The sequence below is a fragment of the Limanda limanda genome, chromosome 1, assembly GCF_963576545.1.
Source record: "Limanda limanda chromosome 1, fLimLim1.1, whole genome shotgun sequence".
NCBI lineage: Eukaryota > Metazoa > Chordata > Actinopteri > Pleuronectiformes > Pleuronectidae > Limanda > Limanda limanda.
The window spans coordinates 6,951,012-7,072,907 of NC_083636.1; the positions used below are offsets into that span (position 1 = coordinate 6,951,012).

At 43.0% G+C, this 121,896-nt stretch overlaps 6 protein-coding genes across 6 annotated transcripts; 3 read left to right on the top strand and 3 right to left on the bottom strand.

The window, feature by feature from the left end:
* Window positions 1–14,247: 14,247 nt before the first annotated feature.
* Window positions 14,248–33,662, bottom strand: smad2 (SMAD family member 2). The gene is made up of 11 exons (XM_061072173.1): window positions 33,522–33,662; window positions 28,391–28,906; window positions 23,847–23,936; window positions 23,247–23,440; window positions 22,963–23,097; window positions 22,732–22,806; window positions 22,571–22,624; window positions 22,103–22,315; window positions 21,670–21,807; window positions 19,722–19,866; window positions 14,248–18,461 (listed from the first exon to the last, which is right to left on the bottom strand). The coding sequence occupies exons 2-11, from the start codon at window positions 28,645–28,647 to the stop codon at window positions 18,338–18,340; spliced, it is 1,425 nt and encodes a 474-aa protein (XP_060928156.1). The 5' UTR covers window positions 28,648–28,906; window positions 33,522–33,662; the 3' UTR covers window positions 14,248–18,337.
* A 2,792-nt stretch (window positions 33,663–36,454) lies between these two features.
* On the top strand, window positions 36,455–37,789 carry si:dkey-175m17.6 (N-acetyllactosaminide beta-1,3-N-acetylglucosaminyltransferase 2). The gene has a single exon (XM_061079781.1). The coding sequence runs from the start codon at window positions 36,455–36,457 to the stop codon at window positions 37,787–37,789; it is 1,335 nt and encodes a 444-aa protein (XP_060935764.1).
* A 1,945-nt stretch (window positions 37,790–39,734) lies between these two features.
* On the top strand, window positions 39,735–40,624 carry LOC133003077 (heat shock protein 30-like). Its single transcript, XM_061072669.1, has one exon. It carries the CDS (start codon window positions 39,815–39,817, stop codon window positions 40,445–40,447), a length of 633 nt encoding a protein of 210 aa, XP_060928652.1. The 5' UTR covers window positions 39,735–39,814; the 3' UTR covers window positions 40,448–40,624.
* A 2,308-nt stretch (window positions 40,625–42,932) lies between these two features.
* On the top strand, window positions 42,933–43,822 carry LOC133003832 (heat shock protein 30-like). Its single transcript, XM_061073653.1, has one exon. The coding sequence runs from the start codon at window positions 43,016–43,018 to the stop codon at window positions 43,646–43,648; it is 633 nt and encodes a 210-aa protein (XP_060929636.1). The 5' UTR covers window positions 42,933–43,015; the 3' UTR covers window positions 43,649–43,822.
* A 1,072-nt stretch (window positions 43,823–44,894) lies between these two features.
* Window positions 44,895–45,778, bottom strand: LOC133004144 (heat shock protein 30-like). The gene has a single exon (XM_061073911.1). It carries the CDS (start codon window positions 45,701–45,703, stop codon window positions 45,071–45,073), a length of 633 nt encoding a protein of 210 aa, XP_060929894.1. The 5' UTR covers window positions 45,704–45,778; the 3' UTR covers window positions 44,895–45,070.
* Window positions 45,779–68,161: 22,383 nt separating this feature from the next.
* Window positions 68,162–121,608, bottom strand: LOC132999108 (ephrin type-A receptor 5). The gene is made up of 19 exons (XM_061068899.1): window positions 121,518–121,608; window positions 115,300–115,364; window positions 107,883–108,603; window positions 92,509–92,664; window positions 92,076–92,414; window positions 85,524–85,648; window positions 84,632–84,721; window positions 84,390–84,459; window positions 84,102–84,204; window positions 81,672–81,739; window positions 81,309–81,434; window positions 80,003–80,188; window positions 78,899–78,960; window positions 74,794–74,861; window positions 74,552–74,693; window positions 72,889–73,038; window positions 69,852–70,045; window positions 68,725–68,892; window positions 68,162–68,276 (listed from the first exon to the last, which is right to left on the bottom strand). Exons 1-19 carry the CDS (start codon window positions 121,606–121,608, stop codon window positions 68,162–68,164), a joined length of 3,039 nt encoding a protein of 1,012 aa, XP_060924882.1.
* Window positions 121,609–121,896: the final 288 nt, after the last annotated feature.

Genomic DNA, 121,896 nt, shown 5'->3' on the forward strand with positions numbered 1-121,896 from the left:
CAAAATATCCTACAACTCATTTTGATATTAATACATTAATACATTCTCTACAGTAAAGTGTAGAAGTAAAGTCCTTCCTGCCCATTCGACTTTAGCCTTTTCCTGTTGGAGATACATGTAACCGCACACCGCAAAAACCACACATACCGCAATCTAAAAACGCAGGTAGTGTTTTTTAAATCAATGTGTGAATGTCCATGAAGTCCTATTAAAGCCCCGGGAGGATAGTGGGGGTCATATTCTACTGAAATCTAAAGAGTAAAAGACATATCAGACTCCTGTGTCTGTGTGTGTCTGCAGAATGTCATTGATTTCTCACAAAAATAAGAGAATAAGAAAAAAAATGTCATCCGTAAAAGAGGGATCGAGTGTTGGACAGTGGAAGGAAAGAAAGAAAAGCAGGGGACGAGATGAGGGAGGTTGAGGATGTATTGCTTTCTCTTGATGTCTCCTAAATGTCCTCAAACGTGTCACTCCTCCTTTCTGGCATTTTTCCTTAAGTTCCTCTTTTCCTCCTATGTCCTGCTACTCCTTTCCTCTCCCCTCCTTTCTAGATCATCTCCTCCCATCCGATCCATCCTCTCTTTGTCTTTATCATCTTCTGGATTTGTTTTTCCTCACTTTTATCCTTTTCTTATCAACCCTTAACTTCTGAAGGCCAGACTTTGGATGGAGTCAGTCGGTATAATTTCTAGGTTTCTATGTCAAATTAGGATTTGTATGGTTGTTTGAACAGTAGCCAGGCTCTAGTTAAGTTGTATGTAAACATAATGTATAGAATATAGATGGTTGCCTGCTATCGACACTTTTTTTGTTTCAAATGCCTACATCTCTTTTCTCATCCTTACCATCCCTTCTTAGTCTTTACTCTTTTTGCTCTCTCCTTCCTAAGTCATGTCTCCTCGCGCTCCTTCCTCTCATCCTCTCCCTCCTCCTCCTCCTCCTTGCCTTCCTCTCTTCCTCTGTATCGACAGAGGAGGTATGCATTTTGCTAAAACATTGGCTGATGAATCATTGATGTTGCTGTTGGGGTTTCAGTGGCGCGGGGGCAGCCGGATGTAAATAAGTGAGGACTAGGTATGAGGTATAGCTAACTGATATTCAGCCCTCCCTCTGAAACATTGATGAGATATACTTGTGAGTGTGTGTCTGTGTGTGTGTGTGTGTGTGTGTGCACACTGGTGCAACTGTGAAGGCTATTTAAGAAGGCCAGATATGACAGTTGTTTACAACTCTGGCCAGACACAGAAGAACTAAGGGAGGAAGAGAGGGAGGGGTTGATGAGAGAAGGGGATGAAGGATGGATGAACGTTACCAAATCAGGGACGGGAGAAGGGAAGGAGAAGGGAAGGGAAGCAAGGGAAAGAGGAAAGAAGAAGAGAAACAAGGGATATGGTTGAAGATAATGTTACTCGCCTGGGGGAAATATGTTCGACTACAATGACATGAAGCAGACAGACATGTCAGGATAAAACACACACACCCATGTGCAGCTAACACAATCCACCTGCACACACATACTGCAACATGCAACCAAGTCAGAATCATAATGCAACACAAGCTGCAGGGAACAAACCAATAATAGTAAGTTGAAGATATCCTAGTTATAGTAACCACAGCCACTTATCATTAAGTGATAAACACTATGACAACCATGTCTTCTGCTTCTGACAGATGTGGATTATCAGAGACTTGATCCGCTGTTGTAGTACTTTCCTCTACAGAAGACTTAAGTTAGAGTGGACCTAATATACTAATTGTAAAGTCAGTGGTTGGAACCCCGTCTGCTCCAGTCTGTATGTGGACGTGGTCTTGGACCAGTTACTAAACCCATAACCCAGCTGCACCATTGGTGAATGAGTGTAAAACAGAAGTAAATAGGTTGGGAGCAATGCACTGATGTGTATGCGAATGGGTGAATGTGACTTGTGGTGAAAAGTGCTTTGAGTGTTTGTTAAGACAATAAAATATCATTAGATAAATTCAAAAACTCAAACACACACACACACACAAACACACACTCACCCAATCACTGCTGCATTCACTTAAAGCACTTTTCAGGCCTCTTAGTGCCTCCCTCCCTCCCTCCCAGCATTGAGAACCATTAATACAGTCATTTAGTCGTCTAATACATCAGTGTGGTCAGTGGCGTTCCATTATGCATCAGCTGGGGTCAGGGCACACTGAACTGTGCTGGTCGTGACTCTAACCACACATTGTAAAGACATTATCTGTTTCCCACAGAAAACAACACTGACACAACAGTGAGTGATTTAAAAAGACATATGCATAGATCTGCCAGTATATATACACACACTCACACACACACACACACACACAGAGAGAGAGGTTAATCGTTAAATGTAAATATGTAGAACTGTGCATTAAACACTATGTGTGCACACAATATAAATATATATTTACACATATACAAGTGTTTCTAAATGCAAGGAGAGATTGAGGCATATCCCAGCATGCACTGAGCGAGAAGGGAAACACCCAGAGTCCGTCACAAGATGCACAAACATCCTCTCTGCAGAGGAACCAGAGAAAGTGCTCAACAACAAACCACCACATTTCCTCTTGAAGATGAAGTGTAAAAGATGAAATAATAGACAATCAAATTACAAACTGGAGAAAAGTAGAGTGCATACCTCCGCCAAGGCCCAACAGTCAGCTTGAAACTACATTTAAATTTACTAGATTTACTGGATTTTATTTGCACCAAATGCCAAACACTCACAAATATCAGTCCCCTAAAGATGCCTGATTGTCAAGATTCATGAATTATTCCCGTTAGAAATCAAGAAAATGTTTATAACGCTCCATCTCACAGTGTTAAGGAAAGTGAAATCCTTTTTTTTCGTCCAAAGCTTAATTTAATATCAGTCAAATACATCACATTACATTTATGAAATAGAAAATGTTTATTCTGTTCAAATGAAAGTACTGCTAGCACTAGTCTCTTACCGGCAAACGCACACACCCACCCAAACACAAAACAACTCTTAACCACACAATAAAACCCCATTATCTGTTAACCACAGAATACAACAGCACCTTAAGTTTAAAAAACCAAACTCTCTGAAGCCCATTAGCCATTCACCGCGGAGCAGAGCACTTTAGTCTGGTGTTTTACAGTTAACCACTGTTTCTGCAGCACATTACCTTCTCACCGCAGTGTGTGTGTGTGTGTCTGTGTGTTTGTCTGTGTGTTTGTCTGTGTTGTACAGTATGTGGTTGAGTCTCATATTTGCCATGTGTACGTGCATTTGAACATCTTGCGTGAGTTATTGAGTATCTAAGTGTAATTGTGTGTTATTGTTTCCTGGCTGTGTGTGTGTGTGTGTTTGTGTGTGTGTGCGTATGTAATGTGACACTTTAATGAAGGCAGAAAAAGACGAGAGTGAGAGAGGCAGCGGCACGAGAGGAGAGGGATGACAGAGGAGAACAGTATTGAGCGATGTAAGAGGAAGAAAAAAAAAAAGTCTAAAGATTATAAAGACACACGTGGACATCAATACTGTCCAACCGCAAAGTCACGTCGGACAAACGAGACACAATCCAGACTCTGTTATAGTGAGTGACAGAGGGATATATAAAAAAAATAAAAGAATGAAATTTATATATAAAAACAGTAAGGAAACATCGAGCAAGGAGGCAGAGAAGGAGAAAGAAAGACTGGAAGGAAAAAAGAATAAAAGAGTAAAGAAGGGAGAGAGGGATAAAGACAAAGAGTGAAAGAAAGAAAGATAGACAGACAGAAAGAAGGAAAGAAAGAGAGACAGACAGAAAGAAAGATGGAAAGAAAAAAGGAAAAAGGCAGAAAGAGAGTAAAGAAAGAAGAGAGGGAAAGAGAGAAAGAAAAATAACTAAAGAAAGAGAAAGAAGGAAAGAAAGAGAGACACAAAGAAAGACAAGAATGAAAAAGACAGAAAGAGAGTAAAGAAAGATAAGGAAAGAAAGAAGGAAGGAAAGAATATTCGAACCGTATGTCCCTTTTTTCGTTTGCACTTTGCATGATTCCCTAGCTTAACATGATTTCTTCATTAAAGCAACACAAAGATATTGAACTTAATTACAACAGCCTCTGAAAAACGACAAGAGGAAGACACAAAAGAAGAAAAAGGGTAAAATTCAAAGGCAAATGAAAAAGAGAGAGGGAGGGAGACAAAGAGAGAGAGAGAGAGAGAGTTAAGAGTGGAATTCTAAGAGGAACTGTGACGAGGCGGCAGCAGTACATCTTGATCAACAGATGACTGATCATATCAGCGCTGGCCATCTTTCACCAGCCGCCGTCTGACGACACAACGTGACCCCCTGCACACACACACAAACACACACAGGCACGCTCCCCACACGCGCACACATCCATTTCCCCCGACGTACCCCGAGGCAGGAGCATCAATAACGTATGGCCTGACCAGGGGCCTCCATTCACACACACACACACACAGACACACACACACACACACACACACACAAATGCACACACATACACAAGCATGTGCACAAATACACTCCCATATGTGACACTTTCACATATTCATGCATTCATTGGAACACACACAGGCTGAGGCTCTCACACACACAAAAGGTGGTCAAGCTGGAGGAGAATAACTGTGACACACACACACACACACACACACACACACACACACACACACACACACACACACACACACACACACACACACACACACACAGACAATAACCCCACAATATGGCGCTGTGCCCTCAGGCCTGGGGTCTCACCCCCGTCCCTGGACCTTGTGTCCTCCTGCTGTCCCACTGAAGAGCCTCTGTGTTCCCCCGACAGTCCCAATGAGGAAAGAAGAGGGGAATTTATAGGAAATAATAGATAAATAAAACAGATTTCTATGATGGAAAAAAGGTAAAACGGAGAGAAGACGAGAGGGAAACAATAAAAACATATGGAGCGAGTAACACAACGAGGAAGAAAAACAAATATGGGAACGAGAAAGGAGGAGAAGAAATCAGGACCAAAGCCAAAGAGTATGAAAGCTATAACTTTTGAACAAATATATGAAAATGAAGAGAAAAGAAATGTCACATTCTGCCAAATACATTCTTTCATGTCATAAAACAAAGCAAAATAACGTATTAACGCATTTTAACTTTAGAGTAAACTGGCTTTAAGGTTATTGACCCTTCTTCACTTGTCTTAAGACTGAGTCTCATATAATTATATGAAATAGAAACAGAAATGTGTGTGTGTTGTGTTATGAGGGATTGTTTCATTATGTGACACCTTTGTGAGTTTAGCAGTGCAGCTGGATTGTGGTTTTACATACGTATACAACTCCTCTTGTCAGAGCTGTAACCTTATCTTCAATTTTTTAACCAAATATCTGAATGAGAGGATTTAGGCCAAAGGACCAACAGTAACAGTGAATTTCATACATCTCCCAGAATGCCTTTCAGCAGTCCTGAGATAATAGGTGCGTTCGTCTGACTGAAGCCGGCTCGCTCCCGCTAAGGTCAGGCTTTTAAGGTCACGAGATCTGGTGACTTGTTGCAGCTCTGGATGAAGTCGGACAAAAATTCTAACCAGCATGCATTGCGTTAGGACCAGCATGCATCAAGTCCAACGCACCTAGTGGCTGTAAACTTGTGACAATCAGCTGTGACGATTAAACACTTACCAGTCGCAAAGTCCATAATTACAGATGCCTTGTGTTTGAGCTGCAACAGTTGCACAAAAACAATGAACCTCAACTTTTGCATCGTCAATTCATTTTAATTTCTCATATTTAATGTATCAAATGGAATGAAACAGCAGGAAATGAGATCAGCAGGAGCGAGGCCCTTTGTCCTCGTTCGTGACAATACTCAGATCTAATAGGAGTGTACTTTAACACCTGAGTCCACCACGCTTCCATATCATTATTATGTTTCACTATTCATTCTCTCTTTTATCTTTTAGTTGTATTACGGCCATTCTGTCTCTTCCTTTGACGTCATTAAACAAACACACCTGGTGTCCGGTTACTTGAGGCAACACACGAGGGTCGTGTGGCCTCTTCAAAACACGACAACAGCACAAGATCAATTCTTCTCAGCGCACATCCAATCATCTTACGTCTCCTGTCTTCTTACCTCTGTGTAGGTCTCATTGTTCAGGGCTTCTCCGTCTCCACTTCTCTGATGGTGCGTTGCAAAAAGGCTCCCGCACAGGTTCTGAATCCCAGCTCCATGTTAGCAGCTGGGACATGGACTACACTAAATAGTCAAAGTATATGTTTTTCAAAGATGATTTTTAACCCTTTAGATTGTTCTTGTTATTATTAATTGGTTATTTAGTGTGAAATGGGGTGAAACGTCATGATTGACAGCTGTGACTGACTGACGGTCAGTCAAGCGCGTGTATAGACGGGACCTCAACGATCTGCATTCAACTCAACTGAGTGTCCCAAACTCCATGACAATCTAACAATGAGTCAGCAAGAACAAGACCAGGATCCTGGTGTTAATGAAGCTAAATTGTACCAAGTCGTTTATTTCATTTTTCTTCCTAAACCATTTCTTTTCTCAACGTAACATAACTAAATATCTCAAATGAATTTGCAATGGTGGACAACATGTTTTTCAGAGAGTACCTCGGTCAAAAGGACTAAAATATCAGTATATGAAACTGAAATATAAATGATGCCTCTAAACACAATGTGCATATAAATATTTGTACTTGGCATTTACCAAATTATCAGTGATACAGAAACAAATTAAAGTGATCTGTAGCAGGAGGAGGAGGAGCCACCTCTGGGAGGCGCGGCCCACCCATGACTATTTAATAATGGAAACAAATTTGCTGCACATAAAAGCAGTCTCTGCTTCTTAATTGGACTCTTTAGTTATTCCTGTTAATGTTAAATACTGAGAGGGTTTAAAGACTCATTAACACACACACACACACACATACACACACCTTAAGGTTATGTGGCTGGGTGAACTATGCACACATACACAAAGACGATGTTGTAGGTGAGCCGCCACGCACACACACACACCCACACACACACACATACACACACACAGACACACACACACACACACACACACACACACACACAGGATAATTATTACCTTCATATGCAAACGCCTGCAGTGCCCGCCTGGCAGCCTGACGTTTTTTTTGTAGTGTGTACTTTTCTTATTTAATTAATTAAAACAATTGTCAATGAACTTTAAATTAGTCCAGCATAAAATAATCATTTCCACAGTGTGTGAGTGTGCAGTGGTTGTGTGAGTGTGTGTATGTGTTAATAATTAGCAGGCAGTAAAGCGGCTATGTTAATTGCATTTAAGATCCTGCCTGGGGAGAGAGGGACCGAGAGAGAGAGAGAGAGAGAGGCAGAGAGAGAGAGAGAGAAAGAGAGAGAGAGAGAGAGAGAGAGAGAGAGAGAGAGAGAGAGAGAGAAGGAGCAAGAGAGAGAGAGAGAGAGAGAGGCGGAGGAACAGAGTGAGGATGAAAGAGAGAGAAGAAGGGAGAGAGAAGAAAAGAGAGCGCTAGAGAGAGAGAGAGACAGAGAGCGTCTATCTCTCATCTCTTTTTCCTGAAATAGAGAATTCCCATGTATTCTGAGATGTAAAATGGAGCGTGGAGCCCTCAGGAGCAGGAAAACACACACACACACACACACACACACACACACACACACACAGACACACACACACACTCTTGCTTTAACGCATACACTCTCTTTATTCGCTCACTCACACACAGCCCCTGGGAGGATGGAGCTAACCTTAATTAGCCTAACACTGTGGTGAAATTGATTGAAATGCAGAACATCAATTATTAAGCCTAACTGTTTTCATAACCCCACACACACCTCGCCATGTAGCACACGTGGAGGGGGGGGAGCGATAACACGGAGGTGGAGGTGTGTGTGATGATAAGAAAGGACAGGTGGGACAATACGTGTGTGTCCGTGTGCGCCACACTACTGCATATCAGAGAAGATAAGACGGCTGTGGCCTATGAGCGGATTCTGCACGAACCAGAGGGCGGACGGTTCGATTCCCAGCTCTTCCAAGTCTCCATGTTGAAACCCCAAATGTCACCTGATGGCTGTACAGGCCTGACGTGATAGAACAGAACCGTATGAACCAATATCTGAACAAAGATCAAGGAGGACAGCGATACATCTGGAAAGTTTGTGTCGTGATGCTCGTTTACAGAGATAATGACAAAAGTCCAGGTAACGTTAGTCGGTGACTGAGACGCATCAGCAGCTTCACCGACTCCCGCAATGTTGATGTGACTTATGAGTTTAATAATAAAAACAAAATCGGTGTATTATTAAAATCAATACAAGAGGGAGTGCTACCGTGCCATTTCGCTAATCTACGACCTTGAGCTAATGACTTCAGCCCAACGGTGCCAATACAGTGTAAAGTGACCGTTGAGTGTATTATCGCTATTGAGCTTTTTTCACAGCAGACATTTTGACATTTAATCGCGAGTAAAAAAATAAAAAAGGTGTAATTAATAACATTAAAGATGGCTGAGTTCCATTGAGGTGGCTCTGGTGTTGTGTTTGCTAGCTAGATGATAGAAGAGCCGTGATTAATGTTAGTTATACCTGTGCTGTTATGAGCATGCAAAATGTCTGACAGGAAAAAGGCAAATCACGCCAGGGTAAATATGTGTTCAGATAGATATCACATGCAAAAATTGATAAAGAATATTAAGATTTTGCAAAACAAAGCGTTTCCATGCAGCGACGCCTCCCACTCATGTAACCGAACGAATCTTAAATGGCCCGATCTCCCTGTATGACGACCGCTGCCGACCTTTTGACCCCAACCCGACTGCAGGTCATGAGCAGGTGGCGATGACGTCACTTCAACCACAAACACACTTCCTACTGCTCCGTCTTAATGGTCGTGGTCAAGTTGAATTGTTTTAGGTGAAAAGCAGAACTCTCTTGTGACCAATAAAAATAACAACAACAAAAAAGAACAGTTTGCACTGAATTGATTTGTGGTGAACTCATCTCAAACTAAATGAGTTTTTTTTAAAACAAACGTCAGAACAATTTGGTCGTTAGCACCCGAGCTCGGAGGATGACTAAGTTAATCAGAAGCTGGACTGTTTTCAGACTCATCCATTTGGAACTGGAGTGGATTAGCTGTGGTTTACTTAATGGCTTTAACAGTAACACCTCCAGGCCTAAAACCATTGAGTGTAGCCCTTTAACATTTTATGATGAGTCTCATTTGCATGGTTTGCAAGCAGGGGACAAACAGGCCTGTTCTCAGTGTGATGCCTTCGGTTTGACTCTGTACTGTAAACTGTATTAAACTAGTTTCACATTGGAATATTCTCCATTTTTGAAAAACCTGACGGATAGATGTGAAAGCAAAGGTGTGCTAACGCTGCTGGTGACTCCCAGTTAGAAGACAGTGGGACAATTAGCCAGCTTGCACATTACCAGGTCCCTGGAAATTAAGCAGCCGATTCAGCCATCATCAATTTTATCGGTTTCACTTGTTTGCTCTTCCTACCGTGACTTAATCATGAAAAGGACTCATTTGGAATAAACAGCGAGATCCTGAGTACAAGTCCACACAGTCTAATCAGCTGCAATGAGTGAAATCATGTGTGTGGGTGTTTCAGAGCCTTTAACTAAGAGAGTTATGTGATGCTTCCCTCTGCAGCGCCACATCACATTAAGCTAAGATGGAAGTCTCAGTCACATCATCTTTCTTTGCTCAACTCCAGCAGCAGCTCGGCCCATCTCCCTGACTCAATGACTCCCTGACCTCCAGTCTCTCTCTCCCCCGGTGCTGCAACAGCCACGACCCACTGACAGAGTGGAAAACTCATTCAGGCCTAATTACATGGCCCGGGCTTCGGCCCTCTCCCTTACTTTCTTTCACAGAAGAAGCACTTTCTTTCTTTCTTTCTTTCACCCCTTCTTTTTCTTTTCTCCTGCGCTCTCTCACTGTCCTTTTCTCTTTGCTCTCTCGTTTCTTCTCTCCTCGTGCTCCTGTTACCGGATCAAGGTAGCCGTGCACCACCGGCCAGCCAGAACACACACTCACGCACACACACACACACACACACACACACACACACACACACACACACACACACACACACACACACACACACACACACACACACACACACACACACACACACACACACACACACACACACACACACACACACACACACACACAGAGGACATCCAACACTCTGCCGCGGCCAAGAGGCCACAGGTACACAGGTACAAAAGCTTTGATATGGTTCATTGTTGGTTCCTCAGGGTCAGCCATAGGTTAGAGACCAGTCTTAATTAGTTGACATAACTTATACATGATTACCCTTCTTCAGGTCCTATGGCCCCCAAACAAACACACACACACAAAGTGCTTTCTTAAGACTTAAGCCAAGTAGAACACACACATCTCCCACCGCCTCGGCTCAACTCACTTAACCCTGTCCTGGAAAGAAACAGGAAAGACACGTAGCAATGAGGCTTTGAGTCCAGGGGTCATCCAGGGGAAATGTAAGGAACCCTGGGAGGAACCTTACCCCAGGACGCCTGACGGCTCCAAAACAACGTCAGAGAGAAAAGTCATATTAATGATGGATGACAGTCGGGGTCAGCGCCCCGGTCGTGTGTCAGGACCTACGGTGCACACCAGGGATTGAAAATGGCAGACAGTGGGAATTAAATGTGTTTTTAAAATGACTCCGCTGTGTGTGACAGGTTTGATTTTCACCTTAAAGAAAGGAGAATAATGATGGATGGAGGAATGGATGGCAACGGATAACAGACACTCACAACAACTAATAAGGCAAAGAATTTAAATCACATAATTAAACTTTATAATTTACTCTAATTGCGATATGGTATTGACAGAAATATTCTCCTCCTCAGGAGCAGATGCCTACCAGTAAAGAGATTTGATCCTGCCATCACTCTCTTGCACCAGACGACCTCATATTTATATAAAATCCATAACGCGCTGTAGCCTAACAGGCTCATGTAAGCTCAATGTTGCAATATGTATGCTGTTGACTGTAATTTACCAACCTGAATTACTCCCATAGTTATTGGAAAGCATTTTGCATTTGCAGCCACTGCACGAGACGGAATGGTTACAGCAAGTCCGATCGATATCCCGCCCATAAAGCAGACGCCACGGTCACAGGAATTAACATGCTTGTGTCTATAAACCATTCAGAGACATAAACCTAAACTGAAATCCGTTCTGCAACCACAAGGCATAAAAATGACTGCCACCATTACCAGTCTATGTTACACTTCCAGAAAGTTTAGATACACTCAGGATATGGTATTAATTTGTTTGGGAAATGCTTACTGCTCTGTACTGTAATAGGACTCTGGGGATGGGGATGATTTCCAAGGCCAAACCATAAGGAAGCAGGGCAAGCCTCAACAACAACAACTTAATGATGCTCTGGTAATGGAGCACGAGTGAAACACTTAGAAAGAGTACTCACTCCGGCAGGGAAAAAACACACTTTGTACACAAATGGCGAAATGCACATCAACAAAGATGCAAATGTGAAGAGTGGAGCCAGTGCAAAGATGTGTACAATAGTAAAAATACCCCAAAAATGTAAATGCAACAGGAAGTCAGGACAGACAATTAATGGACTGCAGATTAAAACGAGCAATTTCCCCAAATTTAGTGCATTTGTGTTATGACATCAATTAAAATGCTCGTTCCCAATAAATAGAACAAACAAACAAAACACAAACAGAGTCTCTTCACTCTCAAAGATTGTTCACACTAAGTGCACCAAGCCTTTTAACTGAGAACATTTTTTAATGTGTCTTAATGTCCGAGATGTTTAACTGTGCGGCCGTCACTTTGCTAAGAAGCCTGCTGCTCTGTGCACAAACAGGAGGGGGGTCCGCTGACAGTAAACAAATCTAAATAATTCACGAGGCCAAATAAGTTTTATTTATTTGTTATTCATCAATCCTTCTGTCGGGCTTATGATCCAATATCAGTGCACGTGTACACATTAGTCTGTACGATTATAGAAATAAAAATTGGAACGTAATAGACTGATAATTGCTTTTCAATTTAAAAAACACGATACCGATATTTATCTTTGTTGAATCTGCTTTTCTTAAAGCTATCTGTCTTTTTCAAGGTGTGACCAACAAAACCATATAAACAAAAAATGTTATACTGGTTCAAATGTCCGTCCGGGATTGGATGAAAGATTTTGGCTCAAAAGGCAGAAATACAGCTCAACAAAAATATGCCGCGATGAACAAATAGATGTACGCGATAAATTCAATGTATTAAAGAAGCACCATAAATGTCAAGGTACACTAAAACATGGAGAAACAAGCTGCCTCGCTTAAAAGTTATTGAGCAATTTGAGGATTCAAAAGTGTTTTCAGCACGTCTGTAAAATTATGATATAGAACAAAAAATAATACACACAAATATTACAGTTTCAAACAGATGGCTTGTTGAATAATAAAAATATATGAAGAGAGGGTTAATATCCCCAAATACTGCAGCTTTTATACTTTACAGATACAGGGGCTGTTCATTCAGACTCATTAATGTGCCTCTACCTCCCTCTGCTGGCTGTTAACACAACCAGCACCACAAACACAAGGCAGTCCCACTGCTTCCATTTAATAACTGCTTTACCTGTTGTCGCCTGGACGTATAACGTGCATTAAACTGCTTTTAAGATTTAAAATAAAAAGATTCAATATTTACATGAAGAGCATCTCTGCACTAAACATGTATAAGGAAGCTGTTTATAACCCTATGTGAATAAAAGGGTCCTATGGTGTTTATGGAACTGTGTGGGAAACAGTAATGAAGTGTGGGCAATTATGATCAGGCTTATGATACGGTGGCCGGGAGACTCAAAGCAAATTAAGGAAACACAGGCAAATATAAACAACACATGAACAGACACAGAAACAAGCTGCAAGTACCAGTAACACCTGAAAGGTTTCCAAGGGACCCACCAAAGTGATGAACCTGTCTGTAGTTCAATGCTTTGTGAGTACTACAGACAGGTTCATCACTTTTTTGGTCCCCCTGGAAACATTTCATCACATTAATCCTGTTGTTATCTTAACTTACACGTTTTTTGTGTAATTTTTACAGCTGTGTTCATGAGAGAACTACGTTTTTAACACTGCTAACACTATTGTTTATGAGTTAAGAGGCTGTTGTGGACTTACCTCCATTTTGCAGTCGCTTTTCTTGCTGTATCATCCTTGAACATTTTGAGTTAACTCCACACAAACTTTATTTAAAATGCTTGAACAAATTTTTCTTCACAAACACGAGGAAAACAGTCATAGTTGTGTTTGGAGCTACGTGCTAGCTTAGTCCAAATACCTGCAGAAAGTGGCGCCATGTTGGTTCCTCTCTACCACACCTGCTGAATTAAGCCCCGCCCCCTACCTGCCGACAGAGCACCTGCAGCGCCAGGAGGGTTTTGGGGTTTTCAGGATAACTTCAGGTTTAACACTTCAGTTTTTAATCCTATGAATCTGGATCATTTCTTTCCAGGTTAAATCACCATGGTAACATGCTGAGTTTGAGATGACAGCTCACCTCAGTCTTCGAACTACAGGATCCTGAAAGGGACAAAAAGAGATTTTACAATAAAGTGAGGATAAAAAAAAGAGATAGTTATATAAATGTTTGACTTTAAATTACTTTTCATCTGTCCACAAAATAGAGTTTCTGTCAAACAGTTGGAGAGTTTATCAATTAATGCATCATAGCTATTAGAATTCCACTTCAATTCAACAAAGATCCTTTGATTCCGAAATTATATCTGAATTATGCTTTTACGGTTTTATTCCATCACTGCATATCAGAACAATGTGAAGAGAAATACTGGATTTTTTAAGATGAATAGTGTTCAACATGAGAAAATAACAGCAAAAGCAAATGTTCCAGGAATAGAATAGTACGTCAGATCAAGTTAAACGAATAGACTATTTCTTTAGAACGAATTGTAACATGAAGGTCATAAAACTGCTCCATACCAAAGTAATGTTTTTATTCTTTACAGAATATTTTTGGAAGCTGAACACCTGATCTCTCATGGCCATTCCAGGAGAATCTGTGTTGTCTTTTTCATTACTGCGAATGATTTGCCAAATCCTCAAGATAATTGCGGCCGAGCAACACAAACATTAAACAATTTCCAGTTGATTTAAAACAGTTTTATTAGTGTACACTGTAATAAGTTGAATGTATATGTAGAATAGTTGGAAAGTCTATGAAGATTCAATCATCAGTGTTTGAAGAAGACAGAAATCCTAACAGCGTGTTTTCTAATGGAATAATAATCGTCGATAGCAAGAAAAAAAAGAAGAAAGCATGTATGGTCAAATAAAAGTAAAACTATACAATAAACAACACTAGTGACTTGTAGAAACTTCACTTTTCTCCAAAATAAACCACCTTCTTTTTTTTAAATCAGAAAATTCATCAGAAAGCGGCTTTATTGGGGATACACAATTGTCATCACAATAAGAAGAAATAAAATAAAACATGATCTGTAAATGGGAATGTGGACCCTTCGAAATGTGTAGATGTCGTCTATAAGGAACCTATTTTGTTATTGTTATAGTTTGAAAAGGTGGATGTTTTGGGGGGGAAACAATTCCAAGTGGCACTCGTTTAAAGAAAGAAAAGAAGATTTAAAAAAAATAAAAAGGCTTTTGCTGGACCCTGACTAAATGTTTACAACAGTTTGTCGAGTCATCAGAAAATACACCATGTATACTTCTAAATGGGAGAAATGCGTCCAGACAATTCGATGCCACTGCATAGAACAACCGTGGGTTTGCAAAGACACAACATTACATTTTCATCTTAGCATGTGGTGTCTTGACCTCGGTGGAGTCAAGTCAACTTTGTCGCCTAATAAATGACAAAATAACAAGAGCAGCGAAAAGACAGGACAGACGAGAGAAAAGAAAGATACACACAGAGACCAACATCACTGCATTTGGCTGATTTTTTGTTTGGTTACAAGTGAGCATGGAATGATTTCTACTGATTCAAAACTTGGGTCAAACCATTAACAACTCGTCTTGGAGGATCGTCACTTGCTTGGGAGATTTTTTTTTTTAAGTGTCAATCTGTCACTTTGTTCAGAGGATGCCATTTCTCAAGTGTGTATCCAATGATAAAAATTGTCTTGTTTTCTAAAGTTTCTGCAGGACGGACAACATGGACGACTAAACATCAGGATTTCTGGACTTCTCGTCTCTAAACTAAACCTTCATCTGGCGTTTCACAACATTTATTATGAACTGTACATTTTCTGCCGTATGTGGCGGGAGTGAGAAAATTAAAATAGAAACTGTGAATGTGTTCACATGCACCGGCATCGTTGTGTAAGAAATTAAGACCTACGTGAGGTTTGTATTGTTTCCAGTTTGTAGAAAGACAGAGCGGATATCTGGAATGTGACAGTTTGATCCAAGATGGCGGTGCATGTATAGTCCCATTTACATGTATTTACATGTCCTACTTAATTACAAACACTCTATGGGTTCAGTGCACGGATGCACATGAGGAATACACCTACAGTAAAGAGGCCTCAACTGGGAAATAACACCATCAATACCTGTGTGCATATAAACACAATCCCTGTCAGTTAACAGTGTACAACCATACTGAGAATGGAACCGCTGCAGTGCTGGGATCGGCTGCAGCTTTTACACCGCGTACTGGAATGTCCTTAAGTAAAGTGGAGTTACTTTTTAAATTAATACCAACTGCAGCGATACTGGAAATTAATACTGTCTTACCCGGCTAATGGATTAAACCCTAATACTTTCAAAAAGTCTGAATTTTTCGCTATATAAAAACAGCTTACTTTTCAAATGACTATTGTATACTGGAAATGTGTGTTTGAGCAACTAACCAAAGTCGCAAATTACATCGGAAAGTTTGAACATCACCATGACGCAGATAAAATACTTAAAAACTGGAGCTAGGCTTTCAACAGCAGTTCGTATTCTTGACACAGTGGATCTGCAGTGTACAGGACATACCATAAATACATGAATTCAGTCTTTGGGACAGCACTATTACAATTTGGGGTCGCGACCCTCGAGCTGAAGAATTAGTAACAGTAAGGCAAGAAATTTCTTTTTTCAACAGCTTCAACCGCCAAAAGATTCCAAAGAACTATTCTCAGCGATACACGTTAGATCCTATGCTACATACTTCACATTCACTTCTTCACCGTCAAGCTGTGATCATTTCAAACCAGAGGGCATATTCTAAAAAATATTTGAATTCTAATAAAAAGGAAGAAAGCTTTGAAGATTTTAAATATATTTATATATAAAAAAATACATGAAAATACAAAAATGTAGCTAAACGAATGTGTAAAGAAAATAATAACTGTGTCGTATAACTAGCTTGTCAATTACTTAAAGCTTAAATACTTTGAGTTGAAAAGATTTTGGCTCTAAAAATACCGACATAGGTATTAGCTGGCTTTTAGATCAGGGCAAGGGGATCTTATTAAAATCAAATAGATGCTCCAGACAATTAGCCAATTCAGACAATATATGGACTAAATATTTAAAGCGAATATCCTAAATTTGTGAAAATTTCTTCAGATTTTCTTAATTTCAGGTTGGATTTGCAACATTCCTATCTGTACATTTCAAAGCATATCTTGCTGAACTTTACATAAAAGGCATCTTTATTACGGGTGCATGATTGGGGGCAGTGCAAGTACAGTATAGGGGCGTTTTTCTTTTTAAAGTCCCACACTGCGGGACTCTATTAATAAAATGTCAATAATGAAAGACAACCGTGCATCAGTCCAGGCAAATAATCAAGAGACTTGCACGTTTTATACATTTGTGAAACGTCACGAGATGACCGTTTCTCTTTTTAGTCTGTTCGACAGCAGGGGGCGACACTGAAGCTTAGACTCTTGGGTTTACATCGAGCTCTGGTCCTGCACGCGGCGGACATCGGACTCCCCTTCATATACATGATGATAGAATAGTAAAAATGGCGAGAATGTAAGCGAGAGACAGCAAGAGCATGCGGGAGGGAAACAGAGATAGTGCATCTTGTTGGGCCCGACGAACTAGAGAAACTGTGAGTAAATCCTTCTGGATTTGTCTTTTTTTTTTATTTCTACTGACTAAACGTTCAAAGATTGAAGCGGTTTGAAGTTCCACAGAGGTGACGCGTCGCATGTTCTTACTCTGAGGATTCCTCAGCTTACTCATTCCAGTTATCTGTGCTGGTTCGCTAGGGACCAAACTTTAAAAAAAGATAAAACTCCTCATAGAAGAAACATCTGCTCCACTGCACACTCGATCAAATCGGACCAACCCATGTTCTGCACAGAGGAATTCTGTAAGTAAAACAACGTGTTCAAATATCTACTCAAGTGATGAATGAACTTTAAAAGTGTGTTTCTGTCACAGTATGTGTGTGTGTGTGTGTGCGTGTGAACATGTAAAGACAGGGTATGTCATATTAATTACATATCGTTCTTCCAGTGGTCACCGCTCTAAGGGTTGAGGACCCTGTAGTCGGGGGGTGTGGTCTCAATCACGCAGGGCTGGTTGGGCGAGAAAGGGGTTGGACTTTAAAAATGAGCTGGAAGTTTGGTCGTCAAAACCAAGAGATGCTGAGAAATTCATGTCCAGGCCTGAGGTCGATTTCTAACGAAGAAGAGCCTGGAGTGGCAGTACTGTCAGTCAACCCTCGTGTAAACGGAAACATATCGATGCTGAGTCAAAGCTTGTGCTGTGGTTGGTAGGGAAGAGGCGAGGTGGACTTGTGGTTGGACAGACTGTCCTGTTTACACGTTCAATCCCAGGAACAGCCACGGTCGGGTCGATGGCGAGGACACTACCGGTCCTGCTGTGTGTCTTCTGGGCTGCAGCCTCGTTCAAATACCAAAAACACAAATGCAGTCTGGTCCGTTACGACCTCGCTCTTCATTAAGCATTTTTGATATTGCAGTGTGATTTAAATTCTCATGATTAGGTCCGTGATTACTGGAATGTCAGCCTGATGTTGATCCAACAGAGCCAAAAGGTAACCAGGTCCAGTGTGACATCACTGTTAACATTCCCCTCCTGTCCATTAGTCGTGTCATTCTCTCCTCCAGGTCCAATGTGTAATCGTTTTTTTCCGTTTGTGTTGTTGTTGTTGTTGTTGTTTTCAAAATGCTGTCAGTTCATCAGTTTAAGACGGCGTGGTTGTCTTCTTCAGAACGTACTGTTCAAACATCATGAAATGTCAGTCTGAGTTAGCGCCCACAGCAGCGGGAGCCTGTTTATGACATGCTGGAGCAGCGCACTGAGGGGGAGCCCATCTGGGTCAGCACCTTATCCAACCACTGGAGGGGGCCGTTGAGATGCAGCTCAATCCAACAGGGGGTGCTGGTTACTGTCTGACGCCTGCAGGGATGAAACAACAAAATAAGGGCACAGTCATACTTGGTGGTGTGGCCTGTGGTGTGAGATGGGCCTTCATTGATTAGAGATAATATCCGGAAATACCCGGTTTCCGATTGGTATCACTTACTTAATAGAAACAATTACAGCCTGATACAAGAGGAAGCAGTTTGTCAAATGTGAGCTGTAATCAAGTTATTTGTTTTAAGTGATTAACAACACATAAAATACATGTGGGAGTTTGCATTGTCCAGGTCTGACCAGATGAATAAACACAGCTCGATGCTCCTGCCAGGCTTCACCTGAACAAAAGGCAGGCAACCACTGTTAACCTACACAGCAGCTTAACCCAGACCAGTGAGGACAAGCCTGGACAACCCCCCCTACAAACACTGCTGTCTGGCTCCTGGGAGGGTACAACACAACCCTGAGCCAGGAGCAGAACAGATGTTTGCTGGTTGGACGGCCGCAGAGACAAAAAGGTGCAGACAAAATCCCCGAAACTGACATTCTGCAACAAAAGGAGGATCCTAATAGAGATGATTTAAATTTGGTATCTGTGCAAATCATGTACTCTATAGCTGAACCCGGTGGGATGCTGCCATGGCAAAGGATTCAGGTAAAAATCGAATCTTAAGTCACATTTTATCAACAGTTCCAGTTTGGTGAGTGAGCATATTTCTCAAAGATGTGGACACTATATTTGCAGCTCTACCAAAGTTCAGTTCATTAAGCTGAAGGCTTGTGAAATCAGCCTGTGAGTTAGTGTTCAGGGCGGATGAAACCGTTGCTTTATGCACCGAGCAGCATTTACGAGTTCCTCCGAGCTACGCTGGGATCCAACCGCAGGGACTGAAGACTGAAGAACATTTTAAAAGTTGCCTTTTGCTGCGATTCAGAGCCTCAACCTTCCCCATGTAGCCTTTAAAACGCCATGTGGTTTTTATTCAAAGCGCATGATGCAGTAAATAACACATTTAATTACGATTTTACTCATGTGACAATAGCTACAACCTTAGACCTAAAAACAAGGATTTGAAAAGAGAGAGGTCCGCTTCATATCACTTTTGAAACAAGCAAAACTAGACACAACCATCAGCAGCCTCTGCACAGAGTCATTTTGTCACGTAGCTTCTTTCACAACCCTGTTTCACTAGGATGCACCACATGAATTTCTCAAACACCTTCTGGTCTGGACTGATACAACCCGTCCGTTCATCACGTGTGATAGCAACAGATACTGTGTCAGAGAGTGTAACCCACCTGTACTCGGCTCCCCAGCCCTTGACGAAGCTCATTCTGATCGTGCACATCCTGGTTAGCTGGTAGACCGCCTCGAATCCCTGATTGACTGACTGGGCCAGCAGTGCAGCAAACTCTTGGTTGTTAAAAATCTTCAGGTTACAGCCTTGAAAAAAGAAGTGACCATTAACCACCAAAATCTAGGTGAACATTTGTGCAAAATGGGTTCTTGAGGCCAAACATGTGTTGTGGGAGATCACAGTGACCTTGAAATTTGACAGTTTCCCATTAATTACGGAGAGGGTGGCTGCCTGCTGTGTTTTGTGCCGTTGCTTCATGGTCTAGACTCTCTAACACATAGATAACGGATCAGACTCACAGTCCGACTGGCCTTGGGGACTATCTGGAGAAATCCCACCAAAAATAAGTTGTTTGGGGGCCAAACAGAAAGTCCGGCCCTGGCGTGTCTACAAGATCCTCAGTAGTGATTCTGTTCCCACTGATCATTTGGCCAGAAATGAAATATTCAAAGTTACGGGTACAGATGAGTCAGTGTGTGGGTGAGTGTCTGAGAAAGTGTCACACTGTGGACATTTGTGATCTCGACAGTTAGGCCCTCACTGAGGACTGTTTCATTATATAACCCAGGGTTTCCCCCAGTGCTGTATAGGCCTGGCGGGCCGCCAGGCCTTACTCCCCCCCCCCCCCGCCAGGCTAAGCGTCGCATCAACAACACTTCACTTCCTCATTGAGCCCCGATCACAGACATGGCCCCGATCCCCAAGCAACCATCCTATTGGTCCAAACAGTCACATGTCCCACCCAGACGCCTTCACTGACCCTCGGACAACAGAATGCTCCTTTAACACAGTGTTTTACTGAACATACGTCGCCTTCACTGATCCTCAGACATCAGAACGCTCCTTCAACACAGTGTTTTACTGAACATAAGTCAAAACCGAACATAAACATAAACCTAGTCCGTTACACGATTAGGCTGCAGCTATTTGGTTTTATTTATTTAAAAATAGGGTACTTCTTATTTCATACATTTTCCACAAATATGAGGAGGACTCAAATAGCCCTACAAAGTTCTGTGTTTAATTTATTTCAAAGAAGGCCGACACTTGCCTGTGTATTTTGTTTGTTTGTTATTTTGTTGCTTGTCTGTTTGAGCAGCTGGCTGAAAGCAAAGAAGTAGTACGCTTATCTTGTATTGGTAACCAAACTGTTACGGTTCATTGTTTCTGAAATAAGAGGCCTGACTGCTATGTTCACAGCAAACTTGAATTTTTTTTAATATTAAGTAGGGCTGCCACTAACGACTATTTTTCTATCGATTAATCTGACGACTATTTTATCGATTAATCTAAACGATTAATTTTCCTCCCAAAAAATCAAATTGACCATTTCAATTCAGTTAATTTTATTTTGATAACAACAAACTGTATGTCACCATATAAGGCAGCACAAAACAAAATGTAAACAAAGGCTCAAATATTAAAGTGCAAAACTGTAGGTTTAAACTAGCAACTCCAACGTGATAAAAATAAATAAAAAAGAGGGCTTATAAGTTAAGTCAGCAGTGCAACTCAAAAAGATATCAAAGAATCTATTTAACCCCTTATCAAAATAAAAAAGTTAGGTGTGCATATTAAACAAAGTGCAACATGTTTAGAGTATAAGACTCAACTCCCCCCCCCCCCCCCCCCCCCGCGGGTGCCTTCTAGCAGCCCTACCACCAGGCTTAGCAAGTTTTCTGGGGGAAACCCTGTAACCATTAAATACCAAGGGTTCTGGAATTTTGTTTTGTGGCACTGGTGCTTGTTCCTCAAATCCCAAGATGTCAGATAAAGGTTTCAATAGGTACCACATCCCCTTTATGACAATAAATGTCAACACAACATCTCATCAGTAAACCAGGCAGGAGACTTTTTGTCAGAATTCATGTAATTCAAGTAAGACATACCTGGTGGTATCTTGCAGACTGTGGCAGGATGCCAGCCGTACCGCTGGTTACAATTGGGACTCTGGACAAAAATGGCACTGTCGCTGAGGCACTCGGCGAACACCTCCCCTCCGATGTAATACAACCTCACACCGCGACCTGTGGGGTGCAAGACGGGAATAATTGTGAGGATGAAGGGAACAAAAGAAAAGCATGAAGATATAAGAAAACACTGTGAAAATCCGTTTTGTACTCACAGTAATTAATAAACAGCAAGTTTACATGTGTCTAGCAGTGTGTGTGTGTGTGTGTGTGTGTGTGTGTGTGTGTGTGTGTGTGTGTGTGTGTGTGTGTGTGTGTGTGTGTGTGTGTGTGTGTGTGTGTGTGTGTGTGTGTGTGTGTGTGTGTGTGTGTGTGTGTGTGTGTGTGTGTGTGTGTGTGTGTGTGTGTGTACCTATATGTCTCCTTGTCATTTCGACAGTTGCGTTCCTGTTCACGTTGCTGAGGAGCCCTAGACAGAAGCGTTCAGAGTTGGAGGGGTCGGTGAAGCCGTCGACTGTCAGAGACGGCTGTGAGGCGTGGAACGTCTCTCCCACCCGCTGGTTTAGTTCGTAGTAGGCTATAGAGCACCAGAACGCTGGTTCACTGTACGTGACTGGCTGAAGGTCTGAAAAAAAAAAAGAACAATTGTTCATGTGCTTCTTTTGAAATCGTTGTCGTTACATTTTTTCAATATCCAAAATGTGGTAATTATTCTAGGCCTTAATTTCTGGGCGGAATTTTAAGATTTTACATTCATTGCTCAAAAAAATAACTTCCAAGAGCCAAAATGCTCTGATTCTCAAACTGGTGGGTCCCACTAGTCATCCAGCACTGACTTACAATAATGTAAACATGCAGTACACACAGAAAGCAGTCTTACCCAGGCCATGACTGACAGGTGACAAGGTGCTTGGTGACATTTCTGCTGGTGAGCCTGGGAGAGTAAAAAAAGACACAAATCACATTATTGTAATCTGTATGACATGTGTGGCATTAACTTCGAGATTAAATTGATATTTTTTTTCCACCACATTTGTTTACCTGATTCCATACTCTGATTCATCTGCTGGTCGCTGGTCTCTCCATCTTCACTGATGTAGCCGGGGGGAGGAGTCTCTATATAAACAAACATTTAACACATTATCAGAAACAACTGAGGAATCACAACCACTAGGCAACATTTGAATTAACATCCATCATTCAAAAATTAATTTTGCGGGCTTGAGTGAAGTGAAACCATAAAAGGTTTTCCTTCATGTCCTGCATACAGACCTGGTATATAGTTATTCGGAGGGTCTATGCCAGCAGGGAAGTTGGTGTTCTCAGGAATGGAGTTTGTAAAATCATCAAGAGGTGGAAGCTCTGTCAGAATCTCTGTATGTCGCGGAACCAACACTGGTGGCAGCACTAAAGAGAAAAGGGCTGATGTTAAGAGAGGCAGCAAAACCTGAAAGAAACTAACATCTCAACGATTCCGGTTGCTATGACAAACCTCGCTTAATGTAGGGCACCGTTTCTCATACACTCACACACACACAATTCTTGAGGGTCATTACCTGGCGTCTCCACTCTCTGGTAATGGTAGGGATTGACGCACACTTCATCCTTCTTGAGGTTGAAGGCGTACTGGCAGGTATCGATGGCCCTCAGCTCATGGTGGCTGTGTAGGTCGGGCCATCTCCAGAGGCGGCAGTAGATGACGTGCGGCAGGCCTTTGCGATGGGACACCTGAAGACGCCCGTCCAGAGACCTGAGGAAGTGGTTTGTTAGTGGAGTGTGGGTAAACAACATCCAAATGAATGCAAACAGGAGAGAACTAGTCCACTAACTCGACAGGGTGCAGGATGCTGGTAGTTTTATAGAACGATCTCTAAAACAAGAACCCTGCAAAACACACTTGTCTTTTCTATTTCATTGAGAAAACATTTAAATTACAACCTCCCTGAAAGTGATGTTTATTCACTTAATCTGATATCTGAGGCTGTGACTATGACAGACAAATGTTCTTAATGTAATAAATCTTCCTTAAATTACCTTGTTTTCTTTTATAATTTTCTTATTATTGTAACCCATAGTACAGTTTTATTGTGTAACCTTTGCAGCAATGAAGAGACAACAATTGTTGACTGAGTTTGTGTGCATGGGAGTGTATTCACCTGCTGTGGTCAGGGTATCCATACATGCCTGCAGAGTCCCACTGCTCTATCGTGTGGCCTGAGCCTAGACCCCATAGATCTGAGCAATTGCTACGGACAGACACACACGCATACGCACACAAACATGCACACACACACGTACAGACACAGGACAGGTGCAAAAAGGACAACAAAATAAAAAACAAAAGATGATAAACATGAGATGTTTCATTCCAAATTAGTAAGATGAAATCACAGATATTCACAGTTGGTCTCTTATTGACATAAAGGAACAGGCTTTATTCAGTAAGAGACTACGTGTGGATGGTTGGTGATTAAATGACAAATTCCAAATCTGACAGTGATGTGGTGCAGTCAGGTGATGCAGAGGGACAGATGGATTGAATTTACAGTATGCCCTTTACACTTTTAGCCGAAACAGTGATACCAGGGGTAATTTAATTTTCCATTTCTGTTTTCCTGCTCTCATGCAGCAGAGAGACAGAAAATATTAAACATCTGATCATTTTACTTTTGGGGGCTTTAAGTGTTAAGCAAACCCCTGCAAAGCCTGACTGCATATACTATGTGAATTACACACATACATATGATTCATATTCCTGCACATCATTTCTACACCATGAGGACAAGTCTGATGAGTCACACAGATTGTATATACACATCTGAACAACAATGGTATGTGAATGAGGAAATAAAAGAATTTCAGTAGACGTGACAACAAAAAACAAATGTGTGTTTGTACAAACGCAAAGTACGCGTCTGACGTGGGAAAGCACACGTCACAACTGTTGCGAAGATGTTTGTTAAAGCCCTTGCGTTTCATCTCAGAGGAGAGGAGGAGGAAGAGGAAGAGGAAGAAAGAGAGGGTGAAGAAGAAAGAGAGGGAGAGGGAGATTCTGTTGTATGATCAGAGCGAACCGACAGCCAGACCTGCCTCTACAAGTCCTGCTATCTGACCACTTATCAGCCTACTCAAAGAATTCTACAAATACAAGCTCTGAGTATACTATCTCCAGATGCCAGCCAATGTTGTGCCTCCTTCCTGTCTTACTTAAAAAGGTCACCAGTTCAATCACAACCGTGTCTACTCTCTTTCCCAGCAAGACTCTTGATGCTCATCTACTGACCTGCAAGTCACTCGGGATGAAAATCTAAAAAAGCCGGAGTTGGGAAATTGAATTTGTTTTAGTTATCAGCCTAACTGGATTATTTGCAAAACATCATGAGGATATTTTCACTCCAGAGCCAATGTATACAGTTTTTTGCAAGTCCACTATCTTCCTCTGAGGTCATGTGGGTTCCCATGCCTGCTATCTCTAGACACAGATGAGCCCCTCTTTCACGTTTCCTACCACCACTCAAACTGAAATCTATAAAGCCCTGCTATCTCTTCAGAATCCTCCAAACACCATCCTGACATCCTCCGCCAGCCGGCAGAATCGAGAACTGAGAGAGGAGAGCGATTTATCTCAGATTTCTATCAACCTTACCTCTGCGTTCAAAGCCGTGAAGTGAACTGTGCATTAAACAGCACTTTGTGACTCCTCCTCCTGTAGACTGAGGACAGCAGCGGTATTCAAATGTCTCACAAGAACCACCATCACCTTATCAGTGCCACTTCAGAGGCTATCTACTCCACATTCCTCAGAGCGAGGAAAACGAGAGGCCTCTTTCGTCTCCGATGGAGCTAATTCTGCATCTTAAATCCTTTTACTTCCCCCCCGTTGTTACATCCTTATATTACCTCAACGAATTTGAGTAGGTTCAGTTAAAGTTTTCATCAGCTGCATCGTCTTAAAAAGGAATATCTTAACCTTCATTATTCACACATTTGAGCATTTTTCCAGCACTTGCACTGCCTCATTCTTTATTAACAGAACTGACAGACAAAAGTTCTATAAATTAAATATTAAGATGTATCATGTAGCATGTTTATACAAGGTGCAAACCTACACCTTTGACTGTATATAAAGCTGGAGAACATGACTGCTCCGCAAAAGCAAAGCCAAATCCTTGTCTATATTTATATCTACACAGCGTGCAATAAGACCTGTCCTCTGTCGGTAATACAGAGTGTACTGCTGAGAAAGTAGCCACCTCACAGGAATGTCATCATCAGATATTCCCTAAGTCATAGAAGATGAACTCCTACACGATTAAAGAAAAGCAAATACATGCATCATCCCCTCTTTTACTAAACCTGCATCTGCCATCATTAACTTTCCCGTCACCCCTTCAGCTTCTCACCACCACACAAAGCGTGCAATGCTGTAAATGCAACAATGCTATCAGACTTTTATCAAACCAGATGAAGACATTTACTCAGATTTCATTATAATGACAGGTTTGAATGAGATCTATCTGTTTCCTTTCTGTGACTCCTGAAAAAAACATGGTGTTTTTTTTGACTGAAGAGAAATCTTTCTGTATTGGAACTAATTCTATAATTGGTATTTTATGGTTTAAGACAACAAAGAGAGATGGAGAGAGAGAGAAAGAAATGAGAGAAAGGGCAGATTGTATAGAAATAATTGACGGGTGAAGCTCATAGGAACTTCACAGAGCAGCCTAGTTATCTCCCCTTTCTTCTGATCCTCAGCCGATTGATTGACTTTAATCTGTGGCCGTCCATGGGGTCCCCCTTAACATTGCCACTATTGTCATGGAGCAGTTTCGTCTGTTCTGGTGACTTGGCTCATGTAACCCATCATGCAACACTAGGAGAAGTCCGTGCTGAAAGACACGTGAGCCATTCAGGCCAAGTATCCACAGCATTAGCCGGTTTGGGTAAAGAAAAGTTCTACCAGAAAAAGCTAAACGAAAAGAAATTACCTAAAGTGTATTTTCCTCTGTGAAGTGAAAAAGTAAAGATCTAAACAAATTTGAGGTGAAGATGTTCCTTTCCGTGCGCTCTATCTTCGTGTCATCTTGAAAACCTTTGTGAGGATTGAGATGATAAAAAGACAACCTTCCCAACAGCTTCATGTCCCACATCAGCACAGCTGTCTTGTTAACTAAGTGTTCATCCTTTGTTTCATTATTTCTTCCTTGTATTGCTTCTTGGATCTCAAGATGTCTACAAATTCAACCTCCAATAGTCTGTGTGGTGGAGGGGGATGGTTTGTGCCTCAGAGCAAGAACACTACAATGTCATGCTCAAATGTTCTTGACCATCAGCCTTTCAGACAGCCTTGTTTCTTTGTCTCCTTTCATAAATATGTTGTTTACTGGATAATAAGACTAATAAATGCAGGCTTTCAAGCTCTTCAAAGATTTCACTTTCAAGTAGCGTCGCTCCGAATGCCTTTCAGAGCTGGTTCGGGCACCAAGCGTTTCATTAAAAAAGGAGTGGCAGATGCCGAGTTCCAATCGAAACACTTAGTCACTCGTGCTGCTGTCAGGAATTACACATTTGTGTGAAGCTAATGTGTGTCGTCAATAAGACAAACCAGCACTTGCCACATTACATTCTGCGTTTTCCTTAAAACGGTAGATGCTCATTAGGCCAAACAACATTCAGGAAGCTTAAAAACCATAAGTGCATTGCTACACTTCAATCTATTTCTGTTATGAGCTCTCAACTCATTTATTCCTTTTGATTAGATTCATCTGATCTTGATCTAATTGTTTCTTTCTAATGAGTGATGTCAACCTAATCACAGCAGCAGGATGAGAGGCAACACCCAAACTAAGATGCTGGGGGTGCAAAAGACAACAACATGGAGGTAATCGGAGCCTGTCACACCTCCAGTGACCTATCAGATAAGATCAAACCATCAACTTAGCTGCACACGATGTCAATGCATACATTTCCTGCCTATAGTTTCCTTGGCATCGCCTGTTGGACATCTGTTTCCCCCAATCAAGTTTCACTTCTGCTGCCTTGGTAACATACAGCACAGGCGATGGGGAAGTGGACCCGCTGTTGCCCAACTGAATCTTTGCTTTTTTGCGAGCTTGTGGCTGCCTGTCAGCCTCCTGCTCACTTTCATACTTTCATGTGTGTTGACACACCTCAGCGAGCTGATCTGTATTGATGGCGTTGTGGTACCAGCGCAAACAGAGACAGCGGATGTGTGAATGTGAGCGAAGCTTGGAGTGTGCTGAAACAGCGAGTCGAGTACAGAATCGTTTTGGAAAATAAATCAATTAATTTTGAGACATTTGTCAAACAAAACTGTTGCAAGTTTGGTGCCTTCAGTTTCTCAATATGTAAGACTTTGATGCTTTTGTCTGTTTTAACTCACTTAAAAGTCAGAGTTTGGAAAAAATAAGCCTTTTGGAAAACATCATCTTGGGCTCAGAGACACATGCATTTTTTCTGCATGTTCAGAAATGTAAAACAATTAGAGGCAGATTCACCTAAACTGTTTATAACAAATCTGGTTTTGGCAAGTTTATACGAGGGTGTGTATGTATGCATTAAATAAATAAATATGTTGGCTCGTTGACAGTGACCGTTGTTGTTTGTGTCTACCCAAAGAATTACAGATCAGAGCCAGAGAAACAGAATAGAGAGTTGCATGCATGTGTCCTCATCTCACCTGGGTATAGTGACACACTTTGTGTTGCTGTTCTGTGTGCTGATGGCCTTCTCCAGCTCATCCAGCTGCCCTGTCTTCTTCAGCTTCTTCACCAGGCTCTTCACGGCTTTCTCGCACCATTTCTCCTCCTGACCTCCTCCATTCTGCTCCCCGACTCCCCCAATTCCTCCTCCTGCTCCCCCGGTACTTGCTGGAGTCTTCTTCCATCCCAGGAGACGTTTCACTACCGGGGGAGTGAAGGGAAGGATGGAGGACATGGTGGCTGATTTATGTGTGTGCGTTATGTGTGGACCAAAGTGCGTGTTGATGCGTAACTTAATCAGAAAAGAGGAGAAAGGGGGTCAGGGGAAGAACGGAGAAACAGGTGCTGGGTTGTTGACTGAATTCAAGCTGGAGAAAGAAGGCTATATGTACAGAATTGTGAATAAAATCTAATCAGATGTGAGGGGAGTCTTTGTAAATGTCGGATGGAAAATCGCAATCATTGGGAGCAGGGGGTAGCAGGTCCAAAGAAACCTAAAAACAGGAAAGACAGAAAGCACAAAGCAGAACTAGTCAGGACAAACAGGATGATGCAAGATCTGATAGAGGACAACAAGTAGAACATTAATTTCTGTAATGATGAGACCAATTGTGCCCACACGTCCAGATCCATGCCCAGAGCCATGACTATGACTATCCATCCCAGCCCCCTGCTGCTCACTCTCCCACCATGTGCTGAACTGTATGTCGGCCGGGCTGGCCGGGCTGGCCGTCATGGCGCTGCACACCCTGTGCACACTCGTGAAGAACTAACTGATCGTGTTTTATCATCGCCGTTCGTTGGAAAACCTCGGATGAAACCACTCTACCGCTGGTACCCACTTGAAGCTGTGCACCTGTGCTTCTCTGTCTGTTATCCTAACCACACTTAGCACATGCATCAGTCATGCATCTTCCTGTTGCTGTTGTAGCATCGTTACAATTACAACCCAGAGTTGAATTCAGGCTTTTGTTTCCTGTGTGTATTAGAAGATTTCTGTGGCAGTTAAGAGGAGAAAATTTGCTTTTTATACATGCACTTGACTCTTCGGTCACAGCAGGTCAGAGGGCAGGTAAAGAACTTTGAAATTAACTAATAATAGTCAGACTTAAGGCTGTTAAACAAACCTGTCCAGTGCTTGACCATCTTAAATTAGACTACTTTTCAAAGACTGTGGTTAATTAGGACACATGGCTGACCGTGTCATGGAAGCACCGTCAGTCACTGAGTAAGTGAAGGACTTTGTATGTTACCACCCAAACAGTTGTGGGGGCATATTTTTAAGGCTCAAAATAAAAAATGCCACTTTTTTGTTTAAATGCCTCAGCTGCATCAGACTCTTTTTACTCCAAATAGAAGTTCTGCATGAGTGCGTATCAAAATATCTTTTTCCTCGATTTTACAAAACGTTATGAAAGACATCAAAGAATGTATAGTCATTGTCAAGGTTAATTATTACAGAAAATAGAAGTATTTAGGTCCAAGGTGACAAATCTATGTCAATATTTTTAAACCTAAACTAATCCTATAGTAAACCTATCCTATTATTGAAACCCCTGTTCGCCCTCGCAAAGACAAGCTGAGCAGTGTCAAACAGAGTTAAACCCTGGTCGGCAGCTTAAAGCTTTACCAAATGAAACGTGCTGCTCTATTCACACCAGCTGAACTGTCCTTCAGACCATCAACCACCGTTGGCCACCGTGTTAAATATAAAATTGTGATGAGTGAAATGTTGAATTCAGTGGCACATGTAACCTGACCCTGTACTATATTATAGTTTCACTTTATTGCCATGATCCATATCCGGCCTAATGTGGAAACACAGATGCCGGGCCAGCGCAAAGTCACAAATGACCTACGCATTAAATTTGAAAACAAATCTTTCCTCCCAGGATCCAGTCCCCTACAAACAGAAACAGGTAGTGTCGGTCTGTGTGTGTGTGTGTGTAGATTATTGCAGCAGATTATTGATCACCTAGACTTTAAATAAATAAAGACTGAACCCCTCTGTAATGCAGATTTTTCGACTCAGCTGACAGGGAGGAAGGGATAACTATCCTCAGCATGTTACCCTGAAAGTCCAAGCTCCTTCTAAGAATTAATTTCGCAGGCTTAACCCATGAACTGCTTACTGCTAGTGCAAGTGTATGACTCGCTTTCAGAGCTAGAAGACACTACCCATTACACTACAGTATAAGTCGCTGCAGTAGCTTGAAATAATTCTCTAAAAATTAAAGCATGCCACCCTTTAAGTGATACGAGCACAAGAGATTGGGATCCTTGTTCTTTTTTTGATGGAGGTTGATGCATGAAGGAGATCTCTGAACATATTCTCTAAAACTGCAAAAGCTGATGGCACAAGGACCCTTTCAAATTGAGCAGAAAATCTCAATGTATTTTCAGCCCTGCAATGGTTTGATATTGTCTAAAAAGCCGAGCACGCTGTGATGCCAGCAGAAGAGACAAAGGCTGAGTCCTGGTTTGTCCTTCACTGGACAAAAGGTTTAAGCAGAGATATGTCAAAACGTACAAGCTATCGGTAAGTAAACTGGCACAAAGGTCTTCTTTTACAGTGGGAGCCTTTCACAGTGAACAGAGAGTTTCAGTGTTTTGCTCCCTTAGGGTCTTAGTTCCTAAAGTAGATTGGTAATGTATAAAACTCCAAGAATTCAATCCTTTATATGATTGACATTGGCTGGGAAAATACAATACTGCACGTTGGAGTGTAATTTATAGGAGATGTCTTAATATACGATCTAGAACTGCAAGAGCTGGTGGCACAACAACCGTGTTGCACAATGGGAGCCTTTAAAAGTGAAGAGAAAGTCTCAGCGTCTTAAGCTGCTTTCAGATATGCACTGGACTCCACACTTCTCCGTATTTTCTCCGGAGGAGGTGTGAACGCAATGTCAGAGAGAGACGCTCCGCAGTTTCTACGGACCTTCTCTGCCTTGCCTCCTAGTATAAGGGTGGTTGATGATGCTTCTAACACACGAAATGCTGAATATCTAAATATATATTTATCTATCTCCCGATGAAAAAGCAGTGACGCACATGTAGATGTCAAAAGAGTTTGTGTGAGCCGAAGATGGTGTCGAGTGCTGTAAACAAAACTGTTGTGAACGAGTCCCTGATGTTTTGTATGTGAGTGAAAGGCACCGGATTTTACCGGAGGTCATGTCTGAAAAAGTAGCTTGATATTGTCTAAAGCCTAAGTATGCTATCCTGTGTGTTATGCCAGCATAAGAGACATAAACTGGAAGAAGACCAATGATTTTTGTGCTTTCATTGCTAAAGGTCAATGCATAAAGGAGATGAATACAAACTAAAACTGCAAAAGCTGATGCCACAAAAATCGTGTTGTAGAATTGCTTCAAGGTGACAGAAAGTCTCAAATGCTTAGTCCCTGTAGTAGCTTGATATTGTCTGAAAAATGTGAGCATGCTCTCCTCAATGTGATAATAACAGACACGGGTTTGGGAAAAAGTACAATATTGCATGTTGATCAATAACTAAAATAAAATGTCTGTTGAGATGTATGTTTGATATTAAAACTGCAAAAGCTGGTGGCACATAAATTTTGAATAGAACTGGGAAGCTTGAACAGAAAGTCTCATTGTCTTAGTCTCTCCGCAGTAGCTTGATATTCTACAGCCCAAAAAAACAAAGCATGCTACCCGCCATAGGCTGTGATGCAAGCTTGAGACAAGCAGGGGATAAAAAGTATAATATTGCCTGTTGATCAATACCTAGATTTGGATCCATGCTTGCTAAGTGCATAAAGAACATGTCGGAAACAAACAATCTAAAACTGAAAAAGCTGGTGGCACATGATATTGTCTTTCCACTGTCATGCCGGCGTAAGAAACATAAGCTTTTGAAAAAGGACAATATTGCAGGTGGATCAATATCTTAAAGATGTCTGATCATAGTATTGATTTCTGCAAAACCTGGTGGCATGAAAAACCATGTTATTCAGTAGGAGCCTTTCAAAGTGAGGAGAAAGTCCCTGCAGAAGTTTGATATTGACTAAAATCCCAAGCACGTTGTTCACGATCATGCAACCATAAGAGACATATGCATGGGGGGAAAGCTGAATATTGAATGTTAATAAATATCTCAAAGAAGACGTCTGATCATAGTGTTAAATACTGCAAAACCTGGTGTCACAAAGGACATGTTATTCAGTGGAAGCCTTTCAAAGTGAGGAGAAAGTCCCTGCAGAAGTTTGACATTGACTAAAATCCCAAGCACGTTGTTCACGATCATGCAAACATAAGAGACATATGCATGGGGAAAAAGCAAAATATTGCAGGTTTATAAATATCTCAAAGATGAGGTCTGATCTTAGCATCGAATACAGCAAAAAACATGTTACTCAGTGGGAGCCTTTGAAAACTGAAGAGAAAGTCCCTGCAAAATCCAAGCTGTCATTCCAGCATAAGATACATGAGCTTGTAGGGGGGAAAGGACAATAATGCAAAGATGAAGTATCTACAACTGCAAAGTGAGGAGAGAAAGTGTCGAGGGGAACAAAACGTGCTGATATACAACACAATCCTCCAACACACAAACCCTCACAGCGGCTAATCGCAAGGGGCCTTTTGTGCGACAAAACAACACAACGTTATTGTGTCTGTCGCGTCGTGTCTTTCCCTGTGAGAAACTGTCTTGTTTGGGTTTTGCTCTGCTCCCGAGATAAAACACACAACAAGAGCACGGGCTTTGTGTGTGTGTGTGTGTGTGTGTGTGTGTGTGTGTGTGTGTGTGTTTTGGAAGAATAGGCTAACGCTAGCAAAGCGGAGCGAGCAGCCGGGAGAATGTGGACTTTGACAAGGCAGCACCAGGTGTCATTTCACCGGGATAAAGATGTCCATGTTTCTTTTGTCTTGGTAATGACTTGATGGTGGTGGAGGAGGTGGAGGTGGTGGTGGTGGTGCCTCCTTGTTCCCTCCCTCCTCCTCCTCCTCCTCTTGTTCCCTCCCTCCTCCTCCTAGCCTCCTAGCCTCCTCCTGCTAGCTAACCTGCTACTTTGTGTGACAGACAAACAAACGGCTCCGCTGCCCCGGGTTTTTAAACCCCTCGCCAGCGGGCTGGAAACACACTTACCCGGGCAGGAGAGGGCGACCCTCGGTGCAGGGGGTCCGGTGCTCTTGGGGGACACCCGCAGGTTCATCGCTAAACGTGTCCACGGAGACTTTAAAGTGTCTTTTCCACGTCCGAGGCGCCGGGGAGACGATGGCCCCTCATTCAGAGCTCAACCGAACGTGGAGGAGGGAGCGAGAGAGCATATCACCCATGCTTCTCCCGACGCCCCGCCCTCCAAGCGCTCCCATTGGCTGCTGCCTCCGTAACCTGTTAGCAGGCGGCTCTCCCGTTGGCTGGAGGGCGGTGTCCGTCGTGTACGTCATCACGCAAGTGAGGCACGTCGGGTGATGTTTATCAGCGGGTACCTTGATTGTCCTCTCATTGTATAATACAGTAACACACAATGAACTGGGATTATTTAGCCTTATATGTGAATATATTAATATAAAACTTGTATATAAAAGAGTAAACGCACATTTCCCTTAATGATAAAAGTATATAACATTAAATATTGTCACCAAACAGGATAAATACAACAATAATACTATTGTTCTAAAGCATTATTTACTCGTTTGTTTACAAATACATATAAATAGGCCACAGGTCCTTTTTTTAAAAACTAATTTAAAAACATTTTTTTTATAATATGGCTTCAACCTGGATGTCTTATGTCTTTGTGTATGTGATTGTTCTGTTTCTACGGTTGTGAATCACTTTGTAAATTTGTTTTTGAAAAGTGTTATGTAAATAAAGTTTATTATTATTCTTACTATCATTATAGTCCTGTTGGCCACGTCATGCAAATATTCAGCCCTGGCACCTGCATGCAAAGCAACCTCTCTCTCTCTCTGAGTGTGTGTGTGTGTGTGTGAGAGAGAGAGAGAGAAATCCTCTAGTGATGCAGCTGCTTTCCCATGTTTGAATCAGTGTGTGTCTGTCCTGAGAGAATTCATTATCCTAACCACGCACCTCGGCGTCAAGGAGCCGTGAGGCGCATGCCCAGTGCGCACGGTCCGCCTCACCTGAGATCTGTCTGATCCTCCATTTGAATGATGCTTCACTTGATCTTTCACACTAATGATGCGCCGCAGACCTCCCGTGTTGCAACCCGCCTTTAACCAAGCCGGATGAGAAGACGGAAACCAAAGGTGGACACCACAAATCAGTGCGTCTTTCACCTGTCGATCACCCAACGAGAGACGTTCACTCACTTGTAAGTAACGTTGACCTTTGACTTTTATTCATTGTTTGACTCAGTGCAGGTCTGGAAGTTGTCTGTTATTAGACTGACTCCCTAATGCTGTGTGACCTATGGAGAAACATGTGTTGGGACACTTTTTGGCTGCAAGGCTTATTATCCAAAATGAGGAACCATTTTTCTTTTGTCCATGCAGTGGAATTAGATCATTTAAAAACATCTCTACAGCTGCAGATAAACAAATTAACCATTCAATTAAACTATGGAAAGAAAGAGGTTAACAACCCGTGAAGCACTCAACACCGCTGTGCCAATATTTACCTCAGTTTTAAGAGCAAAGGAAAAGAGGAGTTGATCCACTTCAATGCATCATGCTTGTTCCACACTGTGTCCACAGGGGCCGTGTGCCTAGCAGCAGGTAGAGCTGATGCTCTGAGTGTGTAGATAAGAACAGATAATAACCCTCACTGGACCATCACCAAGGAGACAGAGACTCCAGAGGGTTGACTTCACTGCTTGATGTAAAGAGCTCTCCCGGGTAGACCCATGCCTGCACTGCACATAAGATAAGATAAGATAAGGTCACATTAGTAAGTTAATTATAAGTAAGTATGCAATATAAAACAAAGGAAAATATAAAGATATAATTAGTTGAATTGAAAGATCAATAGAGGTAATATACACAGTGTAAACAGAATATATAGTGTGAGAATATATTAAGTAAAACTGATTGCACACTAGCCATTGATATTGCACAGTTAAGTGAGTTAATAAATAGGATAGTGCACTAAATATATGATAATAAAAGGCTAACGATGACAGGTAACAAAAAAGAAATAGAAAAAATAATGATAAAAATAGCCATTCTCAGCCGTGAAGAGTGATGTCTATCTGTTAATTATGAGATCAAATCATATCAGAATGATAGTAATAATAATTTCAACACATAACACATTTTGAAACCCAGTTACAAGGTGCTTCACAAGTGAAAAATAGACAAACAACAGGAAATATTCAAATAGAAACCACTTAAAAGCAAGTTGAAGATCACACAGCATTAGAGGAAAGTTACAGAAATAGTGGTAAATTTAAAAATAAGTGTTTTAAAATAAAAGTAAAAAAAGGAGCACAGAGTAAAAACAAGATACTATAAAATTATAATTTTTATAAAAAAGATTAAATAGATGGTTGGGTCAAAACTAGGAGAAAGCACACATGAGTCTTTAGGGGAGATTTAAAAGAGGATAAGGAGATTGGCAGAGGGATCTCCTCAGATAAATTGTTCCTAAGAGCTGGAGCCCTGACAGGAAAGACCTGTTCACCTCTGGTCGTCGGCCAAGACTGTGGAATATTGAGTAGGGCCTTAAATTCGCTGGGGACCCCGAGGTCACCACCGGGCACATAAAGTATCCAAAATCTACTGAGGTGCAAGTCCAGAATGGGCCTTTAAAGTCAGCAATATAATCTTAATATCAATTTTCCGGAAGCCAATGAAGAGAAGCCAAAATTGGAGTTTGCTCGTTTAGCAGATTTGTTGAGGATTCTGGCTGCTGTGTTTTGAAAGGGCTGTAATTTATGTAGACTCTGTTGGCTCAGGCAGGTGAAGAGAGAATTGCAATAGTCTAAAAGAGAAGAAATAAAGAACATAAGGATAAAACATGCTGCTCTTTGAAAGTTTCCTGATTTCCCCATATCTCCTAACGCGTTATTTGCCTATCTGTGCGCAGGTGTGTGTCTGATTCGTTAACCGCAGGCAATGGGCAGATGCTGCAAATGCAACGGGAGACTGCTGTGCATGTGCCTGCTGCCTTGCATGATGACCGGCCACCTCCTGATTTATGTCATGGTGACCATATTCGTCACCATCACCTACGCTCCTCCTAAAATAAGCGTTCACTACGTCGCCCCGGGCATTTCTGCCAACTCCTCCGCTCTGGCCTCTCACCCGCTCGGCCCCTTCTGGAACCTCCGCCTGGAGGACAGCGCTCTGTGGAACCAGTTGCAGCACGTTTGGGATCGTCAGCACAATCCTCTGCTGCGAGGAAACGCCACCGGGGCGAAGCCGAGAGCGAAGGTTTTATCAGAAGTTGAGGAGGAGTGCCTCTCCGACTGCCTGTCGCACAAGTGCTCGGTCCCTCGTGCTAATTTAGACAGCCTGTCAGACAAAATGAGGGCTTTTATCAGGTCCATGCACTGCAGGAAGTACCCCCTTCTTATTAATCAGCCGGGCATATGTAGGAAGACCAACAGCAGCTTTGGTCTGGGTTCCCCCATGCTCATCATGGGCGTCAAATCCCAAGTGGGGAACTTTGAAAACAGGCAGGCCATCCGAGAAACGTGGGGACGCAGCGGCAGGGTGAAGATGGACTCGAACAAGAGAGGCGGATTTGTGCGCACGGTGTTTCTGCTTGGACGGCAGGACTCGAGCACAGGCCCCCACCCAAACCTCACCAACCTGCTGGATCTCGAGAACCAGAAATATGGGGACATCCTGCAGTGGGATTTCAGAGACACCTTCTTCAACCTGACACTGAAGGATTCTCTGTTTTGGCACTGGCTCCAGCGGCACTGCCCCACGGCCATGTTTGTGTTCAAAGGTGACGACGATGTCTTTGTGCGGACAGGCGCCCTGCTGGACTACCTGCACCAAAAGTGGGAGGAGCACGACCGGTGGACGGCCTATACAAATGACAGCAACTTGGATTTGTTCATGGGGGATGTCATCTACAACGCAATGCCAAACCGTGAACCCTCCACTAAATACTACATACCAGAACGCTTCTACAAAGGCGGGTACCCTCCGTACGCAGGTGGAGGAGGGGTGGTGTACTCTCGCTCGCTTGCAATGCGACTGAAAGAAGTGTCGGAGAGGGTGCGCCTCTTCCCCATAGACGATGTTTACCTGGGAATGTGCCTGCACAGACTCGGGCTCATTCCCGCCCATCACCCGGGCTTTTTGACATTTGACCTCCCGGAACCGGAGAGGGGCAACCCGTGCTCCTACAGGTCTGTGCTGCTGGTTCACAGGCGCAGTCCCAAGGAGATGCTGACGCTGTGGAACCAGCTGCAGAATCTCCCCGGTCAGTGCTGAGGCTCATTTGCCTGCCAAATTGGATTCATTGAGGACGGGATGAAACACAGCCACCGCACTTGAAAACACGTGGACACTGTGGTTGCATCTTCCTGTCGGGCAGGTTGTGCCTAACGATGGACCCATCATTGCCTAACCTTCGAAGAGTTACGCAACTAGACTGATCTACCTCAAGGGTACATCTGTTTAGAGGGCATTACACGGATGTTTTAAATTAATACTGATTGTGTATTTGTACTCTTTCAGGTTAAAACTCTCATGTCTTGACCCTATAAAGACGATATTAATGGAATACCCAACATATTGTGAATACAAAAATACTGTAAATGTCTTTGTGATTTGTTCGCTGGTGAACATTATTTAATTTGTGTTTTCCTCATGTTTTCCTCTTGTTAAGTCAGCAAACAAGATTCAATTTCAACACTGTATTAAACATACCCGATCAGATGAAACTAATGTTTTCATGTGCAGCCTTTGGTAAGTTTGGTAAGGATTTACACAAAAGTCACTCGGTGATGTCTTTTATTTTGTTCTGGTGCTTCCAAATTTTACACAACTCAACAAATTCCAGCAAGATTGACTTTTTTTTTCTGTTGTGAATTTCAAATAATTAAAAGAACTGACTGATGATGTTATGCAGTTGTCTTCAAACTATGAGGAATGGGGTATAGATAGAGATGAACCAAGCTTAATGTTGTTTTGTGGCTGGATTGCTTTAAAATGTAAGATTTTCTAAGGTAAATAAATGTTTGTCTCTGAAGACATACAAAATATCAATATTTATTTGTCTTATTTATAGTCATATAATAAAATTATATTTTGATTGAGCCACTGATCATACCATCTGTTTAAAAGGTCAGAAAAGAAGTCAAAATAAAGGTGGATAAACCCAGCTCTTTGGAGAGTATGTGAGGTCACTTGGATCATTATGAAAATCCGCAGCTGTGTGTACATGCACCTGCATTAAAAAGAGTTGGTCAAAGTAATTGCTCTGATTTGCATGTTGGTTTTCAAAAGAAATATGAAAGATGTGATGTTTTTAACTCTGTTTTGGATCCTGACACTCTACAGAATACAGTACAGACAATTTTAGTTGTAAGAGCGAAACCATGAAACATGTACATGTTAAAATGTTTTAAGTATATGCATTTTTGTCTTAATGAGACAGTTTTAGATTGAAACAAAGGAGGGAACATGTTGGAGGACGACGAGGAGGAGCTGGGAATCCTCTGTCCCTGGAGGTGAGAATCCTCCAGGGAGAATGAAACTTGAGACAAAAACAACAAAAGGAGAAGACGGATAAGAGAGGGAGAGTCACTGCGTCCACACTGAACAGTTCTCATATGAGCAACTTATAAATCCAAAAAGATTTCTTAAATTCTAAGGGATGTTATGTCTCAGTCAGCCTCTTGTTTCTTCTTCCCTGTCTGGTCTCCGTCATTGATTTCAGTCCTAATGGGCAGACAGTGGTTTCGGAGTAATGTGGTTGCAGGAGAGTAAATCCTGTGAACCTGAGAACGATCTCTGAACTATATAGGAGGAAGGTATGCAGGCAAAGTGAGTTCAATTTAAAAATGCAGTTATTTTAGTTTATGTGTAGTAATTACATATACCTACAAGCCAAAGCTTTTAGTTATATTAATACTATAGCGGCTACAGTCATTTGCTGTTTTTACTTCGAGTGTTTCCTTCCAGTAGCTTCTAACATCTGATAAAATGTTGATTTCATTCTGAGTGGAGTGACACTTTAATGTAGTGGCACATTTTTTAGTGACATCTAGTGTTGAAGTCTTGCCAATGCAGGAGGCTTCTTGGTGGTTCGGGAACGATCCAGTGACGTCGCCAGTCCTGACCAACAGCCCCGCCCAGTGGAGAGCTGTGGTAGCGACTGGAAAGTTCCTGAAGCCTCTGGAGCTCCTGCAGTCAGAGAATAAAAGCTGAGACCGTCCCACAGCTGAGACACAAAGCAACAGCAGCAGCACAGAAGAGACTCACAACAGGACGACTCCACACTGAACTGTGAACATGCTGTGCTCTCATGGACTCCACTCTGCCCTCAGTCCCTCCATCAGCTTCTACTGGCCTGTACACAGCCTGCGGCCGGAGGTCAGACCTCTGCTCCAGCAGCAGCATCGACTGCAGAGGGACCTACACCAGCTGTGCAGAGGTCTGCAGCTGATGGACACACTTCAACACCACATCCTGGAGGAGAAGGAGCGTCTCCAGACCAGCGAGGCCGAGCAGCCGGCCTCCTTCCAGCTGCAGAAAGACGGAGAGACCTTTGGCCTGACCCTGGACACTGAAGGCTTCTCCCCAGAGGAGCTGAGTGTCAGGCAGGTGGGCAGGAAGCTGAGAGTCAGCGGGAGGACGGAGAAGAAGCAAGAGGACGGGAAAGGCTCCTACTCCTACAGGCTCCAGGAGTTCAGACAGGAGCTGGATCTGCCTGAAGGGCTGAAGCCTGAAGCCGTCACCTGCTGCCTGGCTCCAGACGGGAAGCTGCACATCCAGGCAACCAGAGCTCCACGTGCTGAGGAGGCCGAGAGAGAGCTGCCGATCCAGAGGAGCACGGAGGAGGAACCACAGCAGAGAGAGTGTTCACACCCAGAAGAGAGGGAGACAGACGACAGCACACAGGACCAGGCTCAACACAAGGACTGATCTCAATGCTGCTGTGAACATGTGCTGTTAGAAAAGAGTTGAATGATGATTCTGTTTTTCAAAGTGTAGATGATAAATACACTGAAACTATATAAAGTATGTTTTATAAATGAATAATGATCATGTTTGTGTTTGTATGTATGAATAATCAAAATAAATCAATATATTACAACATTATTTCTTTGTTGATTATTCAATTGTCAAAGTATTTAATTGTCAAAGTATGTGCTAAATAATGTGTTAAATATGTCAGAAATCAATATATACCCTAATTTCAATGGTATATATATATATATATATATATATATATATATATATATACTGATTGATTATTTATAGGATCGATCACATTGACTGTATTGCTTGTAAAAAGAATAAAACACCCACATACCTAAACAGTTTATTTATAAGAATCACATAATTTGCTCAGTTTAATGAGGATAAGAAAAACATCTTTAATCTAAACTAAAAGTATAAAAGTTGACTCAGTATTGATTTCACAACACTCTTTGTGAAAGTTTGATTCTCATAATAAGAAGTCATAAAATAACCTCATGTTATTTAATCGTTTTTGTTCATCTTTACTGAGGAGCTTGTGAAACTGTGAATATTAGCAAAGATGAGTTTTACCATCATCAAACATGAAATCCAGGTTTTGTTGAAATACTCTTTGCAAATTAAATTCATTGTCATACATAGATTTCAGTGCGACCTCTTTTCTTTTTTGTCTCTGTGAAAGAAATAATAGATCACACGTTACCATCATTTGAGTGAGAACAGAAATTAAACTAATTACTTCTCGGTTGATTTTGAAACTGCCTTCATCAGGAACTTATAAATATTGTGATCCAATGAGTGGAATTTAAAATATGATCCATCTGCAGCACATAGAGAAGAATGAAACACACAAGGAAAAAGATAATCAGTAAATGTATCATCACATCCCAACGATCATGAAAGTAAGTTATAGAGTAACTGTCAGTGTTAATGATTTTAATTCACATTTAATTATTGGTCAAACCTTAATTTAGAAGAAGCTGTTTTTACAAGTTCATTTTTTTACCCTAACAAGACATGTTTGCAATTAAAAATTTAACATTTTATGAAATGCCAGAAAAATAAGAAATTAAAAGAGAGATTTTTTAATTAATGGTACATTGATTGGTTAAGCTTCCATTTAAAAAACTGAATCATCAGCTGTGTCAGTTGTATTTTGTGGATATTTTAACCGTGAGAAAGTGTCCTTCCTCTTTTTCAATTGTGTTCTTTATAAAGGCTCCATTATGCTTCTACGTATCCGTTACGGACGGATGAACGGACGGATCGGACGACACTTTTTCATTTATTGTTGTCCGTGAAAACAATTCACCGCCAGAACAGTAGGTGGCGCAAAGGAAGACAAGCTTGGAGAAGCCTACCTCACGAGTAATCAGAAGAAGTCCACACTGTTTATTTACTTACTCCCCACTTTCCTCACACACAGTGTAGGCTACGATGGCAACTAAATAAAATAAAGTGACACCCAGCAGGTCAAAATACTGATGTAATCGTTTCTAAGCGCAGCGGTTCACCGGTCTTGTTTCCGAACTGTGTTGCTAATTCCACAGCTTGAAGCTACACGGAGCTAGCTAGCTTCCGCCCCAGCTTCCACACACAGTCAGCAGGGACTCACGATACTAACTACTACCCAGTGTTTGCTTCTAACCTGATGGTGTTTGAGAAACAATGTCATGATAGAAGTGGCATTAAAGTCATGACAGTGGGTTTTTGCATTGTTACCACCGCAGTTAGCATGGTGGCTAGCGCGCTAGCCTAGCCCGCTAGCGCCGTTTTGAAAGCTCGTTATAACCGTATGTGACCGTGCACACATGCCGTCAGTGCTCTAACGAGCCACCGTCAGCCGGACAACTCCGCTGGCTTAACACACACGTCACATTAATCGAAGAATCGTAGTTGTGTTTGTGTTTATTGTGATACAGGGAACGAAGCAGGAAGTTTGAGGTCCGGAAATGACGTCGTACGCTGCCGTGAACATGTGCTTCTATTTTGATAAAAAGTCACAGAGTTATAATAGAAGTTGAATCAACTGCCTTCATCTCATTGTTTACACAAGATTGTGTCAGAAAGGAAACTTCCTGAAAAAACAGGAAAGATCCAGTGATGTTAGTAGTTCTGACAAAACAACCACTTCTAGTTCTATTAATACTTTTACTAGTTATTTTTACTTCGAGTGTTTCCTTCCATTACTTTCTAACATCTGATAAAATGTTTATTTCATTCTGGGTGAAATGGGACTTTATTATACAGACAAAAGGGACATCTAGTGTTGAAGTCGTGCAAATGCAGGAGGCTTCACGATCATTCAGGAACGATCCAGTGACGTCACCAGTCCTGACGAACAGCCCCGCCCAGTGGAGAGCTGTGGTAGCGACTGGAAAGTTCCTGAAGTCTCTGGAGCTCCTGCAGTCAGAGAATAAAAGCTGAGACCGTCCCACAGCTGAGACACAAAGCAACAGCAGCAGCACAGAAGAGACTCACAACAGGACGACTCCACACTGAACTGTGAACATGCTGTGCTCTCATGGACTCCACTCTGCCCTCAGTCCCTCCACCAGCTTCTACTGGCCTGTACGCAGCCTGCGGCCGGAGGTCAGACCTCTGCTCCAGCAGCAGCATCGACTGCACAGGGACCTTCACCAGCTGTGCAGAGGTCTGCAGCTGATGGACACACTTCAACACCACATCCTGGAGGAGAAGGAGCGTCTCCAGACCAGAGAGGCCGAGCAGCCGGCCTCCTTCCAGCTGCAGAAAGACGGAGAGACCTTTGGCCTGACCCTGGACACTGAAGGCTTCTCCCCAGAGGAGCTGAGTGTCAGGCAGGTGGGCAGGAAGCTGAGAGTCAGCGGGAGGACGGAGAAGAAGCAGGAGGACGGGAAAGGCTCCTACTCCTACAGGCTCCAGGAGTTCAGACAGGAGCTGGATCTGCCTGAAGGGCTGAAGCCTGAAGCCGTCACCTGCTGCCTGGCTCCAGACGGGAAGCTGCACATCCAGGCAGCCAGAGCTCCACGTGCTGAGGAGGCCGAGAGAGAGCTGAGGATCCAGAGGAGCACGGAGGAGGAACCACAGCAGAGAGAGTGTTCACACACAGAAGAGAGGGAGACAGACGACAGCACACAGGACCAGGCTCAACACAAGGACTGATCTCTATGCTGCTGTGAACATGTGCTGCTAGAAAAGAGTTTAATGATGATTCTGTTTTTCAAAGTGTAATCAACAAATACACTGGAACTATATAAAGTATGTTTTATATAAATGAATAATGATCATGTTTGTATCTATAAATAATCCTGATTAAATAAATGTATCAAAACTACATTATCATGTCTTTGGTGTATTATTCAATTGTTGTTTTTATTTAGGCAAATCTTTTAAAGAACACAATTGAAAAACAGGAAGGACACTTTCTCACGGTTAAAATATCCACAAAATACAACTGACACAGCTGATGATTCAGTTTTTTAAATGAAAGCTTAACCAATCAATGCACTATCTATTAAAAATCTCTCTTTTAATTTCTTATTTTTCTGGAATTTCATAAAATGTTAAATTTTTAATTGCAAACATGTCTTGTTTGGGTAAAAAAATGAACTTGAAAGTAAAAACTGCTTCTTCTAAATAAAGGTTTGACAAATAATTAATTGTGAATTTAAATCATTAACACAGAGTTACTCTATAACTTACATTCATGACCGTTGGGATGTGATGATACATTTACTGATTATCTTTTCCCTTTGTGTTTCATTCTTCTCTATGTGCTGCAGATGTATCATATTTTAAATTCTAAGTTCCTGATGAAGGTGGTTTTAAAATCAGCCGAGAAGTAATTAGATCATCTCCTGTTCTCACTCAAATGAAGGCAACGTGTGATCTATTATTTCTGTCACAGAGACAAAAAAGAAAAGAGGTCGCACTGAAATCAATGTATGAAAATGAATGTAATTTGCAAAGAGTATTTCAACACTACCTGGATTTCATGTTTGATGATGGTAAAACTCATCTCTGTTAAAAGTTCCTCAGTAAAGATGAACAAATACTGTTTAATAACATGAGGTTATTTCATGATCTCCTATAATGTGATATCATGAGAATCAAACTTTTCAGAAAAAATGTTGTGAAATCAATTCTCACTATAGCTGAGTCAACTTTCATACTTTTAGTTTAAATTAAAGATGTTTTTCTATCCTGATTAAACTGAGTGAATTATGTGATTCTTACAAATAAACCGTTTAGGTATGTATGTGTTTTATTCTTTTTACAAACAATGCAGTCAATGTGATCGATCCCATAAATAATCAATAAGTATATATATATATATATATACTGTATATATATATATATATACTGCACATACTTGACAATTGAATAATACACCAAAGAAATAATAACGTTGTTGTAATATATTGATTTATTTTTGATTATTTATACATACAAAGACAAACATGATCATTATTGATTTATAAAATATACTTTATATAGTTCCAGTGTATTTGTCGATTACACTTTGAAAAACAGAATCATCATTTCACTCTTTTCTAGCAGCACATGTTCCCAGCAGCATAGAGATCAGTCCTTGTGTTGAGCCTGGTCCTGTGTGCTGTGGTCTGTCTCCCTCTCTTCTGGGTGTGAACACTCTCTCTGCTGTGGTTCCTCCTCCGTGCTCCTCTGGATCCTCAGCTCTCTCTCGGCCTCCTCAGCACGTGGAGCTCTGGCTGCCTGGATGTGCAGCTTCCCGTCTGGAGCCAGGCAGCAGGTGACAGCTTCAGGCTTCAGCCCTTCAGGCAGATCCAGCTCCTGTCTGAACTCCTGGAGCCTGTAGGAGTAGGAGCCTTTCCCGTCCTCCTGCTTCTTCTCCGTCCTCCCGCTGACTCTCAGCTTCCTGCCCACCTGCCTGACACTCAGCTCCTCTGGGGAGAAGCCTTCAGTGTCCAGGGTCAGGCCAAAGGTCTCTCCGTCTTTCTGCAGCTGGAAGGAGGCCGGCTGCTCGGCCTCGCTGGTCTGGAGACGCTCCTTCTCCTCCAGGATGTGGTGTTGAAGTGTGTCCATCAGCTGCAGACCTCTGCACAGCTGGTGTAGGTCCCTCTGCAGTCGATGCTGCTGCTGGAGCAGAGGTCTGACCTCCGGCCGCAGGCTGCGTTCAGGCCAGTAGAAGCTGATGGAGGGACTGAGGGCAGAGTGGAGTCCATGAGAGCACAGCATGTTCACAGTTCAGTGTGGAGTCGTCCTGTTGTGAGTCTCTTCTGTGCTGCTGCTGTTGCTTTGTGTCTCAGCTGTGGGACGGTTTCAGCTTTTATTCTCTGACTGCAGGAGCTCCAGAGGCTTCAGGAACTTTCCAGTCGCTACCACAGCTCTCCACTGGGCGGGGCTGTTAGTCAGGACTGGTGACGTCACTGGATCGTTCCTGAATGATCAAGAAGCTTCCTGCATTTGCACGACTTCAACACTAGATGTCACTCAAACTATTGCCACTATAATAAAGTGTAATTTCACCCAGAATGAAATAAACATTTTATCAGATTTTAAAAACTACTGGAAGGAAATACTCGAAGGGATAATAATTATTAGAAACATGAATAGAACTAGAAGTGGTTTTGTCAGAACTGCTGACATCACTGGATTTTTCCTGTTTTTTAGAAAGTTTCCTTTCTGAAACAATCCTGTGTAAACAATGAGATGAAGGCAGTTGACTCAACTCTTATTACAACTCTGTGACTTTCTATTAAAATACAGTTATGATTCTTTCTTAGGATAAAACTTATTGCTACTTGAAGTTTGAAAATAAGTTTTCTGATTTGAATGACATCTGAGGGATGACACATTAATGTTATTTAACATCTCATTATGACATTTGTTTTTGTTATAAACACAGAGCTCTTCTCTTCTCTCCTGTAATATACATACATTTCCAGCAGGTGGCAGCAATTCATAACCCTTCATTTTACCGGCTCAAAACGGCAATAACTCATCTGCTATCTCAGCACTTCACCACTAGTTGTCGTCCTAGTTCATAAAAAAATATTTATACACTAACGCACATGAAATAGAAACTCAGTGTTCATTGACATTTTCAGTTATTTTCAGCTTCTACTTAACAGCATTTAATTTTTAATTGATTAATTAATTAGTGTCCCTATTGTTAATCATATTGATATTTTTCGTGACATTTTTATAGATTTTTAGTTTTCATATGAAAGGAACATCACATAATTATCTTATAATACATCATTACTACATCAGTGATCAGATCTCCTCTGTGGAATGAGAGACTGCCTCTGAAACCACTGGTGCAAAATCAGGTTAGAAATAAAATATCAGCCGTTAATGTTTCATAAACGACTTCTTGGTCATCCATGATTTAATAATAATTGTGCCGTTGTTGCAAATATCATTATATTCACTTGTTTTTAATCGCTTCAACCTCTCATCCGCCTGTTTTCTATATTTATTAACCCAGACAGTGCAAAGGAAAGACCTGGAACTGTGAGCTGTGCAGAGAAGTAGGGCAAGAACAACACAGACGGCAGGATTTCAACCCACCGTCTTCTTTTCAACATATTCCATCTCTCATGAAAAAAAGGAAAGAAGGATGATGAAACCTGGACTGGCAAACACAGCGCTCGCAGCTCAGGGATTGTGCCAAGCCTGGTGTCAATATTTTTGACACATAAAGAGAATGCGTGAGTTTTTATTTTGGGGAGGGAGGGATTTTTTGTTTTTTTTTAGTCATACATTCACCTTTGGATGAACTCCCCGAAGTGAAGGCAGGATGGAAGTGAGGAGGAGGAGGAGGAGAAACGAAAGGTAGCGAAAATAGAGGAAGGATGAGGAGGAGGAGGATGAGGAGGAGAAAGCAAGGCTCAGCTCCATGTAAATCATCTGCACTGTTCTCCTGATGCTGCATGTGTGCACAAACACACACAGACACACACACACACACACATTTATTGACGCGCACACACAAATGACATCCACAAACTCTCACTTCCTTGTTCCTGTCTTAGTTAGTCCCTGCTGGAGATGCTTTTTAATGCAGCATAATCCCCCTCTTTCCCCAGAACACATAAAAGAGATATCCTTCTATCTGTGTAAGTGGTTCTGACGGCCACCAGCTCATCTCACACACACACACACAAACACACAACACAACACAACAGACACACACAAAAACAGACAAACACACACACACACACAGCCTCCAGCTCATCAACATGCAGTTATTCCTTTGGCGCTGGATTGCAGGTTGTTAATTGGCTGCCAAGCAGAATGTGTCTGTTGCTGAGTGTGTGTGTGTGTGTACTGCAGAGCCGGGGGTTGCTCAGACATTCCCGTCACGTCTCTGAGCCTCGATTAAGACGTTGCTCCAGTTTCGCACAGACAGACATGTGGGGAGGAGGGGGGAGGAGAGGATACAGCAGGAGGGGGGAAGAGAAAGATGAGAGAACGCAGGAGGAGTGGGGAAGAGGGAAAGAGAGGTGATGAGGCGGGACTCGGCAGAGAGAGGAGGGGAGAAGAAGTGAAGGACGAGGGAGAGAGGTGGTGAAATGCTGCAGTGGCTCTGGGACTGATAACTCTCCTGTACCGGCGTCCTTATCTCAACTGTAGTGATGCAAAGGAGAGGAAGAAGAGGAGGAGGCAGGTATTTCGGGGGATGTTGACTTCCTGTCGTGGAAGTTCATTTTCGACATTGATAAAGACAGGTGTGTGATGGACGTCTCCTGGTTTAATCAACAGTGGGATAGATCTGTGACACTCAGAGGACGTGCAGTAGAGTGTACACCTCCACCAAGTTCAAGTTCACTAGACCCGGACTTCTATCAGTCACCTGATATATCTCGTTCTTTAATAAAAAGTCAGTATAATAGGTAATGTTAGGAAATAGTAGAATTATAGTATAGTTCGTCTTTGGGGGTTTAGTACAAAGCCACATACGACCAAATGAAACTGCAGTGACCTGACCGTACCTAAAGTCGCAGCCTTCTTCTAGTCATCAATGTCCAAACCCCCGGATGAGTTCATATTCTGGTCCTCAGGTCATTTTCGATACTGGACAGTTGTGAGAACACATTCCCAAACACCATCTGACAGGAAGTGTCAGCTACAGTTTGGGTGCAATGTATTTGTTGATCAAGTTCAACATTCAAACAACTCAAAAAAACTCCCATGGCCCTTAGCACAGGCTCACTTCTGTCACTGCTCAAGGGAAACTCAAGCTGGTGACAAATGATGAGACTGTCCAAGAATGTTGACGGCATCAGTTGTTGCCGATTTACCAGAAACAGTAAAGTGGTGAAGTACTCGAGCGAGTGCAGGAGTTAGGACTCACACCCAGTGGGTTACTATTCCACAGGAAGTCCACAAATGGAGGAGATAAGGAGGAGAGCAAGTTTGCATTAAACTTCGGACATTTTCCCAAAATGTTCCTGCGGTTCTGCAAGTGAGAAGGTCCCAGTCTGTTGCTCTGCACATTTTCTGGATCTTTCCCTGCTTGCTCCCTGGTGAAATGCTGGAATGAGCCGATGTGAGAATACAGGACGAGACAACGAGATCCGACAGCTGCTGCCGACGTCTCTATCCAGCTGAATGTTCTGGACATTTTCCTGTTCTTCTGACACGAACAATATTCCGCTGCCTCCTTCATACATGACAGTAAACTCCGGAGCTTCAGCTTTACAGTAAACTTCCACATCAACACAGCAGCCCTGAATAATCCAAGAGGCGGCTGTGTTTCTGTGCAGAGGAACATCAAGGACATCAGTGGGGGAAAAAATAAATGTTTGAATTCAGAGTCGTGGGGGAAAAACACTTACACAACCAGCCGCCCCTCCCCACTCGCAAATCTATAGGAGATGATGCAAGCGGGAGGGGGAGTAAATGAAATAAGACCAAAAGAACGAGATACACAAAGACAAGAAGAGTCTCGCTGTGAGAGAACTGTATTTAAAGCAGAAAACAGTGACACAAAAAGGACACACATGTCGTCCCAGCAGGGGGAGCAGAGTGATAATTGGAAGGTTACAGACTCTGAACTCTGGGTTTATGCCCTAATGAAGCCATGAGAGACTGTCAGACGTTTCTAGGCCACACACACACACACACACACACACACACACACACACACACACACACACACACACACAAACACGCACTGGGTCATACGAAACACAAACGTGCTATCAGTAAACACACATTCACAACACATACAGATTCTTTATAAACTGCAGATCGCTTGTTATGTAATCGTGCCAGAACAAGCGAGACAGAGAGAGAGACAGGAAGCTCCAGTCTAATCAGACGTCTCCGAGCTGTCTGTCACACTGTGGCCATGTTGCCTCACAGCTGCATCACCCACACGCCTTGTTTAACTTCGACAAGTCACCATTGTGATAAATATTTCGATTTCAAGCAGAGGGTCTATGTTAATTGCGCCGGGTCAGATTTTCGCAGCAGACGACTGCTAAATACAAACCAAAAGCTCATCGGCAGCGTGAGCTTATAAAAATCTTTTAAAACTGACACTTGAGAGGGAAATAAATGAGAGGGATCAAGTGTCAGTGTCTTATCGAGAGCGCAAAGGTCCAAGTCGCTTGCAGTGGATGTTTTCTGGAGCTTTTTCCAGCCAACTCCTTGGTGAAATGTCTGATTTAGCCCATGTGAGAAGGCAACACAGAAAACACCCGAAAAGATTCACACCAACAAGCATTTCAATGACCCTTCTATCACAAATAACACAATTATCTCAAAGATGTCACCCTGAAAAGACGAGGAGACTAGAAAGCTTTCGGCGATAAGAGCCAACGTCTGTGTGGATGCGCTGTAAACAGAAACACGTGATTTCCACAGCAGGATTTACACGTCATGTCCTGCCTCTCGCGTCCTCTACTCAAACACCATCCCTCGCCCTGATGCTCTTTTGTGGACATGAAAGGACATTTTCCATTTTCATGAAGTTAATGTCTAAAAGAGTTTATTTGAGAAGAATCCGCTCTTGAGGATCTTTTGCGAATGTATTTGTGTTTTTATCAGCTTTGGTGACCTTGAGTCTCCTTTATTTTCTGTGCAGTGTGTGCGGGCGTGTGTGTGTGTGCGTAGTTTCTGTGTGTGCGTGTGTGTGTGTGTGTGTGTGTGTGTGTGTGTGTGTGTGTGTGTGTGTGTGTGTGTGTGTGTGTGTGTGTAGGCCTGTGGTCCCAATGATGTCAAGGTGCTATCATGTTTGTTTGATGGAGGATAATTAAATAGGTAATAGATACCAGCCTACTCTCATCACTATTGATTCACTTGCAGCATGTATGAACACACGTGCACACACACACTCTCACACACACAAACACACACACACTCTACTCTAAAGCCGCTGGTCTCTAAGAGGAGACGTGTGATACTCCCACATCGGCTATCAACAACCTTTCATGTTTTAATGGGCCCGTTTAACCTAATCCACACTCGCCCGCCATCCGTCAGCCGCACCCCCACAAACGCTCAACATCAGTGGCCGTCCAAATCCAAACGCTGAGTCCTCCACTAAAGAGGGTGTGTTTGATGAAAATCAATCAAATAATCCGTCCTCCATCACGAGCTGCCTCTGTTCTCTAAACCCACAAATCTGAAGCTAAGCCGATGCACAGAAAGGCGATCAACTCTCAAAAGGGAGGAACACGTCTTTAAAAATAAAACGACTTTCGCTACAAATCAAATAATGACACCAAACCGGGATATTCAACGACAGTGGTTATTTATTGTTATTTCTTTTTGGACAGAAACCTTGCTTTTCATCATCATTCTTGCGTCATCACCACAGTTGTCTAGTTCTATTTCGTGTTGGCGTTTTGCAATTGTTTTGAAAATGTGGAGCAGTGCATTGTGGGATAGTTTGCAGAGAGTACGATGTACATGACACAGAGGTTCTTGTGTCACTGTGGCACACACTGCACCGTTCATACATTTCCACACTCATAACTCAGACACACAACAGAAATGTCAGACAGTGACTATAGTTAAAAATAGAGGTGAGGATTTTCCCTTCTGATGTTTTGAGAAATCCATCCCAGAGATTCTTCTGCCACCACCTTTAATACTTTCTCATAGGAAAAGTTTATTAGGTAGATTATTTAAATTTAGGGCTGGGCAAGTTAACTCGTTTTAATCGAGTTAACTCAAGTGATGAGTTAACTCGATTGTTTATCCGCCAATTATTTTCTTTTTTCCTGTTCTGCAGCAGTCAGCAACAGACTTTCACAAAATAAAAGCCTGACTTTCACAATAAAACAATAAATAATCAAACCTGAGTTAATGCGAGATAAAATAATTAATCGAGTTAACTCATCACTTGAGTTAACTCGATTAAAACGAGTTAACTTGCCCAGCACTATTTAAATTAATAATATGTTGCACAAACAGATGTTCCAATGGTAAATAACAAAAAATATCACCACATAGAATAATATCTACATCACTCATAAATAAATAAATAAAATTCTGTGAAGTTATTTTCTGGACAGGAAGGAAAAGTTCCTGAAAATATCTGACTCGAACATTTACTTTCTAACAAATTTCCAGAAGTGACAAAATATGCTTGACATGTGTTGATCTGGATGAACTGACCCTTTAATACTTCTGCTGTTGCCCTATATTTGCTCTTCTCTCCGAGCTCAGTGTCGGTGTTCGACTCTGTTTACTTTGTTTCCCACAGTTCAACGATCACACATCCCTGAACACACAAACATGTTTATTTACACTCTACATCTGTACATTCTGCATGTGGCGTCTGTTTCAGTGACGAAATGAAAGCTGTGTTTGCCTGAGCATCGTTTAATCTGAGACGAGCAACATGTTCCTGCGGTGCATCAGTGAGCGCCTTTGTTCTCCACATGTTGTGTTCCTTTGTTCCCCCGGTAATGTGCGTTGTTTGTCTGCGTATCATGTACGACAATGATCAGCCGTGATGGATGATGGTGACCCGATAATTGTGACAAGGACACAGCATTAACATTGAAGTGGGGGGGGGGGGGGACAATAGCGCTACAGCTGCGAGCGCGGCCGCTGCATTATTCAGACGGGAAGGATGGATGGAGAGGGGGGGAAAAGGAAAAGAGGAAGGGGAAGAAAATGGGGAAGAAGAGGAGACAGGAAGGGAAGGATGAGGGCGAGGAAGGAGAGGAGGGGAGGAGGGGAAGGGGTGCTACGTATAGAGCGATTTATGGAAAGAAGTGGAGACATGGAGGGATGGAGGGAGGGGGGGCGGATGGACGTGTGGAACGGAGGGATGACACAGATGGAAAGGTTCGGGATGTGATAAGAAAAATAAAAGAGAGATGGATGTGATGCGAGAGGCACCAGAGCGATTTCACCTCCCCTGACTGTTATTAAATGCACAGCGTCATATATCCAAAGTGTTTACAAGAATAGATTTGATGGAACAGGGAAAATACTTGTGAATTTTTCATATGATAATGACATTAAAATAAATGTATTTCCGATTTCCCGTCATTGTCAAACCCTCGGATCCGTAGAAAGGTCTCTTCGGCGTGATTAGCTGCGGAGACTCATTATTTCGCCCACCCACCCGTGGTAATAAGACCCCTGCCCATACATACCACCCAGCCCCCTCCCTCCCTGCCATAGAAACCATTAGCAGAAACACTATGGGGACACATGCATAGAGGATCTCGTTGCCGGAGCACTGATCTGTAATCACCACTGTCTTTTTAAAAGGGAATAAGGCAAACTGGGCCCTGAGGACGGATGTATTGATTCTGAATCAGTCTCTGTATATTCGCTCCATCTCTGCACAGCAAGAAACATTTTTAAAATACCATGTTTGAATTTGCTGTCTAGACTTTCATTTCTTTCATTTCCATCCCCTGTTAAAATAGCCAAAAGAAATTAAAGTTTATCTGCGAGACAATTCAAAGAAGTCAAACATTTACTCTTCACCCTTTCCTTCCCCAGACGAGGTTAGAGGGCTTCCGGCCGAGGATCTGAGGTCAGGAGGTTCAGTGTTGCCCCTCCTGTTTTGTTCTGGCCCTATCATGGTCTATTTTAAGTTTTGCCCCATGTTGAAATTTGTTCTGTCTTGCCTTTGGTGTCAGCAAGCTGATAAAATATGCATGGTTTGGACTTTTCACCTTTCCGAATTTTATTCCTTGTATAAATCAAAGGAAAATGGAGCCTTTTATGGTTGGAGCTCATCCATGTTTGATGTGCAGCCAGGAGGGAGACCTAGATAATAGAAGCTATCAGAGACATACAGTGCTCTGAGTGTGTGTGTGTGTGTGTGTGTGTGTGTGTGTGTGTGAGTGTGTTAGTGTGTGTGTGTCCTTTTCCAAATTCCGCTTCATTCCCGAGCATTAATGGACTTGCATGTATTACAACACACGCAGACGGTCTGACACTGAGCTAAATAGGTTCACGCATACATGCACACACATGTACACACTCACACACACACACAGACACACACATACGTATTTAATAACCACATAAAAAAATCTGACTGCAGTAAAATGCACGAACAGAATCAACCGCTGCACCAAAACCAGAACAAGCAGCCGAGAATTTCTCTTTCATCTTCGTCAGGCAGACGTCAAAAAACACAGAAAAGACGTCTGTTGAGATGTCTTCTTCACCTCGTGCATCATCCATTCACACTAATTCATCCTCTCAGAGTGATTTGAGGATTCATTGATTTTCTCTGCTGCCGGAGGAGACTACGAAATAAGACGAGAATACCTGCAAGGGAATACCGCTGCAGGGGGGGGAAAGGAGAAACTGATCAAAGCAGAGCGAAGTGATTCATCATGGAGCGTCTGATGATCTGCAGGGACGCTCCCGATAGGAACTTCCCTCATATCTCCGTCTGTGTGGCCCCTCAGCAGCCACTCGCTCGCTGAGGGAGAGAATCAATAGTGGTTTTGGAAACATGTCTTAATAATGACTTATTACACACTGCACTGAGCACAGCCGGAGGAGCGAAGGTCACACTCAGAAATAATCCCTCTGAGATTTATGTGCATTTGCAAATAAATAGATGCTTTGTCACCTGAGGCATTTAAAAAAAAAAAACAATCTATATGTACAAAATCTGCAAAACGTTTCCATATTCCCACCAAGACAGAAAGAAATTAGCCCAAACTTGTGAATAGAAGCGTTCATTTGTAGATGGTGTCCAACAGTGTATTATGTTCTCTATGAGGTTTCTAATTATAGTATAATTTGGTATAATAGTGTCTGAGAATATTATATTTTTTGTAAAATGGCAAAGTGCAGTTTCTTTTCACATTAAAGTGTTTTATTTCTCATCTGTCTAAGTGTGTTACATCTTATCAGCACAATGTAAAATAAAGTGGGTCCCATAGTTGAGATATGATTCAATTATCAGCATTGGACGATAGGAAAACTCGAACCCAGAATCCTGTCACATGATTGGATAAGAAAGGTGAAGCCCTAATGTGACAATAAGATAAATCTGTCCGACACTTGAACTTGAACTAAAAGCTTCAGATCTTCAGATCACGTTGTCTCCTCGAGGTAACACGAGGGTTTTGTTAAGTATTTAAGGAAATTGCTTTTTATCCCCGAGATCTCTGCTGCCTCCCAAAATAATGGAGGTGAATGAATTTGCATGTGTTCCTGTCACTCAGGATAATCCACAGAGCTTTGTGATAACACTTTACATTTATTTTATAGAAATTATTTCCAATTCAAACAGTGTTAAAGTGATGTCATTCGATCCGGTGAGTTTTGTTTTCACATCGTTATTTATGGAGCACGATAAAGACTTTTGTATGACATCACGTCCTGTCGTCACCACCTGCGTGAGCTGCATTTATCAATTATATTCACTAACTTTTTTAAATAAAGTGAATAGAGAAAGTAGTCTTTCCGTTTCTATAGTTCAATTCTGTGTCAACTTCTTGCAACTGGTCCGAAAGTCCAAACTATTAAAAAAGTGTTTTCACCAAATTAAATTTGCAGAAATTGCTTTATGTGTGGCCAGGAAATGTATAGCAATGACTTGGAAGTCTGATTCCCCGACTCTCATAGACTGATGGTCTGTGGAAATGAACAGTTGTACTCCTCTTGAAAATATTACATATAGTCTCAAAAAGAAATATAAGTTATTTTTGAAAATCTGGCAGCCTTATTTGGAATACATGGATACACCACCAACGGTACCATAGCACTGTAACTATTTGGAGCTCTGAATTACATTATGTTCTGTGTCATTGCGGTATTTCTCTGTGATGTGTCATCCTATGCACCAACTTTTTTCTTTTTTTTTCTCATTGGGTGGGGGAAATTATTAACTTTATTTATTTAATTAGTTTTATTTCATCTACATGTGTATTTTGTTATGTAATTTTCTGTAATGCTTAATGTAGAGTGCTCTGTATGCTCTGCATGTTCTCTTGCATTGTGAAAATATTTGGAAAAATAAAATATTCCAAAAAAAAAAGTGTTTTCATTCTACAAAAGAACCAAACTAACGTTCTGTTCCATTTGAATCCATTGGCACCTCCACTCCTGTTATTTCAGTTTGAACTAAACTGAAAAGTCAGAGGGTCCAGACTTAATAAAGCAGGTATGAAGCACCCTATATTCCAAAATGACAGATACTGTAAGTTCCCACATGAGAAGCTTCTTTTGGCGGCCACGTTTTTCTTGATATGGTTGAACCTTCCCTGAAATACAGACAAAGTAAAAGTTGACTTAGTGGAGTATAAACCGAAGTAGGAACCCAGACCTCAGGTGTTAAAAGTGAAAGGACTAATTATGCACCGGCTACTTCACACACTCAGTTTCCCCCACGTGCACGATGTCATTTCCACTCTGAGCATCGGCTGCTAACGAGCGCCGGCCGGTGAACGTGAGAACACAATTCAAATTCAGTGCATGGGCAGGAAAATCCTAGAAGACAGGTTTTAAATGGGAGTCACTTCATTACACATATATGATGCATTGTGGTGTGTGCGACTGACACACACCCAAACCGTAGACACACACACACAAACACATACACACAGAGTTTATGTATTGAAATATGATATCCAGGTGATGCATTGCGGTCATTAGTTTGTCTGTGCAGAGAGCAGTGAATATTAAGACAAATGAGCTGTTTTTCACAGACACCATCACACTCTACTTGCAGCCATTAGCTCCAGTTTATAAATATCTGAGGGAAGCCGAGAAATATTCACATCATGTACGACAAAAAGCAAAAAGGGGCTTCTGATTTTTGTAATCTTTTATATTTTAGTGCTAAAAGTGTAGAATTGCCCCCGGATTTATTCTACCCGATCCTGAGCACGATAAAGACTTTTGTATGACATCACTTCCTGTCGTCATCACCTGCGTGAGCTGCATCTATCAATATATTATATTCACTAACTTCTTTAAATAAAGTGAATAGTGAAAGTAGTCTTTCTGTTTCTACTGTCAGATTCTGTACGGACCACCAGACTTAAAAACAGCTTCTTCCCCCAGGCCGTTAGGCTTCTTAATCAGCAACACTGACCCTCTGAACAGTTACAATGTACATTCTGCTCCACCACCCATACAAATACAAATACACTTTCTACACATATATTCATATTATTTAATTTAATATTCCCCCCGCTTCAACTGTTGGTAAACTGCTGCTTCTTTTTGCTTTGCTATGTAATATGTTTACGTTATATGTTATATGTGATATGTGATATGTGATATGTGATATGTGATATGTTATGTTATTTTTATTTTGTAAAGCCCTTGCCTGCCAGGTCAAAAGATCACAGGTCCCACTTACTACGTACTTACTACATATATATTCATATTTTTTTTTTGTTTTAATTTAATATTCCCCACTCCACCCGGTAAACATCTGCTTCATTTGAATTTTTTCTGCTTCATTTTAATATTTTAATATGTTATACGTAATATGTTATATGTTATATGGTATGTCAATTCTTTTTTTAAATCTTTGTAAAGCCCGTCTACTGTGTAGATGCTGCCTGCCATGTCCCAAGAATTTCACTGCTCCAATGACGGTGACAATAAACTTTGATTTGATTCCATTTGATTTTGAGTTGACTTTTTTTTTAACGCTAATCACCTTCTGGGACCACGAGACTTTGACATCACATCAAATTTGTCATCTACCTACAAATTCCACATAACAAATATTTTGTGACTTGATCAAGACTGTGAGAAACATCTGTTCCAGCTGCTTCTCTTGATATTCCCAGTGTGAGCTGCTGCTGCTGCTTTGCTTCAGTGTCTGAAACCAGTCGAACCCGGTGAGCTACAAGGTTCTTCAACCATATTATGTGGTTTTAGTGCTTTTGTGCTGAAACAGAAAAATCCTGCATCCAGTGTTTCTGCACTGCAGCTCCACTGTTGCTCTTTTGTTGCCGAGCCGCCTCACTTACTACACAATAGGCTACATTGATAAGTGACAACACTCATTATGAGCGCATGACATTACAAAACAATTGTGCTAGGCTAATTTCAGGCTATTAGCTCAATTAATTTTGCTGTCAAAGTGACACATTAAGAAAATCCACTGAACAAATAATAAAGTCTGTGCTTTTGTTAGGATTTGATCGGTTCTAGTGCAGATCGCCGCGACACGATTCGTTAAATTCAATCATGCATCTTCTGCTACACTACAATCGCAAAGTGTGTCGTGGTCCATTTGTAACATGTTAGACGCACACATTTTGTCGTCGTGCACAAACCTACCCATGCATGGCGGGGGCTGATTATGGAGAATGTATGGCAAGCAGACGCTGTGGAGCATAATTCCCTTCCAGCTCTCAGTGGGTAATGTCAAAATAATTATCAGATGAGACAGCTCAGTGGGCAGGCAGCACCTCTTCATTATAGAGCAAGGTTGAAGGGAGCAGGGGGGGGTGGGGGGTGCTGACAACCTTTCAACGTTATCTTTGATGATCTTTGTTTTTTATAAAGCACTTCTTTCTTATTACCTGCAAAATAAATAGTGTTGGACGCCACCAGGTACAAGCAGGGAAAAGGTAAAACATCTGCATGTGCAAACAAGGTTTAATGTCTTTTAAAAATTCAAATCCAGATTATTTTTCTTGTCTTTTCTTTAATAATCATCACCAGTTTTCTATACAGTCTTTGGAACGACTTCTCTACGATATATTGGGAGCAGATAAGAAAGTCAAAGAATAGAAAAAGGATGTGAAAATCCTCTTTTGAAGAATAGTATGGAAGGATTTATGTTCCTGGTTGAAAAATAACACAGAGACACTGGATCATGAGCCGGGAAAAGTATTATTGAAGGCAATACGTGTTACATTTATACATTTCTAAATACGGACAATGAGAAATAAATATCGCATCCATCTAGATTTACGGAGGGGAACTGCAGCTCCGTCTTTTTTATTACGCCTCTGACACATTAGCCATAATTATGACATATTTCCCTTTGCATAATGGGACATGCATTTTCATGAGGTCGTTGCAGTTAATTTCATCACCAAACATGGAAATGTGTTTGTGAGCAGTCGGGAAGAGGCAGCGCTGAAATTCAGTGGGAAGCTCGGTTTTATTTTCATGAAGAAAATACGAACAAAAGAGCGTGTGTGGCCGGTGGAAGATGTGTGTGTGTGTGTGTGTGTGTGTGTGTGTGTGTGTGTGTGTGTGTGTGTGTGTGTGTGTGTGTGTGTGTGTGTGTGTGTGTGTGTGTCTCACAGTGACAAACCTCATTAGAGCAGATAAATGGCTTCGGTGCGTGTGAGAATGAGTGTGTTGCAGTATTGTAGTTGTTATTAATACATTACCTCCCCGTGTCTCAGGTTAACTGCACTTTCATCTCACCTTGACCGACCTTCCTCACACACAAATGCGTGGATGCACAAACACAAACTTAAACACACCCCCCACCCACACACACACACGCACACACACAGAGCCATTGCACCAAAGGGACTTCACATTAGGGACATTTCTGCTCACATGATTGACTGCTTGGAATAAAGGACCTTGGAAAAAACATCTGGGCAAGTGACAAATACGTCCCTCTGGCTGCCTTTCTCTGAAGGAGACGGATACCGAGAGAGAGAGAGAGAGAGACAGAGAGAGGGAGAGAGAGAGAGGGGGAAGCCAATGTGTGTGTTGTGTTATCTCCAGTGCTACACAAAGACCTGCTAGTCTGCTACCGCTGGCGACGTTTCTCCCTCTCTCTCTCATTCTGTGTGTGTGTGTGTGTGTGTGTGTGTGTGTGTGTTTGTGTGTGTGTGTCAGTGTGTGTCCTCGCCAGCCACTTCACATCACACAGCCCTCTCATGGCAGGCGTCGGATCAGTAGCAGAATGGATAAGGCTATTTACCAGCAGCTTATTCGGTCGGGGGTCAGACCTGTGGTAACAGTTTAATGGGTGTAGAGGGCGGCTGCTACACGAAGAGAGAGAGAGCGGCTTTATCTCTCCGCTTGCACCTTGTGCTGGCATCTGCATGGAAAATGATTTTAGAGAAATTACAATTTTTCTTGTGACAACCACGGGGGTCAGGAACTGGACATGAGAAAAATATGATTCATGGTCTTTTTTTCCTTTTAATTTAAAGTTTAAACGTTGAAATGTGAATTTTTGTCGATATTGATATCATCTCCTGAAACGTCGCCTGTAATGAAACCGCTGGAATATGGAACGCCGACTGTTCTTACTCGATATCAGACTTCAGAGACCTCCCGCACTCAGCTGCTCACATGCTTCAGCGAACACGCTATGTAAACATCGTCTAAGCACCGCCGGGATTAAAATTTTTGACGTTATAATCACGCAAAATTAAATAAATATATCCCCTTTAAAAGCTTATTCTAAACTGCATTTGTACACACACGGCGAGGAATATTCCTTCTGGGAAAAGCCGAGGAAAATTGTGAGGTGACCGTAACCCCCCCCCCCCCCGCAAGGCTTAACGATTCCCCTGCAAGTTTCAGCCTTTTAAAAAAAGAAGAGTCTAGGTCAAGTCTCCCTTACAGCAGCACTTCCACTTTAGAACGCCCGGCCCACTGGAAAATAAATCTGCACCAGCACCAGCTTTTGAATACAAAGTACCTCCTGCACCTCGTCCAGCTGGGCTCTTACGATAACTCTTCTCTCTCTGACAAACAAATCGCATGAAACGTGTACTAATTAGCACAAATCAAACCTCCGACACAAAGTCATTGCACAAACACACACAAGATGAGGAACACACACACACACATGCCTGTATGTTACATACTTGCACAGACAGCCCATAGATTCACAGGCACCCAAACAATCCCACCTAAACTGACAGCTAAGGTTCCGCTCAAGGTCATTCATGGTGATTAAAGAGGCGTCTCTGCAATGATTTCCAAATGACCCCTGGGACGTCTGGACCACTGACACCTCTTCAAGAGAAAATTACTTTGTGCTGCCCCGAGATGCCCGACTGCAGACTGACACGGTGACAAGCTAATAGACAGCGAGCGGGAGCGGAGAGATGTAAAACGCAAACAGAGAGGCAGATGTGGAAGACTTAATAGAGTCGCTGGAAAACCGGAGAGTCACGCCGACACGGGGACGTGCGGCGCGAGCGTGTAACCGTCAAACCAGACAGAGACGGTCGAAGCAAATCAGAGGCAAACAAGCGGAGAAGCTTCGTGCAGACATGGGAACACACACAGAGAGAGACGGGGAACCAGCTGAAAACCAGTGTCCTGTCCATCCATCCATTCAAGAACAATCCCAGTCAGCACCAATGGGAGTACGGCCCCAGTGCAATCTCTACACACACACACACACAGACACACACACAGACTCACACACACACACACACACACCCTGCAGCTCTTTTCCTCAAGCCGCTGATACAGAGGTTTTGCTAATAGCCATCCTGATGGTCTGATGGTTAATTTCACCTTCATACACTTCATGTGTGTGAGCGTAATAATCACCTTGAGCCACGCAGGCGGCGGATTCCCCCAGAGACCAGGAAGTCCTGATTTGACATCATAACAAACACACACACACACACACACACACACACAGACACAGACACACACACAGTGACAATATTTACATACAAACAACTGTAGCAGCGTATGAGCCGAGCGCCACCTTCACACATGTTTCAAGGTTAACGCACATATGATGAAAAGACGTGTGAATTAAAGATTAAAAAAATACATTTTATGCAAATTTGTATCACTTCTGTTGAAACTGTCCTTTTGGATTTAGAGGAAAACAGTATCCCATGAATAATGTTCATCTTGCAAGTGAAACCAGACGACTTGTAAATTAATTGTGAGCCAGATTCCCACGTTATCGACTCCTTTGTCTGAACGCCATCACACACACACACACCAGTGTGAAGTGCTGACATCAGCGACTGCTTCCAGCGCGTCTGACAGACACATCATTGCCCGAGCTTGCATCATCAGGTTTTTTTTTAAAGAAAACATCGTGCATTTTACAAAACCTCAGAGCTCATTATATTCATAACCCGCCAATGAACCATATTCCACACGATGCACTGCTGACGATAACGTGTTACGAGACGGGAACGTGGTTAGTTAGGGTGACTTTCTCTTCTCCTGTTTTTCTCCCCCATGATCAAAAAAACATTCTTCTGCTCACTTCTCTCCGTCTGTCTCCGTCTCCTCCTCCCTCTCGCTCTCCGCGAGGACAAAGAGAAGGAACCGCTAACTAGCTCCCTTGTTACCCCGACAATTGGTATCTCAACCAATAAACCGTGTCTAATTGCATTGCTGGGAAACATCTTTTAGCAATTACATTGTTTGGCTAAAGTAGCTCATTACGTGGAAACCAGCAGGGGACGAGGACGCAGACAAAGAAACACAGATCACAAATCCTTCTGAGACAATGAAAAAGGAAGAAAACAGTAAAGTTCACAGCCTGTTCGGTTGGTCGGTGACGAGAGGGAGCCGAGGAAGAGCTTCGAGGTTTTTTGGACTAAGTGGATTATATTCTCTCCTCCACCTGATTCAGACCAGAGCAAAAACAAAAAAACTGCAGCTCTGAAAATGCCCTCAGTTCGTAAGCAAAGCTGCCAGTGTCGGGTATTTGTACGTGTTTATACGACTTTGAAGAACTAAAGCGTCTCAGCAGCGAGTGCATATAAAGCTACAGTCGGAACCTGCAGGGTCAGTTCCCACTTGCTCTGCTGAAGGCGAGCTCAGGCTTATCACTCAGTACTTGGCAGCTAGTTTAGTAACATATAAAAGCTTTTGTCATGGAGAGCTACAGAGTGCAAGTATCTGGCTGCTTCCTGGAGGCAGCAAGTACCAGAATACACTTTTCACTTTAACCTTGTAAATCTTAGTTGCAAGAGAAAAATTCGCCTGAATAGCTGCAGCTGAAATGTTTCTTTGTTATCGAGTATTAAATCCAATAACTGTATTGTACAAGTAAAAAATTTGGAGGACAATTGCAGTGAATAATAAAAATGTGCAATCCTTCCAATGATGGTGTACCAAAGTCAGGGATTTAGCCTCTGGTGACCATAGACATCTGCAAACATTTGAACAGCAATGGCTCCATTAGTAAATATTAATAAATAAAAAAAAAAAATTTAGTTGAGATAAGTCTATCTGGACGTTCAACAGATAGTCAAACACAGACTTTACTCTTTGCTGTATCGCTTTCTTAATAATCAACAAGATGCAACACAACTTTTTTAGAAATCTACCTGTGAATGAGACAATTAAATCATCACATCAATCATCATTTTTAAAAATGTTTTATTGCAAAAATATAGACTTTGATAACACACTACAAAAACATCAACACAAACATAATACATGACACGTCTCAAAGACAAACCAATAGCACATCGATAGTTAAGTATTTTTACTGTGCTTTCAATGAATCACAAAAACAGTTATTCAAATTGTTTTAAAACTTTATGTGTGAGTTATGGAGAACACGATCGTTTGACTTGGGGGGAAAAAAAACTAAGAACTGCAAACCTGCTTTTTGTATGATGACACTTTGAGTGAAAGCTGCACAATCTTTTTCCCCTAAGACCACGTGTGTCACGTTGCAATGAGTGAACCCAACTTTCCACTTCCTGAGAAGTCAACTGTCGAGTTTAGAAGTGGACGGGGCCATTGGTAACATTCCCCCCCCCCAATGTGAATCTGAAATTGAAAGTTTGCTTAAAATTATTCAACACATAAAACCTGGAGTCTCTGATATCAGTTAAAGTCTTTCATCCTCACGTTAGCCTTTGGGAATCAGTTGAATCCCTTCAATGTGGTTTGTTAAATTTTACACAATACTACATCACCCACACGCCTAATTGGCTGTTGCTATGATGATGTCAGATGTGAATTCAGTTCCTGCTTATTGACGACATCCTGGCAACCAGGAACTAGACTATATGGATTTTATCTGCACTATAACGTTGTCTCAGGTTTGTGAGGATTCAACTGACAAGTAAAGTCTCTTAATCATTCAGAAACAGAATCACTGATTGTTACCAGGTCCCCGATATTAACCCCGTCCACTTCTCAGCTTTATTTCTGAAGTTTATTTAAAGACACCAACATGTAGTTTTCATCATAATTTAGTGTCTTAAAACCATTCAGACATGAGTGCAACCTTCTTTTTTCCATTATATCCCCATGCGTTTGTGTGTGAGTTTTTGCTAATATTAGGTATCAGGTATTGCTTTTGTACATTTGCTCGACTTCGGTCAAACCAACAGTAAATGCAGTGCTTTCATTATGAAGCCATTTCCCACTGAACCCCAATGTGAACAAATTAAAATGCAAGAACCTTCCGTGTATGTTGATAAATGTCGATATAAATAGATGAGATCACCTTCTGCTGTAAATCCGTCTCGATGAGCAAAGTTGTCGGTTCAAACGTTGAACCAGATGCGTTATACATTTTCATTTTTATTACAGAATTGCTTCCTTCATACTTCACTGCATGGTGGACGACTGACAGTCATTGTATAGAAACAACACATCAATTAACCTCTGGTCTTTTGCTGCTGCTTTTAACCACGAGGCGGTCAGGATAAAAATCACGGCGTTGCAGAAAACGCTGAGAATAAATCATTTCAATCAATGACGATACTTTTCCCAGCTACATCCATCGACCTGTGTGCTAACCTGCTGGAAAGCCACGAATACTGCCAATAACTAAATGTCTGACTCGGGTTTGTTGACATCGAGGGAAACCGCAATCGATGTCTTTCCTACTTCCTGTAAAACTCTGTGCTCACGCTCTGAAGGTGTGTTTGTGCCTTACATGAGGAAATGGTGCTCTACATCAGTGATGCTTTCGTTCTCAATATATATATATAGCTTTGATTTGTTAAAATGTAAAAATATTACTGAGGCCTTGTGCTTAGCTGTCAAATTTGTTACACTATGGGAAGCGTTTAGATTACGTAGCGATATAATCAGCATCAGGGAACAACAGCAATTATAGCAATTATAAAGTAAATCACTAAGAAAACTTTGATGCTAAAAAGTAAGTCACCTTGAGACATTTTAGTCAAACGAAAAGGGCGACAGATTTCTCATAAAGTGCAAATTAAATTAGTTCCAACATACACATTGTCTGACATTCTTCTTATTGCCGTTAGATATTGTTGGCAAAACGTAAATATATACTGTAGAAAGTCGGGGGGCACAACTGGGGCTTAGCGTTTTGGCAGGGGAGGACGTAGCGGTGCTCGAAAGATGAGAGGCACTTATAAGGGTGTACTGTTCACCAATTGTTCATGTCCCAGGCAAAGGGTTCGGGTTAAAAATCAAAACAAATGGGTGGGTTGGTAAAAAGCCAATAATAGGAAATTTGAGAGGGAATCGAACCCCTTTGAGAGAAATTCCTGTGAACTACAAAAGCTTTACTTGAAAACACGCCGGGTGGTCAAATTTAAAACGCACCCAGTCCGATCACTTTCACTGTACATGCCTTATATGGTCTGCTATAAAAAAAAATGGCACCATATCACTGATGCATTCCTCCCCAAACAAAAGTAAAGATCTGCATAGTCGCAAAACTCTGCATACGTGTTCTACTGCCAAAAAAATGACCTTGTGGTTTTAAATAGTTTCCCACCATTAAAACTATTATATAGGATAAGCTAGGGACAAATCTCCATGGTGATGAATGCAGACTAAAGAGACTATGCAGATATTTTTAGATTATTTCACTCTGGTAGAACATTTCGAATTTTAAAAACACATCCCTCTTGTAGAATATCAAATTGTCTTTTTACAGAGCCGGTTGGGATCTGTATATCTAAACTCACATGAAGGTCTGAGTGTTTAAAAGACAAACGTGTTCTCTTAAAAAATAAAGAAAAAGAAAAAGCGGAATACCCCTTTAGAACCTTACATTCTTCTTGTGTGCTTTTCTCTGCTTTCCATAGAGTCAGGTGAGTCCACCACTTATAAAAACTAACTTTTAACAATCTCATTCCGTTTCCCACTCTTTACGCCCACAGCACCAGCGTGCAACCGAGAAAAATAGTAGCATGTCATCTGCGTAGAGGATAACTATCTCAGAACTCAAGTTCCTGATTTACGTGAACACGATGACGGTGAAATGGGTCAAGTTTGAGCGATAAAGCACTGAGTAGAAACGTAAAAGGAGAAGTAAAAGCACGGGCTCGATCATTGACATCATTGTATACATTTAACCCAAACACCAGAGGTTCATTTATCAAATTCCCGTGCGTACTTCTCCTGCTTTTTAGGCCCGTTGGAAATAGTTCCAGGTCTTGCACCAAAACTTTAAAACTGAACACAATCATCGACAACATAATATTTAAACCCACTGCGGCCGTCTCGGTTTGGGGACAGATCTCCTGGTTCCAGATGTCGAGTTTGAACATTCGTCACTAAGGGTTCCTACTCTGAGATGCTCGATCACAACCGACTTGTCCACACGATGGCAGACGTAGAAGAATGAAGTTCCCTGCTTTAAATATATAGTACATTATATACATGAAAAAAAGTGTAGGCAGAGTTGCTCAGTAGTAGAATCAGGAGGAAAACACAAGCCGTCTACAGCGTTTTTTTTTTGCTCATTTCCTTCAACAAGTATAAATAAATAAATGATTATCAAGTTGAACAATATTTCCTCCTCATTTCCAGCAGTCCTGTCCAAGTGAGGTTTATTGTGGCGTGGCGGGTGCGCGTGGGGGGGGCAGAGGGAGTCTGCGGCGTGGTGGACTGAAGGGATTTGCTGAGGGGGGGTTTCCTGCAGTACCTGAAGGTTGGTTTGTGAGTGAAGATCTGAGAGAGCTCTGGGTTTGAATCTCACAGGAAATCAAGGTTCCTGTTAGAGGATCAGTAAACAGTCCAGCTAGGATCTGGTGGATCCGTTATGAACAAAAGCTCCATCGGGATCCACTGAACTTTCCATTGGACGGAATATCTCAACGGATTTCAACTTGATGACGTCCGATTTTTAAGATGAAAGCTCCTCAGAATATGGGTGAAGGATGCTTTGATGTCAAAATGGATCCAGTTGAATCTCTGTAAACGCTTCTGCTAGACTCTCTGTGTTCTGCAGGTTCCTCAGCAGAGACGGTTCTGTTGAGTGACGGGTTAAATATCAACCACGGGGAGGGAGGGGAACTCATCACTCATGGTCTTAGTGGAGATTCTTGACAGAGGAATCCAATGAATCTCTCGTACAATCTGCGGCTTCATTCAGGAGCTGGTTTTAAGGAGCAGAATGGTTCGACTGCCACATTCCATCCGTGTTTAACAGCGTTTACACGTGTACATTGATGCTGCAACTGAACGAGTTGTGTGTGGTGCTTTACATTCAGCCAGAAGAACACATGGAGAGAGAAGCACATCCAAAAACCTTGCCTCTTTTTACCCTCTTTCTTCTTAATTTTAAATCCCAGCTTCTTTTAACAATATATAATGCATTTTTTTTTGGAGGATAATGAAGAATATGAAGCTGATTATGAGTCTGGACCTCGCACAGCTGGATTACAGCTGCAGACGAAAGGGAAACAAAGACCGAACCAATTAGTTGCTGATCCATTATTACATGTTGTCACTGCCTGAGAATGATGGAACTGTACGTCCATAGAAAACTGTCAGAAGAAAAAGAAGAAGCGAGTGCTGTTCAGATCTGTTGGGCTCAGTTCACCCGAGACAGGCTGCAATGAAACTCCAATGTTTGTGATACAGCCAAAAAAAACGAAAAAAAGTGCTGGTTGTCCTCAGAGCCAGATCTACAGTCTCATGCTTCATGTCAGATCTGAGGCGATCCAAACAGTGCACCAGATTTCAGAATCCCCAAGATTCACACAAATGGAATAATTAGAAACGGAAAAAAGTCTTCGCTGGAGTGTGAGTCAGTTCGGTCCATTCGTCCCACCGGCGTCTTCCCTCCGTGTAGCACCACTCAGTTCGGTCCAGTTTGGTTTAAGCGCTGCAATGTCAAATATCCCCCCCCAACCCCCGGTGACACCACAAGCAAACTCCACTCACAAGAACCAAAAGTCAAGATGTGGGTCCTCCAGTTTCAATCCCTCCCCACTGGGAGTCCTGGTCCGTAGAAAGTGCTGAGCTGCTCTAGGTCCAACAGCGAGTCCGAGTCCTCTCGTCACACACTAGGTCCATATATTGTGAGTGTATACGTGTGTGTGTGTATGAGTGCGGTTTGCCTGTACATAAGCATCACATGTTGACAGTGGAGTTGACAGTGCTGTTCATATGGACTCTCATCTCCTGGATGCTAGTGATGATCTTCTTCTGATGGCCGGCCAGATTCACGCCCACTCGCCGGAGATCCCTGGAAAACAGCAAACGCACAACAGACGCTCAGTTGTCAAATCAAACAGACGGCAAATAAGTTAATTCATGGATGAGTATTTCTATAAGGGTTTATATCAGGTTTGATTTAGACAACTAGCATTAAAATGTCAGTTCTGTGATAATTCAAGTAGATTAATGTTACTAATATGTGTTTTTTCTGATGCTCGCCGACCTCTGTATGAATCCATGATACATGCAGGTTTGGCAGCCGGCTATCTTTTATAAGATGTACTGCTTCTGAAGACAGTAAACCTGTAGGATACTGCATTCACATTTCGCTTTAACCTTGACAAGATATATAGACTTATCTGTATTCTGAAATCATACTCAGATATCTCAAATCTGACGGAACAAAACCAAAAATCTTCTGCCTGCTTCCAAGTCGTACTCTTTCTATGCATTTGCATATGTTTAAGTGGCCTTACTCTGACGTCATCTGAGCCACCGTCTCCAGTGTAGAGTAACCTCCTCCCATGAAGAGCTCTGTGTAACGACCCATCTTGATGGAGTCCAGCCACTCGCCGACGGTCTGGCTGCGAGCGCTGCAGTCCCCCCCCTGGACGTTGGCGTGCTCCACTAACAGGTTGGACACCCTGGTAGAGATACAGAAAATAAAAGAAATAAGAAGCAATTGAATTAAAGCAGGAGATTACACATGACTTCAAACTGTATCTCGGGTTGTCAGGATGTATTAGAAGCACCGGCTTGGTTTCTTGTTATCATGAATGTAAAGGATTCACTGTGCAATCAAGTGTAGTTTGACGCTCGGCTCCTGACAGATACCAGCGAGGATTCATAATGGGAGTAATGCATCATTACACAAAGCTGAAAACGTTGTCATTCAGCTCACTCCTCATGCAAAAAAAGAAAAGAAACATAGCAGAGCTTTCCATACTATCAAACAGAGATTTTCATGCCTGCAAACACTATTGTCCACACTAACGCCATAGAGGACTGTCATGTAGAACAAGACATCGTCCTGTTTGTGTCCCTTTAATCTGCCTAGCTGTCATATGTCTTTGCATGAACTGTTAGATATGGCTGTAATTTATTAAGCTAGCTCTTGTGTGTGTGGAAAAATCTAAATATCTCACGTTATTCCATTATTTCTGAAACGGTAATGAGAGCGTCTGACTAAATGTCTTCAGCACTTAGAGCTTTTTCAAGCCATGATGCACTAATGCATATCCATAGTGGGAAAATACTAACTGAAGGTTGAAAAGGACGTCAAGTATAAAACACATTAATTTGTGGCTTTCAGAAAATCGAGACACTTCTGCTCTTTGTGTGAGGGACTATGTACATTCTGATTTAAGTATGCATCTGCAAAATAATTCAGTAAAGACAATATTTAATATGACAAGTCCATTAGCCTACAGAGTTAATTCAGTTAGGAAGGAAAACATAATATTCTACAGTGGCTGTGAAGATGATGTGTTTTCTCATTAGCCTTTGTGTTTTGCCGTGTTTTGAGATTTCTTGAATATAAAAACATCCGTTTCTGTTTTGGCCTTGAGGCCTGATTCCACATGTCGGTGGTGCGAGCTCCCACCTGTGCGACGAGTTGACCAGCTTCTTTAATGAGCTGGGGTTGCGGATGAGTTTGTCCAGTAGACAGACGATCTCGTCGAACTTGGGCCGGCTGCTGCGGTCTCGCTGCCAGCAGTCCATCATTAGGTGGTACAGAGCCTCGGGGCAGTCCATAGGACCTGGCAACCTATAGCTCTCCTCTATTGCTTTTATTACCTGCAAACAGACAAGAGGGACGTTGGTTTTTGTCAAACGACACGAGCAGATACTCCAGGAGAGTCTGAAGTCCCTAAAAATTGCTGTAACTCAGTTAGGACGAGAGTTTCACTGAGCAAAATGGGAAAACACAGTGAAAGTGAAACCAGGAAATGATGACATGTTGTCTTATGGATCTTCTTCTTCAGTGCCAAACCGATCCGGAGTGGCCGATGGGAACAGTGTAAGCAGTCAGAGGATAGAACCTGTTAATCTCCAATTGGAAACCTGCCATACAGACTGAAACACAACACCACACCTCCAGCTATCATCCCATCCAGTCATCAATGCTTCAAACAAGATCTACATCATCACCCACCAAGATCATACATGGATATAGGAGTATATCCCCCTGTTAATCCTGGCCTGGGGGCAGGAGCTCAACATCTCCATAGCTCACTGATAGAGGCTGTGATCAGGCTGCAGAGCAGAATCTGCTTTCAGACCAAGAGAAAGCAGCTTGGTCAGTAACCTTCTGCTTCTTCACCTGCACAGCTCTATATAACCTAAGTATCTGAGGCGTGAAATGGCCAAAGTCCCAAAGTTACCATGAATCAGGGTGCAGAGAGGACACAACTTGTTGTGACTCCTGAACGTGAAGTAACTTTTCCACAACCGAGCCGTGACAGAAAAACAATCTCACTTCCAGTTCGAATCATCCAGAGAGATCCAGTGAGAGATGTTGAATTCTGAAATCCTCCAGAGACGCTCCTGCTCTGTATCTGACCCCAAACTCAAAACCACAGTGAAGTTAGTGAGCAAAAAACTAAACCCCTCGGAGATCCGGCAAAGTAACTCATCTTAAAAGTGTTATTTATCTGATATGCTGCATAGCCCAGATAATCACTGCTGCAACTAACAAGATGCAAGACGCTGAATCACAGCTTTCGTTGGGGGAATGGAGTTCGATGAATAATAAATAAATCCCGGCTCTTCTTGTTGGACCCTGCAGTGGGAAAAGCAGGCTGGAGTTTTCAGCCCAGTTCTGCCATCGCAAGACACTTTGGGGAATTGATTTGTTGAGTTCACGACAGTCTTTACTTGAGTCAAATCCACACAAAGGACAGACGCTGCAGACGCTCTACACGTGCACGCTCCTCTCTTCGGAGCGTGCACGTGTTGAGTGGCGTGGAATCATTGCTACCGAGCGAGAGAAGAGCTTCGCACGGCCGAGTGTCAGAGAGGAAAGATCAGAGGGGGGAGAAAACGAGCGGCCGAGGTGGGAGACAGAAAGAGAAGGTGGACGAGAGGCGAGAGAGACGGAAGGAAAAGGGAGAGAAATGGCAAACAGACGGAGAGCTTGGAGAGAGAGAGAGATAGAGAGAGAGAGAGAGAGAGAGAGTGCGAGTGAGGCTGCACTTTCTTCTGCAGATCAGAGAAAATCCAGCATAACGCTTTCAATTAAACATCAAACGTCTGCTCCTCTCCTCTCATCCTCCTCTCCTCTCCTCCCCGTCTCTTTTGGCTTCTCCGAGACAGACGGCCTAATAACCGAGAGGAGGAGGGAGGGGTCTGAAGAGGTCACTGGAGGGCTGCGCGTGCATTCGCTGCCGGTGTCTGTGGGTGGGAAGCGGGCGCACGTGTGTGTGGCGCCGCTCGCACATCCTGATCGTGTGACGCAATTCAAGATCTCTCCATCGCTAACGAACAGACACATGTAGGTCATCCTTGTTGTTGCTACAGCTCATAGATCCCTCCCTCATTGACAAGTTCACATTTCAAATATAACAAGAACGATGCTGTCACTGGTAAACAAACATCTGCTTCCTGTTCATGGTTGATCCAAAGAACTTTACAGCTTCTGGCTGACCAGCGAAGCAAACACATCGATAATTTTGAGTCCCAGTGACAATTGATCAAAATTTGACCATAACCTTTAACCTTGAAACCACCCACATAAATTATTTCACAAGTGTAAGTGAACATCACTTAACGTTGACCTTTGACCTTCGATCCAAGACCAAAATCTTATCCTGTTAATATCTACATATATACTTCAATCTCTTTAAATTGGTGAACATGAAAAACAAAAATAAACCTGCATTTAATCAGAAACTATGTTAACTTGCTGTTCGAGGTAACTCAAAAAACCAACATTGTTCCAACTGAGGTGTGAAGTAGATTCTTGTGAAACTCACACTCGAGTCCAACTGCTGCTTCATCAGCTCAAATGAAGTTTACAAGCTCCTTCAACCGAGAGTTTTGGGAACCAAACTTATTTCCGTTCTGGCATAATGTGAAGTGAGAAGATCGATTCCATCTGTTGCCTCAAAATCAAGCTCGTGGTCGGTGGAGCAGCTTCGGCGAACGTGGAAAACAGTCAAGCAGCCGGGCTCTGTCCTGAGGTGATAAAGCTCCGAAGCTCACTAATTAACACATTAAATCTCATTTATATAATCAATAGAAAAACAAACAAAAAAAGGGGAGTGGGGGTTTAAAGGAGGTTTTATGTGCCAGACGATTTCTGGGCAGGTGCCAGGCAACCAGTCCTGGACCTTACTGGCTGTAGCCAAGAAATAATCTGGCACATGAACGGCTCCTGCATTTTAAACATGTTGGTTTTTGTACAGATTAAACAAACAGGATACAATGTTTTAATTAGCGACAGAGGAAAAGGAAATCAAAACATCGGAAAACCGCAAACACGACGGAGTTAATGAGAAATGAGGATCCAGAGCAGCTACTAAATTAACTTTTCCTACTTGGTAAGCAGCCAAAAGGTGAAGAAAAATACTTCCACTTGTTTCAATTGTAAGTACAGAAGAAAATGAGCCATAAAAAGAAATCTCATTAAGAAAACTCACATCTTGATTGGACATCTCCCAGTACGGCCTCTCTCCGTATGACATCACCTCCCACATCACCACGCCGTAGCTCCACACGTCGCTGGCCGAGGTGAACTTCCTGTATGCGATCGCCTCAGGAGCCGTCCAGCGAATAGGAATCTTTCCACCCTGCGAGAAAACGCAAGAAAAATGAGTTAAATCGTACATGCACCTCTGTGGATTAAAGAGAAGTTGGTACTGAAGCTCCGTTAAGGATGAAATACTTTTAAATCTGTTTGCTTTAATACGGAAAATACAGCTTCACTCATTCAAAATGAAAACCAAGAACAGACCTTAGTTAAGTCACTTCTGCCTCATGTGGTCCGACCCACAATTTCACTAATGAACACCAATTTAGTAGATATTCACAATTTCATTTTCTTTTACAAAATCTCCCGTCCTGACTGTCGGGGGGCCGCCTCCCTCTTCTGCACCCCCCCTCCCCCTATCTTCATTATAGCGCTTTCATCACTTTGGTAGAAAAGTTCACGGGACGACTGCTGCGCTCCTGACGAAAACGTGTTCGCGGCTGATGAGCGGTGAAATAAGCTTGATGCCGTATTGATGAACGCAGCAGCTGGATATATCTCGGGGTCTGATTATTCTCGGGGTGTGAATTGCGTTATCCTCGGTGGCTGCTCTGTCAGGGAGAGGAGAGAGAGAGGAGAGAGAGGCAGCCTGGCAGCGAGAGGTGAGTGGCAGGATGTTTAGCGCTAAAGCAGCAAGACTCGGTGCTAATTGAGTGTTGCAGAGACTGAACCGGGGACTAATTGGACCTCCTCCTGCAGGAAGCCGCCTGTCTCTGGCTGACAGGACGCCACTCAGCCTGGGACACACAGCTCAATTTAAAACCCGCTGCAGTCCTCACTGCGTGTGTGTGTGTGTGTGTGTGTGTGTGTGTGTGTGTGTGTGTGTGTGTGTGTGTGTGTGTCTGTGTGTCTGTGTGTGTGTGTGTTTAGCTCCTGCAAGACTCTGTTTCGTAATAGTTTTCCACTTAATCCAAACTTTAAAATAACACTATCGCTGCACACACACAGAGAGACATTGGATTCAATATAAATGCCTTTAGATACACAACACGACACTACAATTTGATTAAGTTGATTAATTGATTATAGATAATTGGAAGAAATTGAAAGAGAATATAAAATATGGAGGTCACGTGAGGAATTGCAACTTTTCTCAGTTTCTACCTCCACAGATGTAATTGTTTTTGCAGAATTATACAAAAACAGCTCCACCGATGACCATACAGTTTTGTGGAGGTCTGGATAACGACCAAAGGAAAAACCCAATACAGTTTGGTGCAGATCCAGGACATTTTTAGCATTTTTCAACATTTCCCTCGACTTCTCAAAGAATAATTCATGGATCTTGGTGGAAAAAAAGATCAGAATAATAATTCGGATCCAGAGAATTTAAACGGTGGTTTCATAAGAGGGTTGCTGGGATGGTGTGCACTCTACTGAGAGCCATTCTAGTTATAATGTGAATATCTTGTGGTCCTGAACTATTTGTCAGAGATAACAGGATCACCTGGGGCTGAGAAACTGTGACATGCATTCCAGACTTTAATTCAAATATATAGCAGATTAAATGACAATAAGGAGATAAGGAGACACACAAACTTGTGCAGTCTTACCCGTGTGGTGTACGCAGCCTCCGGGTCGTCCTCCAGGACTCGGGACAAACCGAAATCGGACACTTTAGACACGAGGTTGCTGTTCACCAGGATGTTACGAGCTGCCAGGTCCCGGTGGACGTAGCCCATGTCGGACAGATACCTGAGTTCACCAACAAACAAAGGAGACGATGATCAAACACGGCCCTGATGATGTGTTGAGTTTTATACATTGTATGTTTGTGTAGACGTGGCTTGTTCACCTCATGCCAGACGCGATGCCGCGCAGCATCCCCACCAACTGGATCACCGTGAACTGACCGTCATTTTTCTGATGAGGGGAAGTAGGAGAAAAAATAGATTCTGAGTCAAATGTCAACATGTTAAACACTTTAAACAGGAGCAGTTGGGGGGCAGCAAGGGACTCAAAAGGAGGAACAATATCACATAATCAAATAAGGATTACATAATCCATCCGTCTGCAGCATACAGTCACTGCAGTGCTTCTCCTCAGTGTCTGCACTGCATGATAATTCTGTATAATGTATGCAGCAGCTCCGTTATGGAAAAGGAGTCCCCACTTGGTTTGACATTAAAAAACTGTCTGCCCCCCCCCCACACACACACATCACCTGCTCTGTACGGTTTAATGCTAAACTGGGTCAGCTTGCAAGAACATTACAGAAAGGCAAAAGAGAGAAGGTGCGTGTGACCTCTGCGGAGGAGAGAAATAATCGCCGAGCATTCTGCTAACGGCCACTTAAAAGCTGCCCCATGGCATGAAAGCCACACGGCCACTGATAGCCCAGAAAGCCAATTACCTCAACCTGCGGGAGCGCCCAACTTTATCTCAGTCAGCAACGGATTCTGAGGTTTATTTACACACTATTGCGGCTTATTCCCATTTGCTTCTAATTGCTGGTAATATCATTTTCAGGTAATCTGTCGCTAATGATCGACCATTTCCTCAGGTCTCATTGCTCTCCCTGTCTGGTATCACCTGTGCACCTTCCTTTAAAACGTCACCTCGGGTCCTTCCATGCATCCACATTCTGCATTGTCCTTGTCAGCTGAACTTCTGGTCTGTGCGCGGACCGGAACCGAGATTAAATATCTCTCTGAACCTCCCCAGGGCTCATTGCTGCTCCGAGTCGCTCCATGTTTTATGAAAACCAGCGTCTCTGCTGCTGCCGTTCCTCCCTCAAGCAAAATCACAGCCACTTTCTCATTATTCACGTCGAGCTCTGACTTCGCTTTCTCTTGTGGGACCTTCACATTTCCATACCCCTATATTAATAATTAGCTCTTTCAATATCCAAGCAAAAAAAAATGGTGTTAGGGAAAAAAAAGGTACTTTTGCCAAGGACAGAATGCGGCTTCCCGCCACAATTTCACGCAGATTACGAAGCCGTCCCTTGAAAAAGCTGCCAAACTCGATTCTAAGTCACAGGGCTGAGCGACCAGCCGTCAAGCGGACACAGTGTTCGATGCCAAAGCAGGAAGTAGGGTACGGTTTGTGGCAGGATGTGGTGGTGGGTGTGCCTTGATCTGTTTTTATCTTCACCAAGGAGATTATGTTTTCATCTAGTTGTGTTTGTTGTTTAGCAGGATTCAGCAAAAACTACAGGCTGTTTGACATGAAACTTGGTGGATGATGTGGTAAAGTTTGATGTGGATGCAGATCAGGGGTCGGATCCAGGATTTTGTTTTTCCACTTTCTTTAACGTTGCAAGACTTTACGTTTTAACCAAAAACAATCCATCAATCTAGCAAATTTGGAGAACTGGTATTTATTGGCGGAGGATTTTTATACCATTCAGGTTTTTAAAAAACATTTCTTTAACTTAGTATTTTGGTTTAATTACTACACACATATTTCTGTCATGATCATGAGCTGAGGGCAAAGAGGAGAAACTCCGGAGAATGTCCTCTCACTCTGACATTTGTGTCATACAGCCTCTCTGGATCAAGTCAGGAGATTATCCGGAGTTAGGGCTGCAACTAACGACTATTCTGTTAGTCGATTAGTCACCGATTATTGAAACGATTAATCGACTAATCGGATTATGAATGACACAAATTCTCAATTGCTCTTATTTAGCAAGCAGCTTTTAAATTTAGCTTGAGGTTGTTCGAGGCATGTGATGACTGAAAATAAAGGCAATAAATATTGATACTTCATTAAAAAAAAATGTCTTTTAATAAACTTTGTTTCATTTAAGGGTACTGTTGACACAAAAGCAAAGACAAATCAAGTTTTTGTCCATTTAAAAGCAAGGACAGGCAAAGTGCTAATAAAACAAATAAATTAAAAATCAAGTATTCATTCTTCCTGTTAACAAAAATGACAGGGAAAGTAACATCAATAAAAACATCAACAAACGAAACTACAGTCTTCTTCTGACTAAATAATTGTGATTAAAACAAGACGTTTGTCAGGCAATAGGATAACATAACGCTTTTAAACTCGTTAATAAAAAGTTTAAACCATATTTTTGTAATGGATGCTAGAATCCTGCGCGCAGATATATACGTGTATATATAACATCTGACAGAGGCGAGTCCGCATCGTCTCCGTTACGAAGTCACACGTGCCTCCTCCTCACATGCGCGTGTCTTGCTTCCATGGAGAGCAGGTCCGCCGCACAAATACTGCAGGTAGTTTTTCTCGGGCCATGTCAAGAGTGAAGTTCTCCCGAACTTTTTACTTCCTGGTGCGCGACTGCGCGCGACTGCGCGCGGCAGCGGACGCCGACATTGGTCCATGTTTCGTCGGTATTGCACATGCGCGACTTTCAGAGATAGGAAGGAAGCGAGATGGCTCACTCCTCAGGTACTTCCATCAGCACCTCCGGTAAAACGCCGTTAAGTTCAGCTGCGCGGCACGAGAAACACGCGCTATGACGTCACCAACGAATCATCGACGTGTAAATTCGTCGGCGACTATTTTGGTCATCGATTTTTGTCGACGACGTCGACTAATCGTTGCACCCCTATCCGGAGTCCAGAGCAGGTTTAATGTTCGATTTGCTGATCACATGTTGCACAAGGCGAACCTCTAATGCAAGAATATAAGACTCAGTCATCTCAGCTTCACACGTCTAATGAAAACCGCTTATGAAAACAGTAAATTACAGTGACGTCTCTTTCCCTCCTGCTGGAAACCCTTCCACTCTTCCTTCTCTCCCACTGGCAGCCCTCACTGTTAGTTTAAGCCTCATCTCCATCTGATCCATGAGTAAACTCTCCCATCTTCCCTTCTCATCCATTCTCCAGATCTCCGCAGGAGGACGAGTACTGTCGCTGCTCTCTCACTTCTCTCTCCCTCATGGCTTCAACCTGCAGTTTACGTCATTACCACGACCGCCTCTCCTACCGGCCGCAGAACATCCCACGTACATGTGGAAATGAGATGTTAAGCCACAGATGTGCAATATGAGCCTGAGAGGTGCATTGTCCGGAGCTGTGACACTTAATCCAGGAGCCGGTCCAGCCCCTGGTTTCCTCATGGCGGTGTCATTTATACCAGCCTCAGTACACCAGCCATCCATGTAATTGCTTCCCAGGGTTTTCTGTTATCCCCCCCCCCCTTTGCCATCCAGGGTTACTCTCTGATGCACAGAGGACAGTCATGTCAGCAGTTTCCACTTGACCATAGAGCGTATCCACTCCCTCCTCCCTTTGTCTCAGAGCATCCTCCCATTCCACGAGAACATCCTGTTCACATTTTCTGATCCGACTTTCAAGAACAACTCTAAACTCTAAACGCTACTGAATGATTCTCACTTTCTTCCAAATCTCCATAACTTCTCTGAATTATGCCGTTAGCATTTTGCTGTCACCTCTCCATTAGCCATCTGCAGCAGCAGTTAACCCCCTGTTTTCAGACAGGATTGATCCTCGTGTGCCAGCGGAGCATCATGCCATTGTAACCAGGGACCAGAGTAAAGTGTTCTGGAAGAGGATCAGTTTATCCGGAGGTCTGCCAGCCGGCCTCTTCTTCACAGTCCACCGTCTTTACTCGATAAAATCCAGATTGTCTAAACCAGGAGTGGGCGGAACACTTTCTCCTATCAAGGGTCATTTTCCATTTTTATAACATCCATCGAGGGCCGTTCGAAATGACTGAACTCGTATATCACGCTAACCTCGCTGATGTGATGGCTAGAACGGCTTCTCTTTGGCGAGGCATCTGATGCCAGATGGTATTGATGATGATGATGCTACTGGCAGCAGGTTTTAGCCAAAACAACTCACTCAAACTTATCCTCATATTTCGTAGCAAACAGTAAAGGCAGGAATAAAAATAATCCTCATATTCCTTATACTCGTCTTTATCATTCTTCATCACTCTCATGAATGTCCTACCTTAAGGAATGTGTCCAGTGATCCATTCTCCATGTATTCTGTGATAATCATCACTGGTTTGCCTGCAAAGTACAATAACACACTTTACTACAAAAAATACAATACACAACGATTAATAAGTAAAGAAAATAAGTGGAGAGTTAATCGATTTATAGTTTTTTCAAAACTTAACAAATTAAAAAATACCTATATTTACATTAAATTTACTTAAAAAAGTGTTTTTCAAAAGTAGTATCAATATTCATTACAGTTTCCTAGATGCATTCATGTTTGTTTTTATTTTAACAAACGGTGTAAAAGCAAGACATTTCATTAATAGTTAGAACAGCAGAAAACAAAAATATATTTTCTGTTGCTTGACAAATGTTTCAATAGAGAATCAGCTCTCGTTGTCACACGAGTCAATAACAATAACTTTCTATACAATCAACACAAACAAGCACAATAACCTTCAAATGTCGTAATTACTGCAGCACAGTCGTATTGGATTGCTATATTTTTAGCTGTTGTTCCCAATTAACTGGGAAGTGAGCATATGTCAGCACTAATTTCCTTCTCATTACCAACCCTAATAGGCAGAGTTAGTTACGTGGCTATTAAAAAACAAATAAAACAACACTGCTTGAGGATTCAGTTATCTTGAATAATGAGGCAGGTCGATGCACGGCTGTTTTTCAGACATGTCTGTATCCGCTGTTTATGGACGAATTAAACAGTGAAATGAATAAAAAAGGTGATTTCCTGTTACTGTTGCACTAAAACGATGGAAACAACTGCATGCGCGAGTCAGAAAAAGGTCAACGCGGCATCGGGCTCGATAAACCTCGGCTGCAGCTGTCAAAGCAGATCGGGACGTGATGGATGGAGCACGGCCGAGTGGAGGCTGACGAACCTGACAAGGTACAGTTTTTAGACGGAAGAAATAAGAGGCTGACAAGTGCTCAAGTTAAGCTTTGGATTCCTAAAACATGTCACGGAAAAATATTCCATACGAGTAGTTAATCTGCTGAGTGACACGTGTTAAAACCCCTATAGGGAGAATATGGGACTCGCAATCTTTGGAAAACTCAAAATCGAGAATCAGACACGATGATGACGACTCACTTTTGGTGACGACGCCCTCCAGCCGGATGATGTTGGGATGGTTGAACTGGCCCATGATGGACGCCTCCCAGAGGAAGTCGCGCCTCTGCTGCTCCGTGTATCCTGCTTTCAACGTCTTGATGGCAACCTGGATCTCCCTCTTGCCGGGCAGCCTCAGTGGTCCGCTGCACACCTCCCCAAACTCGCCTGAGGAGGAAAGACGGCAGCGTGAGAGTGGTGTCAACACCAGGAAATGTCTCGTCCAGTGGTAAAACAACCCGATGATGACATTTTGAAATTACATTTTTCACTAACTAGACCGAAAAGTTTAAGACATACAACTAAAGAGATTATTTTCACTCGGAAACATACATTTAGCCAGTAGGGGGTCTCACAATCAAAACTACTACAAAAAAAGTAGTTAATTGACGTTGTGAGGCAGCGTGGGATCATGGGAGTTGTTGTTTTCACCACCGTTGCAGATTAAAATGTACCTGAAGTGACTCAGACACATATCACTCTCAAATATGAGGTCATATCTGAAAGTTGTATTTGTGTTACGCAGCATAGGGCAATAAATAATCATGAAAACTTATACTTGTGTCCTTGTATAAAATTTAGTATTTCTCTGGGTTTGAACACACGTCGTTTTCAGAGATTTTAATGAGAAACTGTAACTTTTTATGTATTTCAACACCTTCAGTTTGTGAAATGTATTTCTGCTGCCTGTCAGGATAAATGTTGCACCATCATCTTTTATGTATAAATACTGGGATCGGTGGGCTGAAGTGCTGGTTTCCTAACTGCACAGCAAGGAAGCTTATGAGTCGCACAACTGCTGCAAATCAACATGTTTGTCAGAAGAGAGCAAACAGCATATATAAACGTGTGAACTGTCATTTCCTGCACAGCTTTTAGCCCAATTAAACGTGTGTAGCCCGGCATCTTTACAAAAACGTGCAATTATGAATCTGACAGATTTATGCAGGTTGGAGGAAATTTGAGGTTCTATAATAGAGCTAATGAGGAAACGGTCAAATTCTATGCAACATGACAGAATCAGACTCGGCTCATTACGGTTATTATTGTACTTTCAGGGCATTTTCTTTACCTATTGAATGATTTTAATCCGTTACTGAACATTAGAGGACTTTTACCTGGGCATGTTTGATTGAACAGGTTCGCGTCAGTGGGCTCACAGTGAACAATAATGTATTCTGTGATGTTTTATTCTCTCCAAATCAGCCCCAAAAAACCGGCACTCGGAATAAGAATGAGCGGATCTGTAAGGCGCTCACGTACAGGCGGGCACAGCGAGTCGACTCACCGGCTCCGATGATCCTCTCTATGGAGATGAAGGAGACGTCGATCTCCTGGGTGAACTCGTGCACCGCCTGGTTGGGGTCTTCGTAGGTGAGGGGGTCAATGTAGGTGCGGACCCCGGGGAACTTAACTGTGGAGGCACATTACCATTTAGATGTCATTTAACATATTATGGCACGTCGTCAGACTCGTAGACACAGTGAACTTGACGCATACAAAGCAACTTTACCTGGGAATGTTACAAAAACTGAGACAGGATATATTCAATCATAAGTGAGACAGTGGAGAATTTGGAGAATCCACTGTTTTTCCTACTGAATTTACACATTTACTTTCCATCAGTGTGATGAGAGGTTTCTGGACTTACTGTGGCCGTTGTGGAAGTGCATCTTCTCCTCTTCAGGATCCTGCTTTGCTTTGCTGTAGCCGCATCGCCTAAGAGGAGAGAGATGGTAAAGAAAAGTCAGGTCAACACATAACACTCACACTTGGATCTAAGTGCAGTATAAGCTAGGCAGGATCTGCTAAGTCACATTTCAAGGTTTTCAAAAATATCGCTGAAAACGCTTAGAGGCAGCAGCAGCCGTTCAGATGAAATCAAAAGAGTGAAGTTTCCAAAGAGAATAATTTTCCAACTCTGACTTAGGATAGAACAGAGTCTGAAAAAAGGCCACGTCCGATATGAAAGAAAAAACAAATTCTCTAAACAATTCCTGGCCAAATAACTGGCTTTGTCCTCATCTGCATCATATCCCTTTCATATGCATATGTGTGTGAGTAGAGTCATGGTGCGTGTCTGCATGTGCACGGGCTCAAAAATGAATGTATGTCAATATTTAGACAGGAGGCATCAGAGATAATCACAGATAACCCAGATTAAACAGGGGGATTGATTTTAAACTTGATCCACACACAGGACGCTGACACTCAAAACGACCAAACCGTATTCTGAGGTCAATCTGTAGAAACAGGAATCCACTGTATGTTTCTAAAGAGCTGGGTTGTTCTAATTTTTGTTGTTGTTGGAGACAAAGAAGTGCATGAACACACATGAACACACACATGAACACACACATGAACACACACATTGAGGTCATCTCTACGTCTTTCCTATTACAGTTCTCTGTAGGGCAGCTCGGCTTGACTAGAGGGGTTTGGTATGGGCAGCTGGATAGTCGGGGGGGAGGGGAGTCTAGGCTTGTGTGTGTGTGTGTGTGTGTGTGTGTGTGTGTGTGTGTGTGTGTGTGTGTGGTACATGTGTGTGTGTGGTACATGTGTGTGTGTGGTACATGTGTGTCAGCCTCAGGGTGTTTAGTTTTCCCGGATCTGTTGAGTCAAGGGGTTTGAACGCTCGGTGCCCAGTCGGCCCTCCGACTTCCTGCATGTTTGCATCTGTGTGCGTCTGTGTGGACTCATGCATACATGCATCAGCACATACATGCATGTGTGTGTGTGTGTCTGTGTGTGTGTGTGTATGTGTATGTGTGTGCCCATGCACGCCGGCGAGTCTGGAGGGTCATGCAGGAGGAGGGGAGGTGGGAATACAGTGGATGGAGGCGGTGGGGGGAAAATGTTCGACCGCTGGAAAATGTTGGCATTCCTCCATCTCTCCTCCCCCCCCCCCCCACAGGAAACTGGAGCGATCCTCCGTCCTCATCCTCGATCGGTGAAACCAAAAAAATCACCACTCTGTCTTTTCAATACTCGATCCTCACCCACTGTCTTTCCTTTTCCAGAATTACTCTTCATGAATACATTCTTATAATTTAGATGAATTAGATTACTAGTAATATGACCTGATGGTTACAGGATTGTGGATTCCATGAATAAAGAAATCAAACTGTGTGATTGGACGAATTTAGATAATTGATTGGATCCACAACTGGATTAATCCAACATAGATTAACTTTATTGAAACTGTGTGTGTGTGTGTGTGTGTGTGTGTGTGTGTGTGTGTGTGTGTGTGTGTGTGGGGGGGGGGGGGGGGGGGGGGGGTCGGGAGGAGGAAGAGACCGAGACGAGACGGATGTAAATGTGCGTTCACACTGAGTTTCATCGAGCTGCCTTCAGCTCTGTTAATTATGGTTCAGTAAAAGGACATGGACATTCAGAATAGAGCCTGTAATTAACGTAATTAAACACATTTCACGGGGAAATGTGATTATAGAAGTGGAAATCAGGTCGCGTTCAAGAGTTCGACAAACTTTTACAGACAAATAAAAGACAAAAGGACAAAAGAAACTCTTGAGGACAAGAGACTAAATGTTGGTTTAATGGTTAAATACCATTTTACAATGAAACGTGATTAAGTAATTCACACTTTTCATCATGTAACTGTGTCATTAAACTATTAAAAAGAAAATCTGCATATTTAAATTCTTTCTCTATTGTATATGTACACGCGAGTATTGCTGTGTGTGTATGTTTGAAAAGGAAAAATTGGTCTCACCAATTACAACACAAGGTTACGTGAAGGTTGCACGAGCCTGGAGGCTGGTAAATACATTAAGGCAGTTTGTAATGTATGGACGATCGAGTGCTAAATGTTGGTGGCTAATGTGTCAGGGACTAGATGTGCTGGGGTCAAACCACCGGTCATCTGGTTAGTGGACAAATCGCTTTACCTCCTGAGCCACAGCAGCTGCCCAGACTACATCAAATACTGGGGTTGGAATCTGGGTTCTCCCTCATACTAGTTATGTCGGATATTGTGCATCCACCAGAGTTCTCACAGGAGGAAGATGTGATAATAAACTGTGTGTGTTCATGTCGGTTCAGGTGTGTACTCATCTCTTACCGTCCGCTCAGCAGGAATCCAGCGACCACTGCCAGGAGGACCAGAGCCAGCGTAATGGCCACCGCTATTATAGATGCCTGAGCTCGCTCACTGGTGGCAGTTACTGCCAAAGAACAGGGATTCAGAAATAGTTAGACACACACACACACACATGCAGTAAAGTACACATGCACACACACTATAATACATCTGGCATCTGTTGTCGAAGCAGCTTCCAAAAGCAGGCGGGTGACACGTACCAGCTGAACTCTATTATACTCTCACTCTCTCTCTTTCAGGTGTACTCACAGTAAGGGCTGGTCTGGAATTCAAACCGCCGGCTGAATGCTCCGTAGCCCGCTGAGGTCCTGGCTCGCACCTGGAATGGAAAACATCCACAGTGAATATAACATCATGGATTTTAAATATATTCATGCACGCCACAGAGAGATGTTAATCAAGACTCTTAGACACAAGGGTTTTCGTTGTCATTTTTCCTTTTTTTGTTAATTAATTTATCATTGCTCTATTGTTTGACTCCATGTTTTTACCTGGAAGATGTAAACTGAAGACGGCTTCAGACCGTCCACCACCATCTCCGTCTCTTTGGATTTTATTATCGTGTAACTGGAGTCCTGCTCCTGCAGTGGGAGGAAGGGAGAGAGAGAGAGGGTTACTGCAGTTCAATCATATATTTCTGCTGCCTTGATTAGCATCTGTAGCCTGCATCTGGTTCTTTGGCTGTTGCATCACTGTGGCAAAGCTACCGTCTGTGTGTGTGTGTGTGTGTGTGTGTGTGTGTGTGTGTGTTTGTGTGTGTGTGTTTGTGTGTGAGGATCAGTTTCCCCAGCTGTAACCACATCAGCTTTAAACACAGCTAAATGCCCCGTCCATTAGCCCAGAAGCCATTAGCTCACCACTGACCACAAACCCTGCCCGGCTCTCCTCTACACCTTTATTCTGACCTTCCCAGAAAAGAAGACACCAGAAGATGAAAGAGAGAAAAGGGAGGAAGGGCGAGGGAACAAAGACCTGAACACAAGGATCAAATTGCTGTATGTGCACCCGAGTACATTGAAGAGGCTTTTTTAATGGACCCAAGTTTAAAAGGCCACAAAAGAATAGAAAATACTCTTCAGGGCAAAGGTAACATATATTCAGCTGCATCTCTAAGGGCCAGTTTGATCAATGTTGGTCTTAAAGTTCCTGCAAATGCAGTTTATTAAAACATGTAGAGCCCAAGACTTGGTATTTTTACATTTATTCAAATTATGCAAATATAACACATCACATTTATGTCCTCTGCATGTCTCATGTTACTATTTTGGTCCAGTCGTGATTGAGTGATCACACCCCCGGTAGAAGTCTGGCTAAGGTTTAATTAGCTGAGCGTGTACTTACACATATACAGTATGTGTATCTATCTATAAATATATGGTGTACCTTTTCAAAGTACTTGATCTCGTACTCCAGGATGATGCCGTTGGGACGATCCGGTTCTGCCCAAGAAAGGGCGATGCTGCTCTTCTCCGTGTGACCTTTCCTTATCACACTCACTGGGGAGGGGGCTGCACGCACACACACACAAAGACACACACACACAAAGATATAAAGATAGAGACATTTCAATACTAATTAGCTTGAAAAGTTATAAATCCAGCAGTTTAATATGTTGCAAAACCATAACATGACATTAAATTGTATCATTAAGTTGCTGTGAGGTATTTCGTCGTCTGCGTATAACCCCAAAAACGTTTGGTGTTAAACTGTAAAAACTACAAGAGAAACTGTAACCTGCCCAGAGGGGACACGACTATAGAGTCTGTAGAAGTAGTTGAATAAAAGTTTAATGCTTTAATATCATTTGTTGGGAGAACAACCATCGGTCATCTGAACTTTTCCTTCCAGTTTTTCATTCTTCCCTCATGTCTGCGTTACAGAACTTATTCTCCTGAAGTCCTGAAGAAGCTCAGTTTGCGTGAGTTTGCATTAATCATCGACCCGTCCTGCTGTAACCGGAGCTATTGGCTCGTCTCTCAGAGGGACAGTTGGAGAGTCTCTGACACATAAAGAGCTTTTAACCAGGCAAAATGCTCCCTCGGGCAACATCCTTACAGTGTGTGTGTGTGTCCATGTGTGTGTCTCCGCGTGTGTGTGTGTGTGTGTGCGTGTGTGTGTGTGTGTGTGTGCATGTGAATTCTAAACACCGTTTAGGTTTCAATAGCCTCAGCAGAACTCCAGGGGGAATAAATCATCGCTACAAACACAGTAACTGTATCCTGAGTGGATGGTCGCACAAAAGTGTTATCTGCAACATCTTAAAAGCCTGAAACCAGAGACCCAATCTCTCTCTCTCTCACACACACACACACACACACATAGAGACACACACATACACACAGCTTTAATGGTTAAAGGCTGCGATGTGATGATGAGAGCGAGCGCCCTGTTTCCCAGCAGCTTAATGGGTAACAATGCACCAACTAAGTTTAAATCCTCCAAAAGTAGAAGCTATTTGCTCTGCTCCACTTTATCAAAAGTTCTGACTCATACGAGGGCGTATAGAGTGTAAAGCCGTCTCTAAAACATGAACTTATTATTTTGGGCTATATGAATAAACTTGATGTGATAGAATATCTTTGAACTAAATAATCTGCTTTCCATTAACTTGTTCAGTCCATAAAGTGTGAATACCCAAAGCTGAGGCCCGTACTCTGAGGCAAGTTCAAAATAATGTCTTCTGGTTATTTGGTTATTTTATTACGTAAATACTGAGTGAGTAGTTTTGATGAGCAAACTATTCTCCACTGATCTGATTGGTTAGTATTGATCTGATCCACTGATCTTAACTTGCAGCAGTGCAGGGTCAGAGGTGAAGCAGCTTTAAAACACAGGAGACCAAGAGTTTACCTGAAGTGAAACTCAATCCTACTCCAAGGCACAAAACCCTGACGTATTTGTTTTGTATAATCAACAGTCTAAATAACCATTTAACAGCAAGAAAACTGAACAAAGTAAATCAGAAAATTATTTTCTTAACATTTTGAATGAGAGACCGCTAAAGTGGCTAAATCTACATATTGTATTGATCACTGTGGTATAACAGTTTTAATAACTGATAAAAGTCCTCATCTTCCTTCTCACTGTCCCTTCCAGCCTTCGCCCTCTCTTCTCTCCACCATCGCCCCACACCACAGACGCAACACGTCCACACACACAACACCCGAAGGCACCGGAGGCGTCCTTCACGTTCGCTCAACAATGCGACGCCTTTTAGTGCCGCAACTCAGCCGCCGAGACTCAAACAAACAAGTCTCTTTCTACGATCTGACAGATCTGAGACGCGCCGACGCCGAGAGAGAGCGGGAGGTGAAGGGGGGCTGAAGGATGAGGAGGGGTTGAAGAAAAGTGGGTGGTTCGACAATAATGGGAAAAAAGGGAGAGACGAGAGAGAAAATAGAGAGAGAAGCGACACTTTCACATCGGGGACGACGGTGGAATCACAGTAACTCGTTTAAACACTTCCTGTAGGTGTTGGATCCGCTAATGAGCAGCTACACTGCGGCAACACAGATTACAAATGAACACAAACTCCTGATGTTTCGCCGTATAATTAACGTCCCTGCGGCCATTCTCCCATTTCGTCGCTCAACCTGCAGCTGTGACAGCGTTTTTCCATTTCACAAAGAGAGGGGGGTCAGAGAGTGATTGGGGGGGGGACGTGTGCGGCCCTCCAGCGGATCGGCCCCGGCTTCAGATAAAAAGCAATGTTATCGCCGTGTAGAACATCAGCTTCTCAGACCACTATCTGTCTGAAGCATCGGCGAAATCAATAGGCGCCTTCAACTATCTGGTGTTTTCATCCTCTAACTGCCCTCGGAGAATGACAGGGAGATGGACGCGGCGACGGAATGAAAGAGAGACACTCACGGTGGCAGAAAGAGAGAGAGAGAGAGAGAGAGAGAGAGAGAAAGAGTAAGAGAAATGGCTTTATTAGGAGTGTAAAGTACCAGAGCTGCTCTCATTTCTTTCCTCTGCAAATTAACATCCCACCTACCGACTTTATTAATGTTACATATTGTATTACATGCATACAAACATACAGTGAGTTGCCTTTCTACTAGACAAGGATAACGGAGAATTTAAAAAGTGCAGATCATCCGCGTGGCCTCTGGCTTTTCAGATTCTGACTAAAGCTGCTTTCACACATGCGATGAACTCTGGATATTCTCCTGAAATTATCTGGAGAGGCTGTCAGTGAAAGCTCAAAATGTCTGAGTCAGTTGCTCCAGACATTTTCCGACCAGTCTCCCCCCGGTAAAATCTGCAGAGAATGTTGAAGTTCCTTTTGAGAGATTTCCAGGACTGTTGTTCGTCAACATATTAAAAAAATAAGACGCCACCTGAGCCCAAAAGCAGAACTTCTACCTCCTCTGCTTCATGTGACCAGATTCTCCACAACCCACTCTCTCTGATCCCTCTTTCAGTTTGTCCTCCTCTGCTATTAGAAGTTCAGTTCAGGCTCTAATTCCTTTATACATCATCTGCGCCTTTAAGAGCACCGGGTTGTGCACTTTACCGCCCACAAGCACGAGGTAATGCATCATGATTCATTTAATTAATGGAAGGAAGCAACGTATGGGAGCATTTAGCATTCCGGTAGCACGCAGAGCTCCCCCACTGTGGAGCATGAGGAACGAATGACCAGAAATACACAGATTAGAGGGTTTATATCATGGAAAATCAATGAATGCATATACTTATAAATATATATTCACAGCTTGGACTGATTAATGACCATTAAAAACCAATCGAGGCTTCATATAGAACATGAGCGAACTCAATGTAACTGAGATGCTGGTTTGAGGATTCACTTTTCACCAGTTTCTTTCCACCTCATGAAAAATATATATGATCGTGTGAAAGGCAACATCAAAGCAGTGGAATTAACTTAAAACTGTTAAAAATTCGTTTCTCTCTCTCTCTCTCTCTCTCTCTCTCTCTGTCTCACCTTCTCTTTCTTTATCACCAGCCCTCCATCGTTCCTCCCTCCTCTACCTCGCTGTTCTTCCTCTCCCCTCCTTCTTCTCGCCTCTTTTCCTTTCACCTCTCCGCCTCATGATTACCAACACTTTATTATTCAGCAGGGCTTCACAGGGACACCGTGAAATCAACTTTTTTCACGGATCCCTTATCAAGTGTGACACTTCCCACACATCAAACGGCGGATTCCTCCCGTCTCTCTCTCTCTCTCTCCGTCTCTCTCTCTCGTCGGCTCCCCGATGCCCCCTCGTCTCTCTCTGCTTTTGCTTTTGTTTCAGTATCTCTTTTTTTTTTTTTTTTTTGTGTCTTTTTCACCGTGACGAGCAGAAGCACGGTCATTAAACGCAGTCGCATCCCAGCACAACAAGAAAAGAGGCAAAAACACGGGAGCTTTCATCCTCTGCAGTGAAGAGGGTGAAGCTGGATCACACGATGCTCATCACAGTAATTATGGCTCCGGGATTATTGATCTCATTACAAACATGTGTGACCTTCGGTGGTTTTCAACGTGCTGCAGTAAACACAACATGACGAGAGAATCAAAAGTCAGATTAAGTAAATTTGTCTATTTTAGTGGCACGTTACATAAACAGGGGTGAGTGAGCTAATGTTGCATAAGGAATCTCAAGCTCAGGGTCTTTAAAAAACTTGAGATTCAACCCTCGCACCAAACGTCAGGATCAGCAGTGACGAGCAAAGCAAAGATTCTTCGAGGCCTTAAAGAAATAAAAAAAAGCAAATATTCGTCAACGATCTAGATAAGGCATTTTTCCCTCGGACTCACTGGAGGAGACCAAGTCTTAATGTCAGGGTTTGGTGCTCTGATGGGTCTGATAAAAACACAATTTGTTATCATTGTTCTTTCAGCTGTTCTTTTTGTTTTAATGCATTGCTGAGTTTAATCTGACTTCTCTATGATTTGCCAACATTGCACTTGTGATTTATTTTGTGAACCAACTTGTAAAGCTGGTTTCAAATGGATTTCAAATAAAGTGAATCACGTTTATAATTGGATGCGAGTACGTTTTATAGAAATCTTCAGCGCAGGTTAGAAATTGACAGTCTACGAGTTTTAATTCCTTGATGTTGATCTAATTAACTGAATGCACTGATCTGAACACAGGATTTAACACTGACATTTGATTAATATGAAAACGTTATACATTAGTATAAATGTTTAAATCATGTGTGATATGATTTATTGAATAAAACAGCTGTTGCCTCTGCTAAAAACCAGTGAATCTTCCAATGGCTTCTGTTTATTACTCTGTAATCTTCCACTGAACTGAAGCGTCAGTTTCCATCATGTCCCATTTGTTTTGGCGGCGCCTGGAAATTGCTCGACAATTTACTGCAAAATCACCGTCCTCATATTATTATGATAACCATTTGTCCAGACTGAAAATCTATGATGTGCTCTATTCTGCGCATTGATTGCATGGGTGTGCACCAAAGGAGGATGGACAGCTGCTATTCCTGAGTTTGCACTTTTACTTGTTTATGCTCAGAGGCGTCATACCCAATATATTCCAACGTTATAATCAAATTAAACAGCTTTACAATCAAAACTTTGTTAATCCCGTTTTCATCCGTCAATCTGCAGCCTTCTTGATTTTTGCACACCGAGCCATCGACTGCTCTCCACCACACCAACACCTCCGAGCAGCGTCTGCACCACGGCCATGCCAAAGAGCAGCACTTCCCATCAGCCTGCGACTCTGCCAGCCATGTGTAATCTGTCCTAATCCCTATTCTGCCCCTGGTCCACTGACTGGCTAACTTTAATCCAACTCCAATAAATTGAATGGGAGTTGTGTAGTCCGGTGTAATCCACTCAGTCTGCTGACAGCCACAGTGACAACACAATTAAAGGACAGTCGCCGCAGAACCCGTCAGACAACCATCTGCCTCCTGAACACACTACACACACTACACACACACTGCACACACTACACACGCTGCACATACTACACACAGCCCATTCCTCCTTCCACTGCTTCCTATTGAATCGCAGTGAACCGTGTGTTTCCCTCCAGATGGAAACCGAGCGGAGGAGCGCATTCATCTCACATTTCTCTCATTTCATTACAAGCGTATAAAAATCAAACTACACGAGCTCGTACCTCTCGTAAACATATAAAATGGTTTCCCAAAGCAGATATGAACTGTAATGTCCATTTAAAAGGGAAGCTAACAAAGCGTAAGATATTCCCAGATACGAGACGCAGTGGGACTCTTACATCGTCCAGTGTGGTTTAGTGCCTTGCTCAAGCGTAACTCGTCATTCCTCTAACTGTTTTTCGAGGTGTTCTGGGATCGCGTCGGATAATATATTTCCTGCAGCAACACAAATGCAAAAACAGGTGAACTTTTTCCTTTTCATTCATCGTTGATAGGAAAGGAAATTACTACGTTCCTGCCTGAAAAGTGACACGTAAACTCTCACTGTCAGATTCATCAAGCGGAATAACACCTGCTGCCACACGAGAGACGCCCGCCACGCACCCGCCTGGAAATCAAGAGCTTTCATTATGACACGCACGCCGCAACTCTCGCAGACGAAGTGTGCAGAACTAACTGAAGGGAACAAGCTCCAGTGTCATCTCCGAATGCAAAGGCAAGAACAAAAAAAAAAAGAAGAGCTTTCTCAGTGTGGAAATGTTCCCTCGGTCTCTGCAGGGACGGAGCGCGAGTGAAACTTCACACAGCGACAGACTTGTCGGACAAATAAAGTGACAATTCCGTCATCTGGCGTCTTTGATGTCAAACGCAGATTTGCTGGTTTATTCCATAGTGCAGGTACGTCTGTGGCGGCATCAGTGGGAAGAGGAGAAACTAAACATGACAAAGTGATGATTCCTGTTCGGAGGAGGCAGCTGTGACAGTGCAGCTGTGGCGTTGAGAAAAGACGGAGCTCACATCGACGCCAGTGACAGATCTGGTGCAACTCACCTGCCTGATTGGTCGTCACGTTCAGGGACACGTACTGCTTGGCGTGCTCCTTGGCGAGCGCCGACACCCCGTTGACGGCCTCCAGCAGGAAGCTGTAGTTGGTGTGCGACTGCAGGTCGGCCACCATCACCGAGGTGTTGGAGAGGCCGACGCCGCGCGGCAGGAAGCGCACGTTGGCGCCGCACTCCTCCAGGCCCCTCCCGTCGGGCAGGACCTGCTGGCACAGGATGTTGTAGCGCACGTCCTTCCTGCCGCCCGTCTCCATGGGAACGGACCACTCCAGGAAGACGCTGGTCTCGTTGACGTTGGAGATGGCGTTGCGTGGAGGAGACGGAGGACCTGAGACGGAGGAAGACAAACGCGTGGTGGTGTCACACAACAGCATCTCGGTGAATCTGATGACAATTAATAAAAAAGGGTTTTAAATCCTCACGTGTGCACGCCATGTTGGGGGGGTCCGAGTCGATCTTGTAGTATGCGTCCTCGCAGCTGCAGGCGGTGGCGCCCGTCTGCCGGGCCACGCTGTGGGGGGGGCACTTACTGCAGGCCGCCGCCTCCAGCAGCGAGCGGTAAAACCCCATCTTACACACTGTGAGAGAAGGGGAGGAGGAGGCAGAGGCCGTGGGGAGTTTGGAGATGGATAAAGAAGAGATGATGAGAGGAGGGAGAAGGGGGTCATGGGGAGAGAGAGGTAAAAAGAGGATGAGTGGGAGAGAAAATGAAAAAACATGGTAAGTTCCTTAAAAAAAAAGGAGGTCAGCATAACAGTGGTAGAAAATATATTCCCTGGGTGCCTCAGTTTGATTTCAAGTAACTCATCAGAGACGTTGTAGTTGAAATTAAAACCTACTTTTTATTGCACATTTGTATTTTTTTTTTACGTTTCTTTTGAAATCTGATTTCCTCTTATATTCCTCTCAGGATTATTTATTTTATCCAACCAGCAAAACTCTGCTCTCTCCGTCAAGTTTCTCTATCTTAACCGAGAAAAAAAGAGAAACCTTCTTCATGTCTCCTGTTGTGGGACTTTCCATCTTATTCAAAGTCAAGTCTTCAGTTCACTGATCCGAGACCAGCACCTGATTAAGAGTTTTTCTGCATGTGCGACGTATACAAACAAATACGACGAGCAGAGAAACAGACATAATCTGTCCTCCCACACGAGCGCACTCACTCGGCTAATCTGAGTGGGGCAGGTAGACAGGCGGGTGACTCACTGCGAATGTTAACACACAAGAATACATCAACAACCCCTCGTCGCCATGGCTGCGCCCCCGAGCCGACCAATCACTCGCTTATCGCCGCATCATTTTCCTCCAGCAGACAGATACAACCAGGCGCACACAATGGGGGATGAAACACTAATGGGATATTGGACGCTTTGATAAGCGGGGGGGGTTCCGTAGATTACTGCGTCTGAAGATATTGTCTTATGAATGACACATTTTGCTTTCACGTATTGCTAAGAACAGGAGAGGAGAGGAATAATGGACGGGAGGATAAACAGAGGGAAGAGAAGAATGGGACAAAAGAGAAGAGATGTGCTTCGTCTGAGTTTGTCCTCAAAAGGTTTTTAAGGTTTGACGCTCGGTTGTGTTCGTCCAATCAGACGGAGACTGTGATTAAGAAGCACCTAATTAAACTTCAGGTAAGAGGACCGGAGGTGGGGGGGGCAGGGGGGGTTAAGAACAAGAAAAAGAAGGAAATACGAGACGGTGCAGACGATAAGAAGAGGGAACGATGGGGAGAAGAGAAAAGGATGGAGAAAGGAAAGTTTACGAGGGGGGATGGGGAGATAGGGCGAAACAAAGGAGGAGTGGAAGATTTGTGTGTGTGTGTCTGTCTGTGTGTGTGTGTGTGTGTGTGTGTGTGTGTGTGTGTGTGTGTGTGTGTGTGTGTGTGTGTGTGTGTGTGTGTGTGTGTGTGTGTGTGTGTGTGTGTGTGTGTGTGTGTGTGTGTGTGTGTGTGTGTGTGTGTGTGTGTGTGTGTGTGTGTGTGTGTGTGTGTGTGTGTGTGTGTGTGTGTGTGTGTGTGTGTGTGTGTGTGTGTGTGTGTGTGTGTGTGTGTGTGTGTCTGGCGTTGGTCAGCGGTGGCTCTGATTCACCTTGACGGAACCTTGGCCCGTTGTCATGGAACATTAGGCCTGAAAAATTTCTCCCTCTGCCTGGGATCGCTCAGAGTTTCATCTCCTCTTCACACACACACACACACACAAACACACACTAACACACACACACACACCGAGGAGGAAGCCTTTCATAACGGTGTTTGTCATGTCAGATGCCACACAGACACTACACTACACTAATGATGAGCCGGGACTCAAGACGCGGCTTCGGAGACGTGTGTTGACCTGGCCTAGTTCTGACTGAGCAGACGTGATGACATGAGTCACGCTCCACAGAACACACAACGCTCACGTTCGCCTCCAGGGATCATTTTATTCAGATGTGACAAGATTGCATAATTATTTATTTATTTACTTTAAATGTAGGGGGGAGGGGAGGGGGTTTGTACCTATTGTTTCTGACGGTTTCTTGTTAGCACTGTAATGTGTGTGTGTTTCAGATTCCAGGGCAGTGGGACACACCTGATCCTGACCCACACTCACACTCACGGTTACACACAGATTTATGATCGTGGTCCGGTGTCTCGTCTCCTTGACTCCATCCTCCAAACGCCCCATGGCCAAATCCATCTAAATGTGAAGGCAGCTCATTTCACATAGACAGACACAAGGACACACACACACAGACACACACAGACACACACACAGTGAAGTATAGTGGATTCGAGAAGCAAGAAAGAAATAGTGGCGACGGAAATGTTTGGTAAATTAATAATGGCAAACAGTACGTTCAGACATCAACCCTATTATTACTAGGGCTGGGCAAGTTAACTCGTTTCAATGGAGTTAACTCAAGTGATGAGTTAACTCGATTAATTATTTTATCTCGCATTAACTCAGGTTTGATTATTTATTGTTTTATTGTGAAAGTCAGGCTTTTATTTTGTGAAAGTCTGTTGCTGACTGCTGCAGAACAGGAAAAAAGAAAATTATTGGCGGATAAACAATCGAGTTAACTCATCACTTGAGTTAACTCGATTAAAACGAGTTAACTTGCCCAGCCCTAATTATTACTTTTATTTATTTATTTATTTATATTTGCATTTGTTGCCTGTCTTTGTCTTGTCAAATCTATTTCCTTTCCATTTGCCGTAAACCAGCGAGCCACATACACACACTCTAGCATAGCGAGAGATTTACTGATCACGTGGTGATAAAGATGAGATGTAAATTAAAAGTAATGCATGGAAATGTCATTCATCTGGAAGTTGCAAACGATCACGAGAACGATATAAAGATTTGCAATTAAAATGTGCAAATTGCTGTGAACGATTTATTTCCAATCGCGTGCTGCTCTAATGAAATTCAATCTAAGTTGACTAATAACCACCGACCGAGTGGATGCTTAGGTATTTACTATCATTATTCTAGCTCATTTCCAATTAGGGTAAATAGATTAACCCGTGCTCAACATGTGCGGGAATTAACTACACGCGTGTGCTATTAAACATGACGTGGCAGCACGAGTGTGAACGACCATCACTTTGCAGTTTAGACGTTTTTTTTTTAGCTCAGCTACGTATCCAAGGATTTACCACACGCACGGGAGAGGAAATCTGAAGGTCACAGCAGTCATGGGAAAGATGAAACTGGGATGAAGTGATTAAAATGCCACAGAGTGTAAATTAGAGAGAGTTCAGTGTGGAATGGACGAGCAAACCACAGCTGAAGGGCGGCATTAAAGCGTGAAGATCAAAAAACCAGACATGTTGACTGAAAGTCATTCAAATGTCACCTGGATTATTACACGTCACTAAATGATTATTGCTTTTACTTCAACTGTGCATCTTCTGCATTATCACATTGAAATGTTTTTTATTCCAAAAGACAATCCCATGCATTCTTACAACTCAACCAATGGCAGTGAAGTATATGAACATCAACACACAAGAAGGAAATAGATGTTTATTTCCAATATCTTTCAAATGCTTCATAGCCCCTTTGCTTTGTAGCTGCGATTGTTATCCACGTACTAAAAATATATTAGCTTAATTAACTTTGTTATTGGATCTATTTCTATTTACACGTATTCCTCATTAGGACGCTTGTATCTCATATCTTCTACCTGCTGTGTGGGTTTCTTGGGGTTTGGTGTAGAAGCTGTTCCACAAATTGCCCCCAGTGGGATTATACAGGTTGTTGGAATTAAACAGATATTTTTGGTTGTATATTGCAGCCATGTAGCCAAAGAGTCTCAGTAGCCTCCTCCACGTTAGTTTATGGTACATGGTCAAGATGGCAGCCAAGGTTTTAGGGATCTTTTGGATTAATTTATGGAGAGTAGGAGGAAGTAGAGATGCATTCAGTCTAACTAGTACACAACACAACTTTAAGGAACATAAATTAGTATAGAAGTTATTTGTTAAAATTCATACAACGTGACAACGCAGGTGGTGAGATCCATTGGTGAAAAGCCTCAATCTTTTTATTGTCCTGAAGGGACACACACACACACACACACACACACACACACACACACACACACACACACACACACACACACACACACACACACACACACACACACACACACACACACACACACACACACACACACACACACACACACACACACACACACACACACACACACACACACACACAGGAAAACCTGGTTTCACAGATATACAACACACGTCTGTGGTGAGATTAGTTATGGTCATGGATGTTGACTGTAATGCTTCATTCCTTATTATGAATGCAACTTGAGTCGACGGCGTTGGTGGTATTAGCATGTGTGTGTGTGTGTGTGTGTGTGTGTGTGTTGCCCTTGAGCAAGCTGTCTTTCTGATGCCACGCAGCTCTTAAAGCACAACACAAAGGGTAAAAGGTAATTAATATGCAGAACGCACTAATGTGCCTGTGTGCAGTCGCCTGTGTGTGTGTGTGTGTGTGTGTCGTCTGTTTGTGTGTGAGGTTAATACGTAATTAATATGCATCACACACTTGCATCCCAGGCAATTAAAGATCCAGCGGTGTCTGCTGATGCTTCTTAATGAGCGTCCTCTTTAATTGGAAGAATTTCACTGTAAACATGTTGATTTATATGACTGGCGATCGTTGGGTGGGATTAAAGGGACGAGAGCGATTAAAGCTGAAGGAGAGAGAGAGTCAGACTTGAAGGAAAGCGTGAAGATCACATATTCTATACCAACCAAACTGGGTTTTCATTAATATCTATAGGTACAGAGACCTTATGGGTCCAGATATTAACATATTTCTATTGACATATAGTAAGTTATGACCTATTCACTGAATCTATAGGATCATGGGTCAATTACCATGTGACCTTTTACCACAGTGGGAAACTTCTTCAGAAAACAACGAGTAACACTTGTGCTTCGTCGACCAGCTGATGTGTGAATCCTGCTTTAAGTTACAGACACTAAAACCACAAAATATGACGGAAGAGAAAGTTTAACAAATGTTGGAAAACCACAACGTAAAAATACTCAATTGGAGGTAAATTTCGTAATTCAAGGGGATTGTCGAACCTTCACCTATTCAGTTAATTTCCACGACAGCGCCAAAGACAACTTCACAATTTATACGAAAGAAGAGCATAAAAAGTTCATATCCTACACGGTTTTCTGCACGTAACTTCCACTTTATGTTATATATCCTGTCACTCTTCCAACTGTACACACATCCAGCCCCCGACTGACATGAAAGTAAACCTTGACAGAAGAAAAACCACAGAAACGGTGCTTATGTTGTTAAAAGATACTATTGTGAACCAATAAACCAGTCAAGGAAACACAGTAAATATCCTGTTCCTGTATTTGTCCCACAGCGAGCTACAGGCCTGAGCAACATAAACACAGTGTGTGTGTGCGTTTGTATTATATTTTGTATCACTGTGTCTGCCTGTGTAGGCGCTGATGTGTGCTCATATTTGTGTACGCCTGTGTGTGAACACAAACAGAAGTCCGATGATAATAACATAATAATATACAATCGAGTCAATGGGGTTTTCCTGTCTGCCGGAGGACAGAGGGGACTCATTGTTGAGCAGCCATTAATTCTCACAATCAGAGCAAGAGCAGAAACCACAAAAGGTCAAGAAGGTCACGACGGTGGTTCCTCATAAACCAATTTATTGGACTGGTGGAAGTCCGCAGGGAACCAGTCAACATTAACAACTCATCATAATGAGAAATCAAGTGTCAGGATATGCTGACCATATGGGCCGGGAAATAACACGACGACGTGAATAACCACGACATCAGGCTACGTATTCAATCATCCTTTCAGTATTTGGTTAACCCCCCCCCCCCGACAGTTGACAACTAAAATTGCACGCATACACAAATTTGCCAAACAAGGGTCAGGATCCCGGTGGCGTTTAAATTCCCCCGGAGACCTGAGATCTTATAGGAGGAGGAGACGTGAAGTGGCTGTTCATGAAATTCGTTATGGATCCGATGACATTTCTTCTGGCGCTTTAAAATGCAAGCAGGCAGAACGTTTATGCATCTGTGTGCACATTCGTTTATGTCTAGAAACATGTTTGCAGAAGCCAAAGCCACGATTGTACCAGTTGAAATCACCCAGATCGGAGCTAATACATTTCAATATATGCACTTTGATTCCATCCCCGGAAATAATATTTGAATAATTGCAGGTTTGGCATCAGTGTTGTTTTTTATTACATGTGTCGCTAAGATAATGTCCCCTCTACGATGACTGGTGTTCAAATTCTCCCAAAGCAAAGTCCCTAAATGTCAAAGTTTATCTTTGTGTCATTACAGCCAATGCAAAAAATATATTTAGTTTGTTAATCTAAAATGAAATATGTGCCATTGAGGGCTAGAAAAATATGTATAATGCATTTACATTATGTGCAGCTTTGCTCATCTTAGTATCCGTGGGATTAGAGGCAGCACTGAGATAAGAAAGATTCAGCTCTGATCTCAATGCATTTTACTACCCAGCTTTTTTTAGGCGAGCGCATAAGATAAAAGACTCGTTAATATTTTCCTGCTGTACGACTGTAATTGTTTTGTACACTGTGTCGTACTGGAAACTCATCACCAGACCCACATGCATCAGAAGTGACCAGAACTACCAGTCTGACCAGTAGCTACAAGCCGCCGCTGACTGGGCCACAAGAGACGACCAGGCTTTCATGGAAAGGAGCCGCCTCTGCTGAAGGAATATTTATGAATATTTCACCAGCTACAAGGTTTTGTGCGTCTCTGTGTGAGTATGTGTGTGTCTGTGTGTCCTTGTATCCCTGTAAGGACATTGAAGCAGGGTCCCACTTCTTCAAACAGGGGTGTGTGGTTTTATGCTTGGTTTTTAGGTCAGATTTAAATTCAGATTAAGGCAATAAAAAGGATAATTAATCTAGTGTTGTTGGTTAAGGGCTGGACCCTGACCACTAAGGTCGAGGTCCTCACGAGGATAGAGAACTATCACGGGACTGTGTGTGCACATTAGCAGCGAGAAGGGTAAAATGGAGGGAGCACTTCGGGGGAAAGTCAGTTTACCCAACAAGCACTCAGGAAGCACTTTAGTTGTCATGACAGCATCACCACGTTGAGATGATGGGGTGATGGAGAGGGGGAGGAGAGGAAGATGCAGGGAAAGAGAGAGCGGAGCGAGAAGGGGGGGAGGTAGAGAGAGACAAAACCACCCGCAGCCGTTTCCAATTGAACAAGATCTGAAAAGATGAATGGATAAATCCAGTCGATTCATATTTCAGGAGATGATGGAACCCGGGCTTCCTGCCACTCGCGGGTTTCTGAGCCATCGTTCAAAAAACTGATCGTCTCTCCGGAGAGATTCAGAGGTGACAGATCTGCTAGGTCTGTACGGAGAACTAAAAACTCTTAAAATGAAAATCCCCCCCCCCCTCTGGTCCTGTTTTCTTTTCTTTGGTTTATGTTCCCTGTTTATGTTTTACTGTATACTGCAAATTGTGGACGGCCTCTAACCATTTGATAAATCTAACTAGGTTACACTTCAATGGCACTTTCGCATTTATGACATTTTATGTATTTTACTAAATTTTTGCTATATATTTATCTTCAATTATATCTTTTTATTTTATTTTTATGTTTTCATTTTATTATTATCCGGCGTGTATGTGTGTATCTGTGTGTGTGTGAGTACATGGGTATGCTTATGTTTGTATACGGTAATTACTTTATTTATGTGCTGTTGAATGATGATGATTGTTGTCCTTCAAATCCCAATAAAAATTTGATCACAAAAAAGAAAAATGAAATGGTAACATGACATTAAAACGGCTACAGGGGGGGGGAATGTATCTGAAAATAGTGAAAGTTTTCATTTCAATTAAGGAGCACGTAGGACTACTATTTTAAGGATAACACACTTTTTTAATATAAACAGCCGTGATGATGTAATGATGATTTAATGATTCCTTAACTTATCTAAACTTGTAGATATACATTAAAGATTTTCTTTTGCGTGTGAATATGTAACAGGATGATTTCTTCTAATGTCTGACAACAATGAGCCAATTCAATAAATAACTACAGTAAACTTTGCCCTTGTTGACACTAATGCCCATATATCTGTTTTTAAAAGAACCAACGTCGCTGCGACTTTCATGTAATAAACCATCTCCGTCCAGATGAGAAGTCCACGTGTTGCACACATCCACATCAGAGTGGACAAGCAGGGAGTAAATGATAAACTAATGAAAAGAGGAAGAGACCACAGTGGTGTTAAAACTCAGATCCTCATCAGCACACGTGGGCGATCATATCAAGTGGGCAGATGCCAGCGTGATCATCGGTTCCTCTCCGCGTTACGCAAGCGGCTGTAACACCAGCTCCTCGGAGAGAAGCAGCGACCACGAGGGCCGGCGCTGCGAGTGGGAGCCGCTCGCTCTCCATCCCAGAATCCCCCTGGAGGCAGAAGGCGGAGAGCTTCCTTCCTATTACCACACCAGTGAGTCAGATCCTGACGGCAGCAGCGGCGCCACCGTGACCAGATCGAGTTTGACATGTGCCGCGGTGACGCCTGACAGGCAGGCAAACACAGCGGAGCATCGGGGGGGGGGAGCGCTGGCACCGAAACAAAGTATTGTCAAGGGGGGGGTGGGGGGGGGAGCGGCTCTTCCCACGACACACTCAGACGACTCTCGCTGGATGAATGAGGAGCTCTGTGATTTTATTATTCCACAATCGAGCAGCACTCTGTCAGCCAAAGGCTCCTCCACACAAACAGGCGTCCTAATTTTCATTTGTACTCTTCTGTCATTCTTTCCTTTCTTCTCCTTCCCTCCCCCCCCCCAGCCTCCCATCTTCTCTCCTCCCGACTTGGCTGCCCATCTTTTTTACCTCCGAGTCTTTTGTCTGAATCCTCCCTGAAAGCTGTCAGTCTCCACATTCCACTCAGGCTTTTATACCAATTTCCCAACATGGCGTCTAGCTCTTATCCTGTCATTCCAACATCCAATTTCCCTCTCATTTCATTATTCCGACGCTGAATGCATCCCCTTTATTCCATTATTCCGTCACTGCAGAATGTCACTTAGCTCTTTTACTGTCCTTACAGCGTTTCACTCGGCTCGTGTCATTATTCCGACGTTTCGAGGAACAGTTTCCACAACTCAGACGCCCTGATTCCATTAAAGACACATTCCCGCCCTCGTTCCACGGATACAACCTTGACTTTCCATTCAACTGCTTTGTCGTGAAGTGTATTTACACAAACATAAATACTCTGTCTGTGACGGGCGATACTGTTTGTGTGTTTTCCCGTCACCTGGTTCCACAAACCTAGATACGATCTAACACCACTTCCTGTTGAGCGCCACCTACATCTCCCCAGGGGCCTGAGCAGCGGGCGCCGAGCATCGTTCATTCCAGAGGTCGTGTGCTCCATGTGGAGCTGGGTACATTAAAAATTAAAATGCCTATCTGCCATGTGGACTTTTTCTGTATTCAAGTATTTATTATTATCTGTAATTTTATCATTATTATCATTATTAGCTCTTTTTCAAAGCTCCTTTGTTTGTATTGAGTAGTAAAACAAAGCACTCTGAGAACAATCCTCCTCAAAAATATAAAATTGAAACCTCGTTCCTCATGCTTCAGACTCAACCTCATTTACTGGGTTTCTCATCACTCCCCCATCAACTCTTCCACACACCCAACACTCAACTCAAACATTATTTCACTGCCTCCGTTCAGCCATTATTCCTCCATTCCTCCAAGTGCTCATTCAGCCTCAGTCACATCTGCGAGGCTGAACTCAATTCACTCCCCAGTCCTCCTCCTCCCCATCTCGCTCTCCATCCATCTGCCCACTTCTGTCCCTCCGTTATCCTCCCTCTATCGCCATCGCCCCTGAAACAACACTCATCCATCTCGGTGTCTCCCCGGCCCCACATCCCGTAGTGTGAGATCTCCAATTTGTCTCGTGTCGCCGTGTTTAGCCATCAATTCTCCTCTCTGTGCTCCCTCCATCCTCCCGTCTATCTGTTCATCCATCTCCCCTCTTCAGTCTGGCTGGACTGACGTTGCTGCGGGCGATCGCCAATTATCTCTGCTATAAAGTCCACATCTAACCTAGTCACATGTCACAGTCTGTTGCATCCTTAGATGTCATCTCACACAATATTTTGTCTGGTTCAACAGGACAGCATCACTTTGGATGTAAATATATCGACTCTCCAGGCATCTTTAACCTGCTGGGCTGAGAAATACAACACAAAATTTGAATGTATATTACAGAAATGTTAAATGATAATAAAAAAAGAGCAGAAAAGAGCAATGAACAAGTCTTTTCTACAGTGCATTCCCTTGCACATGGCTGAGGATTTTCCCTAAATGGAGATATACCTCTGGGAGACATGTGTATAAGAGAAGGAGCTGGATTGTTGATTGAGAAAGAGAAAAAAGAGGAAAATGGAGTGAGAGGCACCAGAAAAAAAGTGCAAAAGACAGGAGAGTGCTAATGTAGCCGACAGCGATGAAGACGAAGGGAAGGAGGAAGGTAGACTGAAGGACAATGGATGATAGGAAGTCGGGGAAAGAAAAAATGAGAGATCGAGGGAGGAAAAAAAAACACGGGGGAATAGAGAGAGGTATTGACAAAGAGACAAAGTAAAGGATGGAGACAATGAGAAAAAGAAGCGATGTGTGGATGAGATGGGAGAGCAGAAAGAGAGGGAGGAGAAAGACAAAGGAGGAGGAAGAGGTGTCCATAACGAGCGCTGTCCTACATTCACAAAGGCGGTTGTTAAATCATGCTCTACTAGGCAGCACATGCAGCCAATACAGGCAGGATCCACACAGACTTACACACTCAACACACACACACACACACACACACACACACAAAGTACTATCATCCCACTGATTCACAGTCCACATAAAGACAAGAACGTTTAAATCATTTATTGAACATGCAAATAAAATCTACTTTTTACGAGAGCTCAAGCGATATGGATTTATAGGAGCTGATGCCGATATAAGGGAGTAAGAAGAACTGATCCCGTTTCTGAGAGACCCAATCACAAGTGGACTGCGCCAAGTTCAGGTCTGAACATTGAAATGCGTCCGGAGGTCTTTATGAGATCTAACATTCAGAGGTGGTCTGGGAGACGTGTGGCCACATTAGATACAATCTGTGTTCATAGCTGCACACGTTCATTCATTCATTCAGCCACTCCAGATTCCACTTGGACACATCTGTAAACTCAGACTTGGTAAAAACATAATTTAGTCTCTGTGAACAAAAGACGGCTGTCGTGTTCATTTGCATTTAGAGCTAGAAGTCAGATCTGATCACAAGTGTTCACAGGAGAATCATTCAGGGTGAAATTGAACGTCAGGTATGAACACACGAGACAACAAGAAATGTAATTGAGGCTCGACTTTTACAGTTTAACAGTAAACTATATACTAAATAACGTAATTATCTGTAAATTCTATTAAACAGTCAATAAAACTCTAGTTATAACATATTCTCTCCATTTTTAAACAGCTGTGTCCTTTTAAAAACCCGCTGACATTCACAGAGAAATAAACAAACAAGTACAAAATAAACCACTACATTCAGAACAGGTATTCCAATCCACTACAGCAGATGTGACAAACCCCCCACATCAAAAAACCTCAGCCAGGAACCATCCCATATAAAAGACGCCGGTGAGCACACAGCTCCTTGCACTGCGGCGTCCAGGGACTCCTCCTCCTCCGACGTCTCCAAACCCTGGAAATCCAACACTTCACACTCCAAGGTGAGCGACTGAAACGCACATGAAAAAGCTGTTTGCTGAGGCAGGGAACACATATGGTTACAAAGCCGGGAGAGAGGAAGCCCTGCCATGTTTCTCTCTGTAGACGCTTTCAAAGGCTGTCACTTTAAACCCGGCTCATCTGCATATGAAACCGCAGGAAATAAAAGAATCATCCTGTAGCTTCATTAATTGCGAGGAGTTAAGCTCAACTCCGACAGCTCCCTCTTAAGTATGTTTACTTCATTTTGCCGTGCATGGGAGAATGATTAAAAAAAAAAAAAAAAAAAATCTATTTTGCTGTGTTTATTACTGTTTGTGCAACAATTTGCATATCACACATCTTCATCTTCCTGGAATGCAAAACTACTCTGAATGTCATTAAAATGAAAATCAAGTCAAGGCTACGAAGCAGGAAATTTGCTCGGCTGCAGCAGGACGATGACAAGAGGACGTCAGACATATTGGACAGTTAGCTTCTTGTAAGACATGATGGTCGGGTCAGATTATATTCCAGTGTCATCACCCCTTTGAGAATAAGAACACAAAGGGCATGGTATATTCTGGCAGCATCTTTAAAGCGGCACAGACTGTGGTTGTTTTATTCATCGTCTCTGGAACAATCTTTTAATCTTTGCTGCCGTCCACCCAACAGCTCCGTGCAGTAACAAACCACTTCTCTACTTCACGCTCAGCGAGTCTCTTTGACCACGATGTTGGACAGTTTGTACACTTAGCACACAATAAAAAAGGGAAAACTTGGTGTTTACTGCATTTCATTCTCTGAGTTTGATTTCTTATTTTGAATCTGCACACACTTTTAAAACTATTTGTCCATGAGCATAATGCACAGCTGGTATTCAGCCATATAGAAAAGTATTGGACAAATAAATACATAATACCAAATGATGAAACAAAACTATATAATATTTTTTCCTCCTGAGTAGGGGTGTCACGATACCAAAAATTCAGTAGTCGGTGCCAATACCAGTAAAATAACACGATTCTCGATGCCAATTTCGATACCACGGTATAAAAAAAAAAAGGATTTTCTAAGATTCCAAAAGCTCATTCTTTGGATGTTTTAATGTCATATACGGTAGTTTAATGTGCTTGCGCATATACTGTGGGTTATATGGTAGTTGCGGACGCATGTGAGTGACATATGTGAGTGACGTCGGCGCTCACGGTGCTATAAAAAAATGGGCATCGTCTGTGTTTTGTTATCTTAGTATCGAAAGGTATCATAAGTATCGGTTCTCGTGACATCCCTACTCCTGAGGCAGATTAACTCTTTCAAATTAAATGACGATCCATCCAATAGTTGTTGTCCTCATCTGAGGATCAATATCTGTAAAAATCGGCATGGAAATCGATCTGAATATTGCTGAATTATTCTGTCAGAACCAAAGTGATGGACAGTAATGAGTAAAGATTCATGTCCTGTGGCAACTGGTTTTAAAACGACATGCTTTCATGGAACAAAACTCTAAAACTCTCCAGCAGGCTCCAGCTGACCGGACTGGTTGGACCAGATTGGTCAAACAGCAGCAGTCAGGTCTGTAAAAGCATAATTAGCTGAGCTTTAACTGGGCAGCGAGCTAATGAGCGGTAATCGCAGCATTAGCCAGATGTTCGCACATCTGTACTCTGGCACATGATCGTTCCCTTTTTAAGTACCACGTTCATCCGCTGGTCTCACGTCTGCGTGATATCCTCAAAAAGTATTTTTCTGTTGATACCGAACCGAGTGAGCTCAGGTATTAAACAGCAGAATGTTTTATATCCTTGTCAGCAGCGGATCTAACAGTCTCCTGCAGTCTGACTCCGGTCAGGCCAGTGGCAAACTGACAACTCTCTCCTAATGATCTCCCAACAGAGACGTCAAGTGAAGCAGACCCAGGGTTTGTTACATGGAGGTTTTTTTTTACCATTCGGTTCTAACTAGTTCAGTGTCTGGTACACACCTGCCTGTTTGGAATGGGACGCTTTTTTTGGTCTGTGCTGATGCTGGTTGCAGTTTTTCTTTCTGAATCTGTTGAAGTGACCTGCAGTAATTGAGCAGTGACAAGTACAGACCGACTGCAGGACTCAGTCTGTGGAACCCTGAAGCTGAAGAGCTCTTCATTACGCTCAGTTTGCAGAAACTGGAGAATCAGGTGTCGATGTCTTGATCAACGATGTCATTTACGATGATGAGTCCCTGGCGCCGCTGCTACAGAGGCGCTACGTCCGAATCGCACCAAATTCCACATGGCACAACCCTGGGCCCTTAACAACACACAGACCAAGTGTGAAGCTGATAGGACGAACAGTTCCCAAGATACGAGAGCCACAGTCCGACAGACAGATATCTGGAATTATTAGACTGATGAACTGATGGTTTTGCTAAAGGACACATTAGACTAGTTCCAAACATTGTGCGATTAATTCAATAGAAATTTAAATGTGTTAGTTAAGTGCTCCCTGAATCCACCGTCCCCGTGTACACAGATTTCTCTAATGTTCAAACCACTTTCCAATTATGTATCACAGAATAATACAGTTTATCGGGTGCATTAGGATTTCAGGCTTGGCCCGTTTGACACGGTTTCCAGCCATCAGCCATAATACCTGTAGTAGTGTAGAAGGTGTAGAGACGGGGGGGGGTCGCTCTGTGCTATGGAGTGGGTTTCTATAATTCAGATTCCCTTCTCCCTCTATTCTCCACACGCACACTCGCACAATCACAGGAGAGAGACGAAACACTCCACAGCGACCAGGTAATCACACATTTCAATCTGCTGCACCATATAACTTCATGCTGCTACAATGACAGCTCTTTGGCTCCCGTTTTTTTTTTTTTTTTTAAAAACTGAAATTCCACCACGCCACTCGGAGCCGCCGCGCCGGTACGTGTCTCGTATGGAAATCTGAAAATGGAGTAATTTAAAAGACAGCGCAGAGGAGGAGGAGTGGAGAGGAGTGAAGGAGAGAAAGAACAGAGAGAGGGAGGAAGAGAGGCCCCGTGGTGCCCGTGGAAATGGCAGTTAAGGTCGGCGGTGGGAATGTTTGGGCTCGAGTCGGGCAGAGCGGCGGCTGGATGAGAGCAGCAAAGTGCTGGGGGGGCTCGGGGGGATACCCTGCACTAAGCTGGGGGAGAAACACACCCTCACACTCACACACTCACACAGTAACACACCGAGAGAAACACTTTGGGTAGAAAGAATAAACAGATCCATGCACACACTCGAGCACACAATACTAAAAACAAACATGTGCAGGAATATAAAAATAAACACAGGATGAGGACGGTGAAACAAAAGGAGGCGCACACATCAACGTGCGCCTCCTTCTCCACGAAAATAAACCGACAATGCGAAACACAGGTCAAGCGTATGAAAAGTCAAAAAAAGCATATTTGAAAAATCCAAAAATATATTTTTCTTTTGCCACTTTTGCGTGATCCGTTCCTCACCTTGACAGGATCCGCTGACTTCCTCAAACCCCGGCTGGCACACGCACTTCCCGATAGGCACCAGCCACTCGCCCTCCGTGCTGCAATGCATCCTGGGAGGCTCGTATAAAGGCAGGGAGTTGTTGACGCAGCGGCCCACCACCTCCACCAGCTGGGAGGCCTCCGAGCCCGGGATGGTGTCGGGGAACTCGGCCAGACTCTTCACCAGAAACGGGCAGCGCTTGTAGAAAACCCGCACGGAGACCAGGGCGATGCAGGCGCCCAGATCCTGGAACGCCAGGTAGAAGCCTTTCCGTGTTAAAGGGCCTAGATCGCGCACTTCGGTGTTGAGCTTCATCACGCGGTCGCCCAGGTCCAGCTCGGTAAAGCTCTCATCAGCGGCGATGGTGTCGATCTTGATGTATCTGCTCTCCTTCATCAGCCGGTCCTCCTCCTCCGTCATGCCCGTCCCGTCCCTCATCTCCCCCTCCTCCATCTCCTCCTCGTCCCCGTTGGTTTCGTAGTAGTACATGTTGAAGGTCTCCTTGCAGGTGCCCACCCCCCCGGGCAGGCTGTTGCAGTCCCTCAGGGTGAACTTGAGCTCGATGAAGACCCGCTGGGCGCCCTCCGTCAGGATCCAGTTGGTGTGCAGCCAGTTGTTCTGGTTCTGCTCCATCACCCGGCACACTTGGTAGGTGTGGATGGGGGCGTAGTCCTCGTCCACTTCGCCGATCTCCTCCCACTGAGGCAGAGAAGAGGAGGAGATTAATGGAGGAAGAGGAGGAAAACAGGGGGAGTGTAAAACTCAGGTTTATTGATGGATGTTTCTCAGGCAGTGTTTTTATTGTAGCTGGTGAAATGGAGCGAGTTTTTAACTACTCTACATACATTCAGTTTAGTGCAATGGTTCCTGCCCAGGACAAGATAAATATGAAGGAGCTGGGGATGATTTATGGGAAAGAAGAAACAAATGCACAAGGAAGTGAAGCTTTCAACTGCCCACTAACAAACGACTGATCCAGTATCCATGCATGCATTTTGTGGAGGTACGAGTGGATCTGCATTAATGGGCAAATGAGTAAAAGTACAAATTTTCAATTTGAATTGTAGTAAAGTGGAAGCATAAGGTAGAAAATCTAGAAAGATGCCAATCGTTTAAGTTTTATTCAACAATGGTACCTGAGTAAATGACCTTAGTCACTTTCTGCCATCGCTAATTGACCAAATGGAATAATCGATACCTTCTGTTCTAAGCGCTTTGTAGAAAAACTTTGTTATATTCCTAAAAGTGAGGAATAAAAATGAATAGTTTCAGTACCAGAGTCAAAACTGCACTAGTATTATAAAAATTCAAATGATGCTCTCAGCAATGCATTTTTTGAACGGCTTAACGGTGGTGAGAAATGTTCGAGAGGAGCTGTGCATGTGCGTGTGTGCGTGTGTGTGTGTGTGTGTGTGTGTGTGTATGTGTGTGTGTGTGTGTGTGTGTAGATAAAATAATCCTCATCCCTTCCACCTCATTTCCTGCTACTGTAACAGACAGAACAGAATTAGATGGGGTTACGGTGGTATATATGCATTTACTGTGAATGAGAGTCGGAGTCCTCGTCAGCAGGAAAAATGATTTAATGTGCACTTATAGGTGTGTTCATCTGTGTGTGCTGTAAAACCATACCTCTATTACGCGTGTGTGTGTGTGTGTGTGTGCTGCCTCAGTGTGTGTGCATATATGTAAATGAATCTGTCAGTTTGTGTGTGTGAGCGTCTGCATCCATGCCCATGTGTGTGTGTGTGTGTGTGTGTGTGTGTGTGTGTGTGTGTGTGTGTGTGTGTGTGTGTGTGTGTGTGTGTGTGTGTGTGTGTGTGTGTGTGTGTGTGTGTGTGTCAGACAGCAGCATTAATTCCCTTTGCAGGTCTCCTGGGACGTGGCTATTATCTGCATCACTAGCACTCTCCCATGGCTAATACAGGCGCTTCATCATGTCACCATAATATGGCCAGAGGGACCAGACTATGATCTGGTGTTATAGCTTAATAGCCCATATTAATCAATCCTCGCTGTGGCTGCTGTGTACAACCTTCTGTCTTTGTCTTCTTCTGCCTCTTCTCGCCGTCTTATTCACCATCTGTCTTTTTTTCCCCTTCTTCATCCCTCCCTGCTTTAGTTTCTCTTTTGTTTTGGGCTTAATTATCTCAGTTTCTCAACCATTTGTGAGTAAACGCAGGCTTTGTCAAGTGCTATTAGACAGCGTGCGAGTTGTTGAATGCTCAATGCCTTTGTGCATGTGTGTGTGTGTGTGCGTGTGTGTGTGTGTGTAATTCTCGTTTTGTGATGACCAATATCAGTTGTAGACCAAGAACGAGGCTATTTCTGAAAAGTGGAGACATTTTGAATGTCAACTTTCCTTTGAGGGGCTCAGACGTGGCTTAAGAGTCAAGGTTGGACTTTGGGTAAAAGGTAGTGTAAAATGCATTATGTTTATGAGGGTCTCCACAAGTATAGATGCAGGAACATACGTGTGTGTGTGTGTGCGTGTGACCGAGCCCCCTATCTCCCCCAGACTTCAGGCCAGTCAGTCCCAGTGCAGACATTAAGCCTCTTACTGGTTAGATCACACAGATCCACCAGCCTGCTCTGAGCTTTGCACAGCTTAACACACACACACACACACACACACACACATACATACACTAACATACACACACACACACTGAAAAATCACCATTGGTAGCCCAGCAGGGAGTTGAACAGATATGACCTTCTCTGGTTTTGCTTTGGAATCAAATGGCTTCAGTGTCTGTGGAGAAAGAGCGGGTTTGCCATTGTTGCCGCTGGAAATCTTCCCGCTCTGCAGCTCCACTGTATTACTCGTGTTTTATTACTAATGGAAATGGGGCTCGACACTCTCTCGGAGCGCTGAAGCTTTTTAAACTGAGTCATCAAACAATGATTTAACATGAGCCATTAGTCTCCAAATAAATACACGGTACAAAACAAGCTGAGCAATGTGCACACACACACACACACACACACACACCGGTGCGTTTGAAATAAAAGGTTAGCAGGGCTCAAGCTCTATGAAACGATATCCCTTCTTCCTTTATGTGATGCATTTAAAACAGGATGGATCTGTAATATAAAAGCCTTTTATATTTGGAGGAAAAAAGACTGGTGGTAGGTTTTTGAGCACTATGAGAGCAAGCAGGTTCTTTTTTTTCCCAGGAGGCAGCAGTTTTCTGTGAAGTTCAAGTGCCCGTTTCATGGGATCTTTAAAGGAGGCGGCCCCCGGTACAAGGTGGGCTCGGCCCTCGGAAGGTCAAGCACAAAGCTCGGTGCAGAGAGCAACACGCCAACACCACAAGGTCAGGACCACCCACACGGAAAAGACGAGTCGCTGCAGAAACACAAACAAGCGCTGAGCGGTGCACTGTTCAGAATCTAATTACAGATCCTGTGTTTGCTTTGTGAAAGATCTGCTTCTGCCTCTTAATGAGTCTGTGGAGTGATCTTGAACCGTTTGGAAAATATAATCTTCAGCGCACAAACCTCAGCGATTCACACAACCTCTTCTTAAAAGGGTCAGCTCACTCATAGTCCAAGAAACAGACATTTTCCTCACTTATCCTTCATGGTATCTAGACCTACAGGTACTTATGTAATTACCTTCACCGAGGAGGTCATGCTTTTATTGCTGTTTGTCTGTTAGCAGGATTACATCCATTCACTTTCTTTAACACTGCGCAATAGGACGTGAGCTTTGGTGGAGGAATGCACTGTTCCTCTCCTTCTAGTCACCTGATGAAGACATATTTCTGTGAATCTCCTGTAATTAATGTCCCTGTAACTCGAGTTGTTGTGTGCCACTTCTATTTTAAGCAAAACATTTGAGATTCTAAAGATTATGTTTACAGCAAAGACTTAGTTGTCTAGAGAATCCAGGGCACTGGTACCTCTGCCGAGATTTTGTTTGTTTGTGACAGGATTACGTAAAAACTATGACACAGATTTCCACGAAACTTGGTGGATGGAAAGGTCATGGACCAAGAAAGAATCTAGACAAAGGACTGTATTTTGTTAACATAGCCAATTTCCCAGGGAATAATTCATGGATCTGTTGGCGGAGGTATCAGCTAAGAAAAATTCCTTTTGCTCAACACCTTGACACATGAAACCAAAATAATCTGCATGAGTAGTTGCCGCTAACCGTAAGATTAAAACTTCTTTTCTTTATTTACTCTTTATTGTAAAACTAATTCAAAAAAGCCAACTGGGAGAATGATCTCCATAAAGAGACCTTCTTCATTCCGGTCCTTTCATCCCCTCTCGTGCAGCCCTGACCTCTCGGTTTCATCTTCCTCGTCTCTTCTCCACCTTCTGCCCTTCTCTGCATGAGCAGTCCCTTCAGGCATAATTCCAGCCCCTCATTAGAGTGTGTGTGCGTCTCATGGACTCTGCAGTGTGTGTGGGTGTGTGTGTGTGCTCACGTGTCACATCCGTCAGCAGACCCCCTGTGGCTGTGCCGAGTGCCCTCCTGGCTGCAAGTCCGTAAAGCCGCCTGCAACTTATTATTACCCCCCCCCCCCCCCGACTCCCACTGACTATCATGACACCCTAATAGATCTGTCCTTCTCACGGCTCACCAGTACAAGAAGCACCCCCACCCACCCACCCACCCACCCACCTCTTTCCCCATCTCCGTCTCCAATTCATCCACTCAAACATCCCTCCCTTCATAATGCACTCCTCTGCCTTTTCATTTCAGCCGTGTCTATCATCATCTTCCCTCCATGTGTCCTCCGTTCCTGCTTCAATTATCCAATCTCGAGTCTAACCCAGAAACACTGTCTGACCACCTCCCCCACTCCTCCGTCTCTCCGTCTCTTCCAGCGTCTGCCCTCCTTGTCCCCGATTCCTTTCCTCCTGCCACACTTCCTCTTTCTAATCTCCACCCTTCTCTCATCCTTCTCCTCTCTTCTACCTCGTCTTCCCTCCTTCAGGGTTCTGTAACGAGCCATGGGGAAACAGAGAGGATCCGTTTAAGCGGCTGCACAACAAATCTCTGAGCAAACACTCCCTGAACTGTTCAAAGAGCCGCTCCTCTTCCTCGTTAGGGACGGGTGCTTTAGAGCCCTGACACAAGAAGCCAACTGTTGGCCGTCAGCCGGCCATCGTCCAGCGTCTGTGCCCGATCATCGCTTTTTCAGTGTGCTCAGCATCTTTGATGCCGGTTCTCATCTGTGGTCAAGTGAGCATGAGGAATCAGAGAGGCAGTGGAGGGAGGAGAGCTCCGGAACCGGCCGCTCTGCCTGGAGAAGCAGTGATTGAACACATAAAGGCAGAATCGTTTACTTTGGTCTGATGTTGGCGGCCGTTTCTGGTCTTTGAGACACATTTTCCAAACGGTGCGAATCTAAAAATCTTTAGAGTTTCAGTTTCTATTGTGCTGATGTGAAAAAGAGAAGAAGTCAGACCTGGAACACGACGTTTTCAGTGAAAACTTAAAAATATCCATGTCTCATAATCGACATCTTCAAACTAGTGTTGCATTAGTGATGTGTGTCCAAACAATTGAAGTTCATCCAAATTTTAAATATATTCCCTAGCCCTTGTTTTAGCCCCATCCCCCCCTTTCGTCTTAAAATACACGCCTCAAGAACCCGTGAAGCATATGGAGGCTTTGAAAATGGAAAAGCAAGAAAAGAGTGGGAGGGGAGATGGTGAGATAAAACGACAAGCAGACGACAGGGGCAGGAAGAAAATGGGGATGCGTAGAGTGAAATAAATGTTTTGGGGGGGGGGGGACGAGGGAGGAAGGGAGGGAGGGAGGGATAGGTGAAGAATAAAAGGAGAGGCGGCGATGCAGATTGAAGGAAAGGGACGAAAAATAAGGGATGAAAAAAGAACACCATCTGCAACATGGTGGGAAGAAAAGACTTCTGTGCCTCTTCAATATCTTATTTAACCACGGTCGACTGCGGCTGCCAAGTGTGAATGCATGTGTGTGTGTGTGTGTGTGTGTGTGTGTGTGCGTGACAAAAGCTGCAGATTGGGCATTGTCGTACAACGGTGCACGTGCACACGATAAGAATTATAATTGCCGACGCACACAGACACAAAAAAAGCATCTGTTATTTAAAATGCCAAACAGGGAATAGATTCATTTTGTCTGACACGTCTTTCAAATCAGTGTCAGACAACAAGTCAAACAGAAAAAAAATAATTTTAATCAACATAAAGTGGAGCTGAATCAGAGAATGTCATAATTAGATCCCTGCATTGTCTTAGCCCGCCGTTAATTTACTCCTCCTCCCTCCGTCTCCCCCCGAACACTGCACTTATTTATGCAGATGCATTGTCGCACCTTAATCACATCTTCATTAATATGATTGTGCACATGGCTGCTTTTGTCAGCACTATCTCTCCCATCGAGGAAGCAGCCACAGAGCGAGCCCGTGATGCGAATACCCGGAGATGAGAAAGCGCTGAGGTCAGCACTATTGGTCGGGCGTGTGTACATTTGCAGCGTGTTTGCCGACGGGAGTCGCGGCTACATGAGGGATTTTCAAACGTGATAGATGGACACATAAATTAAATCCTGTTTAATCCAAACAAGCACCGCGCTGTCAGGCCCACTTGAGGTTAAAGGGAAATTAAGTTTTCCATAGACAGGCGACAATATGGCGAGGAATCTTATGGGTCGATACATCGTCTTCAAACGACAGATTCGATTGTTAAATTACTTTAAACACAACTTCTTTTTCCATTGAAATACATTTCACAAGAACACGAAATAACTTTTTTCCCCAACTCCAGCGAGTCGTTCTCCAATTAGCCATCGCTCGGGGAATACGTGGAAAATGGAAATTCAATTCCTGGCTCGAGAATAATATATTCCACGGTGACTTCCGATGTCTTATTCATGAATTCAATTTAGCCTGATAATGAACTGAGCGTTCTTGGAAATGAAACGACCTTTAACCTTGATGAAAGAAATGAAGCGCCCGCACTTCAAGGTAGAAACCATGAAAGTTGCAGGTTTCTCTCATCATCTCCAGAAAAGTGAGTTTGCTGCTTAAACAACCAAAACTGTGCTCACACGCTGGAGCTGTTCATTTAAGATGGAAAGAATATTTAAATAAGATGTGTTAAATTGAATTTTTCATCCTCCTTTGTTCACTCCACAGTTCTGATCATCATGGATAACTGGGTTTAATGAATTTTCCAAAATGCTGCAAAGATATTTGAACGGCACAAGATGAATGTTTTTTTGTGATATGGAGAATTAAAGGTTTCTAAATCCATTAAGACAAGATATCTGTATAGAGAAACCATGTGTGTCCAAAACCACTAAACGCTAACAACCAAAGACACTTAAAACATTGACAACTTCATGATTAAATAAAAAAACACATTAAAACACTACATTTTCACACTTACTCCATTCTTAGGGTAGGCCACCCATCCCAGGTCCACCATCACCGAGCGGGATTCCAGCAGATTCACTGGTAAGACGAAAAAAACAAACAATCATTAGTCGAAAAACACAAAAGAGAAGAGAAGTGAAAAACAAAAATCAGCTCATTATCTTCGAATCCAGTCAATGTTCACTTGTGACCTGCTGGAGTGGAATTTCTCCAGCATTCACTAATGATCAGAGCGTTTTCAGTCATTAGAAGTATTCAAGGTCAGGATTTGCTTCAGGTGCATCACAAAGACTCACTGAGCGGATTTAAATTACGTTTTCAGAATCTACACCAACTTTACCCCAAACTGAGAATGTAAAGAAAAGAGTGTTTGATGGATCCCAAGACTTTAGCACAGGAAGCAGAAGCTTCATTCAAAACAAAACTTGGTCCCTGGTTTGAAATGTCACTTGTCTATCTACAGCGTTTGTCTCTCTTCTGCAGATTAGCGGAATAAAGAGAATTTTTAATTGGTTTTATACCTGTCACTCAATTCTAAAGCAATTTTTGATCCCTAAAAAACCCCAAAGTCCCTTCAAGAGTAGGAGTCGAAACTTGGCTTTGCCTCGATTGTTGTATTTAAACTTGATAAACTTGTTCAAGCAAGTCAGCGTCGGCTGTAGAGTTGAGTCCATCACCACTCGCAGTGCAAAGCCCATTGAGAAGCTCTGGTCCCTGTTTGTACCTCTGAAAGTGAACCCCTCAGGTAAAATGAAAAGTAACTTCCTGTTTTGATGATAAATAATAAGTGTGTACTTGTGAAAAGTTCTATGCAAATGTTTTCATCGGCAGCTGTTTGTTGATGCATGTCACACTGAGGTGCATCATTATTATTCTCCAACTGTCACCACACTCTCCTGATGCAAGTTTTCCAAGTGGTTTTTACTATACTCAACAACCTCCTGTGGCAATTTTTGAGCAGGACTCATCTTTAAAATTGAGTAATTTCACTACCACCACATCAAATGTCCCCAATCTCCTCCTGTGTGAGCAACAGGTGCATGCTGGGTCAGGCTAAATGCTCAAATACAGACAGAGGAGGCTTCAGCTGGGACGTCTAGGTTTACTTCTACCGGGAGTGGGGTGTGCGCCACCTCTCTGCTGTTTTCAATAATGCCCGTTATGACTGAAGAGCTCATTTTGCTCACTGCTCAAAAACTTAGGAGCGGCTGCAGTGTTTCCGTGGACTTGCAACTTTGGACCTTTACTTCCGCTGCAGCTCTCAGCAGGGAACCATCCCAGACGGTATTCTCTGACTGCGTCGCCTGAACACATCTCTCAAGTCAAAACTAAAAATCCTCCTCTCTCAGCTTCCAGGTTGAAAGCTGTCAAGTGTAATTACCTGACCGCCGCACTCTTCAAAACCCGTTTCCAGTTGCTCTTGTGCAGCAGCGGTGACAGTTAAGTCTTGTGAATTCTGTCTCATGTTGCCCGTCAGTGTGTGCAACTGCTTCTTTGACCGAAAGAGAGGCACGAAAGTTTTTGTGCAGAGAAGCAACTCTGAGCTCAGACGATACTTTTGGAGGCACTTAAAAAGACAAGGGATGCAGGGTCGAGTCCTGCAGCGACGTGAGACTCAGCTTGAAGCTAGTTTAGCGTGTAGCCCGGTCGTGACTATACAGCATGTTGAATGGCATTTTCTCAGACATTGAATTCAGTAAATCTCATTTGAAGCCGTGTTATGACAGCTTCAAAACACGTCTGAGTTTGCCGTGACATGATATGCACGGTCGTAAAACAAGACTCTGGGTTTTCACAGGTCGGAGTTCAGTTTTCTTTATCTCGTCAAAGATAACGTCCGGGCTTGGTCTGCGTCTGACACAGTGTGAACTCAAATCAATAAAAAAGAAAGTCCAACCGAAGGATCCTTGTCTAGATAGCAGAGCTTTTATTTGACAAGTAATGGGAGATGATACAGAGGTTGACATTTGACATTTGAGCCCATAGAAGCCAGGTAGGATCTGTTCAACTTGGGTAGACACTGGGCCTTTTTATACCTCCTGTAAATTAAATCAAGTTTTTCTGCCTCCTGCAACTTTTATGCTCGTTCTGAATGGATCTGTTGATAGGGCCGTGACACTGGCACTGAACATGAGCACCGACGATTCCAATAAAGTTTGTTCCAACAAGTTTACTGCTGTCACAGTTCGACAAATAGAAAGAAACTTAGAAGAAGAAAGAGAATATGGAAGATGCAGACAGTCTAGTCTGTCTGATCTGAAGCGAATGTTCCAGACTACAATTTAGGCCACAACACATACCCCTCCAATAACATTACAGAAAGCTCGATTTGGTCCGTGCAACTGCTCAAACTTCGAAGTTTCGAAAATGCCAAAGATCCAATGGGTCATGTACCAGACTGATCAATGAGTGTTTGAACATGAGCGTGATAACCCCCCATATTCTGCCAGATTCTTTAATTAGTCTAAATTTGTTGCAGATCTTAACATTATAACTTGTTCTGGTTCATCTGCTCATTCCAATCCTCCACAGTGAACCCAGACTCTAGCATGTGTGATCCAGTCCAACCAGCATCAGTAACTTCTCATTAGTTGTAGTCTTCAGACTCCTCTACTGGAATATTCAGTTAAGGGGAAAGGTTCAGCGTCGCTTGCCCTGACTCGAGTGAAAGGTTTTTAACCACTGTCCAACTTAAGCTGTTGAAAAAGGCTCCGTCTGCTTTGAAGTTCACAGCTTCAGCATCGACCCAACTCCAAACGTCGAGCTAGAAAATCTAAGTATAGTTTAATGCTTTTATTTTCTCATAAATTCCTCTTTAAACTAGACATCCAACCAGCTTCTGATCTACAGCGGCAGGGGAGGAATTCAACCGATCTCCTCAACTGAAATATTTGGATTCAAAATACTTCGCCGATTTGGCAAAAATGTATTGAATCTTGGGTTTGAAAATGTCAATTCTTTCCTCTGCAGTAACTGTCAAATTCAAATGAAAGTGAAATCTGAAAAGACATGGAGCCCACCAGCTATCATGCAAATTAGCCCCACACTTCAAAATAATGAAGCAAGAGCCAAGCCGTTGCATGGAGGAAAACCCTAACGTTAACCAGGTCCTTGGAAAGGATGTTGAGCCACTTCAGGACAGGTGTTTTGTCCCTGAGAGGACATTCGGTCCTCACAAGGTCGGGGTTTACACCGGAGGAGGTCCCCATGAGGTAAGAAAAAGGCTAAACACACACACACACACACCACTGTAGTCATACTGTCTGCACTGCTCTACAGAGAATACTAAAAGATGTCCTTCGGAGGCGATTAGACAAGTAATTAGGCCATAAAGAAGAGATAAGTGATGCTGAACTAGATCATAAGGGATAGGTTACCACTCTCTCTCTCTCTCACTCCGAGGATCAAACCACCTCAACAGCTCAGCTGCGACAATGATCTATAACACGCATTAGGAAGAGTCAGCTCCGCAGCATGAATGAAGTGATTCAAAGTCATGTAGTGACATTACTTCAAGGATACTTAAAGTATTTAGAATGTGTTGAAGAGTAAGTGGATTCCCAGCTGGAGGATTACTGATTAAATTCCTCTTGAAATGGCCGCGGAATATTTGATGTGGTCGGTACAAGGCTGCCGGAGTGTTTGTTTTCAATCGTACATGTTGTGGCACTTGAGCAGGTGCAGGGTTCAAGTGCCAGCATCAGAGATCTGAGATCATATCTTACCTTCTACTTCTGAAACTAATCTTCAAGCTATTAAACATAATTTCCTCAACACGTTTCTCTTGTTCCTTTGATTTCTTTCTGTTCCTTTGATTCTGGGATGCTAAAGCTAGATCGGATCGCTTTATGCTTAATGGCCTGATCTCTTTCTCTCACACTTCTCTCAATCCATTCATGATAATTTGCCGCATTTTACCATCATCGTTGGATCCACACCATCACCAACACAAAGCCAAGCAATGGGCTTCGAACTCGCTAATGTGCAGGTTCACGCACACCTCCCATCATCCGCACTCGTTTGACAGCATCATTGATACATTACAACCAGCTGACACAAATGAGAGGCATCTGGCTCCGTGTCGAGGTATTCTCAGAAATTGAAAACCTAATAAGGACAGATGAGCTTTGAGAGAGAGGAGTTATCTACTTGGCAAACCCAGCGTGTACAGTTCTCATCAGTGGTCGAGCGTAACCGCAGGAGATCTGTGGCCTCTGCTAGGAAAATGTTAATATAATAAAAGAAGGGATCAGGACTTCTCTCTGTTCACCTTCTCTTTCCTTCAATTAGTCACCGATCGTGACACAAGATGGCGTGTAGCGGCAAATTAAATTAAATTAACTTTAAGGTGGACCTCAGCTTTAAGGTGAGTTGACTGAGGTGAGTCTGCTGTGTAATGTGAGGACACGTTACGCTGCACGGCCTCAGCGTGTGTCCCCCCCCTCACATTAAGACAGAAATTGGGCAAGTGGCCAGAATCCCTGATGATTCCTCAAAGATGTTGAAATAGATTTAATCTTACTTTATTTCCAATTACAATACATTAGCCCAATGACAGAATAGCAGCTATTTTAATTACGGGCTCCTCTCTCCTTTTCCAATTATGTATGCAGGGGTATGATTATACACTGCAATGTAAATATGGGCCAAATGAATCTTAAGATGTGTGCCGAGTGGCAGCCTCTGGCAAACGCTTGGTGCCGGGGTGAGGTGTTTAACAGTTTATGTTTGCTAGAATAGAAGTTCCTCGGCCTCATTCGAGAGACGTCACACTTCAGAGGAAACAAATCAGGTTTTTGACGATGTGCCGTCGCAGAGCAACAAAGGACGCACTCGATAAATGAGGAGAACAAAGACGGCGAGTGTCGGACTAATTCTGAGACGTGAAAGATCAGAGGTGGATGTTTTCGAGAAGCGACTTGTCTTCCATTGATTCGCAATATTGTCACAGTCTAAAGCCTGGATTTATCAAGGCTGTGTTTTACCCGCCTCTAGCACATCACTGGATGAATTGCCTTGGTTTGGGGAAACAAATTCTCTTTTAAGTGATTTCTTAGAACTCCTAAAATCAGCTTACACCCACATAGAGTTCTACTTTATCCCATTAAACACATATTTACAAGTCGATCAACCCAAAACACTCAGCATGCTCACTGCCTCTGGTACAAACCCACACACTCCAAGTGAACTTTAACCATTTCCTCCTGCCAAAGGAAGCCCCTGCAAAACCACATGGACGATAAACCCTCGTCCCACGACCACATATATAGTTTATCACTTTTGTGACCAAATAAATCTGCCACGTAAAGAATGAGGAGGTTGATGAATGTCGCCCCCTTTTCCCGGATGATGCCGTCCAACGGCCTCAGACAATGGAAATTCATCTCCAGCTATTATAATGCTGCTCAGCCTGCAGACAATAGCGTGGGAACAATATCTGACATGAGAGTTTGACATATGCTCACATACTTTTAAACTTATTTTTGTCTAAACCCTGATCCTTGACACATTTGTCTTAGAAGGGAGATATGATGTGTGCAGTATTATTTGAGATGGAGCAGATTAGTTTACAGTTTGCAACCAAGTGCAGGTATATGAAAGTGACAGAGGCAGATGATGAAGGTGGACACAAGAAACTGTTCCAGACATTCAGTGACAGCAACTACTGAACCTTCTTGGCTGGAAGGTGCTTTCCAGAGGTCAGAGATTTAAATGTCCACAGCTTTAAAGACTAAATCAGATTTAAGACTTTGTCCCAATTATGACAAAGGGATGAATTGAGGTCGATTTAAACTCAGTACAGGAAACCAAAGCAGAGGAAACGGGGATTACTGAAGTGCTATTTTCTTCTTTATGCTTATGAAATGTAGGTCAATTAACAGACAACGTTCAGACGAACACTTTCCACCCTGCACAGGAACGTGTTTCTGAATTATCCATTTTCGCAGCTCTCTGTGCCAACGACTGATCTCTGGATTGAACCATGTTCTGTTCAAATGTCCCTTTCTGTCTTTATTTTGTTTATTTATATTGTTTTTATCGTTTGGAAACTGCTGTCACAAACACCATGAGCTCAAATCCAATTTCCTCTCGATCTCCTTCTCTGTGGAACGGCGACGCGAGCGTAAAAGCCACCTTGGGCATCCGGAGGGACACAGCGGACCTTCAACCGGACAGACAGAGACAAGTCCAAACCCCCCCATGGTCGTGCGTTAAAGCTGCGTGTCTTACCTTCATTTGCGGGGATGCACCACGCAAGACTCCAGACCAGCGTCCACGCCACCAGCCGCACGCCACAACTCCTCCACCAGCGAGATGGCATGGCGCATCCAAAAAGGGAAAAAGGCAGAAGCAGTTAAACCGGGTTGGAGGGTTTTCTTATTTCTCCTCTTTGACCCTAAACAAAAACACTTTCAGTCAGCACGGAGCGGAACGCTGGGGAGAAACCATCGCAGAGCTGGGAGAGCTGGGAGCTCATGTTCTGCACAGGGTGGAGGGGAAGAGGAACTGAGGAGCTGCGTGCGCTCCGGGTTTGGAGAGGGGCGGGGAGGGGAGTGTGGGGGGGGGGGGGGCGGGGTGCGAGCGCAGAGTCTCTCCAATCACAAGCCCC

Bases quoted from the DNA above. Each gene is read 5' to 3' on its own strand.
- smad2 (XM_061072173.1), bottom strand. From the start codon at position 28,647: ATGTCCTCCATCCTTCCCTTCACTCCCCCGGTAGTGAAACGTCTCCTG. The intron at 22,807-22,962 runs GTCTGTATGCAG...TTGTTTATATAG, and splicing joins TCCGAATAACTATATACCAG to AGACTCCTCCCCCCGGCTAC. The intron at 21,808-22,102 runs GTACACACACAC...TGCACCCCACAG, and splicing joins AATGACAAGGAGACATATAG to GTCGCGGTGTGAGGTTGTAT.
- si:dkey-175m17.6 (XM_061079781.1), top strand. From the start codon at position 36,455: ATGGGCAGATGCTGCAAATGCAACGGGAGACTGCTGTGCATGTGCCTG.
- LOC133004144 (XM_061073911.1), bottom strand. From the start codon at position 45,703: ATGCTGTGCTCTCATGGACTCCACTCTGCCCTCAGTCCCTCCATCAGC.
- LOC133003077 (XM_061072669.1), top strand. From the start codon at position 39,815: ATGCTGTGCTCTCATGGACTCCACTCTGCCCTCAGTCCCTCCATCAGC.
- LOC132999108 (XM_061068899.1), bottom strand. From the start codon at position 121,608: ATGCCATCTCGCTGGTGGAGGAGTTGTGGCGTGCGGCTGGTGGCGTGG. The intron at 92,415-92,508 runs GTGAGGATTTAA...CCTCCGTCTCAG, and splicing joins CCCCAACATGGCGTGCACAC to GTCCTCCGTCTCCTCCACGC. The intron at 68,893-69,851 runs GTGGGAGCTCGC...TATCTCTACCAG, and splicing joins CTGGTCAACTCGTCGCACAG to GGTGTCCAACCTGTTAGTGG.
- LOC133003832 (XM_061073653.1), top strand. From the start codon at position 43,016: ATGCTGTGCTCTCATGGACTCCACTCTGCCCTCAGTCCCTCCACCAGC.